This window comes from Vicia villosa, unplaced genomic scaffold, assembly GCF_029867415.1.
Source record: "Vicia villosa cultivar HV-30 ecotype Madison, WI unplaced genomic scaffold, Vvil1.0 ctg.002086F_1_1, whole genome shotgun sequence".
NCBI lineage: Eukaryota > Viridiplantae > Streptophyta > Magnoliopsida > Fabales > Fabaceae > Vicia > Vicia villosa.
In genome coordinates, this window is record NW_026705834.1 from 53,136 (window position 1) to 190,000 (window position 136,865).

General features: G+C 36.2%; 9 protein-coding genes, 2 long non-coding RNA genes and 1 pseudogene across 22 annotated transcripts; 7 read left to right on the plus strand and 5 right to left on the minus strand.

Annotated features, from left to right (window-relative positions):
- Positions 1-3,948: 3,948 nt before the first annotated feature.
- Positions 3,949-4,522, plus strand: LOC131637820 (protein PELPK1-like). The gene has a single exon (XM_058908399.1). The coding sequence runs from the start codon at positions 4,002-4,004 to the stop codon at positions 4,398-4,400; it is 399 nt and encodes a 132-aa protein (XP_058764382.1). The 5' UTR covers positions 3,949-4,001; the 3' UTR covers positions 4,401-4,522.
- A 2,301-nt stretch (positions 4,523-6,823) lies between these two features.
- On the plus strand, positions 6,824-11,319 carry LOC131637821 (uncharacterized). Of its 7 annotated transcripts, none has more exons than XR_009294488.1 (5): positions 6,824-7,039; positions 7,150-7,237; positions 9,011-9,124; positions 9,357-9,845; positions 10,462-11,319. It is a non-coding gene; the product is annotated as an uncharacterized LOC131637821 (long non-coding RNA). The 7 variants fall into 7 exon arrangements; XR_009294485.1 differs by having other exon boundaries at positions 6,827-7,035; XR_009294486.1 differs by lacking the exon at positions 9,011-9,124 and having other exon boundaries at positions 6,829-7,035.
- LOC131637819 (ABC transporter G family member 1-like) lies at positions 8,007-11,934 on the minus strand. The gene is made up of 8 exons (XM_058908397.1): positions 11,638-11,934; positions 11,184-11,263; positions 10,594-11,064; positions 10,431-10,517; positions 9,980-10,105; positions 9,349-9,543; positions 8,972-9,061; positions 8,007-8,666 (listed from the first exon to the last, which is right to left on the minus strand). Exons 1-8 carry the CDS (start codon positions 11,822-11,824, stop codon positions 8,007-8,009), a joined length of 1,896 nt encoding a protein of 631 aa, XP_058764380.1. The 5' UTR covers positions 11,825-11,934.
- A 5,463-nt stretch (positions 11,935-17,397) lies between these two features.
- Positions 17,398-46,196, plus strand: LOC131637822 (uncharacterized). 4 transcript variants are annotated; one of them, XR_009294491.1, is made up of 6 exons: positions 17,398-17,484; positions 38,706-40,440; positions 44,409-44,657; positions 44,884-45,073; positions 45,562-45,648; positions 45,989-46,196. It is a non-coding gene; the product is annotated as an uncharacterized LOC131637822 (long non-coding RNA). The 4 variants fall into 4 exon arrangements; XR_009294492.1 differs by lacking the exon at positions 17,398-17,484 and adding an exon at positions 36,743-36,951; XR_009294490.1 differs by lacking the exon at positions 17,398-17,484 and adding an exon at positions 36,743-36,947.
- Positions 37,252-41,314, minus strand: LOC131637818 (ABC transporter G family member 1-like). 2 transcript variants are annotated; one of them, XM_058908395.1, is made up of 8 exons: positions 41,005-41,314; positions 40,543-40,622; positions 39,946-40,416; positions 39,783-39,869; positions 39,330-39,455; positions 38,698-38,892; positions 38,323-38,412; positions 37,252-38,017 (listed from the first exon to the last, which is right to left on the minus strand). In XM_058908395.1, exons 1-8 carry the CDS (start codon positions 41,189-41,191, stop codon positions 37,358-37,360), a joined length of 1,896 nt encoding a protein of 631 aa, XP_058764378.1. In that variant the 5' UTR covers positions 41,192-41,314; the 3' UTR covers positions 37,252-37,357. The 2 variants fall into 2 exon arrangements, with proteins under 2 accessions (XP_058764378.1, XP_058764379.1); XM_058908396.1 differs by lacking the exon at positions 38,323-38,412.
- Positions 43,411-47,162, minus strand: LOC131637816 (ABC transporter G family member 1-like). Its single transcript, XM_058908394.1, has 8 exons — positions 46,973-47,162; positions 46,587-46,666; positions 45,975-46,445; positions 45,798-45,884; positions 45,512-45,637; positions 44,876-45,070; positions 44,500-44,589; positions 43,411-44,196 (listed from the first exon to the last, which is right to left on the minus strand). The coding sequence occupies exons 1-8, from the start codon at positions 47,160-47,162 to the stop codon at positions 43,537-43,539; spliced, it is 1,899 nt and encodes a 632-aa protein (XP_058764377.1). The 3' UTR covers positions 43,411-43,536.
- A 5,003-nt stretch (positions 47,163-52,165) lies between these two features.
- Positions 52,166-72,359, minus strand: LOC131637814 (ABC transporter G family member 1-like). Its single transcript, XM_058908392.1, has 11 exons — positions 72,182-72,359; positions 71,872-71,951; positions 71,312-71,782; positions 71,145-71,231; positions 70,940-71,068; positions 70,418-70,618; positions 70,223-70,312; positions 69,540-70,130; positions 67,597-67,617; positions 65,770-65,802; positions 52,166-52,438 (listed from the first exon to the last, which is right to left on the minus strand). Exons 1-11 carry the CDS (start codon positions 72,228-72,230, stop codon positions 52,166-52,168), a joined length of 2,025 nt encoding a protein of 674 aa, XP_058764375.1. The 5' UTR covers positions 72,231-72,359.
- A 4,540-nt stretch (positions 72,360-76,899) lies between these two features.
- Positions 76,900-79,252, plus strand: LOC131637791 (2-carboxy-1,4-naphthoquinone phytyltransferase, chloroplastic-like). Its single transcript, XM_058908369.1, has 10 exons — positions 76,900-77,038; positions 77,130-77,367; positions 77,487-77,590; positions 77,673-77,744; positions 77,850-77,988; positions 78,079-78,185; positions 78,267-78,369; positions 78,441-78,590; positions 78,694-78,759; positions 78,866-79,252. The coding sequence occupies exons 1-10, from the start codon at positions 76,968-76,970 to the stop codon at positions 78,986-78,988; spliced, it is 1,173 nt and encodes a 390-aa protein (XP_058764352.1). The 5' UTR covers positions 76,900-76,967; the 3' UTR covers positions 78,989-79,252.
- A 133-nt stretch (positions 79,253-79,385) lies between these two features.
- LOC131637790 (uncharacterized) lies at positions 79,386-83,499 on the plus strand. 2 transcript variants are annotated; one of them, XM_058908367.1, is made up of 14 exons: positions 79,386-79,588; positions 79,668-79,744; positions 79,887-80,045; positions 80,208-80,421; positions 80,658-80,744; positions 80,841-80,980; positions 81,175-81,255; positions 81,495-81,559; positions 81,648-81,823; positions 81,908-82,038; positions 82,144-82,231; positions 82,318-82,534; positions 82,617-82,723; positions 82,858-83,499. In XM_058908367.1, exons 1-14 carry the CDS (start codon positions 79,421-79,423, stop codon positions 83,290-83,292), a joined length of 2,145 nt encoding a protein of 714 aa, XP_058764350.1. In that variant the 5' UTR covers positions 79,386-79,420; the 3' UTR covers positions 83,293-83,499. The 2 variants fall into 2 exon arrangements, with proteins under 2 accessions (XP_058764350.1, XP_058764351.1); XM_058908368.1 differs by having other exon boundaries at positions 79,452-79,588; positions 79,909-80,045.
- A 1,864-nt stretch (positions 83,500-85,363) lies between these two features.
- LOC131637788 (bifunctional riboflavin biosynthesis protein RIBA 1, chloroplastic-like) lies at positions 85,364-91,478 on the plus strand. The gene is made up of 7 exons (XM_058908365.1): positions 85,364-85,541; positions 85,788-86,142; positions 86,271-86,492; positions 86,839-87,161; positions 88,592-88,721; positions 90,368-90,664; positions 90,839-91,478. Exons 1-7 carry the CDS (start codon positions 85,495-85,497, stop codon positions 91,106-91,108), a joined length of 1,644 nt encoding a protein of 547 aa, XP_058764348.1. The 5' UTR covers positions 85,364-85,494; the 3' UTR covers positions 91,109-91,478.
- Positions 91,479-107,615: 16,137 nt separating this feature from the next.
- Positions 107,616-108,304, plus strand: LOC131637813 (classical arabinogalactan protein 1-like). The gene has a single exon (XM_058908391.1). The coding sequence runs from the start codon at positions 107,714-107,716 to the stop codon at positions 108,122-108,124; it is 411 nt and encodes a 136-aa protein (XP_058764374.1). The 5' UTR covers positions 107,616-107,713; the 3' UTR covers positions 108,125-108,304.
- Positions 108,305-127,678: 19,374 nt separating this feature from the next.
- LOC131637810 (uncharacterized) lies at positions 127,679-136,126 on the minus strand (annotated as a pseudogene).
- Between the last annotated feature and the right edge of the window lie 739 nt (positions 136,127-136,865).

Below are 136,865 nucleotides of genomic sequence, written 5' to 3' on the forward strand. Positions count from 1 at the left end.
CTTTGTTTGCCTTTGTTGAACTTCACTCTGCAAGATTTTCCAAGTACACAGGGTTCACAAAACTTCAGCTTTTCGACTTTGTCTCCACCAAGCAGATTTTGTTTCCCAAATTCGACCAGACCCCTTTCACTGACATGGCCCAATATCATGTGCCAGATTTCTGTCTTCGACAAAGGTTTCGTGGATGCAACATTTGTCGAACCACTTACAACTTCAGCCTCAAGGGTATACAAGCCTTGTTTCTTCACGCCTCTCAAGACTTCCTTCGAACCCTTCATGACTTTTAGGATACTTTTCTCTCCTTGGAAAACATATCCTTTCTTGTCGAATTCATCAAGAGAAAGTAGATTTCTCTTCAAATCAGGAACATACCTGACTTCAGTCAACAACCTTATTGACTCATCATGGAGTTTGAACCTCACAGATCCAACACCTGCAATCTTGCAAGCCTTGTTGTTTCCCAGCAATACTGATCCACCATCTTGATCACATAATTCATCGAACAAGTCTTTATAGGGCTGATTGAACTTCTTCAAAGGTCAGGGACTCCCTTCCATACAGGAGAGTTTCTTTGAAGTGAGCATGTGATCGAGGCAAAGCGCACAATAGTAACAACGCTTGATCTTCATCATCGATCTTTACATCAATATTTTCAAGATCAAGAATCAGCTTGTTGAACATATCAACTGCTCAGCCAACACTTTGTCTTCAACCATCTTGAATGAATACAAAGCCTGCTTCAGGTAGAGTCGGTTTACCAGCGATTTGCTCATATACAAACTTTCAAGTTTCGCCCATAACCTTGATGTCGTCGTCTCCTTTGATACCTGTCTGAGAACCTTATCACCAAGTCTCAACAAAATTATGATGTGTGCCTTCTCGATCATAGTCGTCTTCTCCGCTGTCGTTAATGCATCATTCATGGCTGCCTCTCCCTTCAACGCTTCCAAACAACCCTGCTGAACCAGTAGGACTTTCATCTTCAAGCGCCACAGGCCGAAATCATTCACTCCGGTAAATTTTTCAATCTCATACTTTGTTGACGACATCTTCTCCACGCTCACCGCACCAATTTGTTGTGAAAAACGATGTCAAGAACAAAATATAATAGGGAATTAGGGAAGAAAAGAAGAACACAAGAATTGGTTATAACTGCTATTCTTTTACTTTCTCTTAAAACAAGATTACAAGTTTACAAGAATAACAAATAACCTCTCTCACCCTAAATTAGGATTTGCAGCTTAGCAATGATGAGAGACTAGTATGCTATTTATAATAAAACCTAACATAGTAACTAATAGGCTTTTCCACAAGGCCCATTACACAAGCCAACTTAATAAACAAACTAACTTAACAAATTAGGGCTTAAACACTAAGCCTAATTTAACATGCTAACAACCCTAGCATCTTCGACACAAGCATGTGAACAACCTTCGACTTCATGCTTAATTCTGTCAAACCAAGAAACTATCCTTCGACCATACTAGAGTTCGATCCAATATCTCACAGTTGTAATATATGAATCTTGTGACTAAAGTACTAAATAATATGTAAAAAGAAGACAAATATTTAAAAGAGTGAATAGAAGAAATTAGATAGAAAGTATATGATAATTTTCTTGAGCAGTTTGAAGTGTTGCACACATAATTTTTCTTTGAACAATTTGAAGTGTTGCACACATAATTTTTTAGATGAAATGTTAAGTGTCTTTGTGAATAAGTGTCTTGTTAATGACTGGTTTCTTGACCAATATTAGAAGGGACGCTATCGTTGGAGTGTGTTCTCCGAAATTGTGTACCATGTCAATAAATAATGCCACCTCAACATAAATCTACTATCAAGCTATTAAAAAAGAAGTCCATCATTCTACCCAAATTACCCTTTTTGTTCCAACAATTTACAAAGCAAAAAAGACTAAATTGTCTTTTCATAATCCAACCATTTTATTCAACTTCCAAACAAACCAAAATGCAACACATGTCCCCAATCTTTCACTTTTCAAATTATCATTTTCTTTTTCTCTCTCCAATATTTTCACTTTCATTTTAATATTCTCTCTCAATTTTCTTTTTATTTTTTAAACATAAATTAATTAATAAATTGAATTAACATAATTATTAAAAAATATTATTTTCAAATGTCAAAATTATTCATAATTATTAAAAAAAAATATTTTCAAATGTCAATATTTCTATTTTCTCACTGAAAACTATCAGCAAAATACATATTTTATTTAACAATTGTTTTTATTTGAGACACAAAATTCTTATTTTCAAATGTCAAAATTTTTATTTTTCTCACGGGCACTATCAATAAAATATCTACATGTTTATTTAAATAAAATCTATATCATAATAAATAAATTTGTAACGGAACACGGTTAGTTAAATTCACGCAATTTTTTTTATAAATATTGCTTTCAATATGCATTTGAGTATAAAACCACCATACAAAATTATTTTAACCTATGCAAATGCATGAATATCATTATTTTTTATACAATTATATTTATCATTTAATATTATAAATATCTAAACAAATTTTATATATATATATATATATATATATATATATATATATATATATATATATAATATCAAATAAATGTACTCGTGCGGCAGCACGGGTGATTTACTAGTTATGGATGTGGTTTACCGAATTATAAAGAATGAAAACTTTAAGAGAAAAAAAATAGTTTAGAAAAGGGAAGTCAATCTCGCAAAAACAACGATATTTAAAAGGCCAAAAAATAACTTTAGCCATATATAATGAGAAACACTCATTCCATCTCACCATTTGGGATTCTCGCGTATCATGTGCGTTTTAAAAAGATTATTTGTTTTTAAAGGTGTATCTTCAAAAACATTCTTTTTTATTTAAGGCTCATTTGTTCCGTAAATGTATATACGAAACATTCTCCTAACTGAATTACTTTAAAATTTCCTCCAACATTCACCAGTTTAAACTACTTCCGTAGATATAGTTCTGAAAAAATTAAATTTGGACAAAAAAATGTGCTTTATGATGTGTATCTCGAAAATAGAAAACATAATGAAATTGCACTAAATACTTAAGAGTATTGTGAGATGAATTGAGATATCGTCTATATAATTGCTTTATTCGAATTTTGGTTGTTCAATTCTGAATTACATAAAATCGATGTCCTAAAAGTTGGGTTTAATTAAATTTCAAAAATAAAATATGAAAATATCAAAACAACTTTCACGTAGGGATGTTCATGCCTTAATGGTTTGTTTTTTCATATATCCAATCCATAACCATTTTATAACTTTTATCATAACTGATTATTATAATCAATCTAAATGATTTTATTTTTACAAAACTTATTATAAAATCAGTTATATGCATAACAACGTTTTTAAATTGAATATTAATATTTTTCTATTAGTTTTTCATTTTTCTAATAGACATTAAAGATTCAGTTTCTAAAAATAATTTTATTCATAAAAATAATTTTTTTCTCATAATTACATAAAAATAAATTGTAAAATGATTTTGGCTTAATAAGTCTCACGGTCGCTAAAAATAAACCTCAAACATACTTTTCATTAATATTATTAAACATAATTATCTTTAATGATTAATAATGCATTTCACGGAAGGGAAAAATGTATTAAGATTTTAGCTCTTAATTAAGGGTGAACCCAAATAAGATTACCAACTCTTAGATATTACAAAGTGTTTGCAACTACATTTTTTTCTTGGTCGCCAAATTCGTAAAAATATCATATATTCGAATTATATATATAAGTAATCTACTAGGCCAACCACCAAATGCCTTAGTCAAAGTGGAACTTAGGAAATTGAACTAACATAAGATTGAAAAAGCTCTAAATGGTTCTAACAAATACCCTTCCTCCAAATATCTCTCACTCTATATAAGATCATTAACTATCCCTTTACTACTCATTAAATCCCAAACCAACTTCTCTCATTTCAGAAATACTCCACAAAGTCCTATAAAATTAATCAAGTTATCAATGGCCTCAATCAAATCCTACATCACAACTTTACTTGTTGTTGTGACAATGTCAAGCATGTGCCTAGAAGCCCGCCATCTTTTGCAAACAACCTCACAACAGCCTAATTTGCCTAACATTCCCACTTTACCAAAACCAACAACAACATTGCCACCTTTGCCTTCAATTCCAACATTGCCTCAAGCAAGTCTTCCACCATTGCCAGTGCCAACTAACATTCCATCTCTTCCTAAACTCACTATGTCACCACTTCCTACCTTTCCTACAAATATTCCAACTCTCAATATTCCACCATTGCCATCAGTCACTTCACTTCCCAACATTCCCACCTCAATCCCAACCACTTTCCCTTCCATCCCATTTCTCTCCCCACCACCTTCTTCAACCTCGAATCCTTAAACACTTCTTCGCTTGTTATCTTTGCGTGCAATAGACATTGCATCATTTCTTTATCGTGTGTGATTAAATTGTTCGAGGTTGTAATGATATTGCTATATTTATTGGATTGTATGGTGTATGAAAGTCTGTATTTTTTCTTTCGTTCTACTTACCAGTGTGTCACTATTGTTTCTATTTTTATATTTATATTTGTATTATTCTCGTTGAATTACACATTTAGATACAATTGTAATGATGTCTTTCTTCTTTTAATTTGATTTCTTAATTTTATTATATTTTCATGATTTCATAATGAGGAAGAAACAAGACGATTGTTTATTTATTTGAGTAAAAAAAGAGCAATGTTTAACCATTGTATCATCTCACACTTAAATTTGAAAAAATAGTTTAGTATTTGTTTGGTTTGACTTTTCTGCCATCAAACGCACATCTAAGACATGTTCCAGCCGTGATTTAGTGAAACTACAAAAGATAGTTTTTGAGTAAACATAATTTTTTATCGTGATTCTCTAAAACTCATTGCCAAACCAAACATAGCATTAATATTTGTTCTAGAGAAAAATATATATTAGAGAAAAAGTAATCTAGTTTATTCTTAACAATTTGTTATAAAAAAAAAAAACTATTGGACTCGTCGCAATAGAACACATGTACAACTAACCTATGGAGGTCATTATTCACCATTTGGTTAGACTATTCTTTTTTAGTTGAAGATTGTTATTTTTACACCAAATTTTTTACCCTTATACTTACACCATATAAAATACAACAAGGACTGTTTATATAATTATTAAAGATAAAAGAAAAATCAAACTGTATGAAAGTACAGTATACTTGTTATATTTAGTATAAAAATATTTCCGAATTCTGAAAAAATTTGGAAAAAAAATTATTTTAGAAATGAATTTTTCAAAGTAGGGGTGATATTTTTGGGTTTTCACCTTCGATTCTCCCCACAGAGGGGTATGTAAAGAAAATCTCTTAGTCAAATTGTGTAACTGTTATTGGACTCTAGAGTGTTACTAGAATCGATGATTTGTAAAATAAATAAAAAAAAGAGTGAAAGTCCATTTTAGTCCATCACAAAAACGGCAGAGATTAGATTAGTCCCTGAGAAAAAAAGTCTATATTAAATCTCTTACAAAATTTAACCGAGCCATGTTAGTCCCTCTACTAATATTTTTTCAAACCGGTTTTTTTCTTACTTTTGAACCGTGATTGAACTGTCAATAAAGACCCATTTTAGTCCCTCACAAAAAAAGAGTCCAAATTAGTCCTAAGAAAAAAATATCTATTTAATCCCTTACAAAATTTAAGTGAGTCATGTTAGTCTCTCTTTTAATATTTTTTTCAAATGAATTTTTTCCTATTTTTAAATCGTGACTGGACTTAACAAGATAGACCTGCTTTCAGAAATTGAGTACGGGTCAGAGGTTAAGTTCCTTTGCACATGGCCTTCAGAGTCTGAGTTTTTTTCCAACATATCATGTGTATTATTTTCGCCACAAGTATTATTTACAAAAGTAAAAAATTAGCCTAAATCACCACAGCAGCAGAACTAAACCTTCCTAAATTATCATTAACAATAGAAACAATAACACCCAATACACAACAATACATAACAAGAAAAACCGTAGTTATCCATCCATAAGTCTGAAACCAAAAAAAAAAAAAAAGAACATTGTGGTACTGCGATGAGTTATCTACAATTCCTTCACAAATAATTTTAAATCAAAGGTCGTAAAATAATAGTCCAGTCACGGTTTAAAAATAAGAAAATAAGAAAAAACCGTTTAAAAAAATATTAAAAGCTGGACTAACATGGCTTAATTAAATTTTGTAAAGAATTAAATAGGGACTTTTTTTTTCAGGGACTAATTTGTACTTTCCCTTTTTTGTGAGGAGTAAAATGGATTTTCGCTGGCAGTCCAGTCACGGTTCAAAGAAAAAAACCGATTTGAAAAAAATATAATCTTTTTAGATACATTGAATAAATAATGTATCTAGATAGTATGTTGTCCACATACATTATTTATTCAATGTATCTAAAAAAGATAATCTTTTCTTATAAATGGAACCAGAGGGAGTATAAGAGATTTAATAAGTACTACTTTTTTTCAGGACTAATTTGACTTCTAAAGTTTTTGCGAGGAACTAAGGGTATGTTTGGATATCAAAAAATAAACGGAGTGGAATGGAATGGAGCCGAGTGGGATGGAGCAGAGTGGAACGGAGCGGAACGAATGTACCATTCCATTGTTTGGAAATTTAAGAACGGAATAAGACAAATTATTCATTCCGCCCAAATCGGAGGGGAAGGAATATGGTGGTAAGTGATGGAATGGAATGGAATCCATACCACTCCTTTCCACTCCGCTCCATCTGTTTTTAAATTATCCAAACAACGGAATATCATTTTATTTCATTCCATTCCGCTCCGCTCCATCCGATTCCATCAATCCAAACAAAGCCTAAAACTTACATTCTCTTAAAAAAAAAATAGAGATTTCGATTATCCATCCCCAATTGCAGAGGAAGATAGAAGAGAAGATCAACTCGTTCCTCTGTTACACGCGCTTAAGAAACTTGTGACTCATGATTCCAACGAGAAGCTATTCTCCCATTTTTGATGCATGTGAGTGAGTTCTTCCCACCTATTACTTTGATTTTTGGTTTTTCCGTTTTGGAAAATCGTTCTTCAATGAGAATTTAGAAATCATACATGATGATATTACTTGCTGTTATTAAGGTGTTGAAATTTGAATATGAACCCTAAGGGATGAAAATCGATAATCATTGTTCACAAGTCTCCTGTGTTTTTGCATCAAACCATTGAGGTATGTTGTTTTTATTTATTTAGGTCAATAACATGAACCATTTTGGTGTAGATGCTGGGATATTCTGCATAATTTCGCTAATTTATACTCTCTGAATCCGTTCACGAACTGAAAAGCATTTTGTGAATCAATTAAAATGCAGTTGTTAACTTTGTGAATCGGTTTAGTTAAACCTAAATAGGTTTGAGGGTTGTTTATTTCTTATATATGAGTCAATTCAGAACTTTGAAAAATCATATTTTACCTTCACTACAATCTCAATTGATAAATATGCTTTAATGGAAACATATTAACATCAAATTTAGACACATATAAAGACATAGCATTCTTTGATAAGGGAGGAATGATACAAACACTCTTCGACATGAGAACGGAGTGATATGTGTCATACTCGAGAAAAACCTCGTTGGACTGTAGAGTTCTTAGTTCTAACTTATAACCCAACCATACCGGTACCATAGAGTTCAAAACATGGATTTAAGCCATCTAATAGCATTGACTAAAGAATTTCTCAATGAGGTTGGTCAAAATTTCTCCATGTCTCATAGATGTCACAATGGTGATAACAGTCATAACATAATGAAGCTTGTTGCTTTCTATTTAGATGCTATCAACAAATATAGCTATGAATTTGCCTTTATTATCATAAAACTTGGGAAATCGTTGCTTTGCGTCATTACAAATTTCATATGACACTATGTATTACTTGAACTATACAACCCACACCCATAGTGCAAGTAAGATACATATGATCTTTGTAGAACCTTATTTAGAGTTCATCCATATTGGTTATGGAGAAAGTTTTTGCCTGGGGTCCATTTACGGTAGGAACAATAGGTTTTGACTTCTCTTTGATCTTATTGATGACCAAGAATAGAATACGATAAACAAAAATCATTCCAAACATGATAGCAAGATCAACCCACTTAGAGTGACCCATTTGCACATGCCATGTATCACTTAGTATATCTCTACCACTAACTTTTATGGTACCTCCATCTTGATGCCAAACAAATGTTAAGCCTTCAAATTCATTCTTGAATGATCCTTGAAAAGCATATGTGAGGAAGGAAATGTAGTAGCAAGGGTACTTCCATAATGGATTTGGAAGATCATCAGGAAGTCGATAGAATCCAGCTGTTAAAATTGCAAGTCCTTCAACTCCACCAGCAATGATCACTCCCATCACAAAATTTGGGAAGATACTTCCCACAACCATCATAAGGCTCTCAGCCCACATCATAATGGCAAATAGGATAGAAGCAAAGTATAGATATTGCTCTACTCCTTTGTGTAGTCCAGAAAGGTAACACACTATTACTCCAGAAATGAGTGAGATCATTAGCATGTAAGGAATTGGAGATAATATGTTGCCAATGAGAAAAGCAGTAATGCTATAGTGCCCATTCATTCTCTCCCGTTCAAACACCTAATATGGTGGAAGGAAACTTTTTTAGTTAGAAATGAAAACAGATGCATAGATGCATCTGTACGCAAAGTTACACGCTTTATAGTGTAAAGTGAGTATTATCAACAATTGATTGACAAACCAAATATGAGTATTGCATGAGCATCTTAATAAATCTTGAAAGTGTGCAAAAATTCAATTCTTGATTTACTCTCTTTCCACTTTATTTATTGATGATGAATCCAAATCTTTTAGAATTTTGATACAATAGTGACTACTAGACTTCAATGCACTGAAGCTTCAATTAAAATAGATACTAATTTTACCTTCATTTCCTCAATCAACGGCGGGAATCCCCCAATAAGTGTCATGAAAGTTAGGACAGACATCAGAAATGAAAGTAGTGATCCTCTGACCTGATGCATGCCACATACGAGAAAACAATTACAGCTCAAATATATAAATCATTGGGAATACTGGTATTATATTTATTCTCTAGCATACTTCTTTCCAAAACTATATTCTTTACAGGTTGAAATTGACACTGGTTCTACTAAATTTTTTAGGTTCTATATTAAAATTGGCGGAACTTAAAAGATATTTCTAGCATTTTCATTAAATTTAATGCTGAGGCTTATTTACATTAATCATTAATAATCATTTGTCTTTCAAAGTATACTTTCATTATAATTTCATATTTTACCTGAATAGATCTCTTACTTGAGCCGACCTGATAGAAGATGGTGCCTAGGCTTATAGCTATTGCAATAAAGACAACAAGACGTAACCAGTAGTTGCTGATGTCACGATACAATTGCAGGGAAGATCTTTTTATAAGAACCATGCATTGACTCAGAAATAGAGCATGTGTCCTCCTATTCCTCATTGCGCCCAAATCCTAGTACGTACAATTTCATAAAACAAAACGTTAAATCTTACAGTTTAGGTGGGTTCTGTGGTGGATCACCTTGATAAGCGTTTATGGTGGATCAATACTTTAAAATAACTTTGAAACTCTAATGACTATCGACAACGCCCATTGAAAGTAGGAGTTCATGGTCCCCCATATTATATTTGTTTTTCTATATTTATCAAACCAACACTGATCAAGTTTGTGTCTTAGTCGTGTCGACAAGGAGACCAGAACTTTACTTCCAGAAGGAGGTGTTTATCGTTGATGGAGTTTCCAACGGTTTTCAGGTATCAGTTTACTCTGAGCCATCTACCAAAGTGGTCTATAGTAGAATTTATGCTCATTGTTGGCTTTGAAAAGTACATTATATTGTGATTTTCTTGTCTAAGTCTAACTTAGGAATGCACGATGATATACTTACACATTTACTTATTTTTGTCACCTCAATCTGAACTTGAAATTTCATTTCAGACCCTTTATAAGAATTTACAAGGACATCAATTGCGTTTTCAGTAATAGATCCTTTACTTGAGCCTTCTGCAATGTCCTGAAAACAAAGTTAATTAATCCATTATGTTTCATTTTTTCAACTGTTTTGACTCTTGTGCCTTCTAATCTAGAAAAGTTTGTATATATATCTGTAAAATATTACTATATACAAATTACATTAGCGATGAAATAGAAAGGGAAAAAATGAAATCCATCTCTAATTCTGCTATAGTTTGGTGCCAGAAATTAGAGATAGAATTTATTTTTTCAGTACTTGATTTTCTTTGGTAACTCTCTTTAATTTTATTGTAGCTTATAATACTTCTAAAATTACTAATGCTTTCAAATAAATACTATTTAGACTCGAGGGTTTGCATAAATACCTGATAAAAGTCTTTGTTTATGATCCTTAAGTAGTGATCAGAAGGATTGTAGAGAGTTGGACAAGGGAAACCATTTGAAGCAAAAAACTGCACTGAATCAAGTGTCACTATATGTATTTTGTCAACTTGAAATCAATGTGCTACATGGATTTTAGTTCATAACCTGATTTGCTTCAGAAGCTGGACCAAAATAGACTGTCTCTCCAGAAGAAAGAAGACAGAGGTAATCAAAAAGTTCAACAACTTCACTACTCGGCTGATGGATGGATGCAACAATTGTTCTTTGAATACCATCCCTTAGACTTAAACTTGCAATTCTACTCATAACATAGTAGGAAGCTGCACTATCAAGTCCACTAGTTGGTTCATCAAGAAAAAGAAGTCTAGGACGTGTTAGAATCTCAATGCAAATACTTAGTCTCCTCTTTTGTCCTCCACTTAGGCCCTTAGAACCATACCCTCCAACCCTTGTGTTAATAGCATCTTGCAGGCCCATTTCTCTAAGTGTGATATCTGCTTGTCTCTTCTTCTCTGCTATGGACATTGAGTTTGGAAATTGAAGTTGAGCTGAGTAGTATAAAGTTTCACCAGCTGTTAAAGCTGACAGCATAGCATCATCTTGTGTTACATAACCCTGAATTTTCATGGTGGGAAAAAGGTTAGTACTCAGGATTTCTAAAATAATTAGTTTTCTCTACCAATAGATTGTTGCTTTTTTTAGGACTGATGTAGTACTCAGGATTTTTGTCTTACTGATGTTCCATAAGCCAGTGTTTGTGTTTTTCCATTGATTAAAATCTTCCCCGATTGTTGTATGTCTGATCTCAATCTTCCTGCAATATTGATTGAATCATATTATAATTGTCTAATAAATAGCTTCCAATCACAACATACTACAAATAACAAGTATACTAATTCCTTTTGCCTTAAAAAGAAAACTATACTACAAATTTAGCTTCAAGAAAAAGGAAGATACTTTCACCTCTGAAGTATGATAGGCTTCCTTTTTCTGTCACATAAACCGATTCTAGAGTAATTTCATTAGTCCAAACATCAATAAAATTAGTCTTTCAACAAGCAACTCCCAAACAGAGTCAATAGTTAAAAGAAAGGATATGAATGAGAAGAATAATATGCTATGGGACTCAAACTCATTGGTCACACATGTATAAAAAATTCAGTAGACTACTAATACTAATCTAATCACCTGCTAAGGCATCAAGGAGTGTGGATTTGCCACTGCCTGAGGGACCCATTACAGCCAAAAGCTTCCCAGGCTGGGCATAACCTGTAAGTCCATGCAGAATTTGTTTTTTATTCTTTGTAACAATGACCTCCAAGTTTTCCCATGTCACAGTAATGCCACCCTTTTCTCCCTCATCACCACCATCCATGTCAATTCCACTAGCTTGTGCACATCTTGCATCAATTACAAATGGTTATTTATGGATAAATTTATGTTCTAAAGATAACAAATTATTTTAGTATGAAAGAAGCTTTTAAACTTGTGTACTCTTGCATCAATTACATATGGTTATTTGTGGTTAGAAGATAACAAATCATTTTCGTACGAAAGAAGCTTTTCAACTTGTGCACATTGTGCATCAATTACATATGGTTATTTATGGATAAATTAATGGTCAGTTGATAACAAATTATTTAAGCCTGAAAAAGCTTTTCAACTTGTCAGCATTAATTTTCTGTCAAAAAAAAAAAAAAAAAACTTGTCAGCATTAATTAGAAATATTTATTTATGGTTAGAAGATAGGAGTAACAAATTATTTTAGTGTGCACGCTAGAACAGAAGGGTTATGAATTTGAGTCTTTCACCCACTCAATTTTTTGAATTAAATTAGGACCCTTTTCTTCCTTATGGTGTGACTGATTGCCATGTTTTGAATTTGAGCATTCCACCCACTCAGTTTTTGAATTAAATTAGAACCAGCAGATGCACCATATATTTGGGTACATTATTTAGTGGTATTTGACATATGTAGCTATTCGACACTTGTATGATACTCATACGTGTTGAAAAACGCAAATAAGTGTTTTAAACAATGGTTTTTTCTTTACATTGACACTCTTTGAATCAATGTCCGACACCTATATGACATACATATAGCAAATGTGAAATAATTTAGAGAAGTGTTTCAAAAGAAATTTTTTTGTTTGTTTTGACACACCTTATACATTTTTTTTTGACAAATCTCAGATATATCTAAAAGAGTTACCGATGCATCAATGTAGTGTTGATCAATGAAAGATTAAAAACATAATTTGATTAAAAGATTTTAACTCTTTTAATAATAAATAGATAAAGGAAGGTCAAATTTATCATTTATGTAACATAGTCGGTGTGTTACGTTTTCGACCTTATATACTACAAAAGTATTGAAATATATATATATATATATATATATATATATATATATATATATATATATATATATATATATATATATATATATATATATATATATATATATATGTTGTTAAGAATATATGTATATAGAATAGTCTCACATCTATTATATCATGTAATTAACTGCAACATCTCTATATATAATACAGTCTCCGTAGTACTTTTCAAAACACATGATTTATTCAAATGTCTTTTACAGTGAGAAGTACTTTTCATCGTACTTTACTCGGTTGACCCACTGTCAGTTAGAAGTTTTTGACAAACCGTGTCATAACTCTGGATTGTCTTCCATACACTGTCGCGACTCATTCCGGCATCAATTTTCGAAATTCTCCGGTCATCACCGCAATGTCGTCGCCCACCGCCGCCGTCATTATTGTTCCTGGCGACCTTCCGGCAAACTAACTCTGCCGGCAGAAGCGCCTCTTTCGATCCCGACAATTTTTTCACTGCCTCATTCGCCACCGCGCAACTGTTCCAGATCCGGTCTCAGATTTATTTTTTACTCACGGAAAATTGTGATTCAGTTCAAACATAGCCTTTCACCCGGTCCGCGTGATATTTTCTCTCTTTAGATACTCATGGCTACTCCTCAGAACTTTACGCCTAACTAAGAAGATTTCTTCATGTGGTATCAGAATTATCAGAACTCATATTTTACTGCTTCGTTTGCACACACTGATTATTCATCTGTTTGTCTCTCTCAATCATCTTCTCTTGGACCTTGGGTCCTTGATTTTGATGCCTCTAATCATGTTACCGGTAGTAAAATCTTTGCTTTTCTCTCTCTACCTCTAGTTTCTTACCTACTATAACTTCTGCCAATGGTTCTCAAACCCGATCCGAAGGAATTGGCACTATTCAAATTCTACCTTTTCTCTATTACTTTTGTTCTCTATGTACCTAATTGTCCAATTAATTTACTTTCATTCAGTTGTTTAACTCGTTCTCTTGATTGTATTGCCTCCTTCACTAATATTAATGTTAGCCTGCAGGATCGGATTTCAGGACGAACGATTGGCCTCGGATTTTCTCAAGGCCTTTATGGATGTTATGGATATTTTGGAAGAAACATGTTTGTTGAATGCTAAACGAGTTGATACTGCTATAGATCCAAGTGTCAAACTCCCATCCAATCAGGGGGAGCCTCTGTCTGACTTAGGAAGGTATAGGAGATTGGTTGGAAAGTTGAATTATCTCACAGTCACTCATCCAAACATTTCTTTTGCAGTTAGTGTGGTAAGCCAGTTCTTGAATTTTCCTTGCCACAAACACATGGACGCGGTTGTTCAGATTCTGAGATACATCAAATGTGCTCCATGAAAATGTCTTGTGTATGAAGATAAATGACATGCTCAGATAGTTGAATACTCTGATGCTGATTGGACAGGGTCACCCATTGATAGACGATCCACCTCTGGATATTGTGTACTTGTTGGAGGAAATCTTATATCTTGAAAAAGCAAGAAACAAAATATAGTTGTAAGATTAAGCACCGAGGCGGAATATAGGGCCATGGCATGTGAACTCATTTGGTTAAAGCAGTTGCTCAAGGAACTTCAAATTGAAGAATCAAGACCAATGGAAATTGTTTGTGATAATCAAGTTGTATTGCACATTGCTTCAAATCCAGTCTTCTATGAGAGGACCAAACATATTGAGATAGACTGTCACTTTGTCAGGGAGAAGATTGAATCACGAGACATCGTCAAAAGCTTTGTCAACTCTTATGATCAATTGGCAGACGTGTAATATAAATATTAGTATAAATTTAAAATTTAAAACTATGTGAGCTAAAGAAATATTTGGGATCATTCGAATAAGCCCTAATAGAAGTGGAAATAACCAAAAATACATTTATGATTATATCCGAAGTGAATTTCTATGTAGAATGTAGCATGTAACTAGTTTCATTTTAAAATGTGGCAATTTGATTTTTTTTTCAACCTTATGACATTACATTAGTGTAAAGAAATCCTCCATAAAGCATCAATCGTACAAAAGCTTATAAAAAAAAAAAAAAAAAGTCAATCGTTCAATAAAAAATAATTCGACCATGACCTAAAAGTATTTGTATCCAATTTAAATTCATGGGTTTTAAAGAATTTCCCTTTTAAATAAGTATATTTAATCACGTAATGCCATATACTCAAAAGCAGAGGTGTCAAATACACAAAAGTGGAGAGGGATAAAAAAACCTAAAAAAAAAATATGAGGATTAAAGGATTAACTAGACGTTTACCCGTGCGATGCACGGATATATTCAATTGAATTATTATTAATAATTATTATATTTTTAAAATGATTTTGAATATATCGATATACATGTTTTATTATTTTTTTTTCTTTATTTTATAATATAAACTAATTATTTTTATATTTTGTAGCATTATTTGACTACTTAAATTAAAAGTTATATAAGTTAGCAAAATGATAAAATAGACCATTTATAAGAGTTATTGTGTAAAAGTTGACATATATACCCAACTTTTTGTAGAAAATATTTTAAATGCTCCAAAATGTATATATCTGAAAAAGAATTAGTAACAAACAATAAAATTAGAAGAAAGTAAAATAAAATAATATTCAGTAATAATATGAAAGTAAAAATAAAGAAAATAGAAATTCTTTACACATGACAACAAATATCTTAATTCATCTTCAAATTCATTGTATTTCACAACTTGAATTCTTTAGCAATAATTTTACTAAAAAAATATTTTAAGATGATTCAAAATCACCTACAAATAAACATAATTAAAATTAGTTAACAAAAATAAAAATAAAAAATAAAATTTTAATGATTATTTTTAAAAAAATGTATTTTTAAGATGCTTTAGAATCACGTGCAAATAATCACAACTAAACATTGTGAACAAATAAAAATAAATATCATAAAAATAGAAAATAAAGAAGAACAATTACCTTGTAAAAAAAATGTAGTGTGATGATGACAATCTAAGCAAATGTAATGAAAATTTATATCTAAAAAAATTTGGCAACAATCAATAAAATTAAAAGAAAGTAAAATAAACTAATATTGAATAATAATAATAATAAGAAAGTAAAAACATTAAATGAAATTAAAAATATAAATTCTTTACCCGTGACAACAAATGTTTCAAATTCACTTTCACAACTTGATTTCTTTAGTCATAGTTTTACTAAAAGAAAGAATTTTAGGATGCTTTAAAATCACCTGTAAATAAACACAATTAAAATTAGCTAACCAAAATAAAATTTTAATAACTACTTTTAGTTTTAAAAAATGCATTTTTAAAATGCTTCAGAGTCACTGCAAATAATCATAACTAAAAATTATAGGATATACTATGAACAAATAAAAATAAATAACTAATAAAAATATAAAATGGAGAAGAACAGTTAGTTACCTTGTGATCTAGTGAAAGTAAATATAGTGAGATGATCATAGTCTAAGCAAATGTAATGGAATAAACATATAGAAAAGTGGATTAATTGTAGTGAGATGATTATAGTCTAAGCAAATGTAATAAAATAAACATATAAATTCATATTCCTAGACATAATGAATGTGTGTGTATTAGTAAGATGTGTTGATCACCAAATTAAAAGAAAATGTTGAATAAGATGTGATGCGGTCGATATAAGTAAGTAGAAGGAGAAGTTATGGAATCAATTTGTTTATATGAGTTGTGTATGTATTGATTTATGTAGTATGTACCACGTTCTATATGCATTACCAAGAGAGGTACAGAAGGTAGTTTTTTTTAGTGGGAACATGGGGTAATACTATTTAAATATATATTTTTTAATTTATTAAATGGAACCTGGAAAGTGGTGAAAAGTTTGTTAAATTGAAGAGATGTAACATAGACGTGGAGATGAGTTAGAATATTATTATTTTTTTTTCATTTAATAGCATGGAAATTTCCAATTTTGGTGCCAAAATAAAAAAAAAAAATAGAAAGAAAGATACAATTTTTTCCATTTAATTTTTTATTTAATTAATTTTTGTTGAGTGAGGAATTAATGGAAAACATGTAGGTTAGTTTTTTCTAGAGAACTATAAATTTATTTAATCATTATCATTTATAAAAAAAAATATTTGAATTTATATTTTGTAGACATTTGGAAAGGAGGAGAGTAATAAATAAATAAAATAATAGAAAATATGAATTAATATGAAGAATAAAATAGTATTTGGTGAGAAGTTTTATTTGAGAGGTGTGTGGATCATGACAAATTACGTGGGGAAATCAATTATGGAAGAAATTAATTAATTATATTATTATTACTATTTAATTATTAGTAATTTTTTGTTTTAATTAGTTGATAAGAAAAATTAGTGAAAAGTTTTGGCGGGAAGAAGTTTTAGGATTATAATTTAGTATAGTTTTGGCGGGAAGAAGTTTTAGGATTATAATTTAGTATGATTATTTTTTTAAAGAGACTAAAATTTTTTGATACATGTAAGTGAGTTCTTCTCACCTATTACTTTGAACAATGAGTTCTTCAATGAGAATTTAGAAACCATACATGATGGTATTACTTGTTGTTATTAAGGTGTTGAAATTTGAATATGAACCCTAAGGGATGAAAATCGATAATCATTGTTCACAAGTCTCCTGTAATTTGCATCAAACCATTGAGGTATATTGTTTTTATTTATTTAGGTCAATAACATGAAGCATTTTGAGGTAGATGCTGGGATATTCTGCATGATTTCGCAAATTTATACTCTCTGATGTCACAATGGTGCTAACAATCATAACATAATGATGCTTGTTGCTTTCTATATATTACTTGAACTATACAACCCACACCCATAGTACAAGTAAGATACATATGATCTTTGTAGAACCTTATTTAGAGTTCATCCATATTGGTTATGGAGAAAGTTTTTGCTTGGGCTCCATTTACGGTAGGAACAATAGGTTTTGACTTCTCTTTGATCTTATTGATGACCAAGAATAGAATACGATAAACAAAAATCATTCCAAACATGATAGCAAGATCAACCCACTTAGAGTGACCCATTTGCACATGCCATGTATCACTTAGTATATCTCTACCACTAACTTTTATGGTACCTCCATCTTGATGCCAAACAAATGTTAAGCCTTCAAATTCATTCTTGAATGATCCTTGAAAAGCATATGTCAGGAAGGAAATGTAGTAGCAAGGGTATTTCCATTGGTGCCGTTGGTATCGCTATTAATGTTATTATTATTGTTGATGCATCTGATGTTTATATCGCTATAACGGCTGTTGTAGTTGTAGTTGGTAATTTTTGTTTGGCTAGAATGGAATTCAATCAACACAATTTGACAAGAATCAACACATGCAAAAAGAAGACAAATGTTCAGAAGCTGATACTTGAGAAGCGTATGACAAAAAGAGAAGATGATGCTTATACTAATTCAAAATGCTATTAGGCAAATTAGTTAATGCTAATGTCTAAGTTTATATGCAGAAGCTAATCAAATAGAAGAAGAGATGAAAGAAGTCTACAAGATGCTACATTAAATTGTAATCATTTTCATCTTTGTAGAATCATCGTAAAAGCAAGGAGTTTTTGCTCATAACTTGCTTAACCGTTTTGTGTTGACATCTCTTGTAATTCAAAGGTGTGTAATCTGCTTGTAAGAAGAAAATATGTAAACACAAACTCTCAACTATATGTTGAATGATCCTTGAGTGACTATAGTGTTAGTCAAAATTACTCAAGAAGAGTGTGATAGGTTGTCATAGTGAAATCTTCTCAGGAGATCGGGTAGATCAGAGTCTTAAGAAGTCAATGATCGTTATATCTCTCAGGGGACTGGGTAGGTCAGAATTCTTAGGAGATCACTAACAGGGTCGGTCACTATGTTAGTCATCGGCGGAGAGCCCATGCAATTGTAATCAGATTGGTTATAATGAATTAAGACCTTGAATAAGGCAAAATCACCTTGGCAGGTGGACTAGACTAGCTTGATAATTTTCAAGTGAACTAGTATAAACCGAATGTGTTATTTACTTCTGTCTATTAGATTTTGATCATCATTCGGAGAGAAGCTCTAAGGATACTTAAGTTTCTAAGAAGGTGGAATGCTTCTAAGAAATGTTAAGCTTCTGATAAATAAGAATGCAAAGCTTCTAATAAACAAGAGCTTCTCAAGCTTCTGCGTAAAAGTTTTAAGAAAGGAAAAATTATTGAAAACTCAATTCAACCCCACTTCTTGTGTTTTTCTCAACTTTCACTAATATTCTATTGACCAATTAAAATGACTTTATCAAAACCGTAAAAGCTCCCTTAAATTTAACCAGACAAATTGTGGCTCTTTGGTTGTTTTACTTAGCTAACAAATATTGACCCTCCCTGAATACAATTTAAAATATAAACATTATAAATAATAATTAATCAATCAATTCTTAAAAATAATAATAATTATGAAATTAATAATATATTAATTAATTTTGAGTTCAATTTATTTTAAAACATATTAGGAATTAAAAGAAATAATAAAAAAATAAAATAAGGACTCAATTGAACATAACTTAGAAATTTGTGTTGCTCTTTTGTGTTAAAGGATAATTTTTTTTGGTGAAGAAAAAATACTTTAAATAATGATGCTCACATATTAATCCATTTAATTTTTTTTATTAAAAAAATACTTAAACTGGTCAATGAAAAATATTTCTTTAAACCAAACAGTTTAATAAATTGGCTTCGGTTCTTTGGTATGAACGGTTTTGAACGGTTCAATCCGATTTTTTCAGTTTTATTCTGATTTTGACCCACCTGCAATTTTACAAATATGACCAGACTGAAACCATCTCCGATTTTTGATCAAACCAGTTGAACCGGACGGTTCAGTCTAATTTTTAAATATTGATTTGAAGTTTCACGTAAAAAAAATTGGATAGGGATAAAAAAAATTAATTTAAGAATTAGAAGATTAAATATTTTCAAAGAGACTAAAAATTTAAAAAATAAAAATAGAGAATTTCTCTCTCAACCTCATGACCCTCTTACGCACCACCGAATTGTCTATTTTGCCCTCATGCTTCCGTAGATGTATCTTCAGAAGCACTTTTTTTTGTTTTAATGTTGTTTTGTTCAGTATATGCTTCTACAGAAGTATTATGTATCAGTATGTGGATCTACAGAAAGGTTTGGTGTTATAGCTCGTGCCAGACCTTTCCCCTCCCTCATTCTCTTCATTTCAAACTCAAACACAAAATCTCCTCATACTCTCTCAACTTCAAATCTCTTTCAAGTTCAACTTCAAATCTCTTTCAAGTTCTACTTCAAATCTCTTGTCAACATCAACTTCAAACAAGGTTTAGCAACATCAACATCAACTTTAATCGGTAAGTTTTTTTAATTTTTATTTAATTTAGAGTAGTTTTGAAATTGAATTGGAATGTGATATTTAGGAGTAGAAATGAATTGATAGGTTTAGCAATAGTGTTTAGAGACAATATAGGATTTGTTTGACGTTTTAAACAAATGATCAAGCCACCAAAAATAGGTTTTGTAGTGGCTGGACTGACTCAGACGCCTTTGTTGCGTTTCTGAGTTTCAGTTGCTTCCGTAGGTCCATCTACGGAAGAGATGAACGTTGGGGCTTTCCGTAGATGCATTTACGAACCACCCAATGTTTTTGAAACAAAGGTACTTCCGTAGATGCATCTACGGAAAAATCCAGTGTTTTGTAAATAACATACTCCCGTAGATGCATCTACGGAAGAGTAATTTTCTGTTTTTATTTTGATGTTTATTTATAAATACTTAGTATCTAAATCGAGCTTTTTTGTATGATAATGTAGACATCATGACCCACGGCCCGGATAGAGACATTCATGGGAGGACCGCACAACATGCATTCATTCGACGAGAACGGTCACATGTGGTATCTCAGGTCACTGATGGAGTAGTTGTTCCACCTGATTCACCTACGGTATCTCATACACCCGCCTCAGCCATACCTTCTCCATCACCTGCTTCAACTGGACCTGATCCTTCACCCGTCGGGCCTTCACCATCTCCTGCCCCCTCTACTACTGTACCACGGAGGCCTCATGACGATCCTGAGGGTTCTTCACAGATGCCAACACCCCGCAGACGTCGTCGTGGCACTACTTCTACTTCTACTCCTGATGCAGGATCTGATGTGCCACCTACGCAGGGCCACGGGGATGAGTATGTGTCGGAGCCTATTTGGTACCCTGGGGGTCCTGTAGACGCATCCCTTTTGACAGAGTATGACGAGCATGCAACTAGACGTATATGGGATGGAGAGGTACATTTTATTTGTTAATTACTTTTTATTTGCGTCATTTTTTACCTTGCTTATTACTAATTGTTTTAAGTTTTTAAAAATTTCAGAGTAGGGATCCCAGAGGTTCTACAACCATGGCGGAAGATTAAAGATCTCGCAAAACTTGACGAGACATGGTTTCAAGAGGTACTGGCGCTTCAGGCATGAGGGACCTCTGCATGCTCGGTTACGATACCATACATAATGGTATGCTTGCAGCCTTTGTGGAGAGATGGCATCCTGAGACATCCTCATTTCATCTACCCCACGGTGAGATTACCATCACCCTAGATGATGTGACATGCCTAGCTCATCTTCCTATCAGGGTGTAGCGGTAAAATTGGTGAGACTAAAGTCATGGGAAGACTTAGCTCATTTTTAAACAGAGTCGCCACCGCTCTTTATTATTTCCAAAAAGGAATGGGTGAAAGAGCGAATAAAACCCACAGAAGTTTTTAAAATCAAAACTAATAAACTTATCAGAGTTTTGGCTATGGAGGGTTTGTTATACAAGGGGAAGGTTTTAAGCACCCCTCATATCCATGGTACTCCATGGGAACCTCTTTGTTTTTGTGTTATTGTCTTTTGTTTATAAATACCCTTTTTGTGAAAAACCTATGTGAAAAACTTGTTTGTAATAGAGGGTGGGGATGGGAAGAGAATGTTTTGAAAGTGAGCTTGATAAGACATCGCGTCTTAGGCCTACATACCCCTTTAACAATAGGGAAGTCAGAGCTTCTATAGTTCCTCTTTTAAAAAAGGAAAAAAAGGGGGTCCAAAGTGGACAAAATCTTTTTGGGTGTGAGCTTTAAAATACTCACAAGTTTTTTTTAAAAGAGGGTTAACCTTTAAAATACTTAACAAGTTTAAAAAGGGGATTAGGTTTTAAAATACCTAATAAGTTTAAAATGTTAAGCTTTAAAATACGTAACAAATTTAAAATAAATCAAAAAAGGGACCAAGCTTTAAAATACAATGTCAATGGGTTAGGAGAAGTTTCACCGGGAAAAATTCTTCTCTTAACACCAAGGTTTCAAAAAAAATACCTAGCTTTAAAAATACAAAGGTCAATGGACTAAGAATAGTTTCACAGGGAATAATTTTACTCTTAGTACCAAGGTTTAAAAAACAAAGGGCTTGGTTAAGCTTTAACAGTACAAAACCATAAGCAAGTGAAAAGCTTTAAAATACTTAACAAAAAAGTAAAAGAGATTGGAAAAGATTTGGAGTACCTTTGACAATTTAGTCAATACCATTCCCATCCTTTTAGACAAAGCAACAAACTTAAGCAATTAACAATGAAAGCCTCAAGTGTGTGTGTGTGTGATATCATCTGACACAAGAACAAACAAGTGAGTAGGATAATCAATAAGTAAGAGAGATGGATGTATCTAAACCCTTGGATTCAAACTCATGTATGAATGATGAATGATTAGTATGATGCATAAACATGGGGTTAGATAAACAAAACATATAAGCGATAATAACAATTAAGTACAAAGCATGGATTAAAAGAAATCAACAAGTATGTACAAATAAACATGGATAAGAAAATATCAACATCTTGCAAATTTTTTTGGTTAGGGTTTTAAACCTAAGGTTTTTTTGAATTAGGGTTTAATCATAAACTCCTAAACCTAATTGATTTTAATTATTAAATATCAATTTCTTTAAGAGAAATGGTCTAAGGATACATGAAGAAAGTCAAAGACAGTTTATTCTAACCCTAAACAAATATGTACAAAAATACACAAAGTTCATTTGAAGAAATAATCAAAACAAAACATTTTTTAATTGATTTTTAAACATAAAAGACATGTTTTTTGATTAATTTTATAATGATGATAAAATAAATATTTTTAGGATTTTTTAACATGGTATTAAAATACATGAAATAAATAAATCACATAAAAAAGAAGGGGTCAAAAAGAAATATTTTTCTATTTTTAAGGATTTTTCAAAGTTGTGAGAAAACCAAAATAAACAAGTTGCAAAAAAATAGAATTGGTCCAACTAAGGCTTGAACTCAAGACCTAGAATGCTATGCACAAAACTACAGCCAACCCAATTGCGCGCGCGCGTGGTGTCAATATAGTGAGTCCAGTTTAATACAACATGTAACAAGTTGTGAAAACATAAAAAAATAAAATAGCAAAAAGGTCTGCGGCGAGGGGGATTCGAACCCCAGACCCTATGGACGTGCACACAAACACACAAGCCTTGCCAATTGTACTAAACGATGTATTCATTAGTAATATACCTTGCAATAAAAATAAAAAGAAGTCATTTTTTTAAATTGAAGAGATGGCACCATCACCATCTTCTTCTTCCTCGTGACGAACAGCAACAACAACACCATGGCTAAATTTCCAACTTTCTCAAATGTGCATCAATTTCAGAAATTTAAAACACTAACATGCTCAGAATTCAACTACGAACCTAACCATGCCATTAACAATAATTTATTCATACTCAAACATGTGAATTTCTGGATTTAAGCAATGAACCCTAAAAATCAAATTTAAAATTAAATGCTTGAATCAAACAATTAAGCCCCAAAAGTTTAGGGCTATTACTCCCTACATGTTTCTGAACACAATGGTATCAAGAAACACAACAAACAAGGCACAAAAGAGAAAGCTCGAATTCAAGAAAGTTACCTCTAAAAATGGAGATCAAACTCTACTTGGAGTGATTCTGGAAGTGTAGCAACAATCTGGACACCTTTAGGGACCTTCAAGGAAGCTTTTGGAATGCTCACAATGTTCTACAAGTGCCTGCAACTTAAAATTCGATTTCACTTACAACAAGAAAAATTTATGGTTGGAACACCTATTTCCAGGTGTTACAAAATTAAAACAGGTGTTTGGATAGCTTATATATGTGATATGGAAGCTATCTAACACAAAAGGCCTGAAAACGCATGAGTGAATTTGGTTTTGGCAACTTTGGTTCAAAAGGTGCTTTAATGGATTTTTTGAAATGTGATTTCTCGTTCAATGCCTTTGGTGAGTGTTTGGATGTTATGGATAGCTTCCAAATGATAAATAGAAGCTATTTGGATGGTTAGTTTGGTTGGTAGGTGTTTGGTTTGTGTTTTGGCTAGTGATGAGCTTAAGGAAAACTTTAATGGAGTGAAAAATGGGATTTTTGGTTTGGAAGCTTTTGAGAGGTTAAGGAAGGTATGGACAGCTTATAAATGGTATTTAGAAGTTGTTCAAACTCTTGTTTGACACCCAGAACTCTTAGAACTCAGAATCACTATAAAAGTACAAAGATGGAAAAATGGAGAATTTCAAGTGAGGTATGACTTGGAGAATTCTGGTGTAATTGATCAAGGGAGTGATACTCTCTATTTATAGGCAAGATTTGGGGTTTGTGGAGGGAAAAAAACTCAGAAGTTTGAAGCTCACATGTGATCTTGTACCATCTTGCTTGTTTGTGAAGAAATGAGAAAGTTATGGTTTCAATGGTGAGGTACAAAGCTTTAAGCATGCTTGCAAAGTTTTGATTTGATCTTAGAGGCTTGATTGTGGGTTTTAACTTGCTTTTGAGGCAGAAGAGACATTGTAGTGGCTCAAGGAGTGGACTTTGTGCATAAAGCTAACTTTACTAGAATGAAGGTGTTAACCTTGTGCCATTAATGGAATGATCACTTGGATAATGTCTTAAACACTTGGATTATAGCTCAAAAGCAAGTGTAATATTCTGATTATGGTGCTCTCAACAAGTTATATGGGCTGCAAGAAAGTAATTTGTGCATTTGAAATGGTTTTGGTTCATAACTTATTCATCTTCATTCTTGAATTCAAGTGTTCATTGTGCCTTCTTCACAAAATCCTATCTCATGGATGGAGCCATGGATTTTCATGCTACTTATCTCTTTGGAAAACCCTTGCTACATACTTCAATTCACTTATTGAAATTTTCCTCAAACTCTTTTTGGATCATGGAGAAAAAAGGTCATAAAGTTAAGAAAAAACTAGGTGAAAACACTTAAAAAAATTCTAAATTTTTTGAACATAAACCTTCTTAATCCAAAATCTCTCAAAATAATCACTTTTAGCCAAAAGTTCCAATGTGATAGGTTGTTTGTTTTTCCAAGATCTACAACTTTCATTTTGGGAGATTTTTGAGTGTGTAAGCAAAATTTGGAGATCCATGAATTAGGTCAAAATACACTTAAAAACCCTAATTTGACTTTTTGTTGACTTTTTTATTCTTGATGAATTCTTTGAATTTTATTTGACAAAATGTCTTCAATATCCATATGATGATGATTTGAATCCTTAAAAGTCCATAGTTGACTATTTTTCTCAAAAGTCAAAGGTTAACTTGCACAGTTGACTTTTTCCAAATGAACTGCAATTTTGTGATTTCCAAATGAATCAAGCTGTCCTTTTCAAATGAATGATATGGATGGACTATAATGTTGATTAGGATGCCCTTGAATCATATTTTGAGTCTTGGAAGTATCTCCTGATTAAAAGTCAACCCTCTAGTGAAATTAGGTCAAAACCCTAATTTGAGCTTCTGATGAACTTGAAGGTGATTGATCTTGCATTGACCCATCTTTGGACCTTGGTATTGATTGGAGAACCCTTTGAATCATAGAATAATGTTGAATTTCCTCGTGGGTCTCAAAACCCTAATTTGCTCAATTTCTTCTTGATCAGTCTTCTGTCTTGGGACACAAGTAACAAACAACAATTTTTTTTTTTGTATTTTTGGGTTAATGAATAATAAATTCATGATGATTAGGATGAAAATGATGATCTTAATTTTTAAGATATGGTGGAATCTCAGTGGTCAAAAATTGCGGTGCAACAAGGGTTCCCTCCTTTGTCATAGTAGGCTGACGAAGGCGGAAGCTCAGTAGACGCTGATTGTTGAGATAGGGGTTGATCCCGATGACGAACTTGAGGAGGTGGAGAGGACACGAGGGGCCCACGTCAGGTTTAGATTCCTGCAGAGACAGTATGATGCGGAGCTCACTGCGGAGCTGCAGGCTGAGGGGGATGAGTTGGAGCAGGCTACACACAGAGAGCGGATGCTGAGATGCTACTTCCTATATTTGATAGGCACTCAGCTCTTTGTGGACACGAACTCGACTTACACAAAAGTTGTAACGCCCCAATTTTCGATATTTATTTCATTACGTAATTATTGATGTATTTGGTGCTTAAACTGATATTTTAATTAATATTAAATTAGTTTAATAATTATTTAGTAAGTAGTAAAATGATTAATTAGTTATTTGGGTCAAGTAGTGATTAGTAATTGGGAGGGTGTGTAGTAAGCCCAGTAGCAAATTAAGGATTAGTGAGAGATTAATAAAAATAAAGAAAAATTAGAAGGAATAGTTTCTTTTGGCAAAAATTGTGAAGAACGTGAAAACAGAGAAAGAGGCTAGGGCTAGAGAGAAGGAGACTTCCACCATTGTTGAAGAAATCAAAGCTCAATCCTAAGGTAAAGGGGGAGAATGGGTTCTTTAAATGGTGATTACAACATGAGAGGGTAGTGAGGGTTCCTTTCCCTCTTTAGGTTTCACACTTTATATGTTTGATTTCTTCTTTGATGTGTGAATTAATTTGACTTGTATGATGATTCTTCATGACTAATGAGTATTGTATGATTGTGGACGAAATTCTGTTTTGGATTGATGAATTATGGTGTGGTTTTGAATGTCAGTTGAGTTGTTGTTGTGTTCATCAGAGGAATTGAACCTGAATGTAAAACTGTCCAATCTGATGAGTAGAAATTGAATGTTATCATGTTAAAATTGATGTAGCATAACAGGTTAATGAACCTAGATAAAGGGTGTGAGTTAATAGGTGAAAAATATGATGTTTAGGACCTGAAATCGCAGACTGGAAGTGATGAAAACGAGTGTGAACGAACTGGTGCGAGTGCAGACTTGGAAAGACAGTTTTCCTGTTAGTTTGCGTATGATACGCGTATGGGTTGGGCCCATACGCGTATGAGGGACACACCCAGGGGGCTATACGCGTATGATATGCAGCCATGTCCCAGCATAGTACAACTTCTGGTGGAACGCGTATGGTACGTGTATGGAAGGGAGGCCATACGCGTATGGGAGAGTGATACGCGCATGGGAATTTTTTTTAGTGCAAAACTGGTCCTGGTGGTACGCGTATGTAACGCGTATGGGGAAGGGGCATACGCGTATGGAATAGCTATACGCGTATGGTTACGCTACTGTGCAGAAATTTCCATTTTTGTGATTTTCTTCTAATTCTTGAGTGAGATGAGTACCTTTTCTGAGTTCCTTAGATTGTAGGACTCAGGTAAACGTAAAGAGACCGTAAGAGTTATGTTTTGGACATAAAATATTGTGATAAGTTGTGTTGATTGTTGTGAATGTAACTACAAAATAATGAAATTATAGTTGCATGTTGTTGAGCTGGGTGATGGCCTAAATGGCAACGAGTTGAGGGCTGAAGCCTTGTGTTGTTGAATTGTGTTGATTAGATGTCCATATTGCATACATATGTCGTTGGGGGCTTATGCTCTGTTGTTGGCCTGTATTGGCATTGTTGAAGGCTTATGCCTTGTTATCGCCTCTAAAATAATGGCAACTGTTGAGGGCTTATGCTCTGTTGGTACCACATGCATGTAGAGTTGATAGTTGCATTTTCATTCATCTGACTGGCTGTAAATGTCGTGTAATGATGTTGTTGTGTAATTGATGGAGTGAGAATCTGTTTATGATTGTGTTTGTGCGTGGTGTATATACTACTCCTTAACCATGTGATATTTCACCGTGCATTTATTAAATGTAATTCTCACCCCTTTTCTGTTGTTGTGTCTGTGCTTCTTCGGGAGTACAAATAACCAGGTACCAGAGTAGTGCTTGGATTTTCGAGTGTTACCTGATCGAGTGTTAGGAGTCGCTCTGATACGTAACACGGGAATGTTGGGATACGTTGTGCTTTGTTTTCTTTTCAGTTAAATGTTAAATTGTTACGTATCTTGATTTTGATACTATCGTTGGACCACCTGTTTAGTGGATATAATTTATTTGTTGAGGCCGTGGTGCCATGAGAATTAATAAGATGTTTTAAATCCCGCTGCAGTGTTGAATATTCTATTTTAATGAGGAACTATTAAATAAAGTGATGTTTTATTGAATTGTTTAGAAGATGTGACATCCTACTCGTATTACTCTGATTATTTATGTATTTATAATTCGTTTATTTTCGATATGGGAAAGTGGGGTGTTACAATTGGTATCAAAGCAGGTCGGTCCGTCCGACCAAGTAGTTGAGTCGTTAACAAATCGAGCGTGGTTAAAACTCGTTATCTGACTATGTTTCTGTTGCAGTGTTTAGTTGAAATGACTGGGAGAAACGATGTTGCGACTGCTGCTGCTTTGGAGGCTATGGCTCAAGCCCTGGAACATCAACCTAATGCTGGTGAGAATGTTGGGTCTCGCAGTTTGGCTACCTTCCAGAGGGAGAACCCGCCGGTCTTCAAAGGCAAGCATGACCCTGATGGAGCCTTAGAGTGGTTGAAAGAGATCGAGAGGATCTTTCGTGTAATGGATTGTACTCAGGCACAGAAAGTTCGTTATGGGACACATATGCTAGCAGTCGAAGCTGACGACTGGTGGCTAGCAACACGTCAGAGACTAGAAGCTGCAGGTGAAGAGATCACTTGGGATGTGTTCCGAAGGGAATTTCTGAGAAAGTATTATCCTGAGAGCGTCCGTGGTAAGAAGGAAATTGAGTTCCACAAACTGAAACAAGGGAACATGTCAGTGACTGACTATGCTGCTAAGTTCACTGAATTGGCCAAATTTTATCCAAACTATGATGGAGAGGGTGCAGAGTTTTCAAAATGCGTTAAGTTTGAAAATGGGTTACGCTCTGAGATCAAGAAAGCTATAGGGTATCAGCAAATCCGCGTTTTCCCTAACTTGATAGACAGCTGTAGAATCTTTGAGGAAGATAATGTTGCTCACTATAAGATTGTTAGTGATAGAAGAGGCAGGCAGAATCAGCAACGTGGCAAGCCTTATGACACTCCAGCTGGCAAGGGCAAATAGAGAGCTGCTCCGGGCCAGAGAACAAGTGGGGGAGGTGCTCCTGCTCCGATTGTGTGTTTTAAGTGTGGGAAGGCTGGTCATAAGAGTACTTACTGCACTGATGACGTTAAAAAGTGTTTTCGTTGTGGCAAGACTGGTCATATGATGTCTGAGTGCAGACATAAAGAAGTGGTGTGTTTTAATTGCAGCGAAGAAGGACACATTGGAAGTCAATGTCAGAAACCAAAGAAGGCACAAGTTGGTGGTAAGGTGTTCGCATTGGCTGGTACTAAGACAAACACTGAGGACAGACTCATTAGAGGTACTTGCTTCATCAATAGTATGCCTTTAATTACTATTATTGATACTGGTGCTACTCATTGTTTTATTGCTGCTGAATGTGTTGATAGATTGGGTCTTATGCTATCTTCGATGAATGGCGAGATGGTATTTGAGGTTCCAGCTAAAGGATCTGTGACTAAATCTCTTGTTTGTTTGAAGTGTCCGCTGTCGATCTTTGGCAGGGACTTTGCTGTTGATTATTATGTTTACCGTTAGCCGGGTTAGACGTAATTTTAGGAATGAACTGGTTAGAATATAACTATGCTCGTATCAATTGTTATAACAAGAATGTGAGATTTTCAACTGCCGAAGAAGAAGTTGGTTTAGTGTCGTCTAAGCAGGTACGACAATTGCTGAAGGAAGAAGTAGAGATGTTCTCGTTGATGGCAACATTGTCAATCGAGAATCAGAACATTATCGATGAGTTACCGGTGGTAAGCGAATTCCCTGAAGTTTTTCCCGATGAGATTCCTGATGTGCCGCCAGAAAGAGGAATTGAGTTTACGATTGATCTTGTACCTGGTACTAGACCTATTTCTATGGCACCGTACAGGATGTCCGCATATGAGTTGACGGAATTAAAGAAGCAATTAGAAGACTTACTGGAGAAGAAGTTTGTCAGACCAAGTGTATCGCCGTGGGGAGCTCCGGTGCTGTTAGTGAAGAAAAAGGATGGAAGCATGAGACTTTGCGTAGATTATAGACAGCTGAATAAAGTAACGATTAAGAATAAATACCCGCTACCGAGAATAGATGATTTGATGGACCAATTGGTGGGTGCGAGTGTGTTTAGCAAGATCGATCTGAGGTCGGGTTACCATCAGATTAAGGTTAAAGATGAAGATGTTCAGAAGACAACATTCAGGACAAGATATGGACATTATGAATATTCAGTGATGCCATTTGGTGTTACGAATGCGCCAGGAGTATCCATGGAGTATATGAACCGTATTTTCCATGAGTATTTAGATCAGTTTGTCGTGGTGTTCATAGACGACATTTTGATATATTCTAAATCAGAGCAAGAGCATTCCGATCATTTGAAGACAGTATTGCAAGTGTTGAAAGAAAGGAAATTGTATGCGAAGTTGTCCAAGTGTGAATTTTGGTTGAAAGAAGTCAGTTTTCTGGGACATGTCATATCTGGCAGTGGCATTGCTGTAGATCCACCTAAGGTAGATGCTGTGTTATAGTGGGAGACTCCAAAGTCAGCTACTGAGATCAGAAGTTTCTTAGGCTTAGCCGGTTACTACAGACGGTTTATTGAAGGATTTTCTAAGTTGGCACTTCCGTTAACCAAGTTGACGTGTAAGGGTAAAGTGTTCATATGGGATGCACAATGTGAAGAAAGTTTTGTGGAGTTGAAAAAGAGATTGACGACAGCTCCAGTTTTGACATTACCAAACCCAGGAGAACCTTTTGTAGTTTATTGCGATGCTTCTCTGATGGGTTTAGGTGGTGTACTTATGCAGAATGGTAAGGTAATTGCTTATGCGTCGAGGCAACTGAGAATTCATGAAAAGAACTACCCTACACATGATTTAGAACTCGCTGTTGTTGTTTTCGTACTAAAGATTTGGAGGCATCATCTCTATGGTTCTAGATTTGAAGTCTATAGTGACCATAAGAGTTTGAAATACCTATTTGACCAGAAGGAGCTGAACATGAGACAACGAAGGTGGTTAGAATTGTTGAAAGATTATGATTTCGGGTTGAATTATCATCCCGGTAAGGCAAATGTTGTGGCTGATGCCTTAAGCCGGAAAACCTTGCACATGTCGGCTATGATGGTTAAAGAATTAGAACTGATCAAACAATTCCGAGATATGAGCTTGATTTGTGAAGTGACCCCGCAAAGTGTTAAGTTGGGAATGCTCAAAATTGATAATGACTTCTTGAACAGTATCAAAGAGGCTCAGAAATTGGATGTGAAAATGGTAGACATTAAAGTTGGTTGTGGCAAATCCGAGAAGAGTGATTTTAAGGTGGACGCGCAAGGAGTATTGAGACTGCAGGATCGAATCTGTATCCCTGACGACAATAATATGAAAAGGATGATTTTAGAAGAAGGTCATCGAAGTAACTTGAGTATTCATCCTGGAGCTACTAAAATGTATCAAGACTTGAAGAAGATATTTTGGTGGCCGAGAATGAAAGAGGATGTGGCACGATTTGTATATGCTTGTTTAACTTGTCAAAAATCGAAGATTGAACACCAGAAGCCTGCAGGGTTGATGCAACCGTTAGAAATTCCAGAATGGAAGTGGAATAGCATTTCGATGGATTTTGTAACGGGGCTGCCTAATACTGCGAGTGGACACGATTCAATATGGGTGATTGTTGATAGGCTTACGAAATCAGCCCATTTCATACCTATTAACATTACGTATCCGGTGGCGAAGTTAGCCGAAATCTACGTCTGAGTGATTGTGAAGTTGCATGGAATTCCCTTGTGCATCGTGTCTGATAGAGATCCGAGATTCATGTCTGATTTTTGGAAGAGCTTGCAAGAAAGTTTGGGTTCTAAGTTGAGGTTGAGTTCGGCGTATCATCCTCAGACGGATGGTCAAACTGAAAGGACTATTCAGTCTCTAGAGGATTTGTTGAGAGCGTGTGTTCTCGAACAAGGAGGCTCGTGGAGCGCTCATCTTCCATTGATCGAGTTTACTTATAATAACAGTCATCATTCTAGTATCGGTATGGCCCCTTTTGAAGCGTTGTACGGTCGGAGGTGTAGAACTCCGCTATGTTGGCACGAGTCCGGCGAAGGCGTAGTACTTGGACCGGAAATCGTACGAGATACTACAGAGAAGGTAAAGTTAATCCAGGAAAAGATGAAGGCTTCATAGAGTAGACAAAAGAGTTATCTTGATATGCGAAGGAAGGAGTTAGAATTCAAATCGGGCGACCATGTGTTTCTAAGAGTCACGCCTGTGACTGGTGTTGGTCGTGCCCTGAAGTCAAAGAAGCTGACTCCACGATTTATTGGTCCCTATCAGATTTCGGAGAGGGTTGGTACTGTCGCTTATAGGGTGGCGTTGTCGCCTAACCTTTCAAATCTGCACGATGTGTTTCATGTGTCGCAACTTCGGAAGTATATTCCAGACCCATCTCACGTGATTCATATGGATGATGTGCAAGTGAGGGAGAATCTTACTGTAGAGACGATGCCGATTCAGATCGCAGATCGTGAGGTAAAGTCCCTTAGAGGTAAAGATATTCCGCTGGTGAAAGTAGTCTGGACGGGGACTACCGGAGAGAGCATGACGTGGGAAATGGAGAGCAAGATGCGGGACTCTTATCCCGAGTTGTTTGAACGAGGTAAGATTTTCGAGGACGAAAATATCGTAAGTGGGGGAGAGTTGTAACGCTCCAATTTTCGATATTTATTTCATTACGTAATTATTGATGTATTTGGTACTTAAACTGATATTTTAATTAATATTAAATTAGTTTAATAATTATTTAGTAAGTAGTAAAATGATTAATTAGTTATTTGGGTCAAGTAGTGATTAGTAATTGGGAGGGTGTGTAGTAAGCCCAATAGCAAATTAAGGATTAGTGAGAGATTAATAAAAATAAAGAAAAATTAGAAGGAATAGTTTCTTTTGGCAAAAATGGTGAAGAACGTGAAAACAGAGAAAGAGGCTAGGGCTAGAGAGAAGGAGACTTCCACCATTGTTGAAGAAATCAAAGCTCAATCCTAAGGTAAAGGGGGAGAATGGGTTCTTTAAATGGTGATTACAACATGAGAGGGTAGTGAGGGTTCCTTTCCCTCTTTAGGTTTCACACTTTATATGTTTGATTTCTTCTTTGATGTGTGAATTGATTTGACTTGTATGATGATTCTTCATGACTAATGAGTATTGTATGATTGTGGACGAAATTCTGTTTTGGATTGATGAATCATGGTGTGGTTTTGAGTGTCAGTTGAGTTGTTGTTGTGTTCATAAGAGGAATTGAACCTGAATGTAAAACTGTCCAATCTGATGAGTAGAAATTGAATGTTATCATGTTGAAATTGATGTAGCATAACAGGTTAATGAACCTAGATAAAGGGTGCGAGTTAATAGGTGAAAAATATGATGTTTAGGACCTGAAATCGCAGACTGGAAGTGATGAAAACGAGTGTGAATGAACTGGTGCGAGTGCAGACTTGGAAAGACAGTTTTCCTGTTAGTTTGCATATGATACGCGTATGGGTTGGGCCCATACTCGTATGAGGGACACACCCAGGGGGCTATACGCGTATGATACGCAACCCTGTCCCAGCATAGTACAACTTCTGGTGGAACGCATATGGTACGCATATGGAAGGGAGGCCATACGCGTATGGGAGAGTGATACGCGTATGAGAATTTTTTTAGTGCAAAACTGGTCCTGGTGGTACGCGTATGGAATGCGTATGGGGAAGGGGCATACGCGTATGGAATAGCTATACGCGTATGGTTACGCTACTGTGCAGAAATTTCCATTTCTGTGATTTTCTTCTAATTCTTGAGTGAGATGAGTACCTTTTCTGAGTTCCTTAGATTGTAGGACTTAGGTAAACATAAAGAGACCGTAAGAGTTATGTTTTGGACATAAAATATTGTGATAAGTTGTGTTGATTGTTGTGAATGTAACTACAAAATAATGAAATTATAGTTGCATGTTGTTGAGCTGGTAGATGGCCTAAATGGCAACGAGTTGAGGGCTAAAGCCTTGTGTTGTTGAATTGTGTTGATTGGATGTCCATATTGCGTACATATGTCGTTGGGGGCTTATGCTCTGTTGTTGGCCTGTATTGGCATTGTTGAAGGCTTATGCCTTGTTATCGCCTCTAAAATAATGGCAACTGTTGAGAGCTTATGCTCTGTTGGTACCACATGCATGTAGAGTTGATAGTTGCATTTTCATTCATCTGACTGACTGTAAATGTCGTGTAATGATGTTGTTGTGTAATTGATAGAGTGAGAATTTGTTTATGATTGTGTTTGTGCGTGGTGTAGATACTACTCCTTAACCATGTGATATTTCACCGTGCATTTATTGAATGTAATTCTCACCCCTTTTCTGTTGTTGTGTCTGTGCTTCTTCGGGAGTACAGATAACCAGGTACCAGAGTAGTGCTTGAATTGTCGAGTGTTACCTGATCGAGTCTTAGGAGTCGCTCTGATACGTAACACGGGAATGTTGGGATACGCTGTGCTTTGTTTTCTTTTCAGTTAAATGTTAAATTGTTACGTATCTTGATTTTGATACTATCGTTGGACCACCTGTTTAGTGGATATAATTTATTTGTTGAGGCCGTGGTGCCATGAGAATTAAAAAGATGTTTTAAATCCCGCTGTAGTGTTGAATATTCTATTTTAATGAGGAACTATTAAATAAAGTGATGTTTTATTGAATTGTTTAGAAGATGTGACATCCTACTCGTATTACTCTGATTATTTATGTATTTATAATTCGTTTATTTTCGATATGGGAAAGTGGGGTGTTACAAAAGTCGTCTACCTGACGTACTTATCAGATATAACACATATCCATGAGTACAACTGGGGAGCGGCTGTACTGGCGTTAGAGGTGGAAATAGGCTGGGCCGAGTTAGGCTTTGCCAAGCCTAAGTCTGGCCTGTCAAAAAAATAAAAGCCTAAGTCTTATTTGTAGCCTGTCATAAGCTTATTTTTTAGGCCTAAGCCTGGTTTTTTTGAAGGCCTGGTTAGCCTGTTAGCCTACATAAAAGCCAATTTGTTTTAGACATATATAAATAAGCAATTAAAATAATGTTTAAATATATTAACTAACTAAAAGAACTTATGAGAACAATGTTCATCAGGTGTTTTCATCTTATTTTCACAAGTTCGAACAATGTTCATCGGGTGTTTTCATCTTATTTTCACAAGTTCTTCGAGATAACCAAGTTTTATTAATGTATTTCAATTCAAAGTACAAAACATAACATAATGATAATAAAAAAGTATTCATATATATTTAAATAGGTCGGCCTGATAGGCTTAAAAGGCTTTTTTAGGGCCTGAGACCCGACCTTTTTAACTAAATAGGCTTATAAAAAAGCATATGCCTTTTCTATTTAAAAATAATGTGTAGCCTGGCCTGAGGCTATATAGGCTAGCCTGTAGGTCCCTGTTATCGGCCTGGCCTGTTTCCACCCCTAACTGGCGTACAATTATCATTGACTAGGGATGCTTGTGGAAGGCAAGGACAGTTGCAGACAGCTGTACTCTTTTGCTGGTAATAATTTTACACTTTTCTACTTTTTTATAGTTTTTATTGTACTTGAAAATAATCGTGTTGGATACTACAGCACTTCCCAGACATTATTGGCTGAGGAGAGGTAAAGGAGTACACAGATGTCATGCCATGTGCCAGTGCTTTCACCCCCCCTTAGAGGGAACCATGTGCCGGATCCCTACAGGCGCTCTCTTGACCACATGGCCATTGAGGACATCAGATACAGCTGCTATGATGAGCACCGGGTGGCGATTTTGTTTGACGAGATATGTCTGTATTCTGGATGGTTGGCCGCCAGCTCGACCATTGTTGTACGCTACCTTCTGGAGCGAGTCATGCGTCAATTTGGATATGAGCAGGCGATACCTCGCGATCCTCATGTTCCAGCTCCCATCGCCATGACCCGCAGGCAGTTAGATGAGGTCTTTGCAGACTGGAAGCATCACATGGTCCATGAGGAGGCACGAGCGACGCTAGCAGAGTACGACTGGAATTGTGTCGAGGGGTACATCACATGGTACTATAAACTTATAAGCTTATAGCAAATGGTTGAGACTGATAGCTTATAAGCTAATTGAAGTGTTTGGTAAAATTAACGGTTCAATTAACTTATAAATGTAAAATGACATAAAATATATTTAATATATAATTATTTTATTTTAAATTAAAATAAATTATAAGGGTTAAAAATGGATTTTAATTAAAATAATATGGATAAAAAAGGAACAAAAAATTAATAAGTTATAAGACATAAGCTAAAACGCTATTTGAAATAACGTCTGAAAAATAAGCTATAAGTTAGTAAAATAAGCTATAAGCTCGTGATGAAAAGACATTTACTAAACAGGTCTAAATTATCATATGAGCTTATAAGACATAAGTTATAAACTCGAAAACATGTCTTATCAAATAGAGCCATAGTGTATAAGAGTTCTATGAGATTGGTTGAGAAACTTTCAAATAAAATAGAAAAACTAAAATTGCATTTAGAGTGTTACTAGAATCGATGATTTGTAAAAATAAAATAAAATAGAGATTTCGATTATCCATCCCCATTTGCAGAGGAAGATAGAAGAGATAGAGAAGATCAACTCATTCCTCTGTTACACGCGCTTAAGAAACTTGCGACTCATGTTTCCACCATTTCAACTAGAAGCTATTCTCCAATTTTTGATACATATGATGTGAGTGAGTTCTTCTCACCTATTACTTTGATTTTTGATTTTTTTCGTTTTGGAAAATCGTTCTTCAATGAGAATTTAGAAATCATACATGATGGTATTAAGGTGTTGAAATTTGAATATGAACCCTAAGGGATGATGATTGATAATCATTGTTCACAATTCTCCGGTGTTTTGCATCAAATCGAGGTATATTATTTTTATTTATTTAGGTCAATAACATGAAGCATTTTGGTGTAGATGCTGGGATATTCTGCATAATTTCGCAAATTTATACTCTCTGATGTCACAATGGTGCTAACAATCATAACATAATGATGCTTGTTGCTTTCTATATATTACTTGAACTATACAACCCACACCCATAGTATGATAGTACAAGTAAGATACATATGATCTTTGTAAAACCTCATTTAGAGTTCATCCATATTGGTTATGGAGAAAGTTTTTGCTTGGGATCCATTTACGGTAGGAACAATAGGTTTTGACTTCTCTTTGATCTTATTGATGACCAAGAATAGAATTCGATAAACAACAATCATTCCAAACATGATAGCAAGATCAACCCACTTAGAGTGACCCATTTGCACATGCCATGTATCACTTAGTATATCTCTACCACTAACTTTTATGGTACCTCCATCTTGATGCCAAACAAATGTTAAGCCTTCAAATTCATTCTTAAATGATCCTTGAAAAGCATATGTGAGGAAGGAAATGTAGTAGCAAGGGTACTTCCATAATGGATTTGGAAGATCATCAGGAAGTCGATAGAATCCACCTGTTAAAATTGCAAGTCCTTCAACTCCACCAGCAATGATCACTCCCATCACAAAATTTGGGAAGATACTTCCCACAACCATCATAAGGCTCTCAACCCACATCATAATGGCAAATAGGATAGAAGCAAAGTATAGATATTGCTCTACTCCTTTGTGTAGTCCAGAAAGGTAACACACTATTACTCCAGAAATTAGAGAGATCATTAGCATGTAAGGAATTGGAGATAATATGTTGCCAATGAGAAAAGCAGTAATGCCATAGTGCCCATTCATTCTCTCTCGTTCAAACACCTAATATGGCGCAAGGAAACTTTTTTAGTTAGAAATGAAAACAGTATTAGAGATCCATCTATAAGCAAAGTTACGCGCTTTATAGTGTAAAGTGAGTATTATCAACAATTGATTGACAAATCAAATATGAGTATTGCATGTGCGTCATGATAAATCATGAAAGTGCACAAAAATCATTTCTTGATTTTCTCTCTTTACACTTTATTTACGAAAGATGAATCCAAATCTTTTAGAATTTGGATACAATAGTCAACTACTGGACTTCAATGCGCTGAAGCTTCAATTACAATAGATACTAATTTTACCTTCATTTCCTCAATCAAGGGAGGGAATCCCCCAATAAGTGTCATGAAAGTCAGGACAGACATCAGAAATGAAAGTAGTGATCCTCTGACCTAATGCATTCCACATACGAGAAAACAATTACAGTTCAAATTTATAAATCACGGGAAATACTGGTATTATATTTATTCTCTAGCATACTTCTTTTAAAACTATATTCTTTACAGGTTGAAATTGACACTGGTTCTACTAAATTTTTTAGGTTCTATATTAAAATTAGCAGAACTTAAAAGATATTTCTAGCATTTTTATTAAATTTAATACTGATGCTTTTTATATTAAACATTAATAATTATTTGTCTTTTAAAGTATACTTTCATTATAATTTCATATTTTACCTGAATAGATCTCTTACTTGAGCCGACCTGATAGAATATGGTGCCTAGGCTTATAGCTATTGCGATAAAGACAACAAGACGTAACCAGTAGTTGCTGATGTCACGATACAATTGCAGGGAAGATCTTTTTATAAGAACCATGCATTGACTCGGAAATAGAGCACGTGTTCTCCTATTCCTCATTGCGCTCAAATCCTAGTACGTACAATTCCATAAAGTAAAACGTTAAATCTTACAGTTTAGGTGGGTTCTGTGGTGGATCACCTTGATAAGTGGTTATGGTTGATCAATACTTTAAAATCACTTTGAAACTCTAATGACTATCGACAACCTCCATTGAAAGTAGGAGTTCATGGTCCCCCATATTATATTTGTTTCCCTGTATTTATCAAACCAACACTGATCAAGTTTGTGTGTTAGCCTTGAGGGCAAGGAGACGAGAACTTCTACTTCCAGTAGGAGGCATTTGTCGTTGATGGAGTTTCGAACAGTTTTCAGGTACCAGTTCACACTGAGCCATCTACCAAAGTGGTCTAGAGTAGAATTTGTGCTCATTGTTGGCTTTGAAAAGTACATTATATTCTGTGTTTTTCTAGTCTAAGTCTAACTTAGGAATGCACTATGATACTTACACATTTACTTATTTTTGTCACCTCAATCTGAACTTGAAATTTCATTTCAGACCTTTTATAAGAATTTACAAGGACATCAATTGCTTTTTCAGTAATAAATCCTGTACCAAAGCCTTCTTCAATATCCTGAAAACAAAGTAAATTAATCCATTATGTTTCAGTTTTTCAACTGTTTTGACTCTTGTGCCTTTTAATCTAGAAGACTTTGGATATATATAGCTGAAAAAATATTACTATATACAAATTACATTAGCGATGAAATAAAGAGGGAAAAAAATGAAGCCCACCTCTAATTCTGTAGTCTGGTGACAGAAATTAGAGATGTATTCTATTTTTCCAGTACTTCATTTTTTTTTTGCTAATTCTCTTTTATTTTGTTGTAGCTTATAATACCTTTAAAATCCTAATGCTGTCAAATAAATACTATTTAGACTCAAAGGTTTGCATAAATACCTGATCAAAATCTTTGTTTATAATCCTCAAGTAGTGATCAGAAGGATTATAGAGAGTTGGACAAGGGAAACCATTTGAAGCAAAAAACTGCACTGAATCAAGTGTCACTATATGTATTTTGTCAACTTGAAATCAATGTGCTACAAGGATTTTAGTTCATAACCTGATTTGCTTCAGAAGCTGGACCAAAATAAATTGTCTCTCCAGAAGATAGAAGACAGAGGTAATCAAAAAGTTCAAAAACTTCACTACTCGGCTGATGGATGGATGCAACAATTGTTCTTTGAATACCATCCCTTAGACTTAAACTTGCAATTCTACTCATAACATAGTAGGAAGCTGCACTATCAAGTCCACTAGTTGGTTCATCAAGGAAAAGAAGTCTAGGGCGTGTTAGCATCTCTATGCAAATGCTTAGTCTCCTCTTTTGTCCTCCACTTAAGCCCTTAGAACCATACCCTCCAACCCTTGTGTTAATAGCATCTTGCAGGCCCATTTTTCTGAGTGTGATATCTGCTTGTCTCTTCTTCTCTGCTATGGACATTGAGTTTGGAAATTGAAGTTGAGCTGAGTAGTATAAAGTTTCTCCAGCTGTTAAAGCTGACAGCATAGCATCATCTTGTGTTACATAGCCCTGAATTTTCATGGTGGGAAAAAGGTTAGTAACTAATCTATCTGCTTTCTAAAACAATTAGTTTTCTCTACCAATAGATTGTTGCTTTTTTTAGGACTGATGTAGTATTCAGGATTTTTGTCTTACTGATGTTCCATAAGCCAGTGTTTGTGTTTTTCCATTGATTAAAATCTTCCCTGATTGCTGTATGTCTGATCTCAATCTTCCTGCAAAATTGGTTGAATCATATGATACTAGTCGAATAACTAGCTTCCAATCACAACATACTACAAAGAACAAGTACACTACTTCCTCTTGCCTTAAAAAGAAAACTATACTACAAATTTCGTTTCAAGAAAAAGGAAGATACTTTCACCTCTGAAGTATGATACACTTCGTTTTTCTGTCACATAAACTGATTCTAGAGTAATTTCATTAGTCCAAACATCAATAAAATTAGTCTTTCAACAAGCAACTCCCAAACAGAGTCACTAGTTATAAGACATAAAAGAAACGATATGAATGAGAAGAATAATATGCTATGGGACTCATACTCATTGGTCACACGTGTATAAAAAATTCAATAACTACTAATACAAATCTAATCACCTGCTAAGGCATCAAGGAGTGTGGATTTGCCACTGCCTGAGGGACCCATTACAGCCAAAAGCCTCCCAGGCTGGGCATAACCTGTAAGTCCATGCAGAATTTGTTTTTTATTCTTTGTAACAATGACCTCCAAGTTTTCCCATGTCACAGTAATGCCACCCTTTTCTCCCTCATCACCACCATCCATGTCAATTCCACTAGCTTGTGCACATCGTGCATCAATTACATATGGTTATTTATGGATAAATTTATGGTCAAAAGATAACAAATTATTTTAGTATGAAAGAAGCTTTTCAACTTTTGCACATCTTGCATCAATTACATATGGTTATTTATGGATAAATTTATGGTCAAAAGATAACAAATTATTTTAGTATGAAAGAAGCTTTTCAACTTGTGCACATCTTGCATCAATTACAAATGGTTATTTATGGATAAATTTATGGTCAAAAGATAACAAATTATTTTAGTATGAAAGAAGCTTTTCAACTTGTGCACATCTTGCATCAATTACAAATGGTTATTTATGGATAAATTTATGCTCAGAAGATAACAAATTATTTTAGCATGAAAGAAGCTTTTCAACTTATGCACATCTTGCACCAACTACAAATAGTTATTTATGGATAAATTTATGGTCAGAAGATAACAAATTATTTTAGTATGAAAGAAGCTTTTCAACTTGTCCATATCTTGCATTAATTAATGGTTATTTATGGATAAATTTATGGCTAGAAGATAACAAATTATTCTAGAGTGAAAGAAGCTTTTCAACTTGTGCATGCTAGAACAGAAGGCTTATGAATTTGAGACTTCCACCCACTCAATGTTTGACTTAAATTAGGACCCTTTTCTTCCTCATGATATGAGCGATTGCCATGTTTTGAATTTGAGCATTCCACCCACTCAAATTTTGAATTAAATTAGGACCAGCAGATGTTCCATATGTTAGGGTACATTATTTAGCGTGTCACGGTATTTGACACACGTCGGTATTTGACATTTTTATGACACTTGTATGTGTCGAAAAACTCAAACTAGTGTTTAAACAATGGTTTTTTCTTTATTTTTACACTCTTTAAATCAGTGTCTGACACCAATCTGACATACATATAGAAAATGTGGGATAAATTAGATAAGTGTTTCACAAGAATTTTGTTCTTTACGTATTCACACCTTATACATTCTTTGGACAAATCTCACATACAATCTAAAAGAGTTAGAGATGCATCAAGTAGTGTTGATCAATGAAGGATTAAAAACATAAAATTTGATTAAAACATTTTAACTCTTGAAAGTCAAATATATCATATATGTAACATAGTCGGTGTCTTATGTTTATGACATTCTATACTTCAAAAGTATTGAAATTTAGTAGGTATTTAACTTTCTATCGTTCCCATCAAACCGAGCAATGAGAAGATGAGAAGTTGAAGCTTAGGTTTCCCTCATTGCATGGTGAAGCTATTCTCCCATTTTTGTTACATGTAAGTTCTTTTCAACTATTAAGAAAGATCTCGAGATTAATAATTTGGATAGAAGTATAGTTCTTGATAAAACGTTTTGACGAAAGTTGATTCATGTAGTCGATCCCACCTAGTAGGATAAGACTTTGTTGTTGTTGTTGTACCGTTTTAGATAATCGTTTCAATGTGGATTTTAAAATGATGGTACATGAGGAGAATGCCTTTTATTGTTTTTTTTTTAAAGTTTTGTAATTAAGTTATATGTTGGTGAGTGTGGGTAAGGTAATGTTGAGGTTGGTTGGTCTGGTATTGAATGATAAACGCGTGATTTGATTTTGTTATTGTGTGAATTTCTATTAAGGTGTTGAAATTCGAAACGATGTGTTAAGAAATGTGGTTGGACCTAACTCAATCCTATAAAACCGACTTGTAAGGTGAGGATTGCCCCCACTTATAAGCACATGTTCAAGCCATATATTGTGTGATGCGAGACTCTTGACACACTCCCTCACGCCCAAGACTAGACAACTGAATAGCAGGTGAAAAAATGGTGGATGGCCCGATAACGGAATCCTGATAGCATGTGGTCCACCGGATCTTAAACGAGGCTCTTGATATCATGTTAAGAAATATAGTTGAGGCTAACTCAACTCTACAAAACCGGCTTGTAGGATGAGGATCCCTCACGCCAAAATCTAGACAACTAGAGCGTGGAAAAAATGGTGGGTGGTCTGATAGCGGAAACCTGATAGCAGATGACCCACTGAATCTTAAACGAGGCTCTGGATATCATGTTAAGAAATGTGGTTGGGCCTAACTCAATCATATAAAACCGGCTTTTAGGGTAAGGATTGCCCTCACTTGTAAACACATGTTCAGGCCATATATTGTCCGACATGAAACTCTTAACACGAAGATTATAAATAATTGCCCTTCAGTATCATAGAACTTGAGAAATTGTTGGTTTGCATCATTAAAAGTTAAATATAGTACTCTGTATTACTTGAGCTATACAACCCACACCCAAAATACAAGGAAAATACATATGATCTATGTAGAACGTTATTTAGAGTTCATCCATATTGGTTCTAGAGAAAGTTTTTGCTTGGGGTCCATTTATGGTACGAACAGTAGGTTTTGACTTCTCCTTGATCTTATTGATGACCAAGAATAGAATTCGATAAACAATAATCATTCCAAACATGATAGCAAGATCAACCCACTTAGAATGATCCATTTGCACATGCCATGTATCAGTTAATATATCTCTACCACTAACTTTTATGGTACCTCCATCTTGATGCCAAACAAATGTTAAGCCTTCAAATTCATTCTTGAATGATCCTTGAAAAGCATACGTGAGGAAGGAAATGTAGTAGCAAGGGTACTTCCATAATGGATTTGGAAGATCATCAGGAAGTCGATAGAATCCAGCTGTTAAAATTGCAAGTCCTTCAACTCCACCAGCAATGATCACTCCCATCACAAAATTTGGGACGATACTCCCCACAACCATCATAAGGCTCTCAACCCACATCATAATGGCAAATAGGATAGAAGCAAAGTATAGATATTGCTCTACTCCTTTGTGTAGTCCAGAAAGGTAACACACTATTACCCCAGAAATGAGAGAGATCATTAACATGTAAGGAATAGGAGATAATATGTTGCCAATGAGAAAAGCAGTAATGCCATAGTGCCCATTCAGTCTCTCTCGTTCAAACACCTATATGGTGGAAGGAAACTTTTTTAGTTAGAAATGAATACAGTATTAGGGATGCATTTGTACCCAAAGTTACACACTTTACAGTGTAAAGAAAGTATTATCAACAATTCATTAACAAATCAAATATGTATATTGCCTGTGCATCATATATATCATGAATTAGTTGAAATAACAATCTTTGATTTACTCTCTTTACACTTCATTTACTACAGATGAATCAAGTTCTTTTAGAATGTGGATACAGTAGTCTACTGCTAGAGTTCACAATTGTGAAGCTTCAATTCGAAAAGATAACAGTTTTACCTTCATTCCCTCAATCAAGGGAGAGAATCCACCAACTAGTGTCATGAAAGTCAGGACTGACATAAAAAATGAAAGTAGCGATCCTCTGGCCTGAAACATGCCATGTACGGGGTTACAATTGTGTTTCAAATTTATAAATCACAGGGAGTGCTGTGCTGGTAATATATTCTCTAACATACTTCTTGTAACACGGTATTTTAAGAGGTTAAATTCGAGACCGGTTCCACTGAATTTGTTAGGATCTATATAAAAATAGTGGGACTTTAAAGAATATGGTTCTAGCATTTTCATTAACTTAATATTCATGATTATTTACAGTATATAATTAATAGTTTTCTCTTTTAAAGCATGCTTTCATCATCAAGTGTTATTTTACCTGTATAGATCGATGACTTGAGCCAACGGGATGGAAGATAGAGCCTAGGCTTATAGCTATTGCAATAAAGACAACAAGACGTAACCAGTAGTTGCTGATGTCACGATACAGTTGCAGGGAAGATCTTTTTATAAGAATCTTGCACTGAGTCAGAAATGGAGCGTGGGTCCTCTTATTCCTTATTGCACCCAAATCCTAGTACGTACAATTTCATGAAGTGAAACGTTAAATGATATAGTTTATGTATGTTCTATGGTGGATCACTTTGATATCTGATTACCATGGATCAATACTTAAAAGTCCCTTTGAAACTCTAACGACTATCGACAACGCCTATTAGAAGTAGAAGCTCACATTCCTCCATATTATATTTGTTTTCCCTTGTATTTATCAAACTGACACTGATCAAGTCATCAGTGCTTAAGTCGTGAGGACAAGGATACTAGAACTTCTACTTTCTGAAGACAGTGTTTGTCGTCGTTGGAGTTTCAAACGGTTTTTAGGTACTGGTTCATACTGAGCCATCTACCAAAGTGATCTACGGTAAAAGTTGTGCTCATTGTTGTCTTTGAAAAGTACGTTATATTCTGTGTTTTTCTAGTCTAAGACTAATTAGGAATGTACTCTGATACTTACCCATTCACTAATTCTTGTCACTTCAAGCTGAACTTGACTTTTCATTTCAGAAGCCTTATAAGCTTTTACAAGGATACCAATTGCTTCTTCAGTAATAACTCCCTTACCAAAGCCTTCTTCAATGTCCTGAAAACCAAGTAGATTAATTCACTATTTTTCCAGTTTTCAATTGTTTTGTGCCATCTAATGTAATGGATATTGTATATATATATATAACTGCAAAATCTCTTTCATTATAAAGTAGTTAATACTAATCACTAATAAGACCCAGGGTTTGCATTAATACCTGTTCGAAATCTTTGTTTATGATCCGTAAGTAGTGATCAGAAGGATTATAGAGAGTTGGGCAAGGGAAACCATTTGAAGAAAAAAACTGCAGTGAATTAAGTGTCACTATATATGTATTTTGTCAACTTGAAATTAATATGTGCTATGTTATGTATCTGATCAACTTGTTCCTTACCTGATTTGCTTCAGAAGCTTTACCAAAATATACTGTCTCCCCAGAAGAAAGAAGACAGAGGTCTTGGAACAGTTCAAAAACTTCACTACAAGGCTGATGGATGGATGCAACAATTGTCCTTTGAATACCATCCCTTAGACTTAAATTTGCAATTCTACTCATAACATAGTAGGAAGCTGCACTATCAAGTCCACTCGTTGGCTCATCAAGGAAAAGAAGTCTAGGGTGTGTTAGAATCTCAATGCAAATGCTTAGTCTCCTCTTTTGCCCTCCACTTAGACCCTTAGAACCATACCCTCCAACCCTTGTGTTAATAGCATCTTGCAGGCCCATTTCTCTAAGTGTGATATCTGCTTGTCTCTTCTTCTCTGCTATGGACATTGAGTTTGGAAACTGAAGTTGAGCTGAGTAGTATAAAGTTTCACTAGCTGTTAAAGTTGGCGGCATAGCATCATCTTGTGTTACATAGCCCTGAATTTACATGGTGCATGGTGTCAAAAAGGACAGTAATAATAACTAATCTATCCTCTTTCTAATACAATTATTTTTCTCTACCAAAAGATTGTTGCTTTTTTTTAGTACTTGGAGTAGTTTTCAGGAATTTTGTCTTACCGATGTTCCATAAGCCAGTGTTTGTTTTTTGCCATTGATTAGAATCTTCCCTGATTGCTGTATGTTTGATTTCAATCTTCCTGCAACATTGATAGAATCAAATTATAACTATAACTAGCTTCCAATCACAGCAAACTAAAAATAACATGCAACTCTGAATTATGCTCTGCTTCAACTGATGCTATGCTAGGGTAATTTCATTTATGTTCAAACTCCAAACATCAATAAAACTTGGTCTTTCAACAAGCAATTTCCAAACAGAGTTGAAGGTGTAAAAAAACTTAATATTAAAAGTTAGTGACTTAGTAGGTATAATTCATAAAGATACTCATTGGTCACACATGCATGTAAATTGCAGTAGAGTACTATAGTACTGATCTAATAACCTGCTAAAGCATCAAGGAGTGTTGATTTGCCACTGCCTGAAGGACCCATGACAGCCAAAAGCTTCCCTGGCTGGGCATAACCAGTAAGTCCCTGCAGAATTAGTTTTCTATTCTTTCCATTTGTAACAATGGCCTCCAAATTCTCCCATGTCACAGTAATGCTACCTTTTTCTCCTTCATTACCACCCATGTCAACTTCACTAACATGTGCACATCTTGCATCTATTACAAGTTGTTATTTATGGATAAATTTCTGGTCAGAAGATAAATGCATGATGCTATTATTAATTATGCACGACAGCACAGAAAAAAAACTAATTATTTTATTCTGCAGAAAGTTTTTCAACTCTAAAGATAAATGCACCATGCTCTTATTTATTGTGCACGATAGAACAGATGGGTTCTCGTACGTTGATGTCCACCGCCCTCTCAATTTTGGGACTAAATTAGGATCAGGAATGTCAACTTCAATCAACAAGCAGCTATTTATGGGAGGTGATTGTAATTGTCATGAAGTATCCAAGATCTTGTTCTATATAGTTATTGACAATCAATGTAACATTCTAGGAAAGTAGGTTGTAGTTTACCCCAGCAATTACTGCTAACTGAACTTTTCATGGGCTTCATTTATGATTAAATAAATTGGGAGGTGAATTCAAAATTTTCTAACTACTGTCTACTGTTCCCTATAGAGATTGTTCATTGATGCAATTGATTTTAGGGGACCAGCATTTCATGCAATTGAATTATACCGCATTCAGTGTATTCTTTTGCCATTTAAATTGCTGACAGATACTCTACAGAAGACAGTATTCATCCATGCAATTGATTTTCACCTTAAATTGCTGAAAGATACTACAGAAGACAGTGTTCATTGATACCTTGATTTTCACCTTAAATTGCTGCCAGATACTGCAGTTTTAGTTCGGTCCCAGAAAATCGTAAATAAATCTCATAATTTTGCAGGAAAAAAAAATTACATTACAACTGCAATTTCACAATTTCATACAATTTATTTACACCTCTCTTTAATATTTCATTTATCTTTACCTCTCTTAATTATTTTCTCACTTATGATCAATTTCTTGTTTCCTCCATTTCTCTAGTCCAACTCATTATCTATATTTAGAAATCCATTTTGTCAACAAAAACAGCCTTAGAAAACCATGAAACCGCAAAACTAAGAATATCCTTAATGGACCAGGCAAATTAGTTCAGTGTCATTGTAGTGACCCAATGCAATTGTATACGTTTTGTAGTGACATCCAAGTTTAACTAACAAAGATTTGGTGTAGAAAGTAATTAGAAACATTTAGTTTTGTTAAAACAAATTAAAGGATATCAAACTTACAAAATTATTTTAATCATGACCCTTATCTTATCCTGTCTCATTAGTTTAAATTATTATCCTAAATATGTTGGGTTGGAATCGAGCAGAATATGAAAAGAAAATAATTTACTAGTTTACCCTATAAAATATAATTTAAAATAAAAAAAATTAAATTTGACAAAATAAAAATAAAAATTAAATAAATTATATGTATGGTTGTCATAAGGGTAATTTTTTAAAATTATATAATATAAAAATTAAAATCTAATAAATTAAAATATTTAAATATAAAATAATTATTAAAATTTAAAAAATATGAAAACTAATTTTATTTTTATCAAATTATATATATATATATATATATATATATATATATATATATATATATATATATATATATATATATATATATATATATATATATATATATAGATATCTTGTGTGAACCAAACATATGATAGGATAAGTCTTATCCTATTTGTATTATAACATATCCTTATTCTGATTTATATCATCTCATGTCTCTATCATATACTGTACACCAAATGAACTCCGAAGACTTTGTGAAGTATCTAAACTAAAACAATATGACAAAAAGAGTTATTAATACATAAATTAATTATTGAGTCGATGTGGTTATAAGCTCCCCAAAACCTTGTAAGCTTTGTATAGTGATAGTGTTTGCTTCATTTTGACATGCATAGACTTCACGACAAAATATGTACAAGAGAAGTGCTAACAACACTCTCTTCAACACATATTTTTTTATTAGTTGAAACATGTGTGAGTCTCTCACTTTCAAAATGGATCCCACATAAAGTGGTAGGACTCACATATTTCAACCAATAAAAAAGTGAGTGTTATAGAGAGTGTTAAAAAGAGAGTGCTGCTAGCATTTCTCATTCGTACAAATATGTCTTGTATTTAATGGACAAAATTCATTTTAATTTGGTTTAAGGTTGGGTTTGGATTTTCTTAATTTTAAAAAATGTGTTAAAGCGAGACCGAAAACCCTAGTACTCATTTTGAACTTGTCTCTAAATCTATCTCATTGATAATTTTAAATATCTTTTATAGTTTAGAATATTAATTGACTAAGTAATTTATTGATATTTTAGGTTTTACATTACTAATTAAAATATATATTTGAAATTTTATAAAATTATTTTAATTTTTTATTTATAATGTTTATACTGAATCAAATTTTATGTTTAATTATTTATCCATATTTGAGTTTGGAATAGAGAACGAATATTTAAATAGAATTTAAATTTAGATACGGAAAAAATAAAACACATCTCTGCTCCGGCCGTGCCTTTATATTTTCTTTCTCACATTTTTTCTCTATTCCAACTATAAATAAGAATAATAAACTATAAAACTATTTCGTTGTGGAATCACAATTGGCTGGAGAATTGACGGTTGCGATGGATAACAGTGGATCCGAGCTTCCGATGTAGTGGAGGATGGGCTTACCGGCACAATTAGCACTTCAATTCTCAAGTCAATATGTGAGGGAGAAGATTGGATGGAGATTCGGTTTTAAATAGTGTACCAAAATTCTTCCCGCGTATCCTTTACATAATATAGTATTTATAACAACTCACTATTTGCTAGCCGCGCATGATGTAGAGAGTCGTTGGATGTATCTTAGATTTGGATTGCCTACACTCTTCCGTAGTGTAGTTCCCTTACGCCGTAAGTACTTCAGAAGAATTGAAGTCCCCCCAGAATGGTCAGTTGATGACCATTCTAGTAAGCCTGTAACAGTTTCCCCTCAAGCCTTTCTTTTTGTAGGATTGTGCAAGGGTTTATAGTATTCGCCTCATTCGTCAATCGTTTTTGAGCTTACTTGGAAAGTAAAGATGAGACATTATAGTCTCTTAGGAATTTGCGCCTTTAATGCGTCCCATGCTTCAAATGTCATTTTGGAGGCACACTCATAATAATCTTTGAGAAATGAAACATTTAAGTGTTGCGTGTAGGTGATCTGAGGCGTTGATAAGGTATATTCCCCGTTGTATGCCATCACACGATTCTTGAAGAGGTGTCTTACCCCCTTCATTGGTATTTCTTTTCCTTCGACATTTCCATTTTAGCGTGCTTGGAGAAAATCGTATCCATTATGAGTCAAAAGTCAAAAGAAGATGTTCGTACTTCATGGGTATAACCTTTCTATTCTTCAATTGTTTATGTCTTCTCTCTAGAGGGTGGTCTTGATTGAGCCTTTCTGGATGTAAGTTCATATTCGGATTGGGGTGTCTTGACCCCTAGTGAAAATGAAAGAATCTGCAACGAGAATGGTGATTGTATCATCCTTTTTATGAGTGCGTTTTTTCAATCATGGGTTTCTAACTTCCCTTTAATGGTTTCAAAATGGAAGTCCTTAAATATTTGATCATTGCTTAGTCGCATCTTCACGCCGCGAGTTAGGCGTATGTAAAAGCCTTCCAATATTGTTGTGAATATTTAAATGGGAGACCTTCTTTGACCCTTTTCTTCCACCTCTTCAAAGTTCAACACGGTCCTGCGACTTAGGCACGGGGTCGAGTTTGATTCACCTAGTGCAACCTATTCGGGGCTTTAGTGCTTTTTTAGAGAAATTGAAGCATTTCAAATACCAATTTTTCTTAGTCTCCCCTATGTCCGCAAGATTATGGAACGGTGTGCGTCGCCAGGGACGGAGGGGGCGACGTGTGCATCAACTTGTTCAAGTATTGGAACGAAGGTCATTTCCTAATGGCAAATGAGTTGTACGTCTATAAAGGAGACAACCTTTCACAAGAGATTTGTATCTGAATAAGAGATTGATTGGTTTCGTCAAAGATCTATATTACTCTGGGAGTGTTGTGTCAGGATGAAACTTCACATAAATGCTCGAAACAACTTGTTGACCTGCCTACTGATGGATAATCGTACCAAGGAAGAAGGGAAGATTATTTTTGCTAAGTATCAAATGCCCCTGGCTTCTTCTTCGTCAACTTGCTTATTTATAGTGTGTTCACTTTGGTCCTAATTGCATGCTAATTCAATTAAGGATGAGGAGGTGCTCCATCTTTTAAGACAAGGAATCTAGCTAGCGTGAACTGTTGGGGGCCTTTCCACTAATTTAGAACCTAGGAAAAATGTTGCTTTGAATTATGGCAACTTTATTTTATTTAACTAGATTTTGACCCGTGCGATGCACAGATTTTTTTAATATGTTATATATAATGTCTATAATGTAACTATTGAAATAATGAAATTAAAATAGCTTTAAATATCAAAAATAAAATAAAATAAAATTTGAAACATAAATAAATATTGAACAACTTTTAAATTTAGAAAATTTTTAATATCATAAATGAATTGACATACATATCGAGAAATAACTAAATAACTAACTATGGAACATTCTGAAAGACTTTTTTGTAAACCACATTTTCAGTTATATTTGTATCTTCACTTTTGTCGTTGGTTATCAATATCTTTAGAACTTTCTTTGAAGTAACTATTGACAGTGCAACATATAATTGACCATGAGAAAAAAATTGACTAGGGAAGATATACTCCCACATATTTAAGTGATTGACTTTGACTCTTGTTGATTATCATAGCAAAAGAAACAGTCAATAGAAACGTTAAAATTTGAAAGGATTCTTTTATCGTTTGGAGTCAATGATAACCTTGGAATAAAAATCGTATGACCAACATTGTTGCCTGATATAATCTTACCTTCAAGGACATATCTTTCCATTTTTGTAATTATCAATCGGGTGCCATTGCACAATCCTATTGACTGATCAGTATCTCTCAACAACATTACCGGGACTCCGACTTTAATCTCAACTTGTGATTTGGTAGTCCAGAAGATACAATAGTGTTCAGAATTCAGGAGTATGCACATCATCTGACATGTTAATGTCTGACCTAACATTACATGGAGAATCATAACTCAAATAAGTTTTTTCTTCTGCAGGTATTAAATCCAACATATAATCATTAAGGGCGTCGACAATGGTATTTTTAGGAGCTAATATTGCTTTCTCTTGAAAAAAAGATGGATCATTCAAGTTGTGTAATATATTTGGATATTTGCTTTCTAGAATAGATGAAAGTGGATTGCCAAAGCTAGGAATCAACATATCATGTGGTATCTGCACTGTGATATAATGATATTTCCACTTTTAAAATTTGCAGAGAAGTTAATTATAAGTCTCTTATTACTAGCCTAAAAATTGTGTTTGTAACTCTTAATTATATTATTCTTCCATCTTAGGAGTAGTTTTTGATCATTTTTGGCTAGAAATTACCCCTCAACACCGTTTTTCTTTCTCTTTATATTTAAATAAGTGGTTATCCATATAGATTTGTTTCTTCTTTTGTGTGTTCTTAAGTTTTCACCGTCTTGTGCGGTGTTTGTTGGTTTTTCCGTCTTAGTACGGTGTTTGTTGGTTTTCCCGTCTTAGTACGGTGTTTGTTGGTTCAGATTGACACATTTACTTCAACTTCATTATATGGATACTAATTACGTATGTTATCCGTGCATTTCAAATTAAATATTTTATAAATTAGGATGAAAAAAATCTTAATAGTTAGTATATGAGATTAAAGACAATGTAAGTATGATTTGAAAAAAATGCATAATGATGTAAAATTATTTAACACGATCAATTCATATTTTTTTAGTAGAGACTATAAATTACTTTATAAAGTTTTATTATATTAAATATATATAAAGGATGAATTAAAAAAAAAAGAGAAAATAATAAATATTTAATGCTATAATAAAATGAATTAAATTTAAATTAAATAAAAATTTTAAATTCGTTGAATACTATAATGATATTTCCACATTAAAATTTTCATAGAAATTAATGTATTTTAAAAAAATGCATTTTAATATAAATGTCAGCAAATCAATAATAAGTGTGCAATTATGTATGATTATTTATTTATTTAAATAATTAATTTAAAATTTAAATAAATAAAATAAAATAAATTAAAATTTTAACTTATTTAAATACTATAATGATATTGCCACCTTTAAAATTTTTAAAGAAGTTAATGCATTTTAAAAAATGCATTCTAATGTAAATTTTAAAAAAGGATAAAATTTAGGTATAATTCTTTAGGTGTGGTTTTTATTATTTTTCAATAAAATTATGACAAGTGTATAATTTTCGGTAGTTCTCTTATTTTCACTCACTAAATCATATTTAAGTATATTTGTCATATTTTCATTGAAAAATAGTAAGAACCCCACCTAAAAATATACCTAAATTTTGTCTTTTAAAAAATGCATTTTGATATAAATGTCAGTAAGTTGATAATAAGTATGGCTATTTGATCGTACCTGATCAGAAGAATCGTCAAGGCGTCAGAATCTGGCTTGAAGAGCAAGATGGGGGGTACCTGCAAGGTCCTCCGATGCTAAAGTCAGTAGCTATCAGAGAATGAAGGTTTAGAGAGTAAAGAATATGATACCTGATCCTCTAGTAAAAGAGGGTATTTATAGCCCCCAGCGTTGGGCCAAGGTTTCCTAATTGGGCCAAATCCAACTGGAGGCCCACGTGCTAGGAAACTGCCAAAACGTCCTTGTGCTAGGGCTGAGTCAGCAGGTGACTCACGTTCTGGATGAGCGTGGCGTAGGATCCGGATGAGGTTGACCGGATCCTTCGCTGGAGTGTGACGCGTGGTCTTCGCGCCTGGTCAATCTGTAACGACTACCAAGTAAATGGGCCCAGACGCTTTGGGCCTGCTCGACTGGTGGGAAGAGCTGGGCCTGCTCGGCCCAGTCCAGAACACTATTTATTTATTTAAATAATTAAATTTAAAATGAAATTAAATAAATAAATAAATTATCTGCATCTTAAAATGGCCTTTATTTTAAATAATTAAAAAAAGATTTTTTCTTTACCCACCTCCCTATGGGGGTCACCCCCAGCGAAAACCCAACTTTACCCCTGCTTTGGAAATGCATTTTCGAAATTTTTTTTTTCTAAATTTTTCCAGACTCCGGAAGTGCATTTTCGAAAAAATCCCAAAAATTGGGATTTTGATTAATTCGGAGATGCATCTCCGAAAAAACAAAAAAAATCTAAAAATTCCAAAAATTAATTTTAGAATATTAATTAATTCATATATCATAAATTTGATATAATTTATGAGTAATGAATAATAATAATAATTATATATTTTGATATAATTTATAAGTTATGAATAATAATTATTATGTATTTGTATTCTGATTCATATTTTAAAATTTAAAATAAATTTAATTAAAAAAATTAAAATAATTTCACTTACAATGAGTTATAATTTTATATTTATATATTTATAATAATTATTATATATTTACAAAAAAAATTTAAAAAATGTGTGTTTTAATTTATATATTTATATATTTATATAATAATTATAATAATTATTATATATTTATAAAAATTATTATATATTTATATATTTATATAATAATTATTATATATTAATTATAAATATATTTATATATTTATATAATAATTATAAAAATTAAAAAAATGATTGTTTTAATTTATGATAATTATTATATATTTATATATTTATATAATGATTATTATATATTTATATATTTCACTTACAAAATTAATAATTATTATATATTTATATATTTCTATTCTGATTCATAATTAAAAATGAGTTATAATTTTTTATTTAGTTTAAAAAAATTAAAAAAAGATTTTGTCTTAATTTTATCTAATGAATAAATTTTATGTTTAATTCTATATAATTAAAAATTTATTTATAAAATTAAAATGTTTTTGATTTATATAAGTTAGTAAAATAATTTTTAACTTTAAAATTGTTTAGTAAATTTTGATTCACCTTGATTTTATTGATTCATCTTGATTTTATTGATTCACCTTCATTTTATTGATTCACCTTGATTTTATACCTATTAATTGTATTGATTCACCTTGATTTTAATTTTTTAATAATTATTGAATTCTTTCGGAAGTGTATATCCGAAACACTCCAAGACACCCCTCTTCCAAAAATGGGTGTTTTCGGAAATGCATCTCCGAAAACCCAAAAAAGGGTGCTTTCGGAAATACATCTCCGAAAACACCTTTTTTTCGTGTTTTCGGAAGTACATTTCCGAAATAAGATAAATTTTGGAAATAAAAAAGCGTTTCGAAAATGTATTTCCGAAATAAGGGTATTTTGGATTTTTCACCAGAGATGACCAAGAAAATAGAAAGGTGGGTCAAGAAATTCTCTTAAATCCAATAGTGTTTGAATATCAAAATTAAAATGGTGCCTTTATTTTCATACCGGCCAGTAGTGTTTCTGGCACATGGCTTTGACAAAATAATGAAGAGATTGAAGACTACTATAGAAACATAAATTAAAATATGGCAACTTTATTTTATTTAATGATTTGCAACGTCCATTATCTCATCAAGTCGACAGTTGAATGAATAAAAAAATCCATTCAAGAATGTTGATGGGGGATAAAATTGGTCCATAAAATTATTTTTTCTAATTAAAATGCCCAGCTCACTAATACTTGTTGCAACTTACACCAATAAATAACTAAATACTCCAACACAACTCGAAACAAGTGTCATGTCATATGAGGAATTCGAGGATCATCACTTCGAGTTTAAGAGCAATCATACAAGTGAGAGGCACCACATATTAACCCAAAATATTAAAGTATTTGGTCTATAAGTCTTCTCACTTATAAAATGTTTAACATTCATTTTTTCATATGATATCCCTACTAAGTGTGAGTCCGTCCATTTTTATATGGGCGTTCTCCCTCTCAAATGAAAGTTTTTTTTTCATCCTTGTATGACTTTCGATACAAGGAGTCGTAGTCGAATCAGGCTCTGATACCATTGTTGGATCATGAGGGTGTCCGAGGATCATCACATCGGGCTTAGGAGTTAGGAGCAACCACACAAGTAAGAGAGACATCACAGACTAACCCAAAACCTTAAGCCATTGGATCTATTGTTCTTCTCACTTATATAATGTTCAACATTCACTTTTTTATCCGTTGTGAAACTCATACTCACATTTGATATACCAACAACAAGTAATGCAGGGGTAGAAATGTTCACAAGTTGTATCAATGGTTCAAAGATTTATATGGCTTCTTAAATATTATATGAAACAATGGTAGCCTCAAAGAAGATAACTAATTTACTAGCCTTAGATGGACATAGGGATGTAAATAGATATCCATGGAGACAGCTAATATGATGTTTGTGTCCGCCCTATTGGATAAATATAATATTTGTAGCTTATGGGTTATAAGGTAGTGTTGTAGCAAATTCTATCGAAGTCGAAGAGCTAGTGTAGCTGTCTAAATATGCTAGATTGTTAGCATGTTGAATTGAGTATGTTTGTTAGCCCAAATTATTTAGTATATTAGTTGAAAGCTAGGGTTTAGTTTTCTTTTAAATAGCATACTATTACTCACTTCTCAGTAATTCTAATTAGGAGGAGAAAGTGGTGTGGTTGAGATTCAATTGTAAATATTATTCTCTAATGTGTAATTGAATCAAGAATCCAAGGTTTTATACCACTTTAAATCATCTTTCCTTTCTCTCTTATCTCTTTTCTCATTTTGTGGTTTTCTTGCTAATAAAGAAATCAATCATACTTTGTTTTGGGCATCATTTTCACAACAAATTGGTGCGGTGAGCGTGGACTATGATACCATTAACATAGTATGAGATTGAGAAATTCATCGGAATGAATGATTTTAGTCTATGGCGCTTGAAGATGCAAGTCCTTCTAGCTCAACAGGGTTTGTTAGAAACGTTGAAAGGATCGAAAAAGATTGATGTTGCCCTAACGATGAAGGAGAAGACGACAATGATTGAGAAAGCCCACAACTCCATCGTATTGATCCTTGTTGATAAGGTTCTCCAACAGGTTTTGAAGGAGAAGATGACAACTAGTGTGTGGACGAAACTCGAAGGTTTGTACATGAACTAATCGTTCGTGAATCTCCTCTACCTGAAGAAAGCTCTATATTCATTCAAGATGAGTGAAGTAAAAGTCTAGACTGAACAACTGGATATGTTTGATAACCCAATTCTTGATTCGGAGAATATTGAGGCTACCGTCAGTGATGAAGATCAAGCATTGTTGTTGTTATGTGCTTTACCAAGATATCATGCTCACTTCAAAGAAACCCTTTTGCATGGAAAAGAGTCCTTGACCTTTGAAAAATTTCAATCAGCCTTGTACTTGAAGTATTTAAACGAAAGGAATGAGCACAAGCTATCACCTGTTGGTGAAGGATTGTCCGTAAAAAGAAAATCCTCGAAGAAGGCTAAAGGTCCATAGAAGTCTTATGGTGGTGATGCCCATTCTATTAGGTGTTGTGGTGTCATTTTTTTTACCTCCCCGTTTCACTTGGGAGGAAGGCACGCCGGACCATTCGAGCGAAATTTGGAAGGAGAGAGGTGTCCTTGTGGGAGGAATTTTATTTCAGTTATTCCTATGATAGCATGCGAACTTTTTAATTATCCTACGAGGAGGAAGGGAAAAAGATCTCAAATAAACCCTAAGAGTTTTCTAGGTGTGTGGATTTCACCTAAACAGATGTTCTGGAGTCCGGGAGGTCGGTTATACATAGGGAAGGTTTTAAGCACCCTACATATCCGTAGTACTCTATGGGAACCTTCTATGTGTCTATGTGTTTGTGTTTGTTGTTTGATTGGGAAAGTTTTTCCTTTGTGTTAGGAGAGAAAATTGAATTGAATTGAAAGACAGATGAACTGACTGTTTTTTGGTTTTTTATTAGCTCGCTAAGGTTCCTTGTGAATCTAATGCCTACATATCCCTAATGGAAGTCAGAGCTTTTTGTAGTTCAAGGAACTAATTAGGGAAATGAATTGATTTTGGGTGCCTTGTTTGAACTCAAGGTTGAAATTTGAATTAAATCTCTGCTTGCAGAAAAGAGACAAGTCGTCATCTTAATGGAGATATATTTCAATTGTTTTACCACAAACATTTTAAAAGTGAATGAAAATAAGGGTTCTTTCATGATAAGAGAGGGAGAGACCTAACTCGTGTTTGTGCAAGTACGCCAGTATCATCTTATTATGAAAGAAAAATCATAATGAAAGGTTTACTTTATGATAAGAGAGGGACCTTACTTGTGTGTGTAAGTATGCCAGTATCATATATAAAGTAAAAGATTTCAACCATTAGAGAAAGACAACAGTCTGGACGTGAAGTCAACAGAGCAGGCAGTCTTATATCAACCTAAATGGGAAATGTTTTTATGAAAAATGATGTTTGTTATGTTTGAATGTGGTATAACAATTAGAAAATCTACATATAGAGATGAATCATGTCTCACCTCTGTAAGAAAGATTTAGACTTTTTAACTGGTACAAGGCCCAAGCTTGAGGCTTAAAAGAGTTTTGATTGACCCTGGGAGATGATTCCACTAGGGATTGACTTTGACTGAAGGAATTTGTGTTCTGTATGAAGCCCAGAATTGTGAATGACTCTATCGAGGATTACTCTGTTGGGTAGAGATTGATGAATGTTGACCCTACTGGGGAATTTGCTCCTATTGCGCAGGGATTGATGAATGAAAGCCCAGAGTTGAAGGTTGGCCTTACTGGGGATTTATTGATTTATGGACTTATGAATTTATTGATGGAGGCTGACCCTTTCCAAGGGATTTATTGATTTATACTTCTTGTTTAAAGCCCAAGATTAAGGCTGACCTTGTTGAGGAAAACATATATGACATCTTGACTCTACTAAGGAAAAGACTTACTGGAGATTGAAAATATGGGTGATAGAGATTGTCCATGTCTCTTATTCCAAAAGGTGAACTTAATACTGAGATTGAGACATACTTGGCTTGTTTGAACTTTGGTTTGAAGAATAGAAGAATCTCACCAGGGTAGGCTAAAAGGTAGCTAAAGACCTGTTCCTTTGTTTATAAGAAACCTGATGGGTCCTTGTATACAAGCTCAAGAGAAAGTTGTGAGATATGCTTTTAAGAAGCCTGTGGGTCCTTGGATTGTAAGCCCAAGAGGAGGCTAATCGAGGGTCATCGAGGGTCCTTGTTATAACACAAGAGAAAGCTATGTTGGCTTTGAACTTAGTTTGGCTCTAAGAAAATGGGTAAGAGGTTTTACCGGGAATAATTCCTCTTGGATAGATGTGCCCTATTTTTGTTCTTAGGCTTTTTTCAAGATGTTTCACCGGGAATAATTCATCTTGAGGTTGAACTACAGAAATCTAATTAGGAAAGAGCCTTCATCGGAAAGACGTTATCAATCCTAGGTCATAGTCCTATAATATATATACAGTTTATTTGTCCTAAGGTTTTTCTCAGACGGAGTTCTAAACAGTGTATGTACAGTCTATATTTGACATGGATTTAAATGAAAGTTGTAAATTGAAAGCTGTAAAGCCTAACCTGGATGAAGAGGAGGCCTTTGAAAGATGTATGTACAAAGCTTTACCATCAGCTTGGTTGTTTATTGGTAACAGTATTAAAAAGAAAAAGGGTGTTGGGACATAGACTCAAGGAGAGGCCCATGTGAAATTGATTTGAAATTGAAGTTGTTTTGAAAATAGATTGAGAGTTGATTGAAAATAGTTGAATTTGTTTATTGAAAATAGTTTTGAAATTTTGTTTTGAAAACAGAAGAAGTGAAGGTGGACACTAGGTCACATAGGTATATGAAAAGTTTCACCGGAAAAAATGCCCTTCAATACCGAGAAGAAAGTTTTGAAAAAAACAAATGAGGAGTTTACTGTTTATTTGAAAAGAAAGGATTTAAAAACTGTATGTACAAAAAAGGTGTTGGGTATTACACTCTTTAAGATTCAAGAAGCCCAAAAGATTTGAATTAATTACTGTTATGAAAACAGTTGATTAAAAATGAAATTGAATTTCTTTGAAAATTTGAAAATGAAAAGGGTTGGGTCTTACACTCTATTAGAGGCCCAAAAGATTTATTGAAAATGAACAAGATTTGAACACAAAATATTTACAAAGTGATTTTGAAAAATAAAGAAAATCATATTTTAAAAGTATTAAAAATACTTAAAAATACCATTTTAAACCTAATAAAAATATACCAAAAAATAATTTTTTTTAGATATTCATAGTATAGGTATGATAAATGAAAAGTGTACGAAAAATCAAGTGAAAATGATTAATTTTGATAGGTGAAATGATTGAGTGAAGTTGTAAAAAAATGAAGAAAAATAGCATAAATGGTTGATTTTGTTAGTAGCATGGTTTGAACCCGTGTCTCATGGGGGGTCAACACAAATCAAAGCCAACTGTGCTACACTCCTAATGTGTCAAAGGAATGGAAACATTTCATAATATTTGAAAACAAATCATTTTGCAAAATGTTTGGAAAATAAATGAGCAAAAGGGGTCTGAGGGGGGATCAAACCCCAGACCTTATGGCAAGAGGGTACTAGAGGCGCGCTGGTGACCCAGTGAGCTAATGATGCATTCATAAATTAACACGCATAACATTCAAAATATATCAAACGCGTTTATGAAAATTCGAAAATGGCGCGCCATGGCCATCTTCGTCTCCAACCTTTCATCATCCAATCCTGAAGATCCTATCTCTCTCAATTCTCAACCAAATTGAACGATTCAAACATCAAACTTGCTTGTTTTTGGACGAGGAACACGATCATGGGCTCAGAAGTTAATTATTCTAAGTGTATCTAAAGAATTTTAGCATAAAAACTAAGAACACATAAACTCTAATATTAAAATTAAATGATGAATACGATGAATAAATGAATGGTGATAGAAGGTTTTTAATCCTCTAATGATGCTGAACAAACTGGTATTGAGTTATAACACAATAGATGCATGAATTAAAGAGATGAAGTTCAAAAACTTACCTCTGAAAGTGGAGATCGTGGTTATGGAAGACGACTCCCAGTAATGAATTGATGATTGCAAAAGCTTCCTGGAAGCTCACTGATGCTAACTGAATGCTTATTTCCCTTTGAAAGCCTCTGAGATGTTCTTCCCGACCCCTCTTGCTTGAGCTCCAAGTGAAAATGGAAGATGGTGATTCTGTACTTACAGATGTGTTGTAAGTATCTGGATAGCTTCACTGTAACACCCCATTTTAAATTATTTAGTCAATACGTTATATTTTAATTGCTTGTCCTTGTTTTGGGTGTGTGATCGAGCGCGTAGGCGAAGTACCCTTACCGGAACGGATAAATTAGAAATGCCGATATAATATTAATTTAGTAATATTAGACTTGGATAGATTAATTATCGGTGAGAGTATTAATAATATTGCTATTATTATTACTATTATTAATATTATTAGTATTATTATTATTAATATTATTGTTATTAATATAGTGGAGAAACTAAGTCATTAGTGGTTAAGGGTAGAAGTGGTATTTTAGTAATAAGAGTATAAGGGTTTAGTGGTAGATATGAGAAGTTAGTTTTCATTGAGAATTAAAAACCGTAACATTGAGAGGAGAGGAACAAGGAGGCCAAGCAAGAGGGTTTCACCATTGTTGAGTCAAGCTTTCCGGAATCGAGGTAAGGGGGGAGAATCAGTTCATTATAGATGATTTAATCATGAGAGGGTAGTGAGGGGTCCTTTCCCTCGTAGGAATTTCATATGTTAATTTTGTCTGGTGTGACTGTTTGATTTGAATTGAATAACTTGTATAATCGAAGAATTGAATTGGTGTGAAATCTGTATTCTTCTTGCGGTCATACTGTTTGATGTTGTTGCTGTGAATCCATTGTGAATCGTGCTCTGGAAATGTTGTGTGTCAATGATAGGGTGTCTGTGAAAATATTATGCTATTGCTGGGAATCATATGTTGACAATTGATACTGATTAGAATTAAGGAAATAAATCGATCATAGAGATTCTAGGATTTACTGGATGTTAAAGGCAATTGGAAAAAAATGGTGAGACCCCATATGGTTAAGAGGGCTGCTCCATGGTGTGCATTTGGGATGGGGGCCCTTATCGAGGGGTGGGCGCCCCACACTTAGTTCATTGTGTTTTTGTTTTGATTTAGTTACTGTAAGTGCATCACATTAATATATATGTTAACCTTAGGAGATTAATTTAATAGGAAATATCATTCATTGGAGATGGAGGCCCCATAAATGGGATGACCGCCCCATACTAGTTCTTATATAAATAGTGTTGCTTTGATTATACTACTGTAATGTGTTGTTTTGTCTCACTAATGTACCAGTTAGCCATATGAATTATTTATTATAGGAAACATGATTTTTTAGTTAGAAGTCTTTTTCCTAATTAAATTACATGATAATAATGCTTAATATTATTAATAGGATAATATTTGAAGAGTTTGGAATTAAAGATAATTGTTAAGGGGCTGAATTAGTAACATTAAGTTATAGAGATTATTTGCATATCTAGCATAATATTTAGTAGCAATGAAATATGGAAGTTGGTTTATACTAGCAGCAATATTACTTTAGCAGAAAAATAATATCAGTGGAAGCATATTATCAGTATTGAATATCAGTCCAAGTGTGGTTTGACAAATTAATAAGTTTTAGTCGAAATAATGCTATTATTGGTTGTGTGTTGTATTTGGACAGCGATTGTAATTCCGATGTGAATTACGGTAAGCGTTGCTTACGAGTGATCAGGGGGATCGTGGATCGGGCGGATCGTGTAATATGCATATTGTGTATATTTTAATATGTATATTGTTTTTGGTGCATTGCATATCATCGCATTGAGACTGCTAGGTGAAGATCTTTGGTAGATGCCTAGTAGGTCCGGACTCACTTGTGGAGTCGTTGTGGAGATAATTCGTTGCTCAGTGGAGTGTATGAGAATTATCCGGATTCCTTAGTGAATCGGGTTCGATTGAATGAACCGAGTTTGGTACCACATACATTTGTGTCAAGACATGGAGTCATATTGCATTATTGTAATTGGTTGTTAAATTGTGATTAAGTGATATTGTGTGATAGGTGTGAGTACTACTCTTTAGCATGTATTATTCACCGTTATTTATTGAATGTAGTTCTCACCCCTTTCTTTCTTGTTTGCTGTGTCTGTGCTTCTTCGGAAGTACAGATAATTCAAGTACTTAATCTGTACGTGGAGTACGTGTTGCTTGATCGAGTCTTAGGAGTCGCTCTGATACGTAACACGGGAATTTTTGGGAATTTATTTCAAATGTTATTTTATTGAATTTTGTTACGTATCGCTTTTAAATTCTAATTTTTGGAGAACCACAAGTTAAAGTGGATTTTATTTGTTAGTGGCAAGTGTGCCGTAATTTGTTTTAAATAAAAACTATTTCCGCTGTATTATTGATTTTTGTGAGAAACGAATAAATAAAGTATTGAGACTTTAGTTTCTGGTTTATTGGAAAAGTGTGACATTCCACTTGTGTTGAATTACTCTGATAATATTATTACTATTTTACCGTAATTTATAATTGGGAAAAGTGGGGTGTTACATTCACTACACCCCAAGGAACGTGTTGGAATTCTTATACTTGATTGAGACCCTCTGAAATGCTCTACACAACTCTACTTGCTTAAGCTCCAAGTTGAAAGTGGATATGGTGATTCTCTACTTTCAGAAGTGCTCCAGGTGCTTGGATCACTTCTAATGAACCTCCTTGAGATGTTAGAAGGCTTACTTTCAAATGAAGAGCTTTGGTTTGAAGAATTTGATTCTTCTTGCCAAAGAGCCTAAGAAAACAATAAGCAAGAGGGAGAGAAGGAGAAAGAAAGGATTATAGTTGCTTTGGTGTGTCTAATACTGAGGAGAGCACTTCTATTTATAGGCAAAGTGATCAGAATAGTTGAGGGAGTGAGCTAACTTAGTGAAGTCACTTTGAGTTACTTGGCCATGAAGGAATTCAAAGAATATCCAAAATGCAATGATGGATTTTTGATACCACTCCCTAGCCCTCGGTTTTTCTTGATTTTAGGGGACAATTTTGTTGCAGAAATGTGTTCCAATTGGTTGGGAAGATATTCCTTTGATGATTCACCACTTGGCCATAAATTTCCCAAAAGTAATCATTACATAATCACATGTTCTTGTTTTTGGGAATATTCTCCAATCCTTATGTAATGATGAAAATAATTACATGGCATCTCTACTGATGTATTAGGTGTCATGTATAACCATTTAGTAGGAGCATTTGCATACAATTGGTAAGATGCAAAAATTGGTTATGGCTTGAAACAACTTCAAATGCCCAACTTTGAACATGCATAACTTTCTGCTCAAAATGAATTTGGAGATGGTTGAGCATAATTTGGAAATACCTTGGTATATACTTCAATTCATTAGTTTAGTATTTCTTCAGAATCACTTGGGAAATTTGTGAAAACTGGCCCTGAAGTTGGAAGGAAAATTAGGTTTTTTACACTTAAAAATTTATCGAAGTCTTGATTAATTTGGCTTCTTGACTCCATAACTCTTAAATGATTGATTTTTTGCCAAAAGTTCTAACTTGAAGAGTAGTTTGTTTTTTCAAGACCTATAACTTTCATGTTGAGATTTTTGAGTGTGTAGGCAAAATCTTGAGTTCCCAAAATGCCCTTGAAAAACCCTAACTTTGACTTTTGTTGACTTTTTTATTCTTGATTGGTTTTTCTTGGTCAAAAGAATTTAATAATCATATGTTGATGATATTGATCTTTAAAAGTCCATGGTTGACCAAATTTCTTAAAAGTCAAAGCCAATCTTGTACAGTTGACTTTTTCCAGATGAAGGGTAATCTTGGATTTTTGTGATGAATCAAGCCCTCCTCCTCAAATAAATTAAGTGAATGGATTTTATTAAAGTATTAGAGGTCTTTGAATCATGGTCTGAGTTGTGGAGCCATGTCCTGATTAAAAGTTAACTGTCTAGAAGAATTAGGTCAAAAACCCTAAATGTGGACCGGGTGAAATTGATGACTATGGATCTTGAATTGAAGTACAAATTCCATTGGATATTGATATAGGGATTATTTGAATATGATGGGATCTCCGAGATCATGTCCTGAAGCTCTACAAGTATTCCCAAAAGTGATCCCTGACTTCAGTCCTTGATAGGCTTAAGACCCTAGTTTGGTGACCTAGGTAGATCTGAGGCCTGATGCCTGGGGATGGGAGATCATAGGTGGATGGATGAAACATCTTGGGCCCTATGATTGTGTTTGAGGATCATGTTTGTAACACCCCGATATCCGCTGCACGCATCAACCGTGTCGGCCAACCGAACATGTTACCGGCTTAATCAATAATCCCCCTAGGTCCGCTTACCGGCTGCCCAGGAAATATTGTTTTTGCCTCCCGCAGGAATCGAACCATGTACATAGGGGTTAAGTACATATTCATAGCAATTCCTGCTACCACTTGAGCTAGGGAGGATTATTGATTAAGCTGGTGACATGCTTGGTAGGCCGGAAGCCCTGCGGGGTAAGCGGAAATCCAGGGTGTTACAATGTTGACCATTGATTGATCCTTTTCCTGAATCTAATAGACTGAGAGCCCTAATAGAATACCTAGTGAGTAGGTGACTGTTCTGGGTATCCATGCTAATCTGACTGGGAGATTGTGACATGTCAGATGATGTGACATCTAAGGGGGTTTCAAAATTAGGGTATGACAGGTGTTACCACTATAAGAAGAAAGGTCATACTATAAAAGTGTGACCTGACAGATTGAAGAGTTATGACAATGGCAAGGACAATGGCAATGCAACCATTATTCAAGATGATTATGAATCATCTAATGTATTCGTGGTTTTTAGCAGAAATTCTAGCAAGGAATGGATTATGGATTCAGGTTGTATTTTTCACATGACTCCAAACAAAGATGTGTTTGAGGAATTATGTGATCAAGATGGGGGATCAATATTGCTGGGAAACAACAAAGCTTGCAAAATTGCAGGAACCAGGCCTGTCAAATTCAAACTTCATGTTGAGTCAATAAAGTTGTTTACTGGTGTCAGATATGTACCCGATCTTTAGAGAAATTTGATTTTTCTTGGTGAATGCGACATGAAAGGATATGTTTTTAAAGGAGAGTAAAGTATCCTAAGGGTAATAAAGGGGACGGAGGAAGTCTTGAGAGACATCAAGAGGCAAGGCCTGTATACCCTTGAGGCCGAGGTTGTAAGTGGTTTAGTAGATGTAGAATCCTTAAAACATGTGTCGATGACCGGGTTATGGCACATGAGACTTGGCCATGTCAGTGAAGAGGGCCTGGTCAAATTGGGAAAGCAAAATCTGCTAGGTGGTGACAAGGTCGAAAAACTAGAGTTTTGTGAACCTTATTGATCGGAAAAATAGCAAGTGTACTATTTTCACCGGTGTAGTTATAATGGGTTTTACCCCAAGTATCGATCACGAGGATTGCGTAGGAAACACAAGTTATTATACTAAGTCAATTAAACAAAAGAGCACCGGGGTGTTGTTTTAAATGATCAATGCAATAAGCTAAAATGATGAAAATAATAAAAATAAGCTGAAATCAAAGTTGAACTTTTATATATAAATTTAGGGCAATGCCAAGGTATGTGTATGATTTGCCTTATAATGACTCTGTAAGAAGATCTCTTTAACAAGTTCATATGCTGCAACTATTTGTTCTTAAGGGTGTTTTCCTAAGTCCTTAGTGAAAACCTTTTAGTCTGCAATCCTATTGCCTAAGTCCTTAGAAACAAAGGTTTGTAAACCAAAGATGTAAATAATCAAGAATGTTCAAATAACCTTACGGTATCCCTAGTCCTAGGTGATAACTATAAGATTTAATTGTTTAAAAACCTTAACAACCGTAGTCCTACAGATTGTTAACCGTAGATCAATCCTTGTTTTGCCGACAAAGAAAGCATAAAAACATTAAACAATCAAATTGCAAAATACGAATACTTGATTAAAGAATTACGAAGATCATAGTCATTACAATTCAAATCAGAGACACCCCCTGGCATTGGGGGGTTTAGCCTCTCATAATATTCAAGAAACCAAAATTGAAAAGTTTAGACATTACAAAGATTAGGAGAACTCTGATCTTCAATGGTGTCCACCGTTGAATCTCTTCGTCTTCCAAAACCTTGATGAAGCTATCTTTCTCTTCTCTGGAATTCTATCGTACGATCCAAAAAGTGCCTCCTCCTTGTCTCTCAAATCACTTTTAAGTTTTAACTTCTCTAGGTTTTCAGATCCCAGCCAGAATACCAAAATTGCCCCTGGGTCTTTAAAATTGTAAAAGCATCAAAATTCAGAAACTCTGTCCGCACCCGCTGACACGGCCGTGTCACTTGACACGGGCTGACCGTGTCAGCTTCTGCCATTGTTGGGGAGAATTCTTCAGCAGGTTGGACACGGCCGTGTCACTTGACACGGTCTGACCGTGTCAGGCACTGCCTTCATAATTTGACTTTGACTTCAACATCAAAGTTGTAGCCCTTTTCGTTAGCGAAATTTTGCCACCAGAACCGCGTCATTCCGAGTTACGAAGCTCCAGTTATGATCAAAATACTACACGCATGTCACGATTTTCAGCTTCTTTTACACCAACACTTGTGAAATTTCCATCTGATACAGAATTAACCTACAACCACCAAATAGAGATATCAAAAGCATCTAAAAAGACATGATAAAGGGCACAAAAACATAATGCAAGAAATTAACTAACATTAAAGGAATCAATGAAAAACTCTTGAAAACAACCACAAAGTGTTACCAAGTATGACGATCTTATGCCGAATTTATGACGAAACTAAGTAGAAATGGTGACCGATCACTTGTGTATTTGGTAAATCCTGTAGGGTGAAGTTTAACAGAGGTAAACAAAGAACACATGGATCCCTTGATTATGTTCATGCTAATCTTTGGGGGTCTACAAGGAATCCTTCATATTTAGGTGCAAGATATTTTCTATCCATAGTTGATGATTACTCACGAAATTTGTGGGTATTCATTTAGAAAGCTAAGGATGAAACTTTTAAAAATTTTAAAAGTTGGAAGACTCTGGTCAAAAACCAAACTGGAAGAAAAGTCAAGAGGTTGAGGATTGACAATGATCTTGAATTTTGCAATGAAACTTTCGACAACTATTATGGTGTGTCTGGTATTGCAAGGCACAAAACAATTGCAAGTATTCCCTGACAAAATGATTTAGCAGAAAGGTTTAATCGAACTATTTTGGAAAGAGTGAGGTGCATGTTGGTTAGTGCTGGGTTAAAGAAGGCTTTTTGGGGTGAGGCAGTCATGACTTCAGCTTACCTGATAAATAGGTGTCCCTCGACTCCTTTGGGGATGAAGACACCTGAAGAAGTTTGGTCAGATCATCCACGAGACCTCGACAAAATTAGAGTATTTGGATGTGTAGCATATGCTCATATTAGGAAAGACAAGGTTGAACCTAGAGCTCGGAGATGTGTTAGAATTATGTAGGGATTATTGACCCTAACTATATGATTCTAAACTAGATTAAGTGTCCAACTTAGTAATTGATTAGGAATAAGAAATTACAAATTGTGATCTAAAGGGTTAAAGATTCAAATTGTCTGTTTTAACTTTGAACTGATATAAGGGATTAGGGAGTTGTAGTTTAGAATAGTGAATTATACACAAAGGGATTGGGTATAATAGCTGGTTAAACCGTCGTAATTTCTGATAAATCAACTTAGAACAAATAGACACCAACATCAACAACGACATTCAAAGAATTCAAAACAAAAGCTAATCGCCTTTAATTTGAAAAAATTTCCATTATTTTATCTACACATTTTTATCAATTCAAATTTTGAAAAACCCCAAATTTTATTTCTATAGCACATTAATTAGTTTGTTCAAGTAAGCCAATATATGTAGGTGCGAACATTTTTAATTACTTGCAACGAGATTTAGTACACTTGATAAATAACCATCAACACTCTACTATCACTTTTTAGTATTCTTATGCATAATATGTAATTTTTGCATTTTTTAAATGTTAAACTTAAAAGAGACATCCGCCATCTCATCGAAGTGTTCTTGGGTTGAATATATTTATTTTTATCATGCAAAATGTGAACTTTTTCATTCATCTTTAAAAAGAAAGATTAACGAGACAAACATTTTTAAAATTTTAAAAATTAACATAAGATTTAGTATATCTACAATCATATTTGTCAGAATTCAGAAAGTAATTGGAGTATTTACTCCTTTGTTCTTCATTCATCATTGACAAATGAAACTTCACTCTCAAAGACCACTTATGACTGCAACAAAAGGCTTCAACTTCTCCTTACTCTTAGTAATGACCAAGAACAAAACTCTATACAACACAATCATACCAAACATGATAACAAGATCAACCCACTTAGAGTAACCCATTTCAACATGCCATGTCTCATCCAATATTTCCCTACCACTCATAGTTTTGGTCTCCATAGAAACATTCAACTTTTCAAACTCATTCTTGAATGATCCTTGAAATGCATACTTGAGGAATGATATATGGTATAAAGGGTACTTCCATAGTGGTTTAGGTAGTTCATTTGGTAATCTATAGAATCCAGCTGTTAGTATCATGAGTCCTTCAATTCCACCAGTGATGAACATTCCTATTACATAGTTTGGTGATATGCTTCCAACAACTAACATGAGACTCTCAACCCACATCACAATGGCTAATAGCAATGAAATGAAGTATACAAAGTGTTCTAGTCCTTTGTGCATTCCACATAGGTAGTATGCTATTCCTCCAGGAATTAGAGAGATCATTAGAATGTATGGAACAGCAGAAAATATATTTCCAATCAGAAAAGCAGTTACACCATAGTGTCCGTTCAATCTTTCTCGTTCAAATACCTGATAGATCAAAGCAAAAATGAATCATTTTGAATATTGCTAAACATATTAGCGTCTAGTGTCTGGTGTCTGACGCGTATTAGTAAATTTACCTTCATTTCCTCCAAAAGAGGAGAGAATCCACCAACAAGGGTCATGAAAGTGAGAACTGAAATAAGAAATGTGAGCAATGAACCTCTACCCTGAAAATGCATGCATGAAGAAACTTTAGCTACTAGTTATGTGCTATTATAACCTACCAAATTTGTTTAATAAAAGTAAACTTATTGCTTAATCTAATATCTTACCTGAATAGATCCTGATCCACTACTTGAACCAATGTTATAGAAGATAGAACCAATGCTTATAGCAATTATAACAAAGACAACTAAACGAAGCCAGTAGTTTCCTACGTCTCGAAACAATTGCAGAGAAGATCTTCTTATAAGTACAAGACATTGAGTGATAAATGCAGCATGAGTCCTCTTCTTCCCTATTGCACCAGAGTCCTAAACACATGCAGAAAATGTTAGTCTTTCATGTAAAAAATCATAGATTCATAATAGTCTTTTGGTTTTGGCCAGGGTCATGTTAATTTTTCGGAGGCATTATGTAGGTTAGTTACAGTTTAAATGTGACAGAAATTTGGGCCCTATTTTGCCACGGTTTAACTGAGACAAATATTTAATGAGACCCTTTTCAGCAATAGTTTAACCGTGTCAACTTTTACGCCCTGCCCACCTTGCACGCCCTTAAAAAGGTCCTGGTTTTAGCAAATTTTTTTTATTGATGTTAGTGGGAGGGAGTGAGGAATGTAACATGAATCTTACACTTTTACTTATTTTCGCAACTTCTTTTTTAACTTTTTTTCTAATCCGAGATGATTTATAAGACTTTACAAGGATATCAATTGCTTCTTCTGTGGTTACTCCCTTACCAAAGCCTTCTTCAACATCATCCTATAATCAATACAGTGAATCATACGTAAGTTCCAAATTTTCCATTCATAATAGCCAAACTATAGAGGTTGCTTACCGTTTCAAAATCTTTGTTTATTATCCTTAAGTAATGATCAGAAGGATTGTGGAGTGTTGGACAAGGAAAACCATTTGCAGCAAAAAACTGCACTGAATCAAGTGTCACTATATATGCATTTTGTCAACTTGAAATCAATATGTGCTACAAGGATTTCACTTCCTAACCTGATTTGCATCATAGGATGGACCAAAATATACAGTTTCACCAGAAGACAGAAGACAAAGGTCATGAAAAAGTTCAAAAACTTCACTGCTAGGTTGGTGGATGGACACAACAACAGTCCTTCGAATGCCGTCGCTTAAATTTAAACGTGCAATCCTACTCATAACATAATAAGAAGCTGCACTATCGAGTCCGCTCGTCGGTTCATCAAGGAAGAGAAGTCTCGGTCGCGTTAGAATCTCAATGCAAATGCTAAGTCTCCTCCTTTGTCCTCCACTTAGACCTTTAGAACTCCATCCTCCAACCCTTGTGTTAACAGCATCTATTAGGCCCATTTCTCTGAGTATAAGATCTGCTTGCTCCTTTTTTGCTGCTATTGACATGGAATCTGGAAATTGAAGCTGAGCTGAATAGTATAAAGTTTCCCCGGCCGTTAACGTTGACAGCATAGCCTCGTCTTGTGTTACATAGCCCTGATTTCACATGAAGATGTTAATAAATCTTCTTTAATTAAACAATTTTATTTACAAGACTTTTGTAACTTTTTGGGAATTTCTCTTACTGATATTCCATAAGCCAGTGCTTGTTTGTGGCCATTGATTAGAATTTTTCCAGTGTGCTTTATGTTTGAGCTTAATCTTCCTGTCACATATCGATTATATCAAGTGAAAATCAATTATATTATATACATATATACATATATAACAAAAGAAAGAAACTTAGTTTTCAAATGTACAAACTATTACAAGTGTAATTTCATAGGAACATAAACATGTGAGATTGCTTGTTTAACAAGTAATCTCCAAAAGGAACTTATAATGTACCAAAACTTCTCAAAATCAGTAGTTTTTTTGTAAATTTACTATAACAACCTGCTAAAGCATCAAGAAGTGTAGATTTTCCAGAGCCAGAAGGGCCCATTATAGCCAAAAGCCTTCCAGGTTGAGCATAACCAGTAAGACCCTCAAGAATAGGTTTCCTTTTGTTTCCATTTGGAACAGTGACTCTAAGATTCTCCCATGTCACTGTTATGCTTCCTTCCTTATTCTTTCCCTCAGCATTTGCACTCATTATTTCTATTGACTTTAGAACATCATCACCACTTTTAATAAGTTGAACAAGTGGATAAAGGGTAGCCATTTATGATCATGGAACTGAAAAAGAAGGTATGAATTATTATTATGAAGATAAAAGGAGTATATAGTTTTGGTGAAGGTGTCAAAGTTACAGTCATGTTTTCTGGTAGTAATGATGATTAAGTACAATATAGTGCATGATGAAAAGGAATGGCGATTTAAACAATGGTCACTGATATCAGAGAGAAATATAGCTGTTTTTGGAATTGATTATTTTCCTAGGAAGGCACGACAAGAGAGTAGAACATGAGCTTAGAATGGTACAAAATACATTCATTGGACGCACAACACCAAAATATATTTTATGCATTTTCAAGATAGAGAGAAAATGAACAATTGTTGTTGCCGCACAGTTTTATTCTTTTGTAGTACTACCTCTAACCTCACCACTACGTAATATATAGAGTTCTAGATAAGTTAGCAAGTCAAAGCGGATTTACTTCAAATTTAGTAAACTAAAATTCAATATATTAGACAATTATTATACAAGCAACACAATTATATAGTTGTTAAATTGTAGTGAGAAAATAGGCTAATGGAATGCAGAAAAAATAATTTAGTCTAAGGATAAGGAAAAAACAAAAGGGCTTTTCAAACTAATATATATCTTAAGTCAACCCGAGTTTGGAAGAAGGCTTTTGAACCAAGTGTTTAGTCGTGACTAAAAAAATTTGAACTCGGTTGGATTCAGGCGCCCCCGCTCCGAATCTAATAGGTAAAATTGATTTAACTGGGGCAGGGTGAGTGCGGGAAAAACACATTTTTTAATTGAGGAGTCTCGTCAATTGTTATCCCTGACTGAGAGCGGAGGCAAGGGCAAGGCTGATAATGCTTAAACCCGCTCCATTGTCATGTCTAAGAGTATCTCTCGATCTTTTTTTAAAAGAGATAGAATTAAATTTTTATGAGGTGTCTGAGAAATATATGGAGTGGATTAAGAAATGTCAATATATTTTCGGGGATTACTTTTCCCACCCTAAGGATTACTCATGCACCCTTGTAAAAATCTTAAAATGCCCCTCAAATTCGAAAATACATTTTTTGGCACACCCAAACGTACCTAAACCTCAAATAAATTCGGAGATGTATTTTTGGAAACTGTTAGAGTCAAAAACACCAAAAAAAGATGCAAAAAATATAAGATAAATTAACATCAATCATTATTATGACATACATTAAAAATGAAATATTACATAGATAATCGTTAACTTAAATTTAACAATACATTTCATCATCGAGTAGAACGTTTCAACAACTTCAAAATATTTTTGATCTCGCAATCTTCGCATCCACCCCGATCAGACCTTTTGTTTCGTAAAGGTGAAATTTACTTTAGATAACAGTTAAATCTACATTAGTCTGCAGGCCAAACTTGCTAAATTGTATATTCTATTCGTTGTCAATTAAGGGTAAACGGAAATAGAGCTTCACAATTCTTCGATTGTCTAGATACAGATTCTCTAGTATAGATTTTAGATCGATAAGATGGATGATCTTTGTGAACCTAAATTAGTGAGAGGGTTTCTCGCCGTTGAAGTAGTCAAAAATCAAATATACATATTAAGACATTTTGTATGTGTTGTGTGTTTGTGCTAACAGGTATAATGGAACTCATATTTATACAAGATTTAGCTCAATGTAAAACTTAGAACCCCAATCCTGTCTCAAAGGTTATTTCGAAGGTGTGCTTCCAAATACACCTTATTTCGTTTTATTAAAATTAGGGTGCGTCATGAAATATATATCTGAATAAACTCTTACTATAATTTTTTTTAATAATATGGGGTAAGCCCATAAATGCAAACCCCTATTAGATTTTTAAAAAAAATTAGGGTGCCCCGGAAATCTATTTCCAAATTCACCTTTACTTGATCACACAAACACCTGTTATAGAAACAAAATATATTATGAAGGACAAAAACGTTAAAAAATGTAAGAAGCTGAAATATACATTAAAATGTATCAAGTTTACATTGTTAATATCAATCCAACAATACATCTAAAACATGTTTCATCGCCTAAATACATTGTTAGATAAAAATATAAAATGAATCAAAACATGCGTCACCACCTAAACCGATATCTATGGGTGGTTCCGCCTTGGTTTGCATCCTATCCAAAAAATTATTTGGTCAAGTTTCAGTTTCCTTTGTTGAATGAATTGTCCACTTAGGTGATGTTAGTGGTATAGGGCATCCCACTTTCAAATAAACTTGAACAAAACGCAGTGATTTAGAAAATCCCCTAATGCACATAATTTGATCGGTTGGATTTTGAGGTGGGGCACTTTGAAGTGGAAAAAATGTTTTTCAAGAAACCATATCTTTTCCAGATTAATACACACCCTATTATATGCATTTGCTATAAGACGGCCGATTTCAAGGAATCATATCCATTTTTCCCCTCTTATCACCTTGTTGTTTCGGGCACGAATATTGTATACTTGCTTGATATTTCAGATATTTCGAGGTCTTTCTGTTTCAAAGTTGCAAGTATATTTTTCAGCTGCACCTTGTTAAATGTCATGTCAGAAATGTTTCCTTTCTCTTTGGTCATAAGGCGACAAGCAACAGGATAACCAGCTAACTTGGAACACATGTCATGATCATGTGTACCACAAAGCACATTAAATCTCCATTACGTGTCTTTCAAGCACCACAAGAACCATTACTTCGTTTCCACAATGATTCAACATCCCAATTCTACATCTGCCTCAAACGACTCAAAGCTGTTCCCAAACACCTCAGGGAAATCAAAGGCCTCAAAGGAAAATATGGGTCCGTTATTATTTTACTGGTGGAGGTTTGGGTGGAGGGGAACGAGGTAGGTAAACAATATCCAACCGTTGTGTAAATTCTTTTTTCAAGTATTATTATTATAATTTATTAATTACTTTTTATTTAAATAATTAAAAAAACAAAACAACTGAGTAGCCACACAGAATGACTACTGCACTTTAGCAGTACATGCATAGGCCACACTGCATGGCATGACAGAGGAGCGTGCACCATCCAGTGTGGCGCGTCCTCTTTAAAATGCATGCATGCGCCACATAGAGTAGTTACACCTCTGTGTGGCGATTTTTTTTGTTGAAAAGTGGTTAGTTCTAGAAATCATTTGAAATAGTGGTTATTTAGGAATGCTTTTTTTGAAAAAAATGGTTATTTGAAAAAAATTCGGTAAAATAACATAATTTAGACCGCAGAAAATTTCTTGTAACATCTAGATAAGAAATGTATCTGACTTTTTACTAAATGATAGGGATGATAATGATCAGGGTTTGCAATACCCATACTCGTATCCGTTTACCCCCGATTTTAATAAAATGAAACCGATTAATTATAAAATATCATATAATTCTAAATTTTTTAACCATATAAAAAAATTATAGATGTTATTGTTGAGTTAAGAAATAAATAGACACTTTTATTAAAATATGTAACAGTTTAATAGTGATATATTTTTTAGAAATTGATAAACATGCATTTTTATATAATATAAATGACATTATATAAATATGTAGTGCGGGAATGGGGCGGTGTGAGTAGTAAGATACTCGTGTCCGCATTCATACTTGCTTATTTTAATGGATAATTATCTGTTTCTGTATTCATATTTATTTTGCAGGTTTTTATCCTACCCATTGTGAATTTTTGTACGATTGCCTATAGAATATGAGTCAAATTGTCATCCCTACTAAATAACAAGTTATAGAGTTTTGTATCCTTCTTAATCTCTTGCATTTAATTTAATGTTTCATTATGTCTCAAACAAGATTAATTTTAGTGGGAAAAAAACAAGTAAAAAATATTTTGCATATGCTTTATTTGTAAAAAAAACTAATAAATAGTGATTAAAAATTTATAACTCCATTTACTCTGAAAAAATATCTTCCATATTCATTTTTCTATTAGTTTTGTTTGATAAGAAAAAAAATTTTATAATAAATTTAATTAAAATACATAGTATAAAGAAATTTTACGTTTGACTTTTATTTTAAATATATTTAATGTGATGATTATAAATGGTTGTGTAAAACTTTTTATAGTGAGAGTGAATAACAATTAATCTCTTTTAAAATTACACTAAATTATAAATTAGATATAATACACCTATAAGAAAATAATAAAAATAACTATTTTGACATTATAATACACCTAAAAAATTACCTTAATAGCTTATTTTTCTCTTTATTAATTAAATAAACTAACACAACTTTCAAAAAACAATAATATTTTTACAAAATAAACCGTGTCTAATATATGGTTTTCTATGAAAAAAAAATGATAGGAGTGTTTTTAAAATTCAGTAAAATAGAAAATATTAAAAATGTATATGTAACTATTTTAAATAAATGAAATACAATTATTGTGACTTGTGATGGATGACACTATCACTGTAGTAATCTTAGGTGGCATTATCCTAGTGGTACATACATACACGGATGGATTGTAGTGAGAGGATATCATATCTCCATTTTCACACCTTCAAAAAAACATGAGTAATCTTAGGAGGTGCTTGAATGGCTGCTACGTTCTGTAACTTCACACATGCTCCTCTTTTCCTTAACAACCAACTTAACTACTTCAAAAGGCAATTTCATTCTCTTAATATTTCCTTTCTGTATGCAAACAATCATATACATATAATATAACATGTCATGTTTTTTTCCTTTCATTTTCAGGTGTCATTTAGTTTCCAAAAGCTCAAAATGTAGTACTAGTATGCAAAAAGTCTTACATAGGAGATTTCAACTTCCAAGAAGACAGCACTACCACCTACACGTGTGTTGTGCAGGAGAAGCAGAATTGTCATCTTCTCCTTCTAGCTTTGAAGATGTTGATCAGGACATTTCAAATGAAACATTGATTTGGAGAGCTATCAAGTTGCCTATTTACTCTGTTGCTTTAGTCCCTCTCACTGTGAGCTTCTCAATCAACTATACTCTATATATACTTTTATTGCATTGTGAATTCATGTCATTTTAAGCAATTCACCGGTGTTTACGGTTTTGTTTGTTATCATTAATATCCACAAATAGGTAGGAAGTGCAGCAGCTTATTTACAGACAGGCATCTTCTCAGCTAAATGCTATTTTGTTCTCTTGGCCTCTTCAGTTCTTGTTATCACCTGGCTCAACTTAAGGTAGATTTTTAACTTCTTGCTTTGCTAGATGCTGTTTTCATTTTCGAATCACTGATAGTAACTCCGAATGTGTTTACTGCAGCAACGATGTTTATGATTTTGACACTGGAGTTGACAAGAACAAAAAGGAATCAGTTGTAAACCTGGTTGGAAGGTTAGTTTCTCTCAAACGTGTATTTGGTATTTGCCTGTTTTGTTTTCCTTCTGCACATGTTTGAAATCAAAAATAAAACTAACTTGGCTTGTTGAATTCGGAAAGCCGTACAGGAATCTTTGTTGTTGCTTACTTATGCCTTGCTCTCGGCTTCGTTGGCCTGACTTGGGCCGCTGTTGAGGCAGGAAACGTGCGATCCGTGTTGTTCCTTACTTGTGCAATTATTTGTGGCTATATATATCAGGTAAAATTTCTGCTGATATCGGAATCATGTTATTTCAAGGAACTTATTTAGTTATAAGCTAACTATCAATTCAACGCGTTGACTTTGTAGTGTCCACCATTTCGGTTAAGCTATCAGGGACTGGGAGAGCCATTGTGTTTTGCAGCATTTGGTCCTTTTGCCACTACTGCTTTTTATTTAGTACAAGGCAGTGCAAGGTTATCTCAGTTACCTGACTAGAGTTATAGTAATATATATTCTTCATGGCTTGATTGATTGCTGTTTTTGAATGATTTTAGTGGTGTGACAAACCATTTCCCGTTGAGTGGAGCAGTTTTTTCAGCATCAATCCTTGTTGGCTTCACAACATCTCTTATCCTTTTTTGCAGTCATTTCCATCAGGTACTGTTATTTTTTTATTCCAATTATGAAAGTATTTTCAAGTATGTGACCTTTTTTTGTGGATAATACAGGTTGATGGAGACAAAGAAGTCGGAAAATTATCGCCTTTGGTTAGACTTGGCACTGAAAGAGGTGCAGAGGTAGTGAAAGTGGCAATCTTTATGCTCTATGCTCTTTTGGTTGCTTTTGGTCTAAGCAGAACACTTCCTCTCACTTGTATTGTGAGTAATTTTATGCTTTCTTCCGTTCTTTGCACGTATAGTTGCTATTTTGGGCCATACACTTACGATTTAATCTTTTGGTTTTGAATTATGGTCGTACTAGTTCCTTTGTGCAATGACATTACCGGTCGGAAACCTGGTAGTTAGATTTGTCCAAGACAATCACAAGGCAAGTGAAAGAATGTTGTCGAGTCTGTGTAAATTGCAACACTAGTATGATATTCTCTAGAGTTTTTAATATTAAAACTAGGTTGTATCGCATTGTGTTGTTGCAGGACAAAAACAAGATTTTCATGGCCAAGTACTTTTGTGTGAGGTTGCATGCTTTGTTCGGTACCGCATTGGCTTTTGGATTAGTATTGGCTAGAATGGTTAATAACAGGCTACTGCTCAGATGAGAATAGAGTTTTGGTAAAAGAAAATTACATGAAGCAATGATTTTGTTCAAGAGGATCAAGGACGCGACGCTATGTGGCGCACGAGCTATATATGTTTTGGATGATGAAGAAAATATGTCATAAAAGTGTAGTAACAATTGTATAAAAATAGGAATATTTTTAAATGTATTATTGATTCATCAAGACAAGAATTAGAAAATGTTGAGTGAAAATAGGGTCATTTTGACCGGTTCTCCGTGATCATTTTATCAGACATTCACATCACCATAGTCTCTCTGGTTTCCATTTTCTGTGTTTCTATCTTCTAATGTAATGTTCTTCAAAGAAAGGGAAGAAGAGGTTATACAAATTGCATTACATTACATATATGAATGAATAATATTAATAACAATTGAAAAGAAAGTGTAACATTTAATAAAAGCATAGATTAAAATGAGGGTGTTCTATATGTTCTCATTACCAATGACAATTGGCATGGTGATTTTTACATTGAGATATTTCTCTGGACCTGATGTACCTAAATATGTGTTTTTCACCGTTGCTTATACCTGGTTCTGCTCTCTCTCCATCATCATCCTTGTCCCGGCCGACATATGGACGGTATTTCTCCATTTATTCATAAACTTATACACCTTATTGCTTTCATTTGATTGATTCATTTGTTTTCATTGATTGTTAGACACTAAATGGTAATTACAATGGAGTCATTTCCTTCTTATGGAGCTTATCATATTGGAGTACCTTCTTGCTTACATGGTAAGGTTCTCCTTCTTCTTCTTCCCTTTTATATAACCCTAGAATTTGAATATGATGTGATTCATCTTTTAGGATATTTATGGAAACTAGGTTAATAGAGAAAGAAACTCATAGTTTTGTATTAAATTATTTCTCTAAACAGGGCTGTGGTTCCCCTTATTCAGGGTTATGAAGATGCTGGAGACTTTACGGTCAAAGCAAGATTAAGAACAAGCTTACATGGAAACCTTGTTTTCTATCTCTCCCTTGGTTCTGTTGCACTTTCTGGATTGATATTGCTTATTGCTCTTAACAAATTTTGGTTCGCTTCTCTTTCTTTTTACTTTAATCATTTGATTGTGAACCACTCATCTTCAATTGCGGTTGCAGAATGCAATTTAAAACCATGTTATACGCTGCAAAAAATTTCAGATCTTCGCAAGCTAAATACCATATATCTAACTCTATTCTTAATAATTTGCAGGACTGGTAGCATTATGGGTTTTGCTATGGCTTGCTCTAACACATTTGGACTTGTTACTGGTGCATTTTTACTCGGATTCGGTATGAGTGAAATTCCAAAGGGTATTTGGTTAAATGCAGATTGGACCATTCAGCAAAAATTTCTTTCCCACAAAGTTGCAAAAATGGCTGTCAAATTAGACGACGCTCATCAAGATTTTTCAAATGCCATCGTTGTAAGTTATTCATACTTTTGCCATACAACAATTTACCACTTAAATTCGCATATCGTTAGTGTACTTCATCTTGCATATCGATGATTTAGATTGACTTTTCCTATTTATTCTGAAATTCGGTGTATGTAAACGTCAAGTAGATCATATAACATCTGCATTTGATTGAAAAAAGAAATACTTTCTTTTTTATCCTTTATTCTTTGCAGATATGATTTTTGATGGTGTGCAATTGTCAGATCACACAGGCGACATCAAAGCAAATGTCAAAGCGAGATTCTTTGAGACCCTACATGAATATAATTGACAAAATGATGCAACAGATGGTAAAGTTTATGATTTCATAGTATTTTCAGGTATTTATAAATTCTAAATATTCTATTGCTAGGTGTTTATGTAACATTGAGTCTCTGTTTTTCTAGTTGAAAGAAGATCCTTCCTTCAAACCACAGGGAGGGACACTAGGAGAAAAAGACATGGATTATGATACCGATGAGAAATCAATGGCATCACTAAGACGTCGTCTTAGAAGAGCTCGTGTGCAGTATTATCGATATAGAAGGTACACACAATCTATTATGCTATAAAAGTTCGTACTGAGTTCTCAGTTCTCAGATGCCATTGTATCGAAACATACCATAATACTTCAAAACCACTCGTTTTTTTTATATATTTTGTATATGCAAATTCTCTTCAAATACTAAACATATTTTCTTGAAGTATTATGATTAACATTGGTATTAATACTATTTATAGTGAATATACCAAATTTGTCCTAGAAGCCCTTGAGCTGGAGGATACCGTAAAGAACTGTGACAGTCGTGATGCTACAAGATGGTTTGCTCCTAATTTACATTTCCTTTTCTCATTGTTTATCTTCTCATCATTTTGAATTTCACATATTTGTTTGTGGGGAGGAGAAGGGTCCAATATTCCCGATTGTTGTTGTACCACTTTTATATGAACTATAGTCCCAAATTTCATTGGTTGAAGAAAACATGTGTTCAAGTGTTATATCTATGAAGTAATAGGGCTGCTATGTTTTTATTTAAATATGTTTTATTCCAATCTGGCAGGAAATATATTTCATGCTTGAGACCTGAACGAAAAGGCAAAGTAGGTGCAGTTTTGGATACAATTGGTACTCACCATATATTTGTTCGTACTAAATTTTTTTTAACCAAAGAGAGAACAATTTTATATAGCTGAAATATGTTGATTTATCGCAGAGTTTCTATGGCGGTGTATATTAAAGAAACAAGTTGAGAAATCATTGGCTGTTATATTAGGCTTCATGTCGTTTTTCATTCTATTAGCAGAGGCTACCATACTACCGAGTGGAGTTGACTTATCACTTTTCTCTATCCTAGTACATGCTGCAGGACAGAAAGAAGTGCTTGTGCAGGTGAGTTTTGTAGACCTTTCTGTTAAGGCTACACATTTTTCTTATATCTCTTCATGTTTCTGATTGTTTGATTCTTCTGTTCAGTTAGCTGCTTTTGTCCCTTTGATGTATATGTGTGTTTGTACATATTATTCCTTGTTCAAAATTGGAATGTTGATGTTTTACGCATTGACGCCAAGACAAACAAGCTCTGTAAGCTTGCTTATGATATGCTCGTAAGTTTTCGCTATTTTAGTATATATGTATGTATCTTTTTAGTCATTCCTGCGTATTATGGTTATACTAAATTTCTTCTCTATGCAATGCACATCTTCTTGCAGGATGGTGGCAAGATATGCTGCACCGATTTCATACAACTTTCTCAATCTCATCAATATCGGCGGGGGTAGAAAAACCATTTTTGAAAAAGTATTTTACTGTTTTCTCTCCAGCTTCATTTATTGTGCTACAAACATTGATGTTTTCTCTATCAGTGATACAAATATTTTGTGCAGAAAATGGGAAACATTGATGATGCTGTTCCTTTTTTTGGCAAAGGATTCAACAAAATTTACCCGCTTATCATGGTTATATACACTTCGCTAATAGCGGGAAATTTCTTTAACCGAATAATCGACTATTGTGGGAGTTGGAAAATATTCAAAGTTAATAATGAAGATGCAGAAGATATGGACGGATTCGACCCGTCCGGAGTAATAATCTTGCAGAAAGGTATGCTCAAGTCTTTTCATTACCAAATTCTTTGTACCATTTTAGTCGTGAATAGGTTTAAATACGTCTCTTTTGTCCTCAGAGCGTTATCTTCTTCAGCAAGGACACAATGTTGGTGAACTTGTTTTCCCTTTAGCTAGAAGTTTCAGCGTAAGTGTGGATGTCGAGTCTGTCAACAACAGAACCAAGGTACACATCGAAAACCACTGATTTTTCATCATTTTTCTTTTTCAAATCTTAGTAATGCAAAAAAAGAGGTAACAACTATCTTATCATAGATTTGAAGAAACAGTCTCAAGTCTAGTTTTATGATACATTCACAGGCTCTGGACGAGAGTACCTCGGGCGAAGAAAAAACGAGCATCATGGTAGAGGCTAAAAATGAAGAAAATCAGATTGACATGAGTAAAAGAATTGGTGGCAGAAAGTATTCAGCCTTAAGGACAAACCCGAGTGAAGAAGGGTCGAGTAAAGATTTCGCCCCGGAAAGAGAATCTTCCTCTTTGACAAATGATGCTAATGACTCTCTTCAGGACATTAGTTCAGCGCCATCGTCTGTGGTAGCCACAAAATGGGAATCAATGGTGAATGGATTTAAAAGTTTGAAATCTAACATTGACTCCAAGAGATTCCTTCCTCTTAGTAATAGTACACAGACATCGTATCTAAATTCGCAATCTTCGTTCGAATCTCTTGATGATATATTTGAGAGATTGAAACGTCCACCTTCGGAACATAGAGATTTTGGTGGTGACTAGTACAATCATAGAGCATACTTCAAACGTGTAATAGTAACTCAGCCAATCTGTTTGCAAATTTTGTTTAACGTGAACTTGAGTTACATGTACAACTTATAGACATAATATCCTTTAGTATTTATTGTAATAGGAACATGTATTTGTACAATCATGAAGTCACTGGTTTAGTGTATGCTATGTCTACAATGAGAGAATTACATTGCTTCATCCACAAGTAACTAACTTTGTTGCTAGCAACTAACTTTTGTAGAAATCTGGTGATGCTAACCGTCAATAATTGTTTCAACTACTTGCTGAGCTCACACTTGCTAAGCTGGAAGTGGAGAGCTTAAAATGTTTTGGTGGTTGTAATCGCTCTCGTGTAATAAGGGTAAGGAGAATGTAAATGATTTAGATATTGTTGATTGATTCACTTCATGTCTTCATCCGGTTTGTTAACAGCATCACACGTGAAAGTATTCCAAGAATGATTCATCTTCCTTCATCCGAGTCATCTCGATTTGCTTTCTCAACCTCTGCAACTTCATCCTTTTTAGTTTTTCAATTTTGCCATACAAGTTCTTTAACTTGTCCCGCGCTCCTTTAGACGTTTCTTCTTCAATAATCTTCTCAAACACGTTAGGATCCACACACCAGTGAATCAAGAACAAAACTTTTCCATCTTTCATCCTTTTATCCTTGTGTGCAACCTTTTGTTCATCATCTGCATTTGCTTCCAGTGTCGGTACTCCATCATTCACGATTTCAACCACATCTTGAAATTTGAAGATCACCTTCATTTGCAATCCACCTCTCGTAGTTCTCACTTTGAAAACTGGTAGTTTCCTGAAAATTACATTGATGTAGTTGTTCCGTTTGCCATTATAGATTCTCTCTGAATCGCAACTCGGACTCTGTGATACTAATTTGTTGGGACAAAAGAGTTTTCAAAAAAGATGAAAGAAGAAGACGAAGAGAGAAAAGTGAGAAAACTGTAAACTGAACTTATTATTTCTATTAGGAGTGTAACTGTACAAAACTATTACAATAGCATACCTATTTTTAGGCGATCAAGGCCGAAGCCTAAACTTACAACCCAAGCCCCAAAACATACGAGTTATATTTTGGCTTCGACACAACAGCTAAATGTTGTATTCGAATATGTCGAAAACAACTGACTCCTACTACTTCGACACAGTCGAATACTAGTTTTTTACAAAACTTTGAATTACAACTTCTAACAGACGACGGGGCGGGGCGGGTTTAAGCATTACCAACTCCGCCTCTACCTCCTAGAATCAACCTTGTCCCCGCCCTCAAACCCAATCGGTGTAATAATTGTCCTCCGCCCTCGCCCTAAATAAGAAACGGGTTTCCCCGCCCCTGCATAAATTACAATTTTTTTTAAAATGCATATTTTTCATAAGAATAAAAATAAATAATTAAACTAAATAATTGATCATTTTAAAATAATCAGGATGCTTGATCATTTAAGATTAAGGGTGTGAGGCATGGCGTGGTAAATACGGGTAAGTGCTAGCATCCCCCGCCTCCACCCCACTACAGTGATTAAAAATTAAAAATTGCTCGCATCCACCCCCACTCTCGATTATATCGGTTTTTTCTCTTAAATTCGGAGAGGGGCGGCCATAAGAGTGGCAAAATGGGTCCGGCCTGTTGGGCATGCCCGTTTTTCTCACACTTTTCGGCGGGGACGATCCAAGATTTTAGGCTCGCCACCTCTAATACGTCCGTCCCGCCCCGTTTTTTCGAGACTTATGCAAGCACAAACATTTACATAAAATTTTACATTTTTAGACTTAAAAGGTCCAAAGCCTACAGACATTTTGCACTCCGCCCTCATCTTATTATAGATAAAACAAAATTTTAGGTCCGCACTCTTAACTATGACCGACTCATTTCATTTTTTTCGAACTTTTGTAAAACGGACATGCTCGTTTGCCACCCTAACTGTCAGGGTCCAGGTCCGAACGGAGCCGGATTTATTGCCTAATAACTTTTCTGAATTTGCACTGTACCAAAAGAAATTGCATTTATTTTGTTTTGTCTATTCTTTTAATTTCCGATTATGACTGCAGTAAATGTCATCATCTTTGAGGACTCTTTATTCCTCTCGTCCCACCCAATCCAACACAAAATGCAGCACCAACCAAATTACCTAACCCGATAAATCACTTTCGCTGAAACCCTAACCGCCAAACCATGGCTTCTTCTCTCAATCTCTCCACACCTCCTCTCTCGTATCCACGGTCAGTTTCACCCTCTCAATATCTCTTCATTTTCACACAGTTATATTTCCTTATAGAAATGATGTTATGGCGTGTAAAAAGTATAAGGCTTTATCTTTAGTTTTGTTGAAACCGCTTCGTTAGGTTCAATTTTGCTCACAATTCGGGAACTGGATGAATTGAAGCTCAAATTGTTGTAAATGGACCTTATGTTAACATATAACAATTACTAATTGTAGTTTTTGTCTCCTGTTCTGTTCAATATAGGGCATGCAAAAATTTCAAATTGTTCAATCAGTTGAGCAGTATAAATTCATCTAAGCTACACATGCGTGGCTCAGATTTGGCGTTTGTTCGGCTAAGCTCTAAATTCCCTTCATGTCTCAATGCTGTAAGTAGAATTAAAGCTGCATTGACCTCTGGAGGAGGAGACTTAAAAGACGAAGATATGGTTGGTGTGGAATCGGCACAACCTGATCCAGTAGCACTTGGAATACTGGGAGTAGACACGGGTTTAACAAGCAGTGGTTTTGCTGATGATAACGATGAATTTGATTCGGATAGTCCAACTAAAGGTTTTGCTTCCATTCCTGAGGCCATCGAAGACATTCGTAATGGAAAGGTTGTTACTCTCTTTCTCTCTGGGTATTCTTTTAACAGTTAATGCAAGGCATACTTGTATTGTTGAAAATTTTGGTTTTATGTTGCCACCACTTAGCTTTCTGTTATTAACTGTTATTAGTATTTCAGATGGTAGTGGTTGTAGATGATGAGGATAGAGAAAATGAAGGGGACCTAATAATGGCAGCACAGTTGGCAACACCTGAGGCTATGGCTTTTATTGTAAAGCATGGGACGGGTATAGTTTGTATAAGCATGAAAGAGGAAGATCTAGAGAGATTAGAGCTTCCTTTGATGGTCAGCAGTCAGGATAATGATGAGAAACTCCGCACAGCATTCACTGTCACTGTGGTATGTACAATTTGGTGCGTGCATATTTTTATTTGGAGTTACTTCTGTATCTATCTGATCTTGGTCTTCCATTGTTACATATTCTAAAAACTGTATATACTGACCTTATAGTATTGTCTACTTTAGGAAATAATTTGTCTCATCTTAGCTGCAGCCTGCACTTGTGTAGGCATTAAGTTCGACCAAAATTCAGTGCTACTTCACTTTGTTGCATTTAGTATCTCTTGTCTCCCAATATTTAACGAACATTTACTTATATGCTAGAATAATATCCTGTCATTAAAAGTTATTGAAATTTAATAAACTATAATTTGCTATGTATCAACTTTTTACATGACATTTGTAGGATGCCAAACATGGTACCTCCACAGGGGTGTCAGCTCAGGATAGGGCAACCACTGTTTTGGCCCTTGCATCCAAAGATTCAAAACCAAGTGATTTCAACCGCCCGGGCCATATTTTCCCACTAAAATACAGGGAAGGTGGTATCTTGAAGAGAGCTGGACATACAGAAGCTTCAGTTGATCTGGCAGTTCTTGCTGGATTGGATCCTGTTGCAGTTCTATGTGAGGTTGTGGATGATGATGGCTCCATGGCTAGATTACCTAAGCTTCGCCAATTTGCTGAGCGTGAAAATTTGAAAATTATATCTATTGCTGACTTGATAAGGTATGTGGTAGCATTTTTTGAAAGATGTAGTAAAATACATTGCTTGAATTCTATGTTGTAGATTTTGTTTATATTTTACTTTCAGTTACAGCCCGAGACGGATCTAAGGGGAGGGTAGGCATGAGTCCTGAGCTATGTAGCACCGACACCTCTGAAAATAGGCGTGTCCGTGTCGGTATTGGACACTTCCACCGACACTTGTGATTACGTTTAATTTATTCATTTTTTCAATTTTTTATTGGTGTCGCCGTGTCAGTGTCGGGGTCAAATTTGGGGTGTCCGTGCTTCATAGGTCCTGAGCCCTCCCTCCCTTTCATCAAATACCATTGAAGAATACAAAGATTACATACTTAGAGAAATAAAATGATGGCAGAGATGTTAATAGAGAGCTGAACCAACGGAACCAAAATATGATCATTGTTTTCAACCATTAGCAAATAAAGACTCAATGTCTCTTTTGCTACTTTATTGATCTCTTGTGCCATCTTATCCCACATATCATTTGCACTTTTTATGGGCTGCCTGAAACCTCCGTCAAAGATCTTGTGTTGGAAAATCTTCAATTTTTCACCTTTAAATGCCACCACTTGATCCGTGGAGTCTCCTTGTGGTTTCTTCTCTTCGTTCTCCTCTTGACTCTTACATCCATAACTAATACCAATACTCTATGTTGGGTTAACTTCAATATGATAAAAATAAATATTATTTTTTCTTTTTCGTTTATACATTTTTCTTAAACAATGTCAAATGTTCAAATGAGTCACTCATTGTGGGTGGGACGGTGAGAGTAGTATTTATTGATGTGATAAATAATATTTTATCTAAATAATAATGTTACCAAGTGTTTTTTTTTTTTTTATATAAAAAATATAAAACAACTCTTAATGTTTTGTATTCCCAAACATCCATGAGGTTTCAGCTCTGATATGAGTATGATATGACCTTATAATGAACGAAGTTCAAATTTCGGCCTCCCTTCTATCGTCTTTCTGGATCCGTCCCTGCCTCCCTGGTGACACCTACCATAATTTAAGTCCCTTACGTCTGGTACTGTAATTTGTCTTTTAAAACTCCTAGCTGCATAACTACAAATTCATCAATATGGGTTCTGTGGTACTAGTACTTCTAATATTATTGGTTCCTATCAGTCAATTTTAATCTGTGCATTTCACTGTATGTATTTTTCAATTACCATTATACAGATTGAAATCCTAATTTGCTTATCTTCCATTACATTCCCTGCATCCCAGCTACTAAACAAAAAACTCCTTTTAGCACCTTAAAAATTTCTATGGTTATTTTACCTTTTTACACTTCTAATTTTTTTCGTTCCTTACCAAGTTCTCCTTTACCTTATTTTTCCTTCCTGGATACTTTTGTTGCTTTTTTTGGCTACTCATCAAGGGGATTAACACCTATTAGTCTGGCAGGTATAGAAGAAAGAGAGATAAATTAGTGGAACGTGCTGGTGCTGCACTAATACCCACAATGTGGGGGCCATTCACAGCTAACTGTTATAGGTCACTTTTAGACGGGATGGAGCATATTGCGATGGTAAAGGTGAGAAATCTTGAATTTATATAGATTTATATACATGGAAGGCAATACAAATGAAGTTCTAGTTAGTTTGACTTTGATTTTTACTAAATGATGAAAAAGTGTAAGCATGGGAGAGATACCTATACGGTAGGGCAGTATGATTTAGTTCTGCATTAGTGCATTATTTTATATTGTTCAATCCTACCTTTTTTAGGAATAATATATCGATAATGACCTATTGTTACATTTGTTTGCGGCTGTTAAAGTTTAAAAAACTAAACATAACAAGGGTATAATTTATTTATTTTGGAAAATTTTTCTGAGACACATTGATGCTGCTGTTTTCCATACTTGAGTTCAATCCTATGTTTTGAATTCACAATATTCCAATGTATACCTTGTTATGAAATCAGTACCTTGCGAACAGAAGCTAAAGCTAATGTCATAAAAGATATGACTTCCCTATGGGTGGGTTTGGTTTGAGAGGAATAGAAGGAAAGGAAAGGGAAGGGATCAAAATCCCTTCTAAACCAATCCTAGCTCTCTTCCAAAAGGGGGGATTTGGAGGGGAGAGAAAACTTGTTACAATTTTGGACTTGTACACCCCTTTATTTAATGTGTTTTTATATTAGAATGGTAAGAATATAGTTTTACACCTCTTACATTAAAATCCCTCCCCTCCCCTAGGTTGAACTGAACAAACCCTAAGATATCGAGCTACTTAAAATTAGTCTGCCAACTGCCAAAACTATAAGTCCCAAAAAACTTGCCAATGAGATAATGATAAGATACTGGGTTTGGCCCTTAGCCCAATAAAGAGGCTGAATAAAGAATTGGTTATAACTTATAACTGCTTAGTATGTTAGAGGTGAAATTGGTTATAACTGCTTATGTTAGAAGCGAAATTGATTATACCTGCTTATGTTAGAAGAGAAGGGTTGTTATATAAGGACACAAATGGTAAGAGAGAATTCATGGGGTATATTTTGTGTTAGAAATCTTTTGGGTTGAGCAGAGAGAGAATCATCTCTCCTTTGAGGAGCACTTGCTCTAGGATTATAGGGATCATTCTCTGTAATAGTTCTTAACTCAATCAAGAATACATTTTCCATTTATCTTAATTTTGGGTTCCTATTAGATAACTTGAAATTCTGCATAGTGGTCCTAATGGCTTTGTACAATTCTGATCCAAAATATTTTGGCTTCAACAAAATAAATATGATATAGAATGCATGAGCAGGCAGATGAATATCCATGATTTTTTCAAAATGGAAAAAGAAAAAGGTAAAGAGCTTCTTGAACCATGGTCCACTAATAGGTAAGCTCTGAGTTTAGGCCCCGCTCTAAAGTCCACACAAAACTGAGTGAAATCTTGGGCAGTCTGGGGGATCAAGCCATCTCTCCAGATTTGAATGTTTCCCCCAGAAATTGAATTATAATTCTGACCTAAATTAGGATGTCAGTCTACTTATTATCTTATAGCTGACATTATCAGTGTGTGTTTTTCCTTCAGTGATTAATTGACGTATATCTCTTATTTTAACATTTAACGTTTTGCCTGAAGGATTTGCCAATTGGAGAACTATTCCAATTTAAATTTGTACATTGCATGATTCAATACTCAACATTCTAGCCTATGTTATAGTTGGACTTTTCTTTCTTACCAGGGTGACATTGGGGATGGATGTGATGTTCTTGTGAGAGTACATTCAGAGTGTCTCACAGGAGACATATTTGGATCTGCCAGGTGTGACTGTGGAAATCAGCTTGCTCTTGCAATGCAACAGATTGAGGCTGCTGGTAGAGGCGTGTTAGTATATCTTCGTGGACATGAAGGAAGGGGTATTGGATTAGGCCACAAGCTTCGTGCTTATAACCTACAGGATGAGGGAAGGGATACCGTAGAAGCCAACGAGGAGTTGGGATTGCCTGTTGATTCAAGAGAGTATGGAATTGGTGCACAGGTAATTATAATATAAACCATTAGTTACTTGAATATTGAACATCTAATACTCAATTCTTTTACCGTATTCAATTCATGGAAATTCTCTGGCATGCTAGTTTACATACAACAAAACTAGATGCTTTACTTGGTCGCATTCACTCAAAAAGGTTAGAATTTGAAAATGTAATTGCAGATATTGAGGGACTTGGGTGTTCGTTCTATGAAGCTGATGACAAACAATCCGGCAAAATATGTTGGGCTCAAAGGTTATGGTTTGTCAATTTCTGGTAGGATCCCATTGTTATCGCTTATAACTAAAGAAAACAGGAAATACTTGGAAACCAAACGTGTAAAAATGGGGCACGCGTATGGCTTGGAATTTTACAACAAATTGAATCGTAGTGACAATGGAAATGGTAATGCCGGTAGTGTTGATGATTCCAATACTGCTCCTGGCACATAAACCTGCTTTTTTCCTACAAGATACGCAGAGGAAGGGAAGTGTAAATTTCTATACTGATTCAGATGGAAATAAGAGGATAGAAGTGTCCTGATTCTACTTGTGATTTATATTTTTCCAATTCGCTTGCATGATTTGTCTTCTGTCTGGCTATAAAGGTCATTTGAAACTTTATATAGGGTCATGCGATGTGTAATGCCTAGACCGATTTGAGGTTAACTTTTCTTGCTTTCTTCTGTAGAAAACTAGAGGTTCTGCTTTGACTGGGTGGGTATTTTTGTGGAGGTACCTTGTATAAGTGATTAAGGGTTTTTTTATTATTTATTTTTGGTATAAACTAGATATCTTCTGTGAATTTTTGTTGAATGGTTAACTTGTAGATTGTAATTTATTTATTAAATTAATTGCTCTAGTTAATAATATTAATTTTTTAAAGGAGTTAAATATTTGTTTGGAAATGTGTTTTTTTGATAGCTATGATTGGGGATGTAATAAATTTATAATCTACAATTGGAACATAATCTGTTTTTTATTAGAAAAAACTTGCATATGAGATTCTTGCTTAGCATTGGCACGAGAAAGTTAACACAAAAACGCAAGCCCTAGTCGGTCAAAATCACTACCATCTATATGTTAAAAATAGTCATGCCATATGCTGGAGCTCTTCTGGCAATGAATATCTCTGGTTATAGACGAAATGATAAGGAGTAATCATTACTCAGAAATAAACGTTGAAGGATGATGGGGCAAAGAAAATATCTAACCACATAAATCAAACACATAATCTAAGAAAATTATATCCTTTGAAAAAAGAAAAAAAAAAGAAAAAAAAAAAAAAGAAAGCAGTTTTTGTCCCTAATTCATTCCTTGATACTTTGAACATTTTTTAGGCATTTCATATCCGATTTGTGAATATCTTTTATGTTCTCTGAAGTCTCTAATGAAAAGTAAAAAATACGCCATATTTTTGGAGATGCATTTCTGAATGTACCATTTTTTTATTTTATTTAATTTTAATTCGAAGTTGCATCTTTAAATTTATATTTGATACGCTTCGGAAATATATATTCGAAAATATGTCTGAGATAAAAAACAGAGACAGAAAGAGAAAATTTATAACTGATAATCATAACAACTTGACATTACATTAAAACACACAACATTACACAAATAATTGATAATCGAAAAATTAATGTTACACATCGCTATAAATGGGTATTCGGACGTTGCAAAATGTTATAATATCTTCGACGAATCTTGAAATCTTCACATCCACTTTAACCAGACCATTTTTTTATATCGGCAAAAATTACTCCGCATAACCTCTAAATCTGCATCCGTCTTCAGTTTGAAGTTAGTGAACTGTATCTTCCCATCGCTGTCAAACGAGGGAGAACAATACTCGAGCTCGACAGCACGTCAATTTTTTGAATATCGCAACACAGTGTTCAGTTAGGATATCAGGTCGGCACGAGCTATGTCCTCGAAAACTCTAAACTGAAGTGACGACTTCTCACCATTGAAATACACAAATGCAAGGTGAAGATATTATTCATTTTCTGATATTGGGTGTTTTGAAGAAAAAAAAAAGGATGAGAAACATCATATTTATACAAGACTTGGATCACTATGCACGTTAGAAATCTTATCCTGTCATCAGGGAATTTTTCAGAGATGCATTTCTGGATAAACCCTTATATTTTACAAAAATAGATTTATTCAGATATACACATCCGAAAATATCCCTGTTTTTTTAATTAAATTGGGGTTTATTTAGATATGCATATTCGAAATAAACCATAAACCAAAACCAAACTAGAAACTTAGAAAATATAAAATAGAAGTTGCAAACCATGAAATGAGTAAAAAACAATTGACATTTGCGTCATAATTACTTAATATATATTACTTATGCATTAAATCGTATCAAGATTACATCATTGACGACAATACATTCAAAAAGTGTATCGGATACAATCTACAATGCATCATCGCAAAAATCTATGACCGGTTCCTCCTTCGACTTTTGCTTATTGCATTCTCTTTCAAGCTTGCTTAATTTGGTGAAATCTTCCATCCTTTTTAAAAATTGATCCGAACAAGTTTTTGTGTCTTTTTGGAATGTGTCGTCCACTCCAACGATGTACTTGGTATAAGAAACCCTGGTTTCAAATAAACCTCACTAATATGTAGGGATTTTGAAAGCATCCCTATGCATATAATGAATCTAGAATGATCTTTAAGTGGACCACTCCGAAGTGGAAAAAGAGTCTCAGAGAAACCATATGATGTCAGATCGATACACACCCTGTCATATGCACTTCCTATATAATGTTCTGTTGAATTCCCTATGCGACGTCAACTCTTTCAAAAGAGTTTGACGGACAAGAAAGTGATTCTCCTCTCTGTTACCAAGCAAGCCGGATACGGCGTGAAAACTGCAATTACCATCATCCTTAACTTTTACAATCATCTCAATATGTTTGTGCATAAAAAACGGCATTTCTTCAATGAAGATTATTTTCGACATCGGCAGAGAAGGAGGTGGTTTGCTAATGAGAGCACCCTTGTACACACTTTTTAAAGATTTTGGAGTTGGAGAATCCGAGAAATGTGAGTCAACATGTTCAAAGTATGAAGGAGACTACTTTGTTGAATTGTCATCTTATGTCAGTTTGACCTTTTTAAGGGCACCTTTGGTTTTAACCAGTTCTAAAAGAGGTTTCAAATATGTGGTTTATAGATAGGCAATCTTTCTCAGGTGCTCTTTGATGTGCAATTTCATGGTGTCATCAGCTTTAGAAAATCTATCTTGGATTATTTCCCAGTCAATCATGATTGTTATTCCTGCTTTACCACTCTTCATCCCACCATCATCATCAAACTAGAGTCTTTTTTTAGTGACTGTAGATTTCATCCATACATTTCAGGGAATGAAGCTTCATCCTTTTTGAAATGAGACAAGCACATGAAATATTGTAATTCTTCATAAGATTACATTCACACTTAGAATTATTCAAACCTATCTTCACAGCTCGCTTCGCTTCATGAAAAATGAAATTCAAACACGCTCGAGATACGTTGCCAATCAACTGCGAATGGTGTTATCTTTGAATCTGTGTTCTAGCATGGTAATGCTCCGACAAAAAGTTATTTGTATTTCATTATGTTGGTTTTGGAGCATTTGGCTCACGACGTCCCACTCTCTACAAAACCACCCTCACTATCACTCAACCATTTCTTCAGTGTCGAATGTGCAAACTCGACTCTTTTGGTTGTTTTGTTGCCGGGGTGTCTAACTTGACCGGTCCAAGCACAAATAATATTCTCCTTCACTTGGTCAAGAATAGTACTCTCAACGTATTTCAAGAAATCTGCATATTTGGAACACACACTTCTAAAATGCATTACAAAGGCAACATACAAGTCTTTCATGGATGAAGTTAATATACCACTTCATGCATCCATTATCCTTTCCACCACTACACCTGATTTGACCATTTTTCATCTTCACCATTGATTTATTTGATTCCGACCAAGTGTTTGAGCCGACTTCTCACATTTTTTGTTATGTGATATCGACAAAGTAATGCGTAAGATGTAGGAAGCATCTTTGCAACCAAATTCATCAGTGTGGTGTCTCGATCTGTGACAATTACCTTCTGCGTGTTATCTTGGTCTTTTAATAAGGTCTTGCACATTTCCAATGCCCATGTAATGTTGTATTCTTTTTAGAATTCCAAAAATGTGAACCCCACTAAAAAAGTCTTCTCTGTAGCTGTAACACCAATAATTTTCAAAAGCGGAAGCCTATGCTTTTTGTTCTCATACGTTGAATCAATTATGAGAACGCTGGGAAATGTGTTGAACAACTTGATACTTTCGGGATGAGTCCAAAATTTGTCACGAATAATGACTTTATCTTCACAAACTACGTACCTATAAACATAACGGTGGTCATCCATAAGCTTTAAAAGTTGTTGCATTTTGGATCTTGGACATCTTATCACCATATTTTTTCGATAACACATATTGTATACTTGCTTGATATATGAAAAACTTTAAAGTTTTCCCATTTCAAATATGCAAGTATGTTTTTAGGCGCCACGTTAGTTAAAGACATGTCCGAAACAATTTCCTTTTCCCTCAGTTTAAGGCAACATACGATGGGATGAACGACTTGCTTGGATTATAAGGCATGGTTATGTAAACCATAAATCACATTAAATTTACATGTATCATCTGCCTTACAGTATCCGTGCAATTTAAACGGACACTAACATTTTCTTAATTCTGTATCATCACGTTTCAACTTTCGAATCAGAGGAACATACGTGCCACTTCTCTTGCATCTCATGTTTACAAATGCTTGCCTTCGGCTAGAACCATTGTCGGACCTTCCGATTACAATATAAAACCCCAATTTTCGGCCACCATGTGGACTCATTCAAGCATATGTTCACAAACAGTAAACAATTTTTCATTTGTAAATTATTGACCGACATCTATCTCAACCTCAACTCGTCTAACATCTTCCTTCACCTCATCCAGTATAACATCGTCCTTCACCTCATGCGGGTTAACCTCGTCTTTCACCTCATCCAGTTTAACTTCGTCCTTCACTTTATCAGGTTGTGCATCATTACTTACAAAAGCTTTGGGAAACATATCTGAGTGCACCATATCTAATCGTATGTTGGAGCATCGGGCAAGACATCTGACCCTTTTATTGAGCTTTTATTTTAGTATTTTTTTTTCATATCCTCATATTAACTAATAATTGTTTGTGTTATGTATGACTAAGTATATGAATAATTGCATACTAATAATTATTAATTAGTAAGATTGTATGCTACTAACTATGTGCTGACTGGGTTCATGCATGACCACGTTTGTGAATGATTGCATGATTGATTATCTATTTGGTTTGGAGAAACTAAATGGATTATTTTTGTGACATATATTCTGATGCTACTGACTTCTAGTGTTACTGTTGGTGCTTAACTCTGATGATTAGAAGATGGTTACTGGTGTTGTTTGTATTCTCTGATAGTCCAGTGCTCATATTTTTGTCACTTGTTCTTGCCTGAATGATTGTTATATCTTGAATAGTTGTTTTGCCACAATTTTTAAAAGGGGGGGGACTGAAGTTCCTTGTGGGTTGGTCTTTTGGATTGGCAGTGTTTTACAAAACAATAACATGGAGAAGTGTTCAAAATGTTCAAGATTATTCTAGCTTGCTTAAGTTGTATGGAGGTGCAGAAGAGATGCATGCAGGATGATGTTCCATCATGTTGGTATGACATCCGAGCCTTGTGCAACAGATAAATGCTGCTACGTTTTGGAATATTCTCTTATCAAAGATTTGATTAGATTTTATTGTTATTGGTTTATCTATATGATTAGGTGATTTATTTGATAGTTGTAAGAAGATTAATTCAGATTTAAATGGAGGTATAAATTTGAATTTAAATTGTAACAAATCATATATTGTTGGAGAGATTTATTGAACAAATAATATTCAATAGATTCTGCATTATTTTTGAATGGAATCAAATCAAATATCCATAAAGAAAAATCTAGAGTTATTATGCTATATAAGGAGCTCATAACCTGCATTGGAATTCAAGCATTCACATTGAAGATTTTAGAGTGATAGGTTTACAAGAGTCCTTGTTTTTTTATATACATCGCACTATGTTTCAGTAACTTGGCATAGTTGTAGGTTTATCTAGTTGAGTTGTAAATTCAAGATCACTTATCTTGTTGATTGAAGTTGATTACTAGGGTTTAGTGATTGTAACCTAAACACTAGAGGTTAGTGTTTGATAGAAAAAGAAAGTGCTTGTGCGTCTCATATTTATGGGGAGTCCTAAATAGCAAGTCATTTACCTCACGAACCAAACTTAATCCTCTCAAGAGTATCACATTCTCAATAGTTAAACAAACAACATGACTACTTACAAAATTCTTTCTCACAAGCGAAGGTTCACTTACAAGCACTAAGACAATATCAAGTGAAAGAAATATTTTTAGAGAGAGAGAGAGAGAGAGAGAGAAATTCCAAAGAAAATGTAAAATGTTGGAAAGTAGTGTGTAATAAATTGGAGGCGAGCCTCATTTATATAGGAGTTGGAAAATCTAAAAATAGAAATAATCCATGGGTCGAATTAAAGAGTCAATTGATTGACCAACTCATTTGTAATCGATTAGCAAGCCCAAAAAGGAAATATTTGATATAGAGTCATTGCAAGTCATTAGTATGCTGTCATAAGTTCTTGATTAATTGATTAACTTTTCTCCAATCAATTGGCTAGCTCAGAAAAGTTTTGTGAATCAGTTGACACTTCTTACCAATCAATTGGTAAGTTAAAAAAAGTTTACAAAAGGGTTGAACAACTCTATAATCACTTGGCTTGTCTTAAAATATATTTTTTTACAATAAAAATATTTGAAAAGATATGTTTAGGTGTGTGTGAGTGAGTTGCATTAGTACTTCTAATCTACTCCTTTACTTTTACAACACTCAGGTCACTCGGATAGACGGACAGACAAGACCTGGCAAGATTTCACATGGCTTCAAGATTCTTTGTTAGATTGCTTCTGATCTTATAAGCACTTTAATCTTGAGTCTCCTTTTAGATCATCATCATAAAGGCTGGAAAGCTTTTTGCCATCGGCTTTAGTAATCGTTGTCGTCATCAAAATTTTAGATGGATCTTCTGTGGGTTTTTAAGCTTTGTACTTGCAAGCAAATAAATCCATATTTCTAAGTGTGCAACCACACTTTGAGCTGTCAGAACCTACATTCTGGGCTCGTTTGGATTCGTGAAAAATAAAATTCAATCATGTTCGAGATATGTTAATGACCAACTGTGAATAGAGATTATTGTCTTTGAATATAAGTTCCAACATTGTGATGCTGCAGCGAATGATGTATGTATCTCATTATGCCGATTTTGGATCATTTGGTTCACAGGGTTCCAATTTCTACACAAGTCACCCTTACTATTTCCCAACCAATTCTTCAGTGTAGAATGGGTAGACTCAACTCGATTAGTTGTTGTATTACCAAGGTGTATAACCTGGTCTACATGTTATCTCTGTCCTTCAACATTGTCAAGCTTACTTCTAAAGCCAAGTAAAATTTTCGTCTTTTTGACTCTTAAAAAATGAAAGCCTAACAAAATAGATCTTCTCGGTAAAGGTAACATCAACAATTTCCCATAGTGAAAGCATGTACTTGTTGGTCTTGTACTTTGAATCAATGATAAGTAGAGTAGGAAACATGCTTAACAACTTTATGAAATCATAATGAGTCCAAAATATATCTCAAACGATTACTCCATCCTTGCACGTTCGGTGCTTAGATACATAATCGTTATCATCCAAAAGTTTCAACACTTGTTGCATTTCAACTCTAAACCCCTTTATAGCCTTGTTGTTAAGGACACGAATATTGTATACTTGCTTAATCTTTGAGATATTTTTGTGTCTTTTACGTTTCAAAGTTGCAATTATGTTTTTGGGCTGCACCGTATTCAATGTCATGTCCTAAATGATTTACTTCTCTTCAGGCATAAGACGATGTGCAATGGGATGACCGGCTTACTTGTCACACATGTCATGATTATGTAAACCACAGATCACATAAAATCTTCATTTATTATTTGCCAAAAGATAACCACACAACTTAAAGGGACATTCACATTTTCTCAAACCGGTGTCATCTCGTTTGAACTTTCAGAGAAGAGTTATGTACTTGCCAATTCTTTCACATGTTAGTGTCACAAACACAAGTCTTCTATCTGAACCATTATTATACCTTCTGATTACAATACCAAACCCCATTTAGGATTCCCCTGTGCGAATCCATTGAAGCATATGATTACAAACCTTAAACTCTTGTCCATTTGTAAATTAGTTTTCAACATCTATCTCCTCGACTTCAACTTGTTTGACATCCGTAGACACAATAGGTTTGGAGATAACATCAATGTGCACTCTATCTAAGGCTAAAAATAAGAAAAAATAATAAAAATATCGCTTAAAATGAACTATGAGCTATTCCATAAATGCATTTCTGTATAAACTCACGTTGATCTGAAAATGCATTTTTGGATGCAATATGATTTTTTCAGCTCAAAAACTAGATTAATGTGAGCAATGAGGAATGAAATACATGAACTTTATCTTAAATTACAACTTCTTTTTCTTTTTTTGAATTGATGAAACACAAGAACAAAGTTTTGGAGTGCAAAAGTTGATTATGAACGAAATTTTTTTTAAGGGTTTTGAGAGAAAATGGAAGTTTGATCGCGAAGAAAAAGAACATGCATGGCGTTGTTTTATTAAATTTCTCACTTCATAATTCTGAAAATACATCTCTGGATTTGTCACTGACATGCAAAGATGACATATTTCAAATTTCTGGTTCCCAAATCCATAAGTACATTTTCGAATTTATCACTGAATTGATGATTTAGGAAAAACTTGCATGGAGTGGGTCTGAATATGAATCTCCAAATTAAATTTTGAAAAAAAAAAAGAGATGAGACTTAATTAAGATGTGTATTAGTGTGATTAGCATGTGTTATGAAATACATATTTGAAATTTAAAGAATAATTTTAAATTTCTTTAAAATATTTTTCCACCACTTAAAATGGGATAAACAATACTCTTAAATTCTAAGAGTTAGTCTTATTCGAATTGAATCTTAACCCTATCCGAAATAATAAACTAAACCTTCATTTTCAACCCCGATTTGATGGTTTCTTCTTTTCAACCCCGAGTTGACATCCCTTTTATCATTCAACCCAGAGTTGATGTTTATTTTTTCTTCACCCAGAGTTGACCTTCATTTTCCTTCTCAACCCCAAGTTGATGTTTATCTCTTGTTCAACCCAGAGTTGACTTCTCTCTTCTTTCTCAACCCAGAGTTGATATTTCTTGTTCAACCCAGAGTTGATATTCAGTTTCGTTTCAACCCAGGGTTGATATTCTTTCCCCTAGCAGAGTCGCCAACTATCGCTCCTGGGATTTTCATCCAAGTACAAACGCGAAAGTGGCGCAAGAAATAAAGTCTCCATCCATGTTTATTTATCCTAAGAGAGGGAAAGGAAACACAGAATAAACCTAAGGGAAGGATAAGCATGGTCAAAGCGACCTAGAGATACAGGTAAGGGAGTCGGTTACGCGAGGGGAAGGTGTTAGCACCCCTCACATTCATCGTACTCGATGAGATCCACGCTTGTTGTCTAATCTATGGGTGCATAAAAGAATCTATGCCTAAAACTGAACTAGGATGCATGCAAAATGTAGGGAAAAGAAAGAATTATACTCGCACGGGACCTACCCCGCTGCCTAAGTATCCTTCTGGAGGAATCATAGTTACTGTATCTCGGCTCAAAAACTTATGTTTATTTTGTGTTTTTTAGTTGAACAGTTACATTCGCATCCTATGGCAGCTCGACCTTTGGAGACTTATGCGTAGGGGGTATGAAGGATATAACATGCTCTTAAGCGCCACAGAGACAAAAGGAAAAGAAAGAGTTTAGTTTGTGTTTTAAAGATGCATGAAATAAGAACCTAGTGTTAAAGGGAATTTTCTACCTAAGTTGGCATGCAAAGGTGAAACTACGCTAAGACTAGCAATAATCCCACGGCAGGGAGCAACACAGAGCAATACCATACAAACGAGCGTCGCTCGTAAAACACACATCTACGAGACGCTGGCCAAGTAGTAAGAAAGGGGGGGTCCCGCCATAGACAAGCAACCAAGCATCATACCAAACAGCTATAGGGAGATCAAGTCATAGACAAGAGGAGTGAATCCCTCTCAAGAACCAAGCTGTCACGCTGTGGGAAATAAAAGTTTCTTAACCGCGGTATCATGTTACCGGGGCAAGAAGAGACCAGGAAAAAGAAAGGTGCGTGCGTATACCAAGCGTCAGCGTCGTGCGACGCGAGTTATACAAAACATGGGGTCCGATTGCAAGACCTTTCCACTTGACTTAGTCATGTCTTAGACTCAAGTTGGATCTTGGGCACATGTTCAGAACATCTACTTGCAAAAAGTGAACATAAGAACGACACAAACGAGAAACCGGTGGGGGTTGGCTACTAACCATCTCCACTTGCCTTCTGACGAGAACTTAAGAGTAGTTGCCATAAAAGGACCTAAAACCACCATCCCGCTATGCAAACTCAAAAAATAAACAATTACAAACTTAATCTCTTTCGAGGGTTTGATCAGTTTATCCTAAGAATGTCCATTTTGTTATGAATATTTATGTTAGTGGATGTCCATCCATCTCCTAGTATTTCATCTTCCTATTCCATACTTAATATGTGTTTAATATGTGTGATTTGCTATTTCCCTTGAGTCCTATAAATAGAGACCCATATTACAATGTAAAATACACTTGAAAGAAGATGATATAATATTGCTTTTCTCTTCTCTACCTCTCTTTGATCTTTATTATTTTAGTTAGTTTTATAACACGTTATCAGCACGAAACTCTACCGTGTGAGCGATTTTATGATCAATTTGCATAATCGTGTTTCTTCTCTTTCGAGTAAGTTTTTAAGATTTTTCTTCATCTTATAGATTAAATTTTAGCATGCTATTCTATTATTTTTTTGTATAAGATTTCTTTGGAAATTTTGTTTAATTAACACAATTATATATTTTAAAGTTGTCTATCATCGATAAATTCTTGAAGCATCCCTGAAGGATTGCTTAAAGAATGATTGTTCAATTTTTATGAAAACAACAATTGTAATTTTCATGCATTCTTGAAGAATTGCATGAATAGCGTGCATCCCAGAAGGATTATAAATATTATTATTTTTATTAGTAAACGATTTGTGATTGTGTTCCTGAAGAACTACAAAATGTGATCGAGTTCCTGAAGAACTACACACAAAAAAACCTCTCTTAAACTAATGTTAAGATATCTCAAGAGGATTTTACTTAAAGAATTATTTTTCTTAATCGATGTGAATATTTGTGACATGACTTTGAAGGGATTTTTTTCGAGTTTCCTAGAAAGATTATACAAGTAATTGTTTCTTTTTATCACTACGAGGATCATTTGTGATATATAATTCCCGAAGAGTTAAAGTTTTAAAATAAGGATTTATCACATCTTAAAATATTGTATCTATAATATTAGAAGAATTTCATCATGATATTATTGAATCCTAGAAGGATTGCATCTATACTAATAACATATCCCTGAAGGATTGCTCAAAGAATAATTTTTATTGGCCATTGTTTATGGAAATAGTTTGTGATGTGATATTTGTAGAACTAAAGATTAATAAACTAACTCCAAATTATTGTTCAAAGATTGAGTTTAATCGAATATTGTGTTTATCAATAATTGATGAATTCCAGAAGAATTCAACGTTCAATACTTAAGATTATATATATTTTTTAGATTATTGTTTATAACAAATTATTTTTATAGTTCCTGAAGAACTTATCCATCCCTGAAGGATAGTGAATCAAATTAATTATATGACGATATAATTTTAGTGATATAATATTGTTTGATTAAATATGTTTAATTTTATAAGGGGTAACTGTTTGATAATTATATGATCATATGTTCATATGAATGTATTTGATTAAAGTGTTTAATAATGAGATACTATTATATTGGTTTTGAATTATACTGGAGGTATTGAATATCTTTGTATTACACAAATGAATTTGGACATAAAATGTATAATAGAAAAGGTATCGATTTTTCCCTCGGGCTTGTACTACACTTGTATTATACAATTTAAGCACATGTTATTGTGAACCAGTAGTTTACTTAAATGTGTCGTTGGTAAAACCGGTTGGGTCATCTTGGATATAATATGATGCGAATAATTTGTATTGAAGAACCAGAAGTTTCTTCAATCCATTAAATTTTTGTGTGTTTCTAAAGGAAAATGAAAATTTGAGAAATTGCATTTTTATGATATGAATTGTTGCATAGACTAAAATAGCATGCATATGTCTCTACTCACAACCAAAAGTTTGTGAAATTATTTTCTCAACTAATTAGACTGAGATCTTATTTTCTAGATTTTTTTAGAAATTTCTGTATAAGTATCACATATATTATTAAAATTGATATTAAATATCATGTAATATATGTTCATAAAAAGAAAATGGACCCGAAGATCCATTCTTTAGACGTCTAAAGTTAATTATATGGTTGATACTTATGAGATCATCAATTCTAAATTATATATTTGAAACACCCAAAGTATGATATTAAGATATTTATTCGCATTAAGCCAACAGTATACTATATCTTAGTCCTCCCTAATTTATTCTTATACTTCTCATCTAAGTGAATATTTGGATGTGTTGTGTATCTTCCAATTGCTCCAATATAATACATTAAGATGAGTCACGAAAGAATATTGGAAAAATATAATTAATATGACTCTCAATTTTGAAGATATATTTTGAGAAAATAATCAAATACTTGATTGCAGCCCAGTAGGCTGATTATCACTTGATAAATTAATTTTCCCAATATTAGGGGGAGGGAATAAGCAGCTGAAATCATGAACAAGAAGTTCAAATGAACAACTAAAATCATGAACAAGAAGTTCAAATGAACAATTTAAAATAAATTGTTGTCTTGATCCTCGTACAAATCAATATGAACCAAAAGTTCAAAATATTATTCATTTGCAAAGTTTATGAAATAAATTATCAGCTGATAATACTCCACTCAAAGTTGATTCTCCTATTGGATAATATAATATTGCAAATGAGTTGTTGATGCGCCTGAAGCGTGGTATGAAAGTCGGTTCCAATGTTAAAAGTCCTCTACTAAGAAAAGAAACTAAAAATGACCCAAGTGAGGATATGAAAATGCTAAAAGCACTTTGATCTAATTTAATTTTCAGTTCCAGAAGAACAAATCAAGTACTTGAAATATGAAATAAAGAGATCTCGATAAATTATGTCATGGATGAAATAGAATGGAACCGAAATTGAGATAACCAAATAAAGTCAATATTGACAATGTCTTTGTATACAATATAGCGCTAAAAGTGATCAATGATAACGAGGATCATGAGTAAAATTCTATTAAAGATTGTAGACTAAGTGAGAATTGGCCAAAATAAATATTTTCAATTGAAGAAGAATTAAACTCACTTTACAAGTAACTCACTTTTGGACCTGTAGTCTGAACACCTCAAGATGTGAAACTAATGTGATATAAATGAGTTTTTGTGAAAAAGAAAAATAAGAATGATATAAAGTTTGATTTATTGCTCAATGATTTTCACAAAGACCTAAGATTGATTTTGATAAAACATATTCACCTGTAGTGGATTCAATCAATTTTTGATAATTAATTAGCCTTGTAACACATGAAGGGCTTAATTTGAACATGATGGGTGTAATGACATCTTATTTATATGGTTCACTTAATAGTGACATTTACCTGAAAATCCCTGAAGGATTCAATATACCAGAGGCACGTAATTATGGATCTCGAGAAAACTACTACATCAAATTGAACAAGTCTCTATATGAGCTGAAAGAATTTAGATGCATGTGGTATAATCGCCTCAGTGAATATTTACTAAATGATGAATATACAAATAATTAAATTTGTACTTGTATTTTCATAAAATGATGTGGAAAAGAATTTGCAATACTAGTTATCTATGTGAATGACATACATATTATTGGAACTCCTGAAGAGCTTCCAAAAGCTATAAATTCCTTAAAGAAAGAGTTTGAGATGAAGGACCTAGGAAAAACAAAAATTATGTCTAGCCTTACAAATTGAGAATTTGGACAATGGAATATTTGTACATCAGGAAGATTATATAGAAAAGTGTTGAAACACTTCTATATGGACAAATCTCATTCATTGTCTACTTCAATGATTGTTATATCATTAGATGTAGAGAAAGATCCTTTGAGGCCTCAAGAAAATGATTACAAAAATTATTTGGTCCTGAAGTACCATATCTTAGTGCAATTGAAGCACTAATGTACCTTGCTAATTATACACGTCTCGATATATCGTTTGTGGTCAATCTATTACCAAGATACAATTATTCGCCTACATGAAGACATTTGAACGGAGTCAAACATATACTTCATTATCTTAGAGATGCTGGTTACTTGTCAGAATCTCACAATGGTAGATCAGAAAGAGGTTATTTGTTTACATGTGATGGTACTACCATATCATGGAGATCTATGAAATAACTCATGGCAATAACTTCATCAAATCCTGCATAACTATTAGCACTACATGAAGTCACTTCCAAGAAGAAATTTTAAGCAGCTAATACAAATAATATCGTCGAACATGTAAATGTCTGCATGAGGGGGAGAAAAACATATGTTTTGCACTCTTTTTTCCATCACCATGGTTTTTTCCCATTGGGTTTTCCTGGTAAGGTTTTTAACGAGGCAATTCACATTCAAAGGATATTGTACTCTTTTTCCTTCACTAGAATTTTTCCCACTGGGTTTTTTCTAGTAAGGTTTTAACGAGGCATATCCTCAATGGACATCCAAGGGGGAGTGTTATGAATATTTATGTTAGTGGATGTCCATCCATCTCCTAGTATTTCATCTTCCTATTCCATACTTAATATGTGTTTAATATGTGTGATTTGCTATTTCCCTTGAGTCCTATAAATAGAGACCCATATTACAATGTAAAATACACTTGAAAGAAGATGATATAATATTGTTTTTCTCTTCTCTACCTCTCTTTGATCTTTATTATTTTAGTTAGTTTTATAACACATTTTAATTTATAGACAACTATATTATTTTTCACACTTATTAAAAATATTTGATTTTATGTAAAAATTGATTTGCCTTCATTAAGGTAACCTTAGCCACTACGTTAATTATATTTAGAAGGAGGATAGTAATTGCGCAGCCAATCGTATTCTACAAGAATAGAGAATAAAAAGAAAAACATCTAGTGAAGCCATTAGTCATTACATGTTGATTTCATTTTAAAAAATAAATTAAATATGTTTAAAAGAATGTAAAGCTGTTTTTTTTGTTGTTGTTGGGTAAAGGTAGGTAAATATAAAGCTATTAGTAAATAAATATTGTAACGGCTTAAATTTAAATGTCAAGCATTAACAACGTTCACAAAAAAGTTAGTGATTAGCCTAAAAGCATAATTTGGATGTATTTTTGTTATAAAGAAATAATTTTTAAAACAACTTTTTATAAGGAATAAAAAATGAAAGTTGGTAAAAAAAAAATGAAAGTAGTCCCTCCCCATATTGGTGCTAGCTGGTAACAGAGTTTATGTCCCCATTTTGGAAAAGTTTCCGACCGTTACGACTTTTCCTAACTAAGATTAACAAACATTCAACGATGCTGTTGTTATTCAAAAGACAGCTGTACCAGCTTGGACTACTCTCTCTACCGCGTGCTGCCTCTTCACGCCAACTCAATGTATCTTTTTCTTTTGACTTTTAATGTTTTTTATACTACCCCTACTTTTTAGAATTTTATTTGTCTTTACAATAAATGGAAATAAATTATTCGACTATCCAATTTTATTCTTTGCCAAATAAATATTTTATTTTAATATCTCATTATTATACTTTATGATATTATTATACTATAATTAACCACATTAATATAGGATTATTATATAAATAAATGTTTTTAATAGTTATGAACAGCTATAATTTCAATTTTTTTTATTATATTTATTTATTATTTATCATAAGTTGTTATATGGAAAAGATTATTATATGGGTATTGTTATGAAGAGTTTATAAGGTTTACAAATTTACAAATTAATACTACTATGTAAAAAATATGAAAAAGAAGTTCATAGTAAAAAATATTGTTTAAATCAGCACATTAGTATATAATCTTTTTAAAGTTATCGTCTAAGTTGTATGTATGGAAATATTAGATTTTTTTAATTTTAAAATTTTATCAATTATTTATTTATGGATTTTTCTAACCTATGCAACCTTGCATAGGATAAGAGACAATTAATATACCATTTTTTTAAATATAAATTACCATATTTATATTTATTTATATTCATCTATTAATTGGGTAGGAGAGAGCAAATATAAAATATTACTTTTCAACAGAAAAATAATTAATATGATAATTTATATGGAAAGAAATAGTTTATTAATTGCCCTTATCCTATGCAATGTTGCATAGGTTAGAAAAACCCTTTATTTAATTGATATGATTCAAATTTAATAAGAAAAAATATATTAAATTATTTTTTTAGTTATGTACATAAATAACTAAGTTAATTATATGGAAAAAAAACTAAACGACATTTTGATTTTCTTTTATATATATTTTTATTTCTTTTTTAAATACATATGGATTGCGAATCACTACTTTCCAAATAATATAAACCCGAATTAATCTCTGAAAAAAAAATACTAAGAAGATCAAACGGCTTCTGACGACTCATCCTATAAACGCGTCTTCACGCGGTTATCTTCTATAAATACCCTTTCAACCCTAACTCTTTCTCCACACTCTCAAACACTCTAATCTTTCAATTCTATTCACTCTTGAATTTCTTTGAATCTATTATCTTCATTTTTCCACTATGGCCTCCTACACAGTCGTTTTGATGCTGCTAATTGCTACATTGTTGGTTGGTTCCACCATTGCTCAATCTCCATCATCATCTCCTACCAAATCTCCCGTTGCTACTCCACCTAAGTCTTCTTCTCCCTCTCAATCTCCAGCTGTTTCTCCTTCCGCTAACTCACCGGCGGCGTCTCCTCCCGTACCTGTAAAGAACGCTCCATCTCCTTCACCATCCACCCCCAACTCTCCACCATCTCCTCCTTCCCCTTCCCCTGCTACTCCCACCACCGCTCCTGCCGTCACTCCATCAGCGATCTCTAATCCTCCATCTGAAGCACAATCACCTTCCGCAAACGGTGCCGCTTTGAACAGATTCACCGTTGCCGGATCTGCTGCTGTGATTTTCGCTGCTGCTTTGATGATGTAGAGAGCTACTTGCTTTTTAATTTGATCTATTTTGGTTTCAATCACGAATTTACATGGATCGTGAACTTTTTTTATATTTTTTTGCATTGTTTCGATCTGTGTGATGACTTATTCATTTGATTAATTTTGTAATTTATTTAATTATTATTATTTTAACGAGTGGTACATTTTATTCTTTTCATCTTCTGTTATTTCCTTGCAATTGTTTTATGTGTTCTATTTTGTTTCTATTGTGTAGTCTTTTCAACAACAACAAAAGTTAATATTAACACCTAGCAGAAGGGAAATAGAACTGATAACTTAACTAGCACAGTAAATTGTTAACGTCAAATTATTTAAATGGTTTTATTTGGAATCAGTTCTTGCTATTAATCTCGTTAAAGAACCGACCAACAATGATTTTATAAAATTATAAATAAAGCCTGTATCAATTTATAAATAATAAAACCTGTATTTGCTATGATGAAGATTTTTAAATTAGTCATTGGCTTGAAGTGAATTTCAACAAGAGTTGTTAGATGGAATAAACTGCAAAGTTGGAATCACACCATTTAATTAATTTTAAAGGTTTAACTGTTTTTATGGAGTGGGAGCAAGACTTGTAGAAAGAAAAAAGTTTAACCGTTTCTATAAAGAGGATAGATAACCTTATGTCGAGGAATGTAGTTTAAGAGAGTTCAAAACTTTGCAGCTCGATGATAACCCGATTAGTGTTGCTAAGAAATGAACCAACCTAGTTAACCTAGTGATCTTACTAGTAGAAAGCATGATATGTATTCTAGTGTAGCCTATCATCAACCAATTTCATTTTTAAATTGAAATATACGAAATGGCTCTTTAATGTTGTCTTGGTTAAAATAGCGTCAGGAAAGTGGGGGATGTGCATCGATTATAATGACTTCATCCAAACATGAACCAATGATTCATACCCTTTTCTCAACATCAATAAATTGGAGTACAATCAAATTCCTTTGCATAAAACATATAGAACGCCAATTATTGATACAATGTCATGTCTTTTGGCTTGAAAAATATATACACTGAGTATTAGAGAATGATGAATAAGATTTTTGAAGAAGAAACCAGCGAGACTCTAGAAACGTGTATGGACGATATGGTGGTAAAATATAGGGAAGAAAAACTCCACGAGAAACACCTCACCAACATATTCGACCGAGTTGGCAGTATAACATGATACTTAATCTAGAGAAATGGACCTTTGGGGTCAGAGCCAATGAATTTATGATCTTCTACTTAACATAGATGAGCATAGAAGGCAACCCTTATTATTAGAATGGTTCGGTGCCACATAGTTTTTTATCGTACCTGATCAGAAGAATCGTCAAGGCAGCAGAATCTGGCTTGGAGAGCAAGATGGGGGGGTACCTGCAAGGTTCTCCGATGCTTAAGTTAGTAGCTATCAGAGAATGAGGGTTGAGAGTGAATAGAATAGAATAGAATACCTGACCCTCTAGTGAGAGAGGGTATTTATAGCCCCCAGCGCTGGGCCAAGGTTTCCTAATTGGGCCGAATCTAATTGGAGGCCCACGTGCTAGGAAACTTCCAGAACGTCCTTGTGCTAGGGCTAAGTCAGCAGGTGACCCACGTTCTGGATGATCATAGCGTAGGGTTCGGAGGTGGTTGACCGAATCCCCCGCTGCGTGACGCGTGGTCTTCGCGCGTGGATAACTCCTTGACGGTTATCCAGTAAATGGGTCCAATGAATTGGGCCTGCTCGGCTAGTGAGAGGAGCTGGGCCTGCTCGGCCCAGGCCAGAAAAGGAGCCCCCCAAGTCATTAGTCTTGTGAGAGTGATGACTTTAGCCAAGAGGTTGGCCGAGCAAGAGCACGAATGTTGGTCGTCAATTGGGATCTCGTCGTACGACTAAGTCTGCGAGGGAAAAGGTTGCTGCTAGGGATAAGAGCCAAGGGTGGTCGGATGGTGTCCTCGAAGACCCGTCGAGGAGATGGCTGTCCCTTGGTTTCCTCTTGACATGCTTGGTTGCTGCTTGTCAGAGTGTGGCTGACAGGTGGCAGTTTTGGAGACTGTCATCATTGCAGCGCCGTTTTTAGGCATAAATGCAGACTGCGCCGTTTGGGTTTCCAAAGTTGTTTCGTGACGTGGCACCCTTTCGTGGATGGAGCTGCCTTGGGGGTGTAATCAATGATGGCGTCTCCTAGGCTGCCTAGGCTATCATGACACCCTTTGGCCTCCTTTCCCTATATAAAGAGCGAGAAGACCATTCATTTGTCACTTAACATTTTGCAAACTTACAAGACTCGCTCACAGCTCTCCTCTTCGTCTCGCACTTCTTTCTTCTGCTACTTCAAGTAAGTTCCTCGTCTCCTCCTTGCTTTCATTTAAGTTTTATGTTTTAGCTTCGAGTGCGGCGGGCAGGATTGATGACTGCGTCGAGCAAGCTTCATGAGTTTGCCGAGTAGTCGTAGGAGATCGTTATTTCTTTCATGTGTTTGCCGAGTAAGATTTGAGTGAGCGGGACAGGAATAGTTGAATTAGACGTCCATGCTTTAGATTTAATAGTGAACAATTTGCGTGAGACGAGCGAAGGCGACGACATGCCTCAGTTAGGGTGTGAGTTTGCCGGGGAGCTAAATGCACCTGCCGTCCATCGCCGTACGTGGCGGCTTTACTTTGCGGGTGCTTCTAATTTGGCTCGTCGGTGTCCGAGGGGGGTGGAATTCTCTCCTCGTCTCTTTTCCTCGCCCTTTCACTTGACTTGCGGTGGAAGGGTGGATTTGACCAGTCGAATTCACTGTTTCCTCTGCTTTTCAGGTAAATGGCCGACGAGAACAAAGATGATGTCGCCTTCGACATATCGGACGGGGATGAAGCTGTTGGTTGCTCGCAGGACGAGGGTGTTCCCGTCGTCGAGACTTCCCCGAGGAAACTTGAGGAATGGGTGGCCGTTGCTCCGAGGACGATTGCGTCGCGCTTCACGAGTCGTCCCAAGGAAGCCTTTAACGTCATCGAGGACCTTGACCAAGACGAGGAGCCTTCTTGGGGCACCTTTGTGCCTAAATCTCATCAGAGGATCTGCTCGCAATTCCCCGGTCCCCATTTCGCAATGTATGAGTTCGTCTTTAAGGAGGCTGGTCTCCGTCTCCTCTTCACTCATTTGCAACAGAGTGTCTTCAGTTGGTTGCGCCTGTGCCCGTCTCAGCTCCATCCCAACGCTTTAGCGTTCTTAAGGGCCTTTGAGGTCGTATGCGGGTACTTGGAGGTCGAAGCGACCCTGCCTCTTTTCTTCAGAGTGTTTCATTTGCAGAGGTTGCGCGATCCGGACGGCAAGTGGAGTTGGGTGTCCTTTAAGCAGCCGAAGAAGCTGTTCGCCATTTACCAGGACTCTATCAAGCATTTCAAGAGCCGGTATTTTATAATTAAGCCGCTCACTCCTGATGCCGAGAATCATTTGTTCGAGGAACGCGAGTATCTTGAGGATGGGGTGAGGAGAGTGGGCCCAGCTGCTCGGTTCCCGTTAGAGTGGCAGCCTGACCATTTCGAGCATGGGACCGACTATTACATCTTCCGGGACGAGGATCTCAATGAACGCGATACGGGGGGGTATCAGCGGCTCGCTTCTTTCGTGGACGGGTTTAGACCGGCAGTATGTACCTATCCCAACGGGGATCCCTTAGTCGAGGAAGATGGAGGCCCTATGCTGGAGCCTCGGCATATCAGCACAAAAGCCATCCTCGAGTGTGGGAGTTACGGGGATGAGATAATTTTGTTAGGTGAGATAACTATTTCTTGTTCGAGTAATATCCTTTCGGTTCTAACTCTTTATTTTGCAGGAAAAATGGCCGACCTGCATGACAAGATTGTGAAGATGAGGGCAAAGAACAAGGGGCCCATCAAGCTGACCGTGAAGCGATCGCGGGTCGAGGAGGTCAAGGCGGCTGCTGCGGGTGCGCCTGACGGTGGCTCCCCTTCGTCGGTCGGGACGACTTCGGGAAGTTCTCCGGCCGGGAAAAAACAAAAGAACGAGGGGACTCCCGAACTCCGCCCCCTTATCAATGACAACCCGTCCGAGGAGGACATTGTGCTGCCCTCATGTACTCTGCACAGGGGGATCTTCTCCAAGAGGAATGTGTTGCTGGAGCGCGAGGAGGTGAGGCATATAGTCAGGCGTGATCGGGCGGCCCGGGATAAGGACTTGTCCGAGGATCTTGAAGGGATGATGAGGGTGGCCGCCCTGGACTATGATGCTCTGCAGACCAAGTATGATGAGCTGGAGCACGAGTTCGAACAGTACAAGGATAAGTATGGGTTCAGAGCGGCATCGTCGAAGACCTCTGCAAAGAGCGGAACAAAGTTAGGGATTTGGAGGCTGAGGGGGAAAGGCTCCGTGAGCGAATTGCCGAGCTAGAGAGGTCTCATCTCCCTGCTGCCGAGGAGGATGAGGACGAGAAAGCTTTGGTGACCCGCTCCCAGCTTCTGGGCAAGGTGAGGGAGCTGGAGGTTGACTGTGTCGCTACTCTGGGGGTTGGATTTAAAGCCGCAGTGGATCAGCTGAAAGTCCTCAATCCGCGCTTGGTGACGAAGGGCATCGGTCCGTACAACAAGGTTGTGGACGGTCGGATTGAGTCAAATCCGGAGTTCGAGGACTGGGAAGATGAGCAGGAGCCCCAGGGTGAGGACGACGGTGCCGAGGAGGAGGATTGTGATGTCTAACCAATTTCTTGATAGTGGCCTGCGTGCCCGCCGTTCTGTGGCCTGCGTGCCAATGTTTTGTGGCCTGCGTGCCAATGTAGTTAGTTGGGCGATGCCCGGATAGTTTTTGTAATATTTGGATATCCCCGGCCAGTTTGGTCGGTTTTTAATATTTTTCTGCGTTTTATGCTCCAATGTTTATGCTTATCTGTTAATCGAATATTTACGTTTGTGCTCGGCCGAGGTTTGTGGCCCGGGCGTGTGGGGAACGGTCCGGGTGCGCAGAGCAGGTGTGCGCTACAAGCGAGCTCGAGGCCGCGGTCGGGGCTAGGTGCTCGCGGCGTGAACGATCCCATCGCGAGCTGGGGTTCTGCCGTGCAGGTACTTCCGCGGAGGGTCTGTGTGTAAGGCCCGCCGCGTAGTCGGCTTTGCCTCCTGGTAGGGTTATCCGACTGAAGCTGTCGTGGAGCATACGCGCATGTACCATGGCGCGAGTCCTTGCCCAGCTTTTCCTCGTGTTCGTTACGAGTGGCCGGGTAGCGTTAGGTTGTTTCTAACTGTAGTAGCGTCTGAGTTTTTCAGCGTTCCAAGGTCGAGCAAGTTTTTCGCCGAGAAGGTTTTCGAGGTAATATGCACCGTTTTCGGTTTTATCATATACTCGATACGGACCTTCCCAGTTTGGGGCTAGTTTGCCCTCGCGCGAATCTTTCATGTTTCTGCGGAGGACCAAGTCTCCAATTTCGAACCCGCGTTTGATAACTTTAGTGCTATGGCGTAAGGCTATTTGTTGTTTCAGTTTCGCTTCTCGGAGGGAGGATCCTGTTCGGATTTCCTCGACCATGTCGAGCTCTTCTCTCATAGCTTCGTCATTGAGTTCCTCTTCGAGAGGTGACTCAGTTCGACGAGATGGTTCTCGGATCTCCACGGGGATCACGGCTTCGGTGCCATAGGTTAACCTGAACGGTGTTTCGCCTGTGGTCGAGTGTGGGGTCGTCCTGTACGCCCAGAGGACGCTGTGTAACTCTTCGACCCAAGCCTTTTTTGCCTCGCCCAACCTTCTCTTCAGTCCACGGAGAATGACTCGGTTGGCGGCTTCGGCTTGTCCGTTCGTTTGAGGGTGTTCGACTGAAGTGAAGTGTTGTTTCGTCCCGAGTTTGGTTACGAACTCTTGAAATTTTTTGTCCGTGAACTGGGTGCCGTTATCGGTAATGATCGCCTGTGGCACCCCAAACCGAGCGAGTATGTTCCGCTTATAAAAGCGGAGCACGTTTTGGGACGTGATTTTGGCGAGCGCTTCGGCTTCTATCCATTTCGTGAAGTAATCCACAGCGACCACTAGGTATTTATTTTGGTAATGTCATACCCCAAAATTTGCCCTCGTATATTTACAAACACCATTTTATTTCGAATAAATGAATTGGCACACTTGGTAAGAATTTGAGCGTGAAAGTTACAATAGCGTGAGGTCCCGTGTTCGAGTCCCACTACTAACAGTTTTTTTTATTTTATTTGCTACTAACTTAATTTCTGTTTTAAATCACTTTTTCTTAAAATCACAAAAAAAAAATTGTTTTTTATTATTTACAATTTATTGTCATAGTTTTTATTTTTCTTTAAAAAAAATAATAGAAAGATTTTAAATTCTACACCTTTTTTATAGTTTAGGTTAGTTTTTTAATTGGTTAAATATATCATAAAAACTCAATTAAAGTTAATTCATTTTGTTTGGGATTTTGGTTATTTTTAATTAATTATGGTCCATTAGGTTTAACCTAATTTTGTATATTATAAATAGGAACAAAAACCCTTATTTTAGAGGCCCAAAAAAATTTCCTGCCTCCCCCTCACGCTTTTATCTTCATCATCTTCAGGGAAAAACATACACAGAGGAGATTCAAATGATACAATTCATGTTGCTGCTCTTGATCTCTATGGCCAAGAATCCAACACCATAAAACTTTTGTTTATTGATTCAACATCATACTCCTAATAATTCCAACCAAAGACCATAACAACTAATTATTGTGCTTTCTTTAATTTTGTTTACAGGTAGGAAAGGAAGAAGAAATCAAATGCAAAACTACCGCCTAAACGCAAGCAACATCTTCAACCATCATCACCAACTCAGCGACACAATACATGAAACCGTAACCCGTATAATTTGTTTTGCAGAGAAAGATGATGCGGATCCAAACGAGAGTAATCACTGTTGCGGTTGAATCGAAGCTTCGGTGCCGAGCAACATCTCCCCGATCTACACACGGACAAGCCAATGCCCGCAGACGCAAACATCGACGCGGAGTAATCGCTTTATCCAACATGGTTTCACCTGCAAGATTCGAACCAAAACCAGGACCAATTCACCCTACAAATACAACTTGTATAACTTATTGTTGTTTTGTTAGTACTTTTTTTTTAGAGACAAGGAATTGGAAAAAGGAAGAAGAGTAAAAGCCAAAGTCGATCGGAAACGAAGTCACCATGCGTTCTCCGCGACAACAACACCACCGGCCGCACCGCAGGGACCCTCCCACCATGACGTCGTCTTTGACAACCCACAACCACCGTCGATACCTAGGCCGCAACTTCACCAACGCAAGCACAACAACCACGCTTCAGCTTCGAATGGATCGAATGAATCCGCAAACACACATCGCAGTGAAACTCAGGCAACGCGTCATCACCGTCAAAACCCTTTCGATTCGGTAATCACACTTTTATCGATTAGCATGTTTATCTAATTGTTATTCTGGTGATTTGAATCTGAGTTTGAATGCTTTGATTTGTATTTGAGAGGGGAAGAATTTTTCTATTGTTGCTCTGCTATGTTCGGTGATAAAAATCCATGGGAGAAACTCTTTATTACTTATTGTTTTGTATATGTTGGTACTATTCTGATATCTATGTGTTGCTTCTTTTTTATTTTGTTTTATTTTCACGCCATGTGTCATTCATTGAGTGGCTAGTCAATTGGTGGAAAAGACAAAAGAAGATAGTTAGTCCTAATGTCAAATATGCTGATACATGTTCTCCTTCTAATTAGTAATATTTTCCAATAACAATGCCATGAGGTGGTGATAATGATTTTGTAAGTCTAAAATGAAACAGGTATCGTGATTTTTAACGTACAGTAGCCGGCACTTTAAGTTAACCGGTGTATATTCTAGCATGTATATATATTCTAGCATGTATTATTTCTTATATATTAACAAAAAAAACTATATATATTCTAGCATGTATTATTTCGTGTATATATATATATATATATATATATATATATATATATATATATATATATATATATATATATATATATATATATATATATATATATATATATATATATATATATATATATATATAAAACTAACACAAAAATATTAGAATTAGGTTTTTTATATTAAAAATACCAAAAAATATGACTTCTCTTTTTAATATAGTTTATCTTTTAATCAATTTTGATTCATATTTTTTTTCATTATTCCACGTCGATTTTTTAACATTTTCTTGTTTTGCGAGGTACTACCATCGTGAGCATCGAACTGTTTTGCAGACATTCATAGCTTGTGCGCGCATGCATGGAATAATCAAGGTTCCTCCGACTACGAACCATATCAGATCAAAGCTAAGTCCCCGATTCTATTTCTTTTTACATTTATTTTTGCCTTTAATTTAATATAATTATTTTTGCCTTTTAATTTCAATTAATCTACTTTTGCCTTTCTGATCAATGAACTAGCCATACACTCACCCTATTTTTGGTTTGTTTGTCTTTTCAGGGTTCGTTGATCGCCAAAGCTACGAGTTTGGTAACCCTAAACTCTAATCTTTTATTCTTTCTGTTTAATTATTACTTATGTTAAACCCTATTAAGGGATCCGCTGGTTTCATTGTCCCCTCCCCATATTATTGTTGTTCTTGCCTTATATTATCTGCGTGGTTAGTAAGATAGGGAGTGACAACCATGAATTGAATTTAAAATCTCTAATTTACAAGATAATATATTTGAATATAATCACATGATTGGTGCACACACGCACACTTTTGGGTAACCTCTCTGTCGTCCTGTTGCCTGTTGCCTTGTTGCCTTGTTGCCTTGTTGCCTTGTTGCCTTGTTGCCTTGTTGCCTGTTGCCTGTTGCCTGTTGCCTTGTTGCCTTGTTGCCTTGTATTTTTTGCAGAATAGCCAGTCCCTCGAATATGAGGATACCTCAGCCATGTTGCCTCGATTAAAGGTCATGGTCCCTAATGATGCTGCCTTCGATACACTAACATGACCTCGACCCTCGAAAGTTGCCTACGGAAAAGGCTGAGGTATCTTCTGGTTGCCTACGAAAGGCTATTCTGATCCTTCCTCTTAGACTACCTGCCTCTCTATGGCATGGGTCAGTCTTTGGGCGAACGATAATTCGATGACCCTTCTACCTCCAAACGAAAGGCTTCCTGCCCTCTCATGGCAAGGATTGACCCTTTCATTCTGAAAGGCTAAAAAGAGACCTATCATCTGAGTTTAAGGTAATTGCCCCTAATTGCCTTGCCATGCTCTATTTTCTATATTCTTTCTCAAAATTCTTCAAAAACTGGCTACGCTCATTTACGAGCTAAAGTCCATTTTTCCTCTTTCATCTACATTTTCTGAAAACGAGCAAGCAAAGCAATTAAGAGCCCATGGAAAACCACGGATGCAAAGGGTGCCTTACACCTTCCCTTTGCATAAATTACCCCCGAACTTAGATTTCTTTAAAAGGTTTTTTTCTGTTTTCTTTTAGCCTTTCTGAATTTGTTTGGATAAAATAAAAGTCGGTGGCGACTCTTGCTTAACCGCGACATTTCGATCGATAAAAAGTCAGTTCACCGTATTACAGAACTGGCGACTCTGCTGGGGATTAATTTCGATAAAAGAGGGGTTACCTTAAAAGTTTAGGATTCACTTAAATGTTTTCTATTGCTTGCTTTGTTTGTTTTATTTTTCAGGGGCGTTTTGGGAATTAACTGAAGGACGAATCCTATACCCGGATTCAAGAACACTTAAGATTAGAAGTGGCATAGTCATGGCGACCTCTTTCACATATGTGGGAGATGAGTCAATATGAAGTTCACACTTGAGTTAGGACTCCATAGCATATGCACACCTTTCTCAAATGAGGGGGGTCTATGTATGTGTCTGTGGGTGCGCCGGAGCTCAAGGACCTTTAGTTACCTTTAACCCATCCTGGCCTTTAGGAACGTAGTGGGGGGACTACTCTTGGCAAATGTCGAGAATTAGTCGCTACCCGATGCTACAATTCAGATAGGTCCTTTCTCAAAGTATCATTGCATGATGCGAATGTATCATGTCCGAGGGTGCTTTAGAAGGGCTGACAATTCTGGATAACTTTTAGAACCCGTTGCTGAAATCTCCTTTATCCATAGAAATACCCTTGGGAAGGACACCTGATCAGACTCCATGCAAGCCTTAAGCCAAAAATTGTGTGACTTGTGTGACTTACTTGTGTGTGCTACTAACCTTTCTATTTCTTTGCAGGATTTGCTTGTAGGACATTTCGTCCTTATTACCTTATGCCTTACTTAATGCATTACATGTGCATAACATCATGACATCATGACATCATAACATATCATATTAACTAACCCTTTCAAGGATATTAGGGATTTAGAGCGCATAATTTCAGGTACCTCTATCAAAGGTTGATTTCCCAATCAAGGGGCAAGAGGATTTATTTTCCTCTGGCCACATACCTTCCAATTCAAAGACACAGTACCTATCAAGGGCAAGAGGATTTATTTTCCTCTGGCCACATACCCTCCAATTCAAAGACATAGTACCTATCAAGGGGCAAGAGGATTTATTTTCCTCTAGCCATGTATTTTCAAATTTAGAAGTATCCCTAATTAGAGGCGATGATCCACTCGATATGGTGAGCTTGATTCTCAAAGAGGAACGTTCAAAGACAAAATTCAGAATTCTTCAGACAAAGACGCGAATGTTGCCAACTAAATTCCTAAAGATCCTTGAAAAGATTGCATTTGCATTCACAACATCACATGGAACTAACTTTTCCTTTCAGGTCTACCAACTGGTCAGACAGATACCATCAACAAATCAATCTCTATCAGATGAACATGCTGGAAGCTTGACCCCCAGACTTCTGAAACATTCCAATCAGATATACATTCCGGAAGCTCGAACCCCGGACATTCTGAAACATTCCAATCAGATATACATTCCGGAAGCTCGAACCCCGGACATTCTGAAAGTTCCAATCAGATGAACATTCTGGAAGCTTGATCCCTAGACTTCTGAAACATTCCAATCAGATATACATTCCGGAAGCTCGAACCCCGGACATTCTGAAAGTTCCAATCAGATGAACATTCTGGAAGCTTGACCCCCAGACTTCTGAAACATTCCAATCAGATATACATTCCGGAAGCTCGAACCCCGGACATTCTGAAAGTTCCAAACAGATGAACATGCTGGAAGCTTGACCCACAGACTTCTGAAACATTCCAATCAGATATACATTTCGGAAGCTCGAACCCCGGACATTCTGAAACATTCCAATCAGATACACATTTCGGAAGCTCGAACCCCCAGATACTCTGAACCTCTACACCAGTTCTACAACAACGACGGAAGCCAGATGCACCTAAGCGTCAATTCACAAAGATCAATATGTCATTGGCTCAAGCATTACAACACCTGTTGAAGTCAAAGTTGATCACTTTAAAGGATCCCCCTAAGGATCCTAGTACTTCTGCGCATAGCTATAATCCTATTGTGAGGTGTGCATATCATTCCGACAGTCCTGGTCATTTCACAAACAATTTCTGAACATTGAAGAATAAGATTCAAGATCTGAACAATGAAGGGGAGGTCAAATTCAACCCTCCTGAAAACTCATGGGGTGATCACCGCTCCTATGCCTACTCATGGCAAGACTGATTGACGTCTAGACGGACAAACTTTTGGATCATTAGATCTACCTTCGTTTGCAAGTCTCCTTCTTGTTTGTTTAAACATTTGACTCATGATAGACATTATCTGTCGTAATAATCATCATCAGTGCATTGCATATGTTTGTCTTGAATAAATTATTTCGCTATCACTCATTTTTAATTATGTCTTTACTTTGCATGTGTTTTGTGATATTCAACTTCTGCTAAGCCGTAAGCCTTTAAAGGGAGGATGACGAAAACGATACCGCAACCTCATGCAGTATGCTTTTGAACGGACTATGCTGACGATGTACAGGCATTGTTTCAATTCCTAAACAGTGGAGATATAAGGATGTTAATCCCTTGTCAACCAATTTGAGCCTTCGAAGTAGGAGTTTCTTTCTGTACGAAAAAACCCGCATTTTAACCTGGGGCAGGGTAGTTCTCAGTTAGTTTAGCTGTGCATTCTATTTAAGAGAATCATTCAGTACACCTTTCAACAAAGGTTTCAATCACAATCGTTCAACCGCACACATCAAAGAAGTGTTGGAGATGTCAATCAAAAGCCAATGATGGTTCATCAATCATTAAGCAAGGCAGTCAATATCTTTCATAAAGAAAAAAAATGAAAAAACATATATACAAAGAAAAGCCTGCTAAGTCAAAAATCAAAAAGGTGACTTAGGCAAAAATCAAGGCATCCCGCTGACTGTAATCTCAAAAATAAACAGTTCAGACAAAAGTTAGGGATATCAAAAAGATGAAAACAGAGAAGTCAATAAATTCCTGAACAACACAATGTTGTGACTACCAAAAGGAAGAAGTGACTGCCATCTCAAAAGTTCTCTTTGCTCGTGAACCATCAAAGGTGCAAATCCAAAAGTCTCTTGGAACCTGAATGCATAAGTTGAATTAACTGAGCTTAGGACTGAAGAACATCACAAAGAAGGGGATGGGTGTAAATAAATTTTGAGCCATTATCCTTTGTTTCTTAAACCGTGAACCAAGCCACGTTACAACCCTTGAAAGTCCTAATTGAAGCATGGTTAGTTCGAAAGCATACTGTCACCAAAAAGGTATCCTGACTCCTTAAGGTTACCAAAAATGCTAAGTTGATATCACGTTTTTACAAACATCACATTGTTACGAATACCACGTTTTTACAAATATCACGTTTTTACATCTCTTGTTTTAATGTTTTTTCAAAACTCAAGACAAATGTATGCATTGCATCTCATGAATTCATTATTAAACATATTCTGCTACATAATTTCAAATGTTAGCAACAGAAAAAATTTGCACAGGGTATAACTAATGACTCAAAGTTCTCCCGACGGACAAAATCATTTCAAAGTAATGTCTCCTATGTATACAAGGGGCATGACACAGTTTATTCAGCCAATCTGGGGGCAATCAAGTCAAGATTCCGAGAATCTCTCAAGGATGCCAAAACAATCAGGGGCATGCACCCAAGTGGGTCAGAAGCCATTGCTCGATCAGTCAGGGGCATCATCCTAAGTTTACGATTACTAGGGGCATGTCGCCTACAATATACACTTCTTAAAGTCCTCGCGAGGTGAATCTATTCAAATTCCTACTAACAGCGGCAAATCTATGCAAGTCCAGTTTGACATCTTAATCCAAACTCAGTGGTATGTCCTAAATCAAATCCAGGAATGGTAGTTACTATAATACTGGGGGCAACTTTCAAGACAATCATGTCTCCCTACAGAGTCGGGTTCACAAGATCATATCCCCACAGAGTAATCATCTTCAAATGCTCTCGTCCCGACAAAGACATGGCTCCCCAACAGAGTTTACATATTCAACACTACCGGTTCTCCAAAACTTTACTCTTCTTCCTTTTTCCAAACATGGTTTATTAATATCTCTAAACAGGGTACATCAAGTTACTACTGATCATCCCCAAGCAAGAAATCATAAATCCCCAGCTGAGCATCTCCAAGAAAAGATCAAAACATCAAACTCACAATGACACAGAGATTTATCTTCTCAATCAAGATGCTTCGAGCAACATAAATCATATCCATACATCATATACATCACATGCATATTCATACATTGCTGGCGGTTATAATTCATACATAACGTTCCATTTATTTTGAGAACTCCATCTCATTCATTACATACATCATAAACATTGCATAAAACTTACATTGTTACCAAGTGAATATTATCTGACAGGTACATTGCAAAGAGCGGAACAAAGTTAGGGATTTGGAGGCTGAGGGGGAAAGGCTCCGTGAGCGAATTGCCGAGCTAGAGAGGTCTCATCTCCCTGCTGCCGAGGAGGATGAGGACGAGAAAGCTTTGGTGACCCGCTCCCAGCTTCTGGGCAAGGTGAGGGAGCTGGAGGTTGACTGTGTCGCTACTCTGGGGGTTGGATTTAAAGCCGCAGTGGATCAGCTGAAAGTCCTCAATCCGCGCTTGGTGACGAAGGGCATCGGTCCGTACAACAAGGTTGTGGACGGTCGGATTGAGTCAAATCCGGAGTTCGAGGACTGGGAAGATGAGCAGGAGCCCCAGGGTGAGGACGACGGTGCCGAGGAGGAGGATTGTGATGTCTAACCAATTTCTTGATAGTGGCCTGCGTGCCCGCCGTTCTGTGGCCTGCGTGCCAATGTTTTGTGGCCTGCGTGCCAATGTAGTTAGTTGGGCGATGCCCGGATAGTTTTTGTAATATTTGGATATCCCCGGCCAGTTTGGTCGGTTTTTAATATTTTTCTGCGTTTTATGCTCCAATGTTTATGCTTATCTGTTAATCGAATATTTACGTTTGTGCTCGGCCGAGGTTTGTGGCCCGGGCGTGTGGGGAACGGTCCGGGTGCGCAGAGCAGGTGTGCGCTACAAGCGAGCTCGAGGCCGCGGTCGGGGCCAGGTGCTCGCGGCGTGAACGATCCCATCGCGAGCTGGGGTTCTGCCGTGCAGGTACTTCCGCGGAGGGTCTGTGTGTAAGGCCCGCCGCGTAGTCGGCTTTGCCTCCTGGTAGGGTTATCCGACTGAAGCTGTCGTGGAGCATACGCGCATGTACCATGGCGCGAGTCCTTGCCCAGCTTTTCCTCGTGTTCGTTACGAGTGGCCGGGTAGCGTTAGGTTGTTTCTAACTGTAGTAGCGTCTGAGTTTTTCAGCGTTCCAAGGTCGAGCAAGTTTTTCGCCGAGAAGGTTTTCGAGGTAATATGCACCGTTTTCGGTTTTATCATATACTCGATACGGACCTTCCCAGTTTGGGGCTAGTTTGCCCTCGCGCGAATCTTTCATGTTTCTGCGGAGGACCAAGTCTCCAATTTCGAACCCGCGTTTGATAACTTTAGTGCTATGGCGTAAGGCTATTTGTTGTTTCAGTTTCGCTTCTCGGAGGGAGGATCCTGTTCGGATTTCCTCGACCATGTCGAGCTCTTCTCTCATAGCTTCGTCATTGAGTTCCTCTTCGAGAGGTGACTCAGTTTGACGAGATGCTTCTCGGATCTCCACGGGGATCACGGCTTCGGTGCCATAGGTTAACCTGAACGGTGTTTCGCCTGTGGTCGAGTGTGGGGTCGTCCTATACGCCCAGAGGACGCTGTGTAACTCTTCGACCCAAGCCTTTTTTGCCTCGCCCAACCTTCTCTTCAGTCCACGGAGAATGACTCGGTTGGCGGCTTCGGCTTGTCCGTTCGTTTGAGGGTGTTCGACTGAAGTGAAGTGTTGTTTCGTCCCGAGTTTGGTTACGAACTCTTGAAATTTTTTGTCCGTGAACTGGGTGCCGTTATCGGTAATGATCGCCTGTGGCACCCCAAACCGAGCGAGTATGTTCCGCTTATAAAAGCGGAGCACGTTTTGGGACGTGATTTTGGCGAGCGCTTCGGCTTCTATCCATTTCGTGAAGTAATCCACAGCGACCACTAGGTATTTATTTTGGTAATGTCATACCCCAAAATTTGCCCTCGTATATTTACAAACACCATTTTATTTCGAATAAATGAATTGGCACACTTGGTAAGAATTTGAGCGTGAAAGTTACAATAGCGTGAGGTCCCGTGTTCGAGTCCCACTACTAACAGTTTTTTTTATTTTATTTGCTACTAACTTAATTTCTGTTTTAAATCACTTTTTCTTAAAATCACAAAAAAAAAATTGTTTTTTATTATTTACAATTTATTGTCATAGTTTTTATTTTTCTTTAAAAAAAATAATAGAAAGATTTTAAATTCTACACCTTTTTTATAGTTTAGGTTAGTTTTTTAATTGGTTAAATATATCATAAAAACTCAATTAAAGTTAATTCATTTTGTTTGGGATTTTGGTTATTTTTAATTAATTATGGTCCATTAGGTTTAACCTAATTTTGTATATTATAAATAGGAACAAAAACCCTTATTTTAGAGGCCCAAAAAAATTTCCTGCCTCCCCCTCACGCTTTTATCTTCATCATCTTCAGGGAAAAACATACACAGAGGAGATTCAAATGATACAATTCATGTTGCTGCTCTTGATCTCTATGGCCAAGAATCCAACACCATAAAACTTTTGTTTATTGATTCAACATCATACTCCTAATAATTCCAACCAAAGACCATAACAACTAATTATTGTGCTTTCTTTAATTTTGTTTACAGGTAGGAAAGGAAGAAGAAATCAAATGCAAAACTACCGCCTAAACGCAAGCAACATCTTCAACCATCATCACCAACTCAGCGACACAATACATGAAACCGTAACCCGTATAATTTGTTTTGCAGAGAAAGATGATGCGGATCCAAACGAGAGTAATCACTGTTGCGGTTGAATCGAAGCTTCGGTGCCGAGCAACATCTCCCCGATCTACACACGGACAAGCCAATGCCCGCAGACGCAAACATCGACGCGGAGTAATCGCTTTATCCAACATGGTTTCACCTGCAAGATTCGAACCAAAACCAGGACCAATTCACCCTACAAATACAACTTGTATAACTTATTGTTGTTTTGTTAGTACTTTTTTTTTTAGAGACAAGGAATTGGAAAAAGGAAGAAGAGTAAAAGCCAAAGTCGATCGGAAACGAAGTCACCATGCGTTCTCCGCGACAACAACACCACCGGCCGCACCGCAGGGACCCTCCCACCATGACGTCGTCTTTGACAACCCACAACCACCGTCGATACCTAGGCCGCAACTTCACCAACGCAAGCACAACAACCACGCTTCAGCTTCGAATGGATCGAATGAATCCGCAAACACACATCGCAGTGAAACTCAGGCAACGCGTCATCACCGTCAAAACCCTTTCGATTCGGTAATCACACTTTTATCGATTAGCATGTTTATCTAATTGTTATTCTGGTGATTTGAATCTGAGTTTGAATGCTTTGATTTGTATTTGAGAGGGGAAGAATTTTTCTATTGTTGCTCTGCTATGTTCGGTGATAAAAATCCATGGGAGAAACTCTTTATTACTTATTGTTTTGTATATGTTGGTACTATTCTGATATCTATGTGTTGCTTCTTTTTTATTTTGTTTTATTTTCACGCCATGTGTCATTCATTGAGTGGCTAGTCAATTGGTGGAAAAGACAAAAGAAGATAGTTAGTCCTAATGTCGATAATCAGACATGGGATACCAATATGGGAGGGCATATAAGTATATTACTTTGGGGATCCCTCTGAAAAAGTAGCTGCAAGACCGAACGAAGCAGATGCTGAGACAAGTAGCGGGGTTTAGTCCTTTTCTGAGTCTTTGGAGTTTGGGCACGAGAGTAACTCGACTTCAAGGCCAAGGTCCGAAGATGTTGTCAATCTTGATTATGGCAAGGTAGGACACATAAGCCTAACCCCGAGCTGAGCTAGAGTTTTTTCTTTTTATTTTTAGGTATAGTGAAGTAGCAGGAGGGGTAGGAGTCATTCCCTAGAGCTAAAGTGAGGAAGGGGAAATGAGACAAAGGCTAACTAAGGACGAAGTACGGAAGATTCTTACTCCCAGGTGAAGGTTCTAGAATAAGGATAAGGAAGTCCACCGGGATTGGCTTAAAGCTAAGCCAGGTGCTATAGGTGAGGAAGGTTTTAGAAAGCTAGAGTCCGGAAGTGAAAGATGAGCCAACACTGCCCTACGTTCTACCCTTCCAGCAACTAGTGAATAAGCATACCCAGGTTCTAGAAGTAAGAATAGTAGTCAGTTTACTTGAAAAGTAATTCCCCTGTTGAGGCTAGAACGATTCTATCAGTACTAACGGATGCTCCTTTACTAACTCAACCTAACGGATTCGGCATCATTACTATACAATATTTTTCCTTGAAAAAAGTACAGTATATTATTATTATTCTACTAGAAGTACTCGATTCTGCGTTATACTAACTACTCTATATATCAGTACGTTCGAAGAATCGAATCTTTTTCTACTGGTTCAGCAAGCTAGCCGAACTATAAAACAAACAAAAATCACAATAATAAGGATCGAAGGGCTATTCTCCTAACAGTAAGTACTAGGACTAAGACATTCCCGGAGGTTCCTACAATTGAGAAAAAGTCTCCATACGAGCAGTCTTGATGCCATCCTATCCTTCCTACAAACTACATATGTATAGTGGGAGCCTCCTACGAACCAGTTGCAGTTGTTTTGCCATTCGCTGGGGTTGAAGTTTCTTATCAGCCGGAGATCCATCCTAGTTTCTTTTTCTTCTCCTATAGAATTGACTTACTTACTTTATACTTTAGAGTAAGACTTTCTTCCCAGTTAGAAAAATAATCTAACTATCAATCAGCTTGAAAGACATCAGAATCAAAGGCAAGCCCATCTAAGATAGTTTGAGTGTTTGCTTAATCTGATACTTCCCGAGCTTTTCTTTTGCCTGTGCGGAGTCCTTAGTGCTTCATTTCTTCGGTCCCGAGCAAATTTAAGCTAGAAAAGCGTAGCTCTCATGATTTATTCGGACCATTGCTCTATTTTTTAGTCGTATCAGCTTTGATTTGACTTTCCTTGTCCGTCGAGTCAGTAGTCGATCTAGTAAGATTCTTGTATGATAAGTAGCCCATTCTCTTAGGCTTCCCTTCAGGCCTAGTAGTAATTCTTCTTTCTACTCCATCAAGATGGTCAGTGCCACTGTCTTTCTTGATTCATGTAGGATGGGTTGGTTAAGGCGAAGCAGGTTATCAAGAATCCATTCAATTAGATGCTGGTTCATTGGCCTTGCCCCTTTCCACTCCTTCACCTCTTTAACTGGGGGACAGGCAGTTGAACTCAAAGCTGCTGGAACGAGAGTTTAAGAAAGAGGCGGAACATCGCTCTCCGTGGCAGCAAAGGGAAAACGAGATATTGATTCAGTCGGAGATAGACTTTCGATGAGCTCCAGTAGATGCACAATGAGATTCACCCTGTATTTACGGTGTTAGTGCTCTATATCAAATCATTCTGTTTCGGAGTACCTCTTGACTGTAAGATGTCTAACAATGCCTTCATCTTTGCAGAACTTATTGAAATCACAGAACTCCAACTTGGATGTACTCTGACCAGAAAGAAGACCTCTATTGCTCAACATTGTCAGGCCTTTCTAACTCATGTGTCCCAGCCTCATGTGCCATAATCTGGTTTCATCTGAATCTGACATGGAGGAAGATACAGCAGCTGTGCCTGTAACGGTAGACCCTTGCAACACATACAATCTACCAATCTGATGAGCCTTCATCACAATTAGAGCACCCTTCACAACCTTCAAAACACCATCACCTAAAATAAAACAAATTTACAACCACCAAGAGAGATCTAAAGTGGTCAAAGAGATAAGATTCTTTGACATGTCTGGAACATGCCGCACCTCAGTTCTCACCACACCGTCGTGCATTTTGACCGAACCAATACCAACTACATTGCAGGGGTGATCATTGCCCATCAACACAACTCCACTGTCAACCGATAGGATTGGAACGTCATGGCAATTCGTTCTTGACTTTATACTAAGGTAAGTCGAAATTCGGTTGTTTTTTTTAATTTTATATAGAAGAAAAATCCATCCGCTCTTCTTCTTCCTTTGAATAAGGAAAGTGACTTGGAATCTTTCTCTCTCTCTCTTTGTCTCATTGCTATCAATCAACGGTTCGAAAGCCAAGGAAAGAAAGTGGAAAATTAGGGTTGTGACTGGACACCACATCGGTGAGGATTGCGCTATGCCACCTGTCCGTCCTTACCTGGGTGGGAGTACTGCAAAGCTAACGGTAGGTCAGACAGGTCTGGGATCATCTTTCGGCTGGAACAACCTTTATTATGGGCATGATCAGCTAAAGATCACTGTCATCTCACGAATTGGATTCGAACCAATATCAAAGACTTTACTTTATTAGATCGTGAGTCTATCTGTCGTCCTCCTCATTCTATTCAAGTCCTTTTAGTAACAATCCATTCCCCGAATACCAAAAATGGAGATGAAAAATATTAGTCGACCTTATGTCGGGAGTTAACCTGGTGATAGCCTAACTCCCTTAGTTAGTCAATGAAGTTGTTCCAAATGGAACAGCGAGCGGTGCCAAAGTAGCGATTGAGCACACGGAAATGCTCAAGACGCTCATCGATGTCGTGCTCCCAGTCGTCATGGAGAGCCACCTCGAGCGCACGCTTCACATCCTTTGGTTCCTCGATAATGATCCCCTTCCTTCTTCTGCAAGATAATGTGGGCTCTGTCTATCATGGCTGTTTTTACAGGCCATATTGATAGCATCAATGGCCCTATATAAATGGTCATCCTCAGGTTCCGGCATCCTCTGCTGTGCCACCCAGTGTTATGCGCCGGCTGAACAGCCGACTGCTGGTTGGAAGTGGGCAGGTCCCCTCGGTTCAGGGCTGAAGAGACCTCCTGGTCGAACGCTGTTGGATTTACATTTTATTTTGATGGTCCGGCTTCTCCTCCCTCCCAGGGGGTTATATGTGAAGGCCCCACTTCGTCATTCAAAAAATTCCGGAGAAAGTAACAATCAGACGAAGTAAAAGGCCAAGAAGACGAACTAATGGAGGGAGACGTTTTGGATTGCTGAGGTGAGGGTCCTGGTTTATGAGGTGCTTGATCACCAGGATGCTCAGGAAGCTGGTGATTTGGTTCTTGTTGGATTTCGGGGAACTGCTCCCTTTCCTCCGGGGGAGGCAAGGGAGGAGAGTGAGGGAAAAGAGTAAGAATCGTCTGATAAATCAGATCTATTCCCGTCGGCACAATCAGTAATGACTATGATGGGAATTCCGAAGAAAGAAAAAGAGGAATAAGAAAGCAAGAAAAAGGGACAACTTTCGTGTAGTTTGTGAGCGCTTCCTCTTTAGGTTGATAGATCTATAATTGGGGAGGGGCTCTTGGCTTTCTATACGTTGTTGTTTCCTGACCACGAGATGTTATGTTTGCTAACAAACTAATTGGTAGTAGGCTGATCTACTTTCCTCTTCTGATTGATACCTTATCCTCGGGGTCTTACTTGGCCTTTCATCCATCCTCCGATTCTCCATTGCTCTGATCGAGGTACCCGACCTCTACTCTTTATTCTTGACTAACTATGGTATGGCTCCTACTTTTCACTAAGGCAAGCCCTACCGACGCCCTGAATCAAACCTCTCACCCCGGACTCTGCCAGTCTCCTAGTAGTTGCAGCAGGAAGCCATAAAAGAGGCAATCCCATAGATATGGGAAAAAGGTAAGACCGGATACCGGTCACAGGGACAGGGGAGGGAGTGAACCCAGGTTTTTTATTCCGCTATCACAGTGAAGCAGATGAAAGAAAGTCTTTCCCCGAAGCAATCATGTTCCGGCTTTTAGTGATAGGGCGGGCGGGCTTCCGAGCGAACAGGAAAGGAGCAAATCCTGCTTCCTTCGTAGCCGTCAGTAGTCGGATGATGATAAAATAATCGATTTATTTGTGTTAAGCAAATGAGTGGAACACAATAGGAATCCTATTTTAACAGAGTCCAACACTTCACAATGAAAGAAGAATTGAGCAACGCAACGAAGTCCAACGATAGAGAGCGGACAGATGAGCTAGATGCCGATAAGGTGACGGAGGGTTTTTTTCCTCCCTCTAGGATGCTTGGTTGGAGTTGGGAGTTCGGAAAGAGTGACTCGCATTAGACTTTCCATTTTCATCCCCTTCAAATCAGTGCCCAAATCTATCCTGCTCCCTCTCAGCTGAACCCGACTCAACTGTGCCAAAAAAGACCTCCTCATCCCTCCATGTCTTCAATATCAGTTACCACAAACTGTTCCATAATAAAGTAAGTATCCCGTTCTGCACTGCTATCTTCAGCTCACCAACTGTAGCATACGGTTCCACCATTATAAACACGCCGGGTGTCAATTCCCTCGTCAACTCATTTTCTAACTCCGCATCACTCTTAAAATGAATCTTAAAAGTAGATGTAGTGGATAAGCTCTCCGTGTTGGGGTAGGATTGGATCCTTTAGGAGAGAGACATAAGGTATTAAGAAATGGAAGAAGGTCTTTGACGATCCAGTATTAGCTAGCGGACTCATACCTTGATGACTCCCTAGTGGCCAGGGAAGCGTTAGCTTCACCCTTGGAACGTATCATCTACTCTCTAACGCTCTCTCTTCGGAAAAGCAGCTTCACTCCGCTCTTCTCTCTAGCGAGAGAGCATCTCTCTCTGTCAGGCGATTTCCTAAGGGGATAATCTAGGTTTCAGAGTTCATCAGTCCAAAGAAAGACTCCTGCGCCATCCATTCTTCCAGTATGAACCTGTTTCATAGCATACATCGTAGAAGACGGAACTCCTTGATTACCTTCTCAACAACCCTTCTTCTCTGGTGGAGTGACCAGTTGACTTTCCTTATCGACTTTCATCAGCGCACTAGCTTATTGCTAGACTTTGACCCTCGAACTAGCTGCTTTGACTTGCTATCTAAGAGACTAGCCTGGAGAGATAGGAAAGACGCTCTGCTCTAAAGGGATACTAAAAAAAAGGCAAGTCGATGCCCGGATTGACAACTTGATGTCGCAAGATCGGTTGTTAAAAGACTAAAGCCCACCTTCAAGCTAAAAGTATAGTCGTATTTATTACTGATTCTTTCTTCTTCCGCCATACCCAAGAGTCATTCACTCCCTCAAGAGATTTGAGAAGAGTCACTAAGATAAGAGTTGTTATAGGATTTAACGAAAATAGGTTTATAGTAAGTGTGCCGCTAATTGGCATATCTCTTTGTTGTAGAGACCTTCCTTGCCCTGCTTAGGGCTATGTGATAGCACCCAAAGGGACCTATTCTATTTGAACAAGACCACATAAACTATAGTCATACGGTCAACCGAACCAAAGCCAAAGCTAAATCCTCTGCCCTTCGCTCCTTCCCCGGCTCCACTCCAGAGCAATGCCACGACCCGGTCGAGAGCCTTCCATGCGGATTCCTTCAAAGAGAAAGATAGTGTGTATTCCCGGCATCAATGCTCAAACTTCCCGGTCCGGGAACAAGAGCAATTCTTGGTCCCACCAAACCATGCCATGAACAGTACAACAAGAGCAGGGGATATTGAAACTAAGACTCATTCCGTCTATTGCTCTACCTTCCTCCTACAGATTTAATTGCATCGTTTATTCCTATTCCGGCAAAACTAGCTGCTGACTCAACCTCCCCTCGGGTCTACGCCCTCGATGTTTTAACATCGGCGATTGAAAGAGAGTAGGAGCGCATTCTCTCCATCTCAGTTGGAAAGTCTATCGCTCTCAGCAGCAGTTCCTTGGTCATACCCTCGGTGATGACTAGCAGTCCTTCCTGATTGAGTTCTCACCCTCTATTGATAGATCAAGAGTTCCGGCCCGGCTATGATTCCATCAACAAACCCGATTCGGTATAAAAGCTTAGCTTCTATTACAATAAAATATTTTTAAAATAGCTATCCTAAAGCTTGACAGGTCTCCCCAACTAAGTTTTTAACTCGAAAACCGAAAGCATAAGGATGAGCCTTGGGCCCCCTTTCCCAAGAACAGAAGGAGCGTTTAGATACTGTACCTTTAGGTGCGTGCAGGAGCAAGGACGAAAGGAGAACAAGTCGCAGGAGAAGCGTTGAAGAAGCAGTAGTTTAAGCCATTGATCCTGCAGCTTAGCTTCTAAAAAAAAAAGAAGCACCAGCAGACAGAGGTAGATACAGAGCCATAGGCAAACCTTCATGATCGATAGCCTTTTATGAAAACGACCCTCGTGCTCGAGAGGCGGATCCAAAGGCAGTCGCTTACCTAGGAGCATACTTCGGTGTAGCATAGCGGCATACCCCTTTGACCTAGGTGGAAAAGAGATCTATTGAAACCCACCATAAGTCTCTGGGGAGGCAGCTGCGGATACTTCTTTACCATAAGCAAAAGCGGCTACTGAGGCGAAGGCAAATAAGGTTCCGTTCCATGGAAGGAAAAAGAAATGTAAATAAAAATAAGAAAAGGTCTGATCAAATATTTTGCTTTCTTGTTGTCTTGAATTGTTATAGAACGGCTATTTATATAAGGTATAGTTGGTAGGATGAAGTGGGATGTGAAGCCTTAGTGGATATAGCAAGTGTGCCGGGGATGCGGCTCGGGCGTAGTAGGTCTGGACGCCTAGCATGAAACAGCCTTCTCTGGTAGCGGCACTATACCTTAGTATAGTCTCTCTCTAGCTTCCAGTCTATATAAAAAAACTTAGTTAGCAGAGGTCAGTCTGTCTGGCGTTCCCTCGCGTAAAGGGCTACTTTGGCATCGGCTCTCTCTCGTTAGGTAATTACCGAGGCGAAAGCAGCTCTCTCGGAAGTCAGTTTCCCCGCCATCTTAGTGGGACTAGTCTAATAAACTTTCACTTCAACTGCCCGACTCTAACAAGTAAGCAAGTAAACTACCAAGACTCGGATTTTTTTTGTGGTAACGCCCTTCTAGAATTACGTTTAACGTCCGTCCCTTTATTACTTTCCCGATCAGCGCCTCGGGTCGGTAGCCGGGCTCCGGGACATTACTACCACGGCTACTATCGACCCGAGCCCTAAGAAGGAAAAGAACGGACTAAAGCGAGGAGTTCATTGGCCATACATAGTGAAGGGGGATGGGGGTCAACCTCTTTCATGACCCATGGCCCCAGTGTGTAACTTGGTTAGCATTTCTAGAACAAATTGAGTAGGGTTGGTTTTTCGATAGGGAAACAGGGGAGTTAGTTGGCTGTAGTTGAGACACGTTTTTCAGGTGGACGATATGGATTTATTCGAGATGGTTAACCACTTTTTTCACCGTTAGAGGGAGGTCATTCAGAACCCGCAGGCTCCAGTCCAGAACCGGTGGAAGTTCCCCACGCCGATCCCCCTGAGGGACTTCGAAGTGCTATTCATTGATTCTTGAGCAAGTTCGGGAATATTGTGAGAAGGGGAAAGGGCGGCTTTCCGTTCACTTTCCGGAAATGGAAGAAATCTATTCCAGTGTCGCAGAGAACATTATGTCTCGCGATCTGAAAATATCTGCGGAGATTTATATTGAAACCCTCCGCGGATGGGTGGAGGAGATAAAGGAGAACCCTAATCCCCTAAAATCCCTCATTAGGGAACACCTGTAAGATGAGTCTGCCGCTTTCTTTCATAACAGAGCCGGCGGCTGGCATAGAAGTCTCTCGCACGCAAGGAGATGCATTTCTGGTACAGGTAGTACTGGACAAGCTCTTAGGGAATAATATCTTTCTTATTTCTTCCTTTTTTCCCATGACGACTAGGAACGGGCAAATAAAAAATTTCACTTCGAATTTCGGACCTCAACATCCTGCTGCTCATGGTGTTTCACGATCAGTATTGGAAATGAACGGAGAAGTGGTGGAACGTGCGGAACCACATATTGGATCACTCCAGTGCGGCACGAAGCCGCTGACGCCGAGTCGGCTCCTATGCCGCTAGCTATGCCCTGCTTGGTCCCCCGGCACGGTGGAGGTCCCGTAGCGCGTCACGAGCACCGGGCTAAGGGGCGGTTGAGCAACTCAAGCGAACCGCCCTACCTTACTACAACATAAGGACAGAAGGGAGAAGGTTGTGAAGGTGGCCTCGTTATCCACACCTCCGGTCAGATGAATGGAGGACCGACCGACCCGGGTTTTCATGAGCGTTGGCGGGTCCTGGAGTGCCTGTCAAGGGCGCTAGCGCATACCCCGGGGTGATCATCACCACCTGCACCTCACATCTCGGCACAGCGGAACGTGTAACCCGCCTGCTGTCTCATTCAACTACATTTGTTCCTGTAATCCATAGCCTAACAGAACGCAGCAGCGAGGGACAACCCGCCCATACAGCCAGCGGGGAGGATGGCACTACTGGCAAAGACCGTCCGGCGAAAACGCCGCAGGCGCGAAGCGTGGTAGGCCTGTGCCGGGGGAGCATAGCATAGGTAGGAAAGGGAGCCAGGACGGTGGAAGAGCCAGGGGGGCCGGGTCATTTGACGGAAATGGAAGGCTTTTCCCTTATTAGAGAAGGCCCTCTGAAGTCAAGGGGAAGTGCATTAATTCTTGGAAAAAGAGGGAGCAAGCCTATCAAACAAAAAAAATGAATGAAAGTAAATTCAATGAATAGATAGAGTCAACGGTACGACAGACAGCGCAGCCTACACGCGAATTAGCTTCCGAGGTCGAGCAGTCTCAATTTCACTACAGGATTTGCGAATGAATGCTGGGCTGGGCCACCTCGAATGGCGTGAGCCGCATGCGGGGAGACCCGCACGTACGGTTTTTAGGGGGATCTGGTCGAAAGACCGGCCGGCGCCCACCCGACTAGAGGGACTGAGAAATTAATAGAGTACAAAACTTATCTTCAAGCTTTACCTTATTCTGATCGTTTAGAGGGCGATCGCGGAGTCACTGAATGGAGTCCTCCGTTTCTTTCGGAGGTGCTGACCCGCAGCGAGGCAGAGATGACTAAGTGACATATTGAATATGGCGACGACAACAGCATGTCGTAGAAGGAGATAACAGGTGGAGCCAACGATCCGCTAAGACTAACGTATCTACAACTCCATCCCCGAGCGGCAGTCAAACGGAGGCGTGAATGCAAGATGCCAGCGGAATGATCGGCCGGACAGAGGCTAGGGCTGCTTCCTTCCCACCGCGTCCTTCCTTGTGTGTCGGAGATATAAAGCGAGTGCACCGGAAAATAACAGGAACTGGGTCGATCTATTCTATGGCGAAGCATCCGAAGCATAACTGCACACTCACACGATCTTTGCCGATAGATAGGAGCATTCGGTGGAACCGGTGAACTACACTTGCTTCTGGATAGATGTGTGGGACAGAGGGCTCGTGGTACCAGCTGCCCACCTTTCCTCCTCTGCTTTGAGAACCGTGTGAACAGAGAGTGGGCAGAAGGGAAGGAGGTCCTCATACGGAGTCGCACACTTACTTGAGCAGTGCGGAAGACTGGGGAATGGGTTGAGTAAACTCCCCAGGGGCCGGGAAAATAACAGACGAAGCTTTACTTAGATAGGGCTTTGATTGGTTTTTTTTTCTTAGTGATTGGAAAGGAGGGCGCCTGGGTATGTTACAAAAAGGGAAGGCAGAGGTAGTACTTCGAATGGCGAAACGAAGGGCTAAATAGCGCCAGTGATTCTCTGAGCCGGTCTGGATTTTCAACGCCTCGGGAAACTGGTCGAGATAGATGACAGCACCCTTTTCCTCTCTTCCTTACCGGGAGGGCAATCTTATCTTATGGCCTTCACCTCCCGCCCGGCCCGGAAATAGAACCCAGCCCCCCCCTCTGATCCATTCATTTCTGCAAGCAGGGGGGATCCTGAGCTAAGCCTCCCGTCTATTGCATAACCTCAAAAAGCTATAAGCAAAGTACCAAAGGTGCGCTCCGCCCGGTGACTCAGAAAGAAATGGGTTTGCGCTTTGAAGTGATGAGGTCGCAAAGAGGGAAGTAGGGCTCCTATTGAAAGGCTTTCCCTCCCTAAAAAGGCGACCAGCTTTCAATACTGTTACGTTACGCTGCCATTTTTCCAATATCATTGAATAGCATGGCCTGCCTGGGGCTAAGGTCACTCAAGTGGGAGAGCCGTGTTATGGGTGACCTTATTGCACGGTTCAGAGAGCACTTGTGTATGTGATGCAAGTGAACGTGTACGAAAAAGCTGTATCTAGGGTGAGTTCTTCGTTCCGTCGTCGACCCTATCTATGTTTCTACGATGGCCCAAGAACACGCTCATTCTTCAGCCGTAGAGAGACTTTTGAATTGCGAGGTACCATTACGAGCTCAATATATACGAGTGTTATTCCGTGAAATAACTCGAATTTCAAATCATTCACTTGCTTTAACTACTCATGCTATGGATGTGGGAGCATCAACTCCGTCCCTGTGGGCTTTTGAGGAGCGGGAGAAATTGTTGGAATTCTATGAAAGAGTCTCGGGAGCCAGGATGCATGCCAGTTTCATACGACCAGGTGGAGTGGCACAAGATCTGCCTCTTGGCTTATGTCGAGATATTGATTCCTTCACACAACAATTTGCTTCTCGTATCGACGAATTAGAAGAGATGTCAACCGGCAACCGTATCTGGAAACAACGATTAGTGGATATTGGTACTGTCACTGCACAGCAAGCAAAGGATTGGGGATTCAGTGGTGTAATGTTAAGAGGTCGTGCGACATGAAGACATTGATAGCAATATGGGGGGAGTTCCCATCAGGCAACAACGGTTCTGCCTGACCCTACTTAAGCATGCATATTCTGTCAGTGAAGACTTGGTGTGAAGCCTTGGAGCTTACGTTAGAAGAGCAAAAGGCCCGGGGCTAGGGTGAGCTGAGGGGGGACAGCGTAAGTGAGCGAATGTGTGTAAGCCCAGTCAAACATGACTGTTCTAGGCGGGGCGGGCCACCCACCTTCGAATGGTGTTGGTCCTACGGACCGTGAATGGATTCGCCTCTGGCCTCGGGGCACGTCGGAACCGCATGAGTTCACCGGGGTGGAGCACAGTCCGCCAAAATCGGCATAGGTTAGGTGCTATTGATGGAACATGGTAAGCCTATCTTTCTCCATATGGAAGTGCTGCGGGCACATAGAGATGTGGGTAGAGGAAGTCTCAAAAAGCGAAGGCCGAGCTGTAGGTCACGTGACCTGCACCGAGTTGGTGGCTGACTGGGCTTTTTCCTTGATCAAAGCAGATCAGCTCGCCGCCTTCTTGTTATCAAAAAGTAGGTCGAATCGG

Coding starts and splice junctions, on each gene's coding strand:
- LOC131637818 (XM_058908395.1), bottom strand. CDS start 41,191: ATGGATGGTGGTGATGAGGGAGAAAAGGGTGGCATTACTGTGACATGG. Junction 40,623..41,004: donor ACTCCTTGATGCCTTAGCAG/GTGATTAGATTT, acceptor CCAATTTTGCAG/GAAGATTGAGATCAGACATA. Junction 39,870..39,945: donor CAGCTTCTGAAGCAAATCAG/GTTATGAACTAA, acceptor GATTCAGTGCAG/TTTTTTGCTTCAAATGGTTT.
- LOC131637819 (XM_058908397.1), bottom strand. CDS start 11,824: ATGGATGGTGGTGATGAGGGAGAAAAGGGTGGCATTACTGTGACATGG. Junction 10,518..10,593: donor CAGCTTCTGAAGCAAATCAG/GTTATGAACTAA, acceptor GATTCAGTGCAG/TTTTTTGCTTCAAATGGTTT. Junction 10,106..10,430: donor TAAACAAAGACTTTTATCAG/GTATTTATGCAA, acceptor CTTTGTTTTCAG/GACATTGCAGAAGGCTCAAG.
- LOC131637791 (XM_058908369.1), top strand. CDS start 76,968: ATGGCTGCTACGTTCTGTAACTTCACACATGCTCCTCTTTTCCTTAAC. Junction 77,368..77,486: donor TTGCTTTAGTCCCTCTCACT/GTGAGCTTCTCA, acceptor ATCCACAAATAG/GTAGGAAGTGCAGCAGCTTA. Junction 78,591..78,693: donor CACTTCCTCTCACTTGTATT/GTGAGTAATTTT, acceptor TGGTCGTACTAG/TTCCTTTGTGCAATGACATT.
- LOC131637790 (XM_058908367.1), top strand. CDS start 79,421: ATGAGGGTGTTCTATATGTTCTCATTACCAATGACAATTGGCATGGTG. Junction 80,046..80,207: donor ATTGCTCTTAACAAATTTTG/GTTCGCTTCTCT, acceptor AATAATTTGCAG/GACTGGTAGCATTATGGGTT. Junction 80,981..81,174: donor CAGTATTATCGATATAGAAG/GTACACACAATC, acceptor TACTATTTATAG/TGAATATACCAAATTTGTCC.
- LOC131637820 (XM_058908399.1), top strand. CDS start 4,002: ATGGCCTCAATCAAATCCTACATCACAACTTTACTTGTTGTTGTGACA.
- LOC131637816 (XM_058908394.1), bottom strand. CDS start 47,162: ATGGGTGGTAATGAAGGAGAAAAAGGTAGCATTACTGTGACATGGGAG. Junction 45,638..45,797: donor TAAACAAAGATTTCGAACAG/GTATTAATGCAA, acceptor CTTGGTTTTCAG/GACATTGAAGAAGGCTTTGG. Junction 45,071..45,511: donor TGACAAGAATTAGTGAATGG/GTAAGTATCAGA, acceptor TGTACGTACTAG/GATTTGGGTGCAATAAGGAA.
- LOC131637814 (XM_058908392.1), bottom strand. CDS start 72,230: ATGGGCCCTTCTGGCTCTGGAAAATCTACACTTCTTGATGCTTTAGCA. Junction 71,952..72,181: donor ACTTCTTGATGCTTTAGCAG/GTTGTTATAGTA, acceptor GATATGTGACAG/GAAGATTAAGCTCAAACATA. Junction 52,439..65,769: donor ATCAATCAATGGTCAACATT/GTAACACCCTGG, acceptor ATCACAGTGCAG/ATACCACATGATATGTTGAT.
- LOC131637813 (XM_058908391.1), top strand. CDS start 107,714: ATGGCCTCCTACACAGTCGTTTTGATGCTGCTAATTGCTACATTGTTG.
- LOC131637788 (XM_058908365.1), top strand. CDS start 85,495: ATGGCTTCTTCTCTCAATCTCTCCACACCTCCTCTCTCGTATCCACG. Junction 85,542..85,787: donor CCTCCTCTCTCGTATCCACG/GTCAGTTTCACC, acceptor TGTTCAATATAG/GGCATGCAAAAATTTCAAAT. Junction 88,722..90,367: donor AGCATATTGCGATGGTAAAG/GTGAGAAATCTT, acceptor CTTTCTTACCAG/GGTGACATTGGGGATGGATG.